This window comes from Corythoichthys intestinalis, chromosome 1 (assembly GCF_030265065.1).
Source record: "Corythoichthys intestinalis isolate RoL2023-P3 chromosome 1, ASM3026506v1, whole genome shotgun sequence".
Taxonomy (NCBI): Eukaryota; Metazoa; Chordata; class Actinopteri; order Syngnathiformes; family Syngnathidae; genus Corythoichthys; species Corythoichthys intestinalis.
In genome coordinates, this window is record NC_080395.1 from 70400586 (window position 1) to 70544764 (window position 144179).

At 39.9% G+C, this 144179-nt stretch overlaps 3 protein-coding genes and 1 long non-coding RNA gene across 10 annotated transcripts; 3 read left to right on the forward strand and 1 right to left on the reverse strand.

Moving 5' to 3' along the window:
* The first annotated feature begins 15659 nt into the window (after positions 1 to 15659).
* LOC130920499 (uncharacterized) lies at positions 15660 to 19328 on the forward strand. The gene is made up of 3 exons (XR_009064154.1): positions 15660 to 15835; positions 15918 to 15986; positions 19032 to 19328. It is a non-coding gene; the product is annotated as an uncharacterized LOC130920499 (long non-coding RNA).
* A 17134-nt stretch (positions 19329 to 36462) lies between these two features.
* LOC130920485 (DIS3-like exonuclease 1) lies at positions 36463 to 103341 on the forward strand. 3 transcript variants are annotated; one of them, XM_057843757.1, is made up of 18 exons: positions 36463 to 36712; positions 37253 to 37406; positions 51077 to 51208; positions 52338 to 52473; positions 56740 to 56907; positions 63959 to 64037; positions 65533 to 65712; positions 65825 to 65994; positions 69399 to 69560; positions 69651 to 69901; positions 73302 to 73394; positions 73683 to 73971; positions 80090 to 80325; positions 83848 to 84002; positions 89280 to 89458; positions 89940 to 90085; positions 95812 to 95983; positions 99640 to 103341. In XM_057843757.1, exons 1-18 carry the CDS (start codon positions 36583 to 36585, stop codon positions 99934 to 99936), a joined length of 3129 nt encoding a protein of 1042 aa, XP_057699740.1. In that variant the 5' UTR covers positions 36463 to 36582; the 3' UTR covers positions 99937 to 103341. The 3 variants fall into 3 exon arrangements, with proteins under 3 accessions (XP_057699740.1, XP_057699749.1, XP_057699757.1); XM_057843766.1 differs by having other exon boundaries at positions 51080 to 51208; XM_057843774.1 differs by lacking the exons at positions 36463 to 36712; positions 37253 to 37406 and adding an exon at positions 44127 to 44185.
* Positions 103342 to 112130: 8789 nt separating this feature from the next.
* Positions 112131 to 126667, forward strand: LOC130927636 (aggrecan core protein-like). Of its 2 annotated transcripts, XM_057853570.1 has the most exons (9): positions 112131 to 112415; positions 122845 to 123011; positions 123074 to 123195; positions 123480 to 123619; positions 124280 to 124384; positions 125633 to 125697; positions 125780 to 125865; positions 125937 to 126114; positions 126224 to 126667. In XM_057853570.1, exons 1-9 carry the CDS (start codon positions 112355 to 112357, stop codon positions 126371 to 126373), a joined length of 1074 nt encoding a protein of 357 aa, XP_057709553.1. In that variant the 5' UTR covers positions 112131 to 112354; the 3' UTR covers positions 126374 to 126667. The 2 variants fall into 2 exon arrangements, with proteins under 2 accessions (XP_057709553.1, XP_057709563.1); XM_057853580.1 differs by lacking the exon at positions 124280 to 124384 and having other exon boundaries at positions 112137 to 112415.
* Positions 126668 to 135550: 8883 nt separating this feature from the next.
* Positions 135551 to 137834, reverse strand: LOC130923555 (uncharacterized). 4 transcript variants are annotated; one of them, XM_057849406.1, is made up of 5 exons: positions 137563 to 137834; positions 136861 to 136918; positions 136578 to 136713; positions 136099 to 136473; positions 135551 to 136004 (listed from the first exon to the last, which is right to left on the reverse strand). In XM_057849406.1, exons 2-4 carry the CDS (start codon positions 136901 to 136903, stop codon positions 136155 to 136157), a joined length of 498 nt encoding a protein of 165 aa, XP_057705389.1. In that variant the 5' UTR covers positions 136904 to 136918; positions 137563 to 137834; the 3' UTR covers positions 135551 to 136004; positions 136099 to 136154. The 4 variants fall into 4 exon arrangements, with proteins under 4 accessions (XP_057705389.1, XP_057705476.1, XP_057705318.1 ...); XM_057849493.1 differs by having other exon boundaries at positions 136844 to 136918; positions 137563 to 137831; XM_057849335.1 differs by lacking the exon at positions 137563 to 137834 and having other exon boundaries at positions 136861 to 137144.
* Between the last annotated feature and the right edge of the window lie 6345 nt (positions 137835 to 144179).

Here is a 144179-nt window from a genome sequence, read left to right on the forward strand (position 1 = left end):
AATGAAAAGTAGTCTGTGTGCAGCCTATATAATAATTTATTTTCCCCTCAAAATACCCAAATTGGCCCAAATATGACTGCCCTGACGATAAGACGACCCCCTCTTTTTCAGGACTAAGTTTGAAAAAAGACTTTTTGAACACCAAATTAATTTTTATACAGAAAATAATCACAGTAAATCCAAAACAAATGATTATAACAATATATTTGAGAGAAAAAACATGTTATTTTGCCTCATTCCAATCTTAATATCTGAACATTTAAATATGTAAACTAAAGTGCAATCTCATTCGTAAATAAAGGGCTTCTGGTTTTTAAAATGTAAATAAACCAATCTATTGAGATAAAACAACAAAATTGCAATAACTGCATTTAACCATCAAAGTGAAGTCTTAACTGTAACTGTAGTCTTGAAACAAATCTGAATAAGGAAAAACATTGCAATAAAATAATGCAAACTGGTTAAACTTATTACCTGGCGCTATCTAGCATCGTGAATGGTTATAATGTCTAGACCGCGAATATAAGACGACCCTGTTTTTCAGTCTTACTTCAATGCAAAAAAACAATCTTATATTCGGGTCAATACGGTAACTGAAAATATAGCCGTTAATATCTAAACCCCTGGCAACAAAAGTGAGTACACCCCATAGAAACTACGTACATCCCTAAATGTCCAAATTGAGTACTGCTTGTCATTTTCCCTACAAAATGTCATGTGACTCGTTACAGGAGTGCTGTCAGCATTGCTGCAGAGCTTGAAAAGGTGGGGTGTCAGCCTGTTAGTGCTCAGACCATACTTCGCACTCTACATCAAATTGGTGTGCATGGCTGTCGCCCAAGGAGGAAGCCTCTTCCGAAGATGGTACACAAGAAAGCCCGCAAACAGTTTGCTGAAGACATGTCAACAAAGCACATGGATTACTGGGACCATGTCCTATGGTCTGATGAGACGGGCGGGCTGTCGACATCTCTGGCAAAAATAAAGTCAAATCTAATATACAGTCATGTGAAAAAATTAGGACGCCCCATGAAATATTCAGTTCTTTATTAAGAAATGTTCACATATCAAGGTCTGATCTTGTTTTTCTTTATCTCTGAAAACGTGATTTAATTGCAGGTAAACAACAAAAATTAAGATTGTTTTACTCATTAAACCAAATATATCAACAAAAATGCATATTCTAACAGAGGAAAATAGCTAGTATTACTCCCTTTGGCTGAAATAACTTCAGTAAGATGCTTTTTGTAGCTCCCAGTCTTTGACATTGGTCCGTAGAAAGTTTCCCACACTCCTCAACGTTTTTTTTTTTTTTTAAACCCGCGTTTACGGCCGAACGGAAATTTTTTTTTTGGGGGGGGGGGGGTGCATTCGAAAAATTCCCTGCGTCACGCAAAAATTCCGGTCAGTTTGACATTTGAACGGTGACAGCCGGTCAAACTGTTTGGGCTGTGTGGTGTGCCAAAGAAACACTGTTTTTAAAAAAAGCTATTTTACCAGCTGGGCCTTTGCCTTGCAAAGCCCCACCTAAAATGTTTTCTGAAAGTTTAAGAGGACGCTCGCCATTAGCGATAGCCTGATGCTACTGTGAATGCTATGCTAATGCTACAAGTAACCTTTAGTGTGTGATGATCATATAGCACAGAACTTTAAAGGCTAAAGCAACATTGCATATTCTCTCTTGCCAAGACAAATCTTACCATGTGTGTCTCAAAACAAGCAATGGGGAAACTGGAGCGGACACTAGTGGGTGAGTTGGGGAAGCGCAGCACGTCACATGAGTGACACAGCCAGACACTGCTAAAATGCAGGCTAACAACACAAAATGAGTCTCCTCTCGTCAGACGAAAACTGGCATTCGTGTCGTTATATTTGAGTCCCCCAAGACACGTTTTTAGCTCGCTATCGTCTCATCATCGTCATGAAAAAACTGTTCATCGACGAAATATTTTTGTTTTAGTCATCGTTGACGAAAATACAACACCGATTACTATTGGGGGAAAATGCAAGAATGCCATTGCATGATGGACTAAAAGTTAACAAATAAAAGTAATGTCTTGAATAATAAATATTAGTCTTCCCACTCCAAACTGTAAGCGTGACTTGGGTGGACTCTGACACTCAATATAAAAACAAATACTGCAGGTTATAATCATCTTTGGCATGCATGGGAATTCATCGAACTATTACAAGATGGCAAGATTTTACAGTCAATACGACACTTTTTCTACAGTAAACAGAAAAAGAATAAAGTGGTTGAACTGGAAAGAAGAAACTACAGTGGTACCTCTATGTACGAATTAAATTCATTCCAGGACCTGGTTTGTAAGTCTAAATGGTCCTAAATCGAGCGGGATTTTCCCTAAAGAATACATTATCCACTGCTCAAAAAAATAAAACACCTAAGAACGCTAAAGTATTAAATATTGTGTTCTTTTCAAAGTTCAACGTGCTGAAAAGAAATTAACACAAAAATCATTAAGGAAAATCAAATATATCAACCCATGGAGGTCGGGATTTGGAGTTATACTCAAAATTAAAGTGCAAAAACACACTAATGGCTGATCCAACTTTTATGTAATGTCCTTTAAACAAGTCAAATCGAGGCTCTGCCTCTGCGTGCCTGTATTACCTCGCTACTATGCCTGGGCATACTCCTAATGAGATGACGGAGAGTGTCCTAGATCTGGCACATGGCATCACTGAGCTCCAGGACAGTCTGAGCAGCAACCTGGCGGTGCAGATGAACCTAAACAATGTCCCAGAGGTGTTCTATTGGGTTTAGGTCAGACTAATGCGGGGGGCAGTCAATGTTATTAATTCCTTCGTCCTTCAGAAACTGCTTGCATACGCCAGCCACATGAGGTTAGGCATTGTCATGGACTAGGAGGGACCAAGGTCCAACTGCGCAAGCGTAGGTTATGACAATGGGTCGGGTCCAAGGATTTCATCCAGATGCCTAATAGCAGTCAGGGTGCCATTATCTAACCTGTAGAGGTCTGTTTGTCCTTCTAGGGATATGGCTCCCCTGACCATCACTGACCCACCACCACACTGGTCATGCTGAATGATGTTGCAGGCAGCATAACGTTCTCCACAGCATCTGCAGACGATTTCACCTCTGTCACATATGCTCAGGTTGAACCTGCTTTCATCGATGAAGAGCACAGAACCAGTGGCGTAGTAGCAAATTCTGGTGGTCTATGGCAAATGCCAATCAAGCTCTACGGAGTTAGGTAGGGAGCATGGGGCTCACTAAAGGACATCGGGCCCTCAGGCCATCCTCACGTAGCCCGTTTCTGTTTGTTTGGTCAGAAACATTTACATTTGTCATTTTGTATGGCTCTGGCAGTACTCACCTTGTTCCTCCTTGAACAAAGGAGCTGATACTGATCTGCTGAGGGTTTAAGGACCCACGGCCCTGTCCATCCTCCTGGAGGAACTACCTGTTTCCTGGAATCTCTTAGAGGCCTGCAGGTTGCTCCCCAGACTGTCTAGGAGCTCAGTGATGCCTGAAGGGAATAGTTACCTTTCTTGCACACACCATATAACTGTTTGCATTACTTTAAGACTTAATACAATTAATCAGGGAATAGTATCGTTTCTCGTATTTACTGTAGGACTGTTTGTATTACTCTAACACACCTAATATATAATAAATAGCACTTATACCATAGTTTAATGAAAAACAGAATAGAGGGCATAAAAGATACTCAACGCCATCTTATCACAGAAGCCCAACGTGCGTCATGAGCAAGATTGGCGTACCAACTCTTCCAATCAGTTCTCCCGGGCACTCCAGGACAAAGAGCAGGGCGTTCTGTCCTAAAACAAGTTACATCAGAGAACGCCTGATATTCAACTGATAACAACTGACAAGACTCCAAGAGCCCCCTTTGACGCTGAGGGGGCAGAATCCACATCCTGGTTGCCCGGACAACAGTAACTCCCAAATCCTCCTGTCCAATCAACAAAAGGCAAAAATCCCACACACACCCTTCTTCCTGCCCACGGCCCACCCAGCGAGAGCTTCAAAAAGACTGAACATTCAGATAACAACTGTCGCTTCTCGGGAACATTCACCGTTTCCGTTCGGTTGTCGCCGTTTCCGCGGCTTGGCCTTGGGGGGGCGGATTCCTTCATGCCCTTGTCCAGATATGGGAGGGGGCCCCTCAGGAGAACATTCGCCGCCTCATCAGGAAAATTCACACGATATGTAGGGACGGCATATAGGCACACGGAGGCCACACACACACGACTGAGCCACATTTTGACTTGTTTAACCCCTTAAAGCCTAAATTTATTTCCAATGATAGAAAAAATGTTTTGGGTGTGTTTTTACCTTCAAATAGATGCTAAATTAAATTGAAAGTGATAATTTGAATATAGCCCATAAAACAGGCATACATTTAGGTATGATGCCGATTAGCGGCAACAGGCAATTAAGTAAAACAAATGGCAAAAAAGCACATGTTCCCATCTCAGGTCTGAACACACTTTTATTGATATATCTTTTTTCACTGCTTGTGAAATTCAGAAAAGCAATTATTGTTTCTGTTTAAGCAGAGATGTACATTGCACTTTTCACATTTGAAAATGCTCTGCCCCTTACAGTTTGGGAGTTTGCAACGGTGCCGCACATTTTGAGCATTCGGCACAATGTTACCACTGGCTCCTATGTCTGGTTGGCTTGGTACCGGATCTATTTTCCCTGAGAATACATCAAATGAGTACACCAGACCTCTTGTGTCGCAAAGCACAGAAAATTTGTATCCCCATTTGTATGGCTTTTAGGGGATGTATTGTTTTACGCTCAATCAGACCTTGAAAGGAACCGTTTGCTCATCTACACACGACATTTGGTCCTAAGGGAGAGCTTGAAATTTGGGGAGAAGTGTGTCAATTAGTACTCTTATTTTGTAAAGCTTTGTTGGGTGCCATGTTGTCACATAAATGAAGTGTTTTATTTCTTCCCATCTGTCTAGGGTCATGACATCTGCTACTATTGGAATTCGAGTTATACTGGACCAGTACAACATGAACAAGTTTTGCAGAGTTCTGCTGCTTTACAGTTCTCCAAGGTATCCTGTGTCTTTTCGATGTAGTAGCTCTTACAGGTGCAGCACTGGTGGTCGGAGGTGGATGAGGCGGCCCATCAGCATCTGCCCTCACTTTCACTGAGAGCACTCTCATCACTCTCCACAGGAGGAGTTTTGGTCCGATGAGCTTGCTAAGCGTAAAAAGCCACTGCGTCCATTTGTATTTCTGCAGAAAAATAAGGAACAGAAATTACGGTTATAATTTCAAAATAAAATGTGTTGAAAACCATCAACATATTCTTCCGTTTGATAGTTATCAGCACATGCTGTATTCATTTTTCATTAGAGAAATAAATCAATAGCAATTACATTGTTTATGCAACACTTTATGTTTGTTATGTCTACAGATGATAAGTATGGCAATGTCTAAATAAAACGTGTCTAAAAGCGGAACGACATGGAGGCACACGTGTGCACCGTTGCATACAAAGGATGCATTCATTTTTTTGTTCTACAGAAAAATAATCACTACAAATGCCCTTTTTTATGCAACACATTACTTTTTTAATGTTTACAGATGATAACTAGAGTGATAGTTTATACACAAAAGGCGTGCGAGTGTTGCAAACCGCCGACAAACAGCGCATTTACGTTTGCGGGTGGCGGGGCGGGGGGGTGGCGCTTTTACTTTGATGCCGGCTGTGGCGTAAAAGCGACAAAGCAAAATCATCAAAGCGCTTCAAAAATACTCGTCATAGAAACTCTTACAGTGCTGCTCGAAAGTTTGTGAACCCCACAGCGATGGTCAGATTTTTTGTAAAAAAAACTAAAATAACCTTATTAAATGTTAAGTTATACCCAAATCCACAATACTGACATTCCAAATAATGGACTGAAACAAAAGAAATAGTTATATTGTCATTCTTTATTTAACAAAAGTGGTTGATTTAAGAAAAACTCAGATATCATGTGTGCAAAAGTATGTGAACCCCTTCAGTTAATAGGATATTGCGCCTCCTTTTGCAGAGATTACCTCAACCAAACGGTTTCTGTAGTGACTAATCAGCCTCTCACATCTACTTTGGGGGATTTTTGCCCATTCTTCCTTGCAGAACGCAGTCAGTTGAGAGAGGTTTGATGGGCGTCTGGCATGAACTGCTCGCTTCAGGTCCCGCCACAGCATTTCAATGGGATTTAGGTCAGGACTTTGACTGGGCCAGTCCAGAACACGAATCTTCTTCTTTTTCAGCCATTCCTTGGTTGTATTGCTGGAATGCTTTGGATCATTATCATGTTGCATGATCCACCTTCTGCCAAGCTTTAACTTCAAAACAGATGGCGTCACGTTATGTTCTAGGATTTGACAATATTCCTCAGAATTCATGATTCCCTGGACTATGTGGAGTTGTCCAGGTCCTGAGGATGAAAAGCAAGCCCAGATCTTGACATTCCCACCTCCATGCTTCACTGTTGGGAGAAGGTTCTTTTGGTGGTATGCAGTGTTGACTTTTCGCCAGACATGGCGGTTTTGGTTGTGACCAAACAGTTCAATTTTGCACCTACATCAGTTGATGAAAACTCTTTTTAATTTAGTTTCGACAACACAACTGTTAAAAAAACAAAAAAAAATCTACTGAATTGATTGATTAGGAAATCAGGTTGAAATAATAGAAAATTCCAAAATGTTGAGGGGGTTCACAAACTTTTGAGCAGCACTGTATGTCCTCGTGTTAGCGACACAAGTACACAATAAGTACACAATTTCCCATCATGCTTAGTAATAGAATTCGGCCGCCTATTGTTGATGACGTTTCAATTTGAGTACTGCAGTATGATGACGTGCACAGGCGCGAAGGTGTTATTGTTTATATGGCGGTGACGTCTGAGCCAAATGTGCACAAGGCTCCTCGTGTTTTTGTCTCACGAACAGTTTCTTTTTAAAACCCACAGACGGTTCATTACATTAGTAGCAAATTAGAGGATAAGTCCCCTTGCCTTTTTGTGTCACGAAGAGTGAGATAGGCTATAGGCATCGTCAATCTCATGAAATAGGACATTGCCTAACGCGAAAGGTAATATACAGTACGTATATTTTTTCTTTTTTTTCTATGCGTTTTGTTCTATTATCTACTTCATTAGAGGTATTAACGTGGCATGGTCAAATGTGTTTGGCTTTTGTTTTATTCTGGGTCTACCCCAATTAAAAAAAATAATGTGGCTTGTCAGTAGTGCTGGAAACGGATTAGGGCATTTACATGTAAAACGCGTCTCTATTTACAAAATTCTCAGGTTACGAGACTACTTCCAGAACCAATTAATGTTGTAAGTAGATGTTAGGAGTGGGAACCTCTTGGTACCTAACAATACGATACGATTTGCGATACAAAGCTCACGATAACGATGATCTGACGATATGGCGATACAACGGTTATCGATACATTGGTCAGGAAATAATTCTAGGATATTCTATCAAAAACTAATTAACAGAAAAACAAGCTTCTAGTGTGAATTGGAATTAGTTTATCACTAGTAGACGTCTAATCCATTTGAACTGGGAGGTTGGCAGCGAATGAACATTCCCTCCCACTTTAAATGGATTGAACGTCTATGGCTGTCAGTGGCAGTCAATGCCAGGCAATTAGGTAATTTTGAGCCATTTAAGGTCTCACTCGAACAGCACCAACCAAAACTTCAAGCATCATCACCTTGTCCAATGCAGATTCTTGACTCTTGACAAGGTGATGATGCCGGAACTTTTGTTTGGTGCTGTTCCAGTGAGATTTACAAAGATGATTGTCTGATGAAGACAGCAAAATTCCCTCAGTCCTTGATGATATGGGGCTGCATGTCAGGCAAAGGCACTGGGGAGATGGCTGTGGTTATATCTTCAATAAATGCACAAGTTTACATTGAAATTTTAGACAGCTTTCTTATCCCTTCAATTGATAATATGTTTGTCATTTTCCAAGATGACAATGCATCACGCCACAGAGCTAAAACTGCTAAAGCATTCCTTGGAGAAAGACTCATCCAGTCAATGTCATGGCCTGCAAATAGCCCAAATCTCAACCCTATTGAAAACCTGTGGGGGAAATTGAAAAAAAATGGTCCACAGCAAGGGTCCGACCTGCAAGGATGATCTGGCAACTGCAATCAAAGAGAATTAGCAGAGTAGTTGTCCCCCAAACCAGAGGTTTGTGGGTTCGATTCTCCGCCCTGATGAACTCGTCTAAGTGTACTTGAGCAAGATACTGAACCCCACGTGGCTCCTGGTGCTGCGTCACCAGTAGGTAGATGGCGAGATAGTGTAAAGTGCTTTGAGCGCCTTGAAAGGTGGAAAAGCTAAGTATAACACCATTTACCAGTTTCTGTTAATTACGACTACTGTGGCTAACGTGTCTTTCATACAGGCTTTATTTATTCTGTAAAAACACAGCGCTGTAGCGTGATGAGGGTGTAAAATAGAAAACATAATAAAGCTAACTGTCAATTTTAGCTCGGTAGTCATTGATGGATAAAACACCAAGTAGCACTGCTGCCTAATGTGCTCCAATAGTGCAGGTATCATACATTCATTTTGAACACTGCAAAAACTCAAAATCCTATCAGGACTTACAATTTTGACTTAAACTTGAAACTTAACTATAATTTAAAAAGCGCTTGACACAAATGGAAATTCAATTGAAACACGTGGGAAAAACACCTAACTTTGAAGTGATGTGTGTTATCAGGCGTCATGACATTATTAGGTATTAAATAAGAATTATTTTCATAAGATCTTAACTTTTGGAAGTGAAAGCAGTGAATCTGTTGGGGGGGTTTTTCTACTCACATCGAGATGCTAATTGTTGGCTTTTTTCAACAATGTACATCTAAATTAAAGACATTCTTTGTCTAAAAATGGTTCAGTATTAGGTGAAATGTTTTGTTTTCTCATGTATATTTATAATTGCGTCAGGAAATACTCAACATAAAATGAGACTAGGCCAGGGGTCGACAACCTATGACACGCGTGTCAGCACTGGCACGCGAAGGGTTAACCAGTGACACGCGAACGCATGGAAAAATAAAACAAATTTTAAAAAGCGCCTTTTTACCTGAAATTAAGGTTTTTTCAGTTGCGCGCCCTGTTATTTAGGGGCTTTACGGGAGCACCCCTCCCACCCCCTCTGCCTATGTTATATACAAGCAATAATAGATTTTGAGCACACCTCCAGCTCTCGTCGGATTTTTTTTCTCTGCGCGCTCAATTCAGCCCACGCGACTAGCGTGTCACGAAGCCAAACAATCAGAGAGCTGGCGGAAGTACACGTTACCAATCTGCACTTTTTGGTAATTGCGGTGCTTTCAACTCCGCAACTCTCTTTTTCTCGCCCAGACGCCCACTTCTTCTACGCTTAACTAGTAAGCCGGTAATATTGCTGGTTATTTCCTCTAGCTCTGTTTGTGCATTATGCCTCGAGAGCGTTGTGTGTCACACAACAAGTGTCAAACGCCACTATGGAAAACAGGGCCAGGGATCAACATTAATGTAGGCATCTTTTATATTTGTAATATAAAATCAAAATTGTGCATAGAATTCACTGTTTAAGTTGCTAGTGAACAAGATTAAATGTAAGGCTAGTTTCATACTGCAGGTCTTAATGCACGAATGCGATTTTTTCGTGTTTTTCCGACTCGAGTGAGGCATTAACTTGACGGTCTGAACGGGACAAGTGTCATAGAAGTGGACCGGTTCAAATCGGATCTGAGTCACTTTTGGATGTGGTTTAAATCTGATCTGGGCCACATTTTTCCAGAATGTCGCGCGCGGTCTGAGCTGTTCAGGCTCCCAAATCGGAATTTATGCACCAATTATGTAATCAAAGAGCGAGAGAGACGGCGCGCTACGGTAGCGGTGCAGCTGGGCGTTATTGCCTAGCTTGCCTTGAAGACGTCTTCTTAGGAAGGGTCGGACATGACAACAGTCATAAAAAAAATAAATATGGGTTGAGGATAAGCCTGAGAATAATCGGTTTTCTCTCTGCTCTATATAAGCAATATTTCAAGATTGCTTACATGGCGAGAGTCGGGGCAAACTGCCCGTATTTGTGTGTGATGTGACATGCACAGACAGTTAGTGCAAGCTATCGATCCATTGACATGCACAGACAGTTAGTGCATGCTATCGATCCATATAAACTTTGAATATAAGCCTAAACGGGGATTATTTGTCTGTTTTTTGTGTCCTCTTTTTGGAAATCATAATATGATCTCCCTGGAATGACGGATGACAGCCAGCATGTGTGGTCATTTATTTTGACGCTTCTGCGCATGCGGGTCTTTTTGCTCTGTGGATGTCGGACAGCGAATTAGTGCGTATGCGTAGTACTTGAACGGTTTCAATGGACAAAGGCAGTCTGAACATCCACGTCAAAAAATCAGATATGACAAAAAGTCGGATTTGTGCATTAAGACCTGCTGTATGGACGTAGCCTTAAGAGTCGCCTGTTCTGACTTTGAAGGTTAAAACAGCCCGCTATGTACTCTGAGAGACCTGCACTGAGAATCACACCTGTTCCCCTTTTCTTGCTGGGGTGTGTGTGCGTGTGTGATATGGTTACATAAGATGATGCCGCTGTACAGCTGTTGTTACTGTTGCACAAGTTTTAATATTTCTACAATATGCATTTATTTCTTAGTTAATTGATAAAGACGAATGGTATTTATAGGATTTTAATGTCTGTCCATGTTGTTTTCTTTGGAGTAAAATTACAGCTCTGTTGGATATAAAAATTCGGATGTGCGTCATTAATCTTGGTGTGGCACACTGATTGACAAGAAAATTTGAAAGTGGCACTCCACACCAAAAAGGTTGCTGACCCCTGGACTAGGCGCTTGTAAAATAGTGGAGTCTATCTCCAAATACAGCAAAAACAACCAAGAAATACAAACAGTGAGCGGGAGAAAAAGAGAGAAATATTTAATTGTTCGCCTGACTACGATGTTCCTGTGTATCTCCGTCCACCTCTTTTAGTAAATTTACTGAATTGTTCAAGCGTTATTGTGACTGCTTTTGTCAACCATTACAACTTCACAATCCATACAGTATGTACTGTGCATGGACATGTAGCTATATTAATTGGTCTGTCGACTGAGTTGGGAAACTGACATAGTATTTGTTGAGATGCATTGGCATTGATGAACGCTTGGTCAGTTACTGGCCCTGTCAAACAGAAACAGGAAGGAAATCAGTTTACAATGAGTATGTCATGCTCTACTCAAATTAGTATAATCCATATATAATCCTTCCAGCTCCCAGGGTAAGGAAATCTGTCAAAGCTGGTTTATGAAATAGAAAGCTGCATCTGAAGACCAAGTCCAAGGAAAAAATTCCGAAAGTGGCCATTTCGCATAAATTCCCCAGTCTCACTTATGTTAGTTTGTGCTTGGTTTTAATGTGTGTTTTTTACTGCAAAATGACACACGACGTTATACTCTGAAGTCAACAACAGCAGAAATACTGTGTAAGGAAAAAAATGTTGTGCTTTTGTGTTTTACAGCAACATCTGACATAATGCAGTTTCACTTGTCTCCCAAGGCAGACACTGTAACAGAATATTTGATAACACAGTAAGTGGCTGTTAATTTTTAAGCATTTCATCCAATTTTATTATTTTTGGTGTTTTCAGAAAGAAAAAAAAAGGTTGGAAACCCCCCCATGAGTCGTCACCCTATCGTGGTTGGAGGCGTTTGTGTGTCCCAATAATCCTAGGAGCTCAATTGTCTGGGGCTCTGTGCCCCTGGCAGGGGGACCCATGGCAAATAGATCCTGGATGCTAAAGGCTGGAATACACCAGGTGCCTCTGTGGCACGTCAGCATTGCCGCCGCGTCAACGCAGTAAAACGCAGCCGTTAAAGTCAGGCAACGAGTGCACACCGGTCGTGAAGCAGCTGCGTCTCGGACGCATCCCAGAAGCGGTTGAACGCGTCGCACTCAAAACGAATGGCAGAGTTTATTATTTGTCTCGAGATGCAAAACACTACAAGGTTGGATCGGGCAGACCAGAAGTCACTCGTATCAAAATACAGTGGATCCAGTTGATTTTCAAACTAATAAGCAGTTATGTTATTTATTCTGCGTGGCGCTATACCTTGAGAAAATTCAACAATTTTAATACATTTCATTTAAAAAAAAAAAAAGGTTCATTCAGGCATTTAATTTGTAAAATACATGTTAAAATCTTTGTCATTGCAATTGTTTTTCTCTTTAGTACAGGACTTATTTTTTCTTTTCTTTCAGAAAGAAAGCTGACCAGTACACAAGGTCTGAAAGGCAAATAGTTGCTATATCGTTATCTTTAAATACCTGCTACTCTTGCGCGATCTTGCAATCCTTTCATGTACTGATCGAGCCACTCTACAGATGCTGTGCTCGTAAAACGCATCCCGTGGATAATGGGGGCAAGGATCAGCGCTGCATTGATGCCCCGGCAACAGTGACGCGCCACAGACGCGCCTGGTGTATTACCGGGGTTAGACTTTCCAGACTAAGAAAGGCTTAAAAGGCATTTTAAAGTGCGTTCGACAGGAGATAAAAAGTATAATATTATTAAGTGAATTCGAAACATTCAATTTGAATCATATTTTGAGACGATTCGACTATATACAACAATTTGGCAAAGCGCAAATGACGAGAAATTAGTCTTTTAATCGCCCGGTTAGCCACGCCTACCATTATAGGGCTCTAGCGTCCCCAAGAGGAGGATGATGTCGGCAGGTTTCATCTGTTTTACTATTCAGCCCATTGAGGGGGAATTATTCAGAATGAGGAAAATGCGACGAAGAGAGCCGCAAAATGTCCTTGTTTCAGTCTCTCTACTCCAATATTTTTACAGGATAATCTTTTTAACGAAGTATTTTTCCCCAATAGCTAAATAAATGGAATGGTCATGACAAATAACAGTCTTGTGCTAAATGGAATATAAAATAATAAAAATGCATTTATTCAGTACCACATGGCGAAATTTACTCCATAGTGGTCAAAACAGTTGACCTCACCTTTATTGTCGGACCTCCCGAATGATATTTTATGCCACCGCAGTTAGTCGGGCTTTTTGTCATTTCCCTGCCCTGGCTTCGGAGAATGTAAACAAACCGAGAGGTGTGACAGCTAGCCGACAAGCTAACCCGAACCGAGTAATGTTTCAAAATCTTCGAAGCGAAAAATCATACATACTGTAACTAGCCCGGATCATTTCACACGGCGGCGGGGTTGTCGATTGTCTTCACCGATCTCCAAAACGCAAAATATCGGTTAAAAGGTGACACTACAACATGAAAAATCGCTGGTTTACATCGTAAACGATGCAACCAAAGGAAAAAAAAACTACAACTGACACTACATGCATGACTAAAAGAGAAGTGCGCTTTTTTTTTCCTTTCCAGAGTGTACAGTTAAAAGCTTAGTGAACGTACTTCCGGTGAACTTCAAAATAAATGCACATCATGTTCAACATGTACAGTAAATAAGGATTTCTGGAGTGAATGATGAATAATTTGGCTTCAAATTTGCTCACATGCACACTTTGCAGGACAAAATGACAGTCATTTTGGATCAAATAAACACTTTTGATGGGCTCTAATTGGTAGAGAACAAAAATGGCATTGTGTTTCTTACCTATTTCATATTCTGGATTTAGCTAGCTTTCAAATGACTCGTTATACATTGTGTTTGTGAGTGTTTTTTTTTTTTTTTTACATTTATTTTTTTTAATATAGTTTGTGTTTTATTCAAGAATAACAATTTATTGCATTTGAATGGGTGATGGATGTATTCTCACTCGATAATGGTTGAATTGGTTAAAAAAGTTACAATAATATCGAATATCAGCAATAATTTATGAAACAATATGTCACCTACTCAAATTTGTTATCACGACAGGCCTACCGGTAGTAGCATATGCACTGCTTTTGCGCGAACACAAATTGTACATGATAATACGAATGTTGTGAAAATTTTCCTAGTCCTGTTGCTGTACGTTGGTCAATGTCGAGTATCTGCTGCAGCCACATCAGTGTCAGCTTTGCCACAAATACAAAGAAGAAGCTCTACTACTCCCAGTCTGCAACACTGCTGCATTCGCACAGTGTATATAGTCTGTATAAGCAAGACAAAACTAAAAAAAAACTTTTAGCACCTTTTAATTGGTTTGCCAACCACGATCCCACATCGAAGAAGAGGAAGTTGCGGGTTTGTGAGAACTTGAAGTATGTTACAGTACTTAGAAAAAAGCTGATGTACAAGAGCGGGTCTGAAAAGAGAAAACGGCGGGAGGATGTAAAAAAATACATTTAATCATTGCCAAAGGCCTCGAACTTCTTTACGATGTCGTCGGCAGACAAAGATGTCAATGAGCCAGAGCTAACTGTCGTGGACTGTGAGCCGAGCGGATGCTACTGCGCTGGATGCGGCGTCGGAAAGTCCTGCAGCTGCCAAATTAGTGCTGGAAGATGACCCAGGACCAGGCCCGGAGTGACTAATCGGGAGCTTCTGGACGATTCCCGATGGGCCGGCCGGCCAAATGGGCCGGTCCGGGTTTTATTAAAAAAATAAAATAAAAATTACACTGTTATAATTTTGGTTTGGTATTTATTTATGACAGTGTCAGTGAGTATAACTTGTGGGTCGTCTTAAAAAAAAAAAAAAAAAAAAATTATATACAGCGGTACCTCTACATACGATCGCTTCGACACACGAACTTTTCGACATCCGACGTAAAATTTGACTCGCCATTTGTTTCTACATCCGACGACATGCTCGAACTACGACGACAATGGCAGCACCGCAGACGAATGCACGGCGGATTTTCTTGTGTGACAAATCAACACAGGTTTCAGAAAAGGTTGGTACAGGTGGTGAAACAAGGAAAAAGTTGACGCTTACCTTCTAAATGAAGATGAAAATGACAGCCGTGGGGTGAAATGGCTCAACAATACATCTCCACGGTCCTCCTCCGACCATCGTTCGCCAGTCTTTATAAGTTAAGCTGACAATTCTTATTGTGGTAACATCTCCAGAGAAATCGCCAGCTTCGCCACGTTTTCATCATTTCTTTCACAACTTATTCAACACAAAACGCCTGCTGTCTGCCGCAATTGACGATGTTCTCAAGAAAGCATTGAAAGCGAAAGTAAACTCTCACCCGCTCCCCTCCCTCTTTGTCACGTCAGCCCCGCGGTGCCTTCAGGTACAGAAAAAAACGTCCGCCTTATTAGAACCCGTTTCGTTACACTATTACAGGAATTATTATTATTATTATATTATTAATCCGATTTTTATTTATTATTTATTTGTTTTGCTATATGTAATTGCCATTTGTAATAGTACCAGCAGTATTTTTTAAGGATTTAGTGCAGGTTTTTGGGCTGTGGAACGAATTAATGGAATTATAATGTATTCCTATGGGAAAATCCTGCTCGACATATGACCATTTCGACTTACAAACAAGGTCCTGGAACGGATTAACTTCGTATGTAGAGGTACCACTGTATATATTTTTTCCAGACGCATCCTCACGTGTGCAGACGAAAAATACAGCATGCAGCTCCGCCCCCAAATTGTAGTCTGTATTGAGCTAAATTAGCTGCTATCTCGGTGCTCGGATGGATAAACAGAGCAAGGGTGGCGCTGAAAAAAAAAAAGAATTAAAAAGAGAAAAGCACTCGTGAAAGAATCGGCAAAATGTGCAAAAATAGCTATTTTTTTCATGCAACGACCTCGCTGCCTCAAACTACAAAGGATTACAACGAAAGTGGTAAGGCCAGATGGCGAATAAAATGCAACTTGCACTGTGTGATACGACAATATGTAATTGTGGAAACTTTGGCTTCTTGTAGCACCTCACAAGGGATATGTAGCAGTAAGCATTAGCCATAATGAACACACCACAGCTGCAGAGCTGGAAGGTAGGATTGCCATGTTGTTCAGTGAGTGAAAATTAGAATTAATATAATCAATTACGTGGCGTTTTTAAAGTGGAAATGGAAAATGGATAATCGTATCATTAGAACTTGTTACAATGTGCAATATTTATTCTTTATTTTTCATATTGTTATGTTGCTATGTTTGTTTTATCTGTAAGCACTCATTTTGTTAATATTTGATGTTGCAGAAAAGGTCTTATTTATTAATTCATTTTTTAAAATGTATCATTTTATATAGTTTTTTTAAAATCCATTTTTAAATTTGTTCAAAATGATGTTGTGTTGCACTTGTTAAAATAAAGCCACCTTGTTAAACAATCATTACTTGCACTGAATTGGAATACACAGAATTACAGTACACGGCTTTAGAGAACACGGAACTTAACAAGTGTATGCATAATGACATTATTTTAAATGAGTGGGCCGGTCTGAGGCATGAAATTCCAGGGCCGAAAATGAGTCCCACTCCGGCCCTGCCCAGGACTGTGGCTTAAAGATGTGAGTGATAGCGAGTGGTGTGCTATAGTTAAGAGAGGGCAAGTTCAAATCAATACAGACTTCCCTAAAAATGCAGACGGTCAGAGGTTTACGTGTAGCAACTACCACTTTAGTTTGACTGATCTTGAACTGTGCCGCTATATGAAGACAGCAGAAGAAAGGAGGAAAGAGAAAGCAAATAAAATAAAATAGAAAACATTAAAGGGAGAGAGAAAACGGGCTAAAAAAGACAAATAAACAATGATAAATAAAACAGGACGAATACAGGGACAAAAGAGATGAAGAGAACGAAAGTGAAAAATGAAAGATAACATGGAGGAAGTGAAAGAAAAAGACACAGGCGGAGAGGATGGAGACAGGGACATTAAAGCGGAAATGTGAAGTAAGGTTGGCCAACCATGTTTTTGAATAATATCAATGGCTAAACAATTATAAGCATATTTTCGTTTTTTTTTTTTTTAACGCAACCCTTCCAGATTCTTTGTTTAACCCATAGCAACGCCCTTGACAACAAAAATGCTTTTCTTCGGAAATTGCGTCATACAGAGATCTGCGTGGGAAGTCTGCCATAGAACAGCATTGTTGCATTACTTCTCAGTAAGATGCCACGGCGGTGTGTAGCGATTTATTGTTCTCAATCTAAAGAAAACGTGTATGACTGGCCAAAGGACAGCAGGCCACGCAAATGGACATCTTTCGTTCGCACGATGCGAATGAATTTCACGCCATCATCGAGGAGTGTTCTCTGCTGCAAACACTTCGAAGATGCCTGCTTCCTCAACCGGTCTGCTTATGATTAAGGATTTGCCAAAAAGTAAGTGTGGTTTTTGGATAGATGACTGATGACTTTGTCAAAGCAGAGCTGCCAACTGTTGTGGAATGAACAGTAGAAGCTAGCGACGTTAGCCGAAAGCTAACTCATGGCAATCCCCGATCATAGTTGTTGTTGTGTTTGCTAGGTTAAGCGTGTTTAAAGTGTGCGTCATCTACGATCTTGTCCGAAAGGATTAATCCACTGTCAATCGGGAAAGGGGTGTGGATGTGCATATAAGCGGGTCGCCGTCGCGGTAATTCACGGTCACGTTGCTGTAAGAGACACACACCGCCGGTGAGGTTGTGCATTTATTTGTATTTGTATTATGTATTTCCACCTTCATGCTTCAAGCATTGCATTGCTTTTGGACGGTTCGCCGTTTCTTTCACGGTGATCTCATGATAGCCTTCTAGTTTGTGTTTTACGAGAGCCGCTGACAGGTCACAGTTGACAACTAGTGTGTTGGCATTGAGTCAATCTCGCAACGAATCAGCGAGCGGCGCAGGTCACGCAGTGAATCATGGGAAATGTAGTCTCAGGACAACACTGAAGTGGTGCTTTGTAATCTGTTCGCTTGTGTGAAAAAACACTACATTTCCTCATGCCATTAGACGCCATTTCTACGGGCTCTATCTATCACTCCGCACAGCCTGCCGAGAGCCCCAAGCTGTGTTCGTACTGTCAGCTCCATGTGTTAAAAAAGAAACAAAGTTGTCAGCACGTCGTTTGTTCGATACCTTTGTCAACAAAAAGCTCATAACAAGACACTATGCACAATCCGTTTAAGAGATGCTGGGACTGGAGAGCTGTGAGTAGTAGGAGGCGAGGGGGGGATGAGCGAGAAGCAAAACTGTCGAATGTGGCGGCAGTCCGCTATTATTTTGTTTCTTATTGTTGCCACAATAAAGTGGAGAAAGTCATCAACGACTCAGCTCCTTCTTTTCCCCCAATGTTTTTATATTATCATTTTATATGCACGAGAGCTGCCGAATCCGCCAAAATGAACATGAAGTCTGATTATTATTATTTTTAAACAATGTCATCAGATAGACAAAAACATAAAAGTATGTGCAAATGCCTGCATCTTCAAATCATGAAAATAATAACAGCCCTATATCTTACCAATCTTGTAATCTCGATGGGTCTTGTCTCCATTCCATGTCAGATAGTCTAGGCACACTGTTTGCATCCGGATTAGCGTCTGGCTAATACATGTTAGGTCCAACATAAAATTCCAACCTCCTCTTCTTCCTCCAACTCTTCAAAAACTTGGATCTCCTCCCTTGCGCTCGATCTATCGCTTATATCGCTGTTTGAATCATTGTTTGAAGGGCTTAGTATGGCGGCCGTATGGAGCGCTGCCATCGCTGTTCTCGGTGTGACGTATTACTTCCGGGTTCGTCCCCTTTCAGGCTCGAACTTCGGAAACGCGATTATTTTGTCAAATATACAACACATAAATTATTTTTCATGCTTTATTTGTTGGACAATGTTTAATTAATTCAATTGTGACCCTATTTGGCATGTTATGAAATCACTTCAAATTTAGTCTTTAGACAGGGACTGAGAGAAGGAAATACAATAATTGACAGTATATTTCAATATCATTTCTGTGACTGCTTGAATAACCTGAATAACATATTCATAAAAACATGGAGAGTGACTACACTTTGTTAGGGTCCTAAAATAATTTTATTATTTGGTTTATTTTAAAGGTGGAGCTCCTGAGTCTACACCTCACCTTTTTTAAAGTCCGATGAGAAGAGAAGGCAACAAGTAGGAAATTCTTTGACATTTGTGCGGTGAAAAACATGGACAACCATATGGATGGACTTCAACAAGACTGACGCTGTATAGTTAAGACTGTTGGCAATGCCAACAGTCATAACTATACGGTATGAGTCAATAACAATACATGCCAACTTGGCATGTATTGTTCTTTAATTGCATTTGTAATATTGTAATTGTTCATACTTTAATTGCATTTGTTATATTGAAATTGTTCGTTTTCAGCCTCGATACATACAGTGCCTTGCAAAAGTATTCGGCCCCCTTGAATCTTGCAACCTTTCGCCACATTTCAGGCTTCAAACATAAAGATATGAAATTTAATTTTTTTGTCAAGAATCAACAACAAGTGGGACACAATCGTGAAGTGGAACAACATTTATTGGATAATTTAAACTTTTTTAACAAATAAAAAACTGAAAAGTGGGGCGTGCAATATTATTCGGCCCCTTTACTTTCAGTGCAGCAAACTCACTTCAGAAGTTCAGTGAGGATCTCTGAATGATCCAATGCTGTCCTAAATGACCGATGATGATAAATAGAATCCACCTGTGTGTAATCAAGTCTCCGTATAAATGCACCTGCTCTGTGATAGTCTCAGGGTTCTGTTTAAAGTGCAGAGAGCATTATGAAAACCAAGGAACACACCAGGCAGGTCCGAGATGCTGTTGTGGAGAAGTTTAAAGCCGGATTTGGATACAAAAAGATTTCCCAAGCTTTAAACATCTCAAGGAGCACTGTGCAAGCCTCATATTGAAATGGAAGGAGCATCAGACCACTGCAAATCTACCAAGACCCGGCCGTCCTTCCAAACTTTCTTCTCAAACAAGGAGAAAACTGATCAGAGATGCAGCCAAGAGGCCCATGATCACTCTGGATGAACTGCAGAGATCTACAGCTGAGGTGGGAGAGTCTGTCCATAGGACAACAATCAGTCGTGCACTGCACAAATCTAGCCTTTATGGAAGAGTGGCAAGAAGAAAGCCATTTCTCAAAGTTATACATAAAAAGTCTCGTTTAAAGTTTGCCACAAGCCACCTGGGAGACACACCAAACATGTGGAAGAAGGTGCTCTGGTCAGATGAAACCAAAATTGAACTTTTTGGCCACAATGCAAAACGATATGTTTGGCGTAAAAGCAACACAGCTCATCACCCTGAACACACCATCCCCACTGTCAAACATGGTGGTGGCAGCATCATGGTTTGGGCCTGCTTTTCTTCAGCAGGGACAGGGAAGATGGTTAAAATTGACGGGAAGATGGATGCAGCCAAATACAGGAACATTCTGGAAGAAAACCTGTTGGTATCTGCACAAGACCTGAGACTGGGATGGAGATTTATCTTCCAACAGGACAATGATCCAAAACATAAAGCCAAATCTACAATGGAATGGTTCAAAAATAAACGTATCCAGGTGTTAGAATGGCCAAGTCAAAGTCCAGACCTGAATCCAATCGAGAATCTGTGGAAAGAGCTGAAGACTGCTGTTCACAAACACTCTCCATCCAACCTCACTGAGCTCGAGCTGTTTTGCAAGGAAGAATGGGCAAGAATGTCAGTCTCTCGATGTGCAAAACTGATAGAAACATACCCAAAGCGACTTGCAGCTGTAATTGGAGCAAAAGGTGGCGCTACAAAGTATTAACGCAAGGGGGCCGAATAATATTGCACGCCCCACTTTTCAGTTTTTTATTTGTTAAAAAAGTTTAAATTATCCAATAAATTTTGTTCCACTTCACGATTGTGTCCCACTTGTTGTTGATTCTTGACAAAAAATTAAAATTTTATATCTTTATGTTTGAAGCCTGAAATGTGGCGAAAGGTTGCAAGGTTCAAGGGGGCCGAATACTTTTGCAAGGCACTGTAAGTCGCTCCTGAGTATAAGTCGCACCCCCAGCCAAAATATGAAAAAGACCGTGACTTATAGTCCGAAAAATACGGTATTTGTACAGTAAGAATTGAAAAGACAGCTATTATTTTGTTCAAGGATGATTCGCTACTACAGAAGACACTTTTTTTTAAGGAAAAAATCATCTCATTCCAGTGTTTTTTTAACGTTTTTATTGTTCTACAGTATAATTTTAGGAATAATAAAGCCTGTTGAGCAAACTCAGAGAATTTGAATTTGTGCCTCTGGTTATATAGCTATAATTTCATTATAAAACTGAATGTTCTATCCAGACGGATAAATAAATTAAAGTGATAAGCCATCTTTGAATGAACTTCGTAAAATTTAAGTATCTCGAGGCCGGGCCGAGTGTCCTCTTTTTTGGAGATCAAAATATGCTCACCCTGCTTTATATCCCACAGGAAATACATCTGCTTGGGACAATGCGGCAATCGAAACAAAAATGCAGAGTCATGCATTATGAATTATGAACTGAAATCATGCATAAATGTCTCACATATTAAACATAATCAACCGCACTGAATCTCACAATGGACAGCCTTGTACAACTTTGCTGACTTTGCTCTTCTGTTAAACTTGAAACTACACCTGCTGCAAAGTAAAAACGAGAACAAACCTTGTGTGTTTCCAATAATTACTTTGAGAAACAGTTCATTGCCACCTGAGTTTGAAACGCACCATTCAGCATGCATTATCAGACAACAACCTGGCAACAGTCTTGATGTGGACTAGAGATGTCCCGATCCGATATTTGGATCGGATCGGACGCCGATATGGGCAAAAAAATGCGCATCGGTATCGGATCGGAACACGGAAGAATTCCGATCCAGACTTCCGATCCAGTTTTTTTTTAATCCGGTCCGGGGTTTCCAGCGCACCGATTTACATAATCCATTCCAGTTTTTGTTTCGGTTTCCCTAAAATCCGGTCCGCATTTTACGGCACACCTTCAACACACTACATTTACATTACCGTCTCCCAATTTACCGAGTGACTATCGGTAAAAATGTCAGCTGTATGGGATCATTTCACCTTAAAGGACGATAAAGACGAAGAGGCAGAGTGCAACATATGCCACAATAAAGTCAAGTGTGGTGGTAAAGCTGTACGAAGTTTTAATACAACCAACCTAATCAAGCATTTAGTGAAATACCACCACAAACAATATGAGGAGTATGTTAAGAAAACCGAAGACAAAAAGAAAGGTCCTACGCAACTAACACTGGCAGAAACTTTTGCTATGCGTGACAAACTGGCACTCGACAGTCCCAAAGCCCAGGGAATAACAAGAGTCATTGCCGAAGAATTCATTTTGGATGACGAGCCATTATCTCTCGTGAGTAAAGACCACTTAGAACCACGATACAACATGCCCAGCCGTAATTACATCCTTGAGCCATTCGGCCGTGGAAGATTCGAGAACGATTCACAAACATCCAAATTCCGATTATTGAAATATGTCAAGTTAAGCAGAACTAATACACAGTGCGGTCTTCGGGACGCAATGAGAAACTGACCGCATTGCGTCCCAAAAGTAAACATAATGCTTGTCACAGACCCGGGTAATGCCAATGCTTAACTCACGGCTTTAGCTCAACTCATGCCGCTGGATAAAAAACACAAGAATACCTGACTGCTGCTGACAGCCGCTACAAACTACGTCAACGTCGTTTTACTGGCGATAATAGATATCATATGTCTGTAGAACTAGATGCAAAACGACAGACTTGACAGCGTTAGCAACACTGAAGTATTGAAAACCAGATGCGTTAGTAAACAGCCGCCATCTTAAAGCAGGAGACTTCCCTAGTAGGCTGTTGTGAACCTTCCAAGCGAACCTAAATAACTTTTTATCCAAAATACTCCTAAATCGGCAAAATCTTGACTTGAATCTATCTTCAAAACAGTTTTAAAACTTTCACATGTCGAAAATAGACAGAAGGGAAATTATGGAATAACGGGAACAATTTTATCAACTTTAACAGTTGATTCGCAAAATTAAATGAATTGAATGTAGTTTAAAGCTGGTGATACAGAATGGGGACTTGAGTTATTTTATTTACTGTTTTAAAATGTTAACTTGATACTGAAATAGTCGTTTATTTAAACCTGAGAGGCTTTTAATACAGTTTTTGTAACTAATGCACGAAACATTAAAAGCATCTAATAGCTTGGGGGATTTGGGGGATTTTCCACTGAGGTTGTTGGTGTGTTTTGCTTTTTTAAGACAGTTTACAATATTATTTGCACGTTTTACTGACTGACTATGCCATTTCTATTTGTTATTTATAATGTTTTGTGTTTGTCACTGAATAAACAGGTCAGTTTCTTGTTACCAACCGTTGTGTGTTATTCAAACTCACCTAATTCAGCTGGCTAGTTGTTATCAAGAGTACTAAAAACCTTTTTCAACATGAGTCTGACAACTAAGTAAGGAGGCTAAATAACTTTAAAAATTAACACATGCTCAGATAGGTCGGTATCGGTATCAGCCAGTATCGGTATCAGATCGGAAGTGCAAAACAATATCGGTTTCGGATTGGAAGTGCAAAAACCTGTATCGGGACATCCCTAATGTGGACTGATTCTTTACATTAACTACAGTACTGTGCAAAAGTTTTAGGCAGGAGTGAAAAAATGATGTAAACTAAGAGTGCTTTCAAAAATATAAACAATGATTGTTTATTTTTATCAATTTACAAAATGCTTCTGTTCTGTTCATTCACTGCATTTTGTTAATTGATGAAAATAAACTATTAACACTTCCATTTTTGAAAGCATTCTTAGTTTACAGCATTTTTCACACCTGCCTAAAACTTTTGCACAGTACTGTATATCTCCACCACTACAACCGACAGCATCAACTAGCCACCCCTGCCTCAGCATCTTAAAACAGAATAACATTTAATTAAAGTAAAAGCTACCGAGTCGTCAAACACTGCATTACTGTTATTGCAAGGGCACATTTGAGACAAATGTTTCTGTGACATACTGCAGGACGCACTCACCAGAGCTTCTCACTAAATGGAATAACTTGAGCAGAAATGAAAACAGGAATTGAATGGGACTTCTCAAGCACTCGCCAGGCTTTGTCACTCGCTGTTATTCTCCACTCTCGTGTTATTTTCTTCAGGGTCTCGGGTCACTCAGAGTAAATAGTGAGAATGTTCTATTTATTGGACATGAGGTTCAGTACCTTTCAAGCTCGGTACTCAAAGTGCCAATGATGTGGATGAAAAAGGAAAAAAGAGTATAATAAAAACATAATAATAAACAGACACACTGCCTGACAACAATATTGCTCATTACCGCCCTCTAGTGGCACTCGGGATTTCAGTGGCTCAGTTCATGGCTGGCTACCTTTGGGGAATCAATGACGGGCTGTCAGTCGTGAAGCCGCAAGGGAATCAATGCAAGAACAACAACAATGATACTCCTGACATGTCTCATTAGTATCAAACATTTCCATTACTGTTGAGTGCATCTTGTCGGAAAATTGGAATATTTCTCTTTTGCAGTCGTCAATATCAATCACAACTCACCTTATTTTGGAGTTGTAACTAACGGTTAAGTTTATACACTTAGCACAAACAAATTCCAAATTTAAGTATAATTAAAAAAAACGTTCTACTTAAAATATGTTTAAAAAAATGAAAATAAATAAATATAAATGTCGTGTAAATGTACTATCGTGTGGTGTGTTTTCATACTTCATGCGCATTTTGTTAACGCAATTAAGTTGCTTCGCAAATATAAATAATATAGATAGAAATATTTGTTTATTACAGATCAAATTCGCTAAGGGAACACTGAACAATATATACTTGCCAAATTCAACTGCTTAGAAGAGAACACAAGTAAGACACGTACAGTTTCCAAGATAAATGATTGTGGTGACAAATTGGGAGGATAGAGTTTGAACTTTTACAAATTCAAAACAAATGCAGATCTACAGATTAATATGAAAATCAAACGTGGGGTGGAAAAATACGCCAGAAATATCGCATTTGAGCGCTTACCTTTACGATGCCTCCTTGATAAAGTAGTTCATTCTCGTAACTTCAAAGAAAAGCTTGAACACCAATTAACATTTTTAATTTTGTCAACATTTTCCGCCAAAAGAACGCAAAGTCATCTGAATAAAACGCTTGTGTAGTTATATGAACTTGTGCTCAGTCTGTGCTGATGCTCTTGCTGCAGCCTTCCTCCCGGTGCTGCCAAAGAGCAAGAGAGTTAGTAAGATGAGTCACCCCCATCTCTTCTGCTGTTTGGCCTTTGCTAAACGATCAACGAATACTGCGATAAAGGTAAAAGACCTATTTTTATAATCAAAAGTGGTTAGAGTCGCCAAAAATTTGTCTCAGCTAGCGTCTCTTCAAAATAATATTACTCAATTAAGAGTAAAAGTATCCATCCAAAAATAATGTACTCGAGCAGAAGTAAAAAAAAAAAAAAAAAGTATTTGATGAAAAGAATATTAAAGTAATGAGTAACATTGTGAGTAACTGCTAACGATGTTTAATTTCTTTTTTAAACAGTGGTCTTTTTTCTCAGCACAAAATTATCTATATGAACTGTGATTATTACATTGTATTATATCCTATTACATAAGGGCATTAAGCCCCCCCCCCCCAAAAAAAAACATTGAATTCCAGTGACTGAAAAAAAATCTACAGAATTGAAGTCAAAGTGAATTCGTCCAAAGAGCATGAGTGCTCTCTAGTGGGGAAAATAGTTCCTGGTTTGTATAGTGACTAGTTCCTTCATAGTTCCTATGAAATTAGAAGGATCATATCTCCGATTTTCCGTGGTCAATCAGTGCCAAATAAAAACTGGGAGAGAGATTAGAATCCACGCTTTCGAGTCATGTTGAGGTCAGGGTCTATGTCAACCGCTTTAATTTTTATGGTGCTTTAAAGACCCCACGTGATTGAGCAGTGATTGAATGTGATCATAAAAGGGCAATCTTGAGTCTGATTGGTTATAATGGAGTCATGTGATTATTGTTGCGACGTCTTATTGGTGAAACTGGTAGTGCTACTGTTGGCATCGCTGAAAAAAAAAACCTAAAATCTAATATGTAGACTAAAGAGGAAAAATGTAACGACTAGTGTAGCCCAAAGTAGCAGAGTAAGAGTAGCGTTTCCGATTCACAAATCTACTCAAATAAAAGGAAAAAAGTATGGCTTAGTAAAACTACTCATAGAAGTACATTTTTCTCCAAAAGTTACTCGAGTAAATGTAACGGACTAAGTGTAACGCGTTACTACTCATCCCTATTTATAGGTCTTTGGTAGCGAATCTAAGCGTTGCGAATAATTTATGAACACATCTTTGGTTGGGAATACATTTGATTTTCAGGTGGATTCATTTATTGAGAAACATGAAAAAGAATAATAAAACAAGGTATTCATGAGCCACTATCCGTCCTTCGTAGAGCTGGGAAAAGTAGGCAAAATTTTACATACGTACTGTATGATTAACGTTACTTATAAATAATATTACAGACAAAGGCAATTTGCCTGTCTGAGCTTTGACCTCAATACCCGAAAAATGTAATCACTTCTTTTGTGTTATATTAAATATGTATACTGCAAGTTTGATAACAATCAATTTCTTTGTTCTTGAGTTATTTTGAACAGAAAAATTTAGGCAAATTCAGTTTCGCCCTGTGACCTCTTTGCACCAAAATCTAATCACCTTTTTAAGTCCCTTCATTCGTTTGTGAGTGATCTTGAACTCAAATATACATACGGACATACAGTCATACGGAACCAAATACATACTGTAACCTCCACCTTCTGTAGGTTTCACCTACTGGAGGCGGTAACAACTACAGGGGGAATATTTCAAACTCCCTTGTGGCCCAGAAAAACAGTTCCAGGCTTTCAGCATCTTTTTTTGCCTGATTGTACCCTTTCAAGGACGACTGTACATATAATTTGCACATTAGGTACGTATTTTTCAATCAGTGGAAGCTGGTCCGGGACATGGTATGGTTAGTCAACGTAGATGTTGGGCGTGAGTGCATGCAATCCTTTTCTACTTTGAGCCTCTGTCTCACCCATGCTACAGACAGAACAATGGTATTCTCAAACAATATTACCGAACAACAGAATCAGGCACAGCTTCCATGAGGGCACATCAGTTGAGTGGTCATCTTTGTGTTGTGCCTATGGTAGACTTGATAACAATTGGGCTGGGAAACACGATTTTGATTTTTAAAATCATCGGTATAATATTAAACCATTGATATAAATTGCATGTAAAATGTACAAATACAGTATAATAAAAAACAATACCTATCAAATGAAAATTACACAGACTTACTTGGAACATTTTGCTCATAATTGGTGCCATGTAATCAGAAGTGGTTAGTTTCACCAATTAGACGTCACAACAATAACCACATGACTCCATTTTACCAATCAAAGGCAACAATGTTTTTTTTCACCACTAGAGGACGCTCATGCTCTTTTGACAGGTGATATTTCAACTGTTGTTCTGGTCTCAATTCAATGATTTTGTGACATCTTTTTGGCTTAAAGTGGTCATGTAATAGGTTATAGTACAGTATAATAATAACAGTTCATGTAGATGAAGTTGTGCTGAGAAAAAAAAAATCATTATTAACAACAACAAAAAAATCTAGCTATTGTAAGCAGTTACTCACAATGTCATTCATTACTTGAGTATTCTTTTCAACGAACATTTTTACTTGTACTTGAGTAGATTCTTGGATGACAACTTTTATTTTTACTTGAGTAATATTATTTATAAGTAACGCTACGCTTAGTTGAGTAAACTTTTTTGGCTACTCTACCCGTCTCTGGCTTCGAGTGAGGAAGGAAAAACAGTTTTTGACTGCTACAACAAAGACAAGTAAACATACTAGAACTGAGTTTAAATGGCAGCTCTTTAAGCACTGAAAAGCAAAAAACTGTATTTTATGTAAAACTTTAAAGTATGGTATTTTTTTTCATCCATATATACTTGTGGTGTGTATTACCTCACACCTGGTGATACGATTCATATTACGATTCACAGACCACGATTCGATCACGATTAATACCGATACTACACATGAAGACGTTCATTGCGATATTTGTACAGTACGTCACTTTAGGGGGAAAAAAATCAAAATGGACATACAAGCATAGGCGGATTTTGACTTTTTTTTAAAATAAAAAATATGGGTGGAGACAAAACATCAAACAAAGAAATTCCAAATATCTATCTTGCCTCCTTAGGTGTAGTTTTGGCTAAGCAAAGCAAAGGACCCTAAGAGACCAAAGGTCTCTAAGGTCTAGTCACATAATCTGTCACATGAACTGTGAGAAAAAATAATTTTTACCAATTATGAAATACTTTGTAGGATTCTTGTTCATTTCATTCATTTTTATTGCTTGTTGTTTTTTTTTTTTGCTGTACAACTTTTGTACACAACATTTTACAAGCGAGGTCCTTATTTTGAATTCATATTCATAGTCAATTAAATGCAAGGACATTTTTCAGCCACTAGGGGAGCACTGCCCGCCTGCCTCTACGCTTAAAAGTACATACAGTGGTTTAAAGTGCCTGTGACACGAAAAAGCATGTTTATTTCATAATACACGCGGTATTTTATGCCCCTGAATGATATGGACCGCTTGGATGTGTGTGGAAGCGATCGCTATATTTATTTAGTTTTTTGAATCCCGCGCCATGAAAATGAGTGACTTCCGGCTTCGGTCTCTCATTGAGGAGGAGGGCGCTGTGACGTGTACGGTAGAAGACGTTCTCTTCACTATACAGTGTACTGTTGTGTATGAGGACGAAGGATTCAGCTGATTTTGCGGATTAATACTTTTATTTTTTGCATCACGCCAGCCAAACGGCTGCAGAAAAATCATTCTGTATGCGGGAGAGGCGTATGCGCCTTTTTGGAGTTTCAAAAGGTTCCCATTCACCGTGGATATTTACTGTGGGACCATTGGACTTACAAGGAAGTGAGTAAACATCTTGTTTTGTATTATGTCAAATACGAATACAGTGATTACAAAGTAAACACTATAAAATTCCTTTAAATAAAGGACTACTTACGTTTGATCATTGATAGGCATGTAAAAAGCTATCCTCATGCTCATTAGCAGTTAGCTGTTAGCACGTTAGCTCCACAACAACTCCAGCCACCCTCCTCCAGGGAACGAACTGTAAATTGCTCTCCGCCGGGCGGTTTGCCGATCCGCAAAGAAACTCGACAACCGGGTCGTCATGTCAAATAATCCAGGCTAGTTATGTGTGATTTTCCACTTCGAAGACTTTGAAACGTCCCTCGGTTCGGGTTAGCATGTCGGCTAGCTGTCACTCCTTCTGGTCTGTTTACATTCTCCGAAGCCGGGGAAGGGAAATGACATATGTCCGATTTAGGTGTCATAAAATATCGTTCGGGAGGTGTGACAGTAAAGGTGAAGTCAACTGTTTTTTTTTTTTTTTTTTTTTTTTTTTTTTTTTTTTTTTCTTTTATAATTTAAGTTTTTATTTTTTTTCCGACTCACAAATAATACACAGTACTTTGTACTTACAATAGTGAATAAAGATCGTCCATTTCTCGATTCATTGCTTTTCCTCTTAAAGGAAACGAGAAAAAAATAACACAATAACTTGAAAAAAAAACAAAAAAAAAAAAAAACACAAAAAAAACCCAGAAAAAAATTAATTAATTAATAAATAAAGAATTTGGGAGCACATCAGGAATTGTTTTCTTACCCAGCAAGATAGGGATGTACTTTTTTGTTTGAGCGTCAATTGAAATCCATTCTAACTGGTTTCACGTACTCAGTCCATTTGGACCATATCAAGTAAAATCTATCCGTCTGCAATGTAAGTGAAAATGACAGCTTCTCCATAATGTAAATTTCATGTATAATATCTATCCATTCCTCAATGGTTGGTGATTGTTTCTTGAGCCATTTCCTGGTAATAGATTTCTTGGTGGCTGCTAATAAAATATTGAACAGTTTTTTATCATTGACTTTCAGCTTATTCAGTTTCAAATCACCCAAATACAGATATTCACATTTAAAAGGGATATGTTGCCCGAAAATATTCTCCAAGTGTGTGTGAATCTCAGTCCAGTATGGTTTAATAACATTGCATTTCCAAAATATGTGTGAATGGTCCGCTCCATTTGTTCCACAGTCTCTCCAGCAGGCATCTCCTTTACCCAGGTGTCGTTTTTGTTTCGGGGTTATAAAGTACCTCATGATGTTTTTCCAGCAGAATTCACGCCATATATTTGAGCTCGTTATAGTCCATTGCAGTTGGCACATGTTCTCCCAGCTTTTTTCGTCTAGTCGCATATTTCCCTCCCCTTCCCATTTTTGTTTTATATACTGAGTGTTCTCCATCTTGGTTAGTCTAATAATTTTATGCAATTTGGAAATAATTTTATTGCAGGTTTTGGACTCAAGAAGGTTTACAATTTCTTGTAGGACCAAATTTTCATGTCTATTTATATTTTTTAATATGTTATGGTGAAAATAGTGTCTAACTTGCAGGTATCTATAAAAATCGTCTTTTTCTAGGCCATTTTTAGATATCAGGGTTTCAAAGTCCTGAAATTTACTGTCTTGTGTGAATGATTGATATGAGGTCAGGCCTTTTGAAATCCACTTTTTAAACCTATTATCTGTTTTGTTTGGTGTGAATTCTGTGTCGAGGGCACACCATCTCAACCTTTTGAGTGAGTTCTCAATTTTAAGTTTTTTGCATACCTCCTGCCAGACCTGCAACAAGTGATGAGTTATGTTGCCATCTGCAATGTTCAAACGATGCCACAGTACATTATCAGCCATCAAAGCAGACATTGGCATTCCCTGGAGATTAGAACATTCAATTTTTTTCCAACCCGCACTGTATGTTGAGGAACATAAACAAATCAAAGGTCTTAGCTGGGCTGCGTAGTAATATTCTTGTAGGTTTGGAAGTCCCATTCCACCCTTGTTTTTGCTCAGTTGCAGTGTTTTGAATTTAATTCTAGCCCGTTTTCCTTGCCAGATATATCTCAAAATTACTCTCTCCCATTCCAAAAATTGTTTCGATGGTATCTTAACAGGTAGACATTGGAAGAGGTAAAGCAGTCGTGGAAGTATGTTCATCTTAATTGATTCAATCTTAGAACTCAGACTAAGGGAGGGTATAACATTCCATCTTTGCAGATCTGCTTTTAATTTTAAATTTAAAGGATTATAGTTAAATTCGAATAACTTTGTCAAATCTTTAGGTATCTGAACCCCAAGATACTTAATTGAACCCGCCTCCCAGTTCCATTCGTACGTTGTCCTGATCTGTGGTGGAGGATCATAGTTGAATGTCAGGGCTTGTGTTTTATGTATGTTAATTTTATATCCCGATAGCCTGCCATATTCCTCTAACATATTCATTAATTTGGGTAATGTCTGTGTTGGTTGTGCTATGGTCAGCAATAGGTCATCTGCAAATAATGCCAATTTTTGTTCCCCTGGTCTCATGATTATACCCTTTATGTCTAGCCTTTGTCTGATCAATTGGCCCAAGGGTTCTATGAATATGGCGAAAAGGAGTGGTGACAGGCAGCAGCCCTGTCTTGTTCCCCTTTCCAGTTTAAAAGGCTCACTCAGTTCCCCATTAAGTTTAATTCTTGCTAGTGGGTTTTTATACAACGCTGCCAAAATTTCTATCACTGATGGGTGGAAGCCAAATTTTCCGAGTACTTCATAGAGGAATGTCCATCTCACCGAATCAAATGCCTTTTCAGCGTCTAGGCTTAACATCAACATCTCCTCTTTTTCTCCCATTACTTGTTTTATCACGTGTATTATCTTCCTAATGTTATCCTGTGTTTGTCTTTGTCTTATGAAGCCCGTTTGATCCATGTGTATCAGATCTGGTAGTACTGATTTTAATCTGTTAGAGATTATGGAGGTGAATAATTTATAATCAACATTTAGGAGGCTAATCGGTCGGTAATTACCACATTCGAGGCTATCTTTTCCCTCTTTTGGTATTATTGTGATTATTGCATCTTTCCAGGAGGGTGGGGCTATTTTCCTTTCTAGAACCCAATTATATGTTTTCAGTAATGGTGGAATTAATTGTTCCTGCATTGTTTTATACCACTCTGAACTGAAACCATCAGCCCCTGGTGATTTAGCTGTCTTTAGTTTCCCGATCGCTAGTCTTAATTCATCTTTTGTTATTTTAGCTATTATTTTGTCATTTTGTTCCTCTGTTAGTTGTGGTAGTTGAAGGTGAGCTAGAAGTTCTTTGATCTGTGTATTATTATTTAATTGTGGTTGAGAATATAGTTCTTCATAGTATTTCCGAAAACATCTTTGTATTTTTCCCAGGTTACTTTCTATTTCGTTGGTTTTGGGGTTTTTTATTTTATAAATAGTTCTCTCAGCTTGCTGTTTTCTAAGTAGGTATGATAAGAGTTTCGTTGACTTCCCTCCCACCACATAATGCTGTTGCTTTGTAAAGAGGATTTTTTTCTGAGTTTCTTGTGTGTTCAATTCATCTAGTTCTTTGTTTACGGTTTTGATTTCTGATGCAGTTTCATCTTTTATTGTTCTTGAATGTGCTTTTTGGAGATCTTTCAACTTTTCCTCCAAGGTTTTAAGTTTTTGTTGTCTGAGTTTTTCCTCATAGGTAGAGATGGCTATTATCTGACCCCGAATGACAGCCTTTAACGCGTCCCACATTATGGGTGGTGTTACCTCGCCGTTATCATTTTGTTCGATATATCGTTCGATTTCATTTTTCAATTTTTGTTTAATATTTATGTTATTCAAAATGTTAGAATTTAGTCTCCATGATGTTGTTTTAAACCTGTTACTTAACTGGATCGACATGTAGATATGCCCGTGATCTGATATTGTGCATGGGCCAATTATACAATCTTTTACTCTCTGTAGATCTTCTTTAAACACGAAAAAATAGTCAATCCGAGAGTAAACCCTATGTGCTGACGAATAGTGTGAATAGTCTCTGCCTGCCGGATTCAGTTCTCTCCATACATCCATTATTCCCATTTTTGTCATGTAGATTGTAAGTTTTTTTGTAATATGTTTTGTGTCCGATTTACCATTTGAGGTGTCTAATTTTGGATTTAATCTTATGTTGAAATCCCCTCCACATATCATAGACCCTTGACTTTTTGTTATCATCAATTCAAATACATGTTTGTATAATGACCAATCACTGCCAGGGGGAACATATACATTAAAGAGACTTGTTAATTTACCCTCTATTTTTCCTGTTATCATAATATATCTCCCTTCTTTATCTTTTATTTCTGACACATGTTCATAGTTTATTGCTCCCGAAATAAGAATTGCTACTCCCCTTCGCCTTCCTGACTCATGAGAAGAAAAGTAGACATATTTATAGCCTGATTTTTTCAATTTAGTATGTTCTAGATCACTAAGATGTGTTTCTTGTAAAAAGGCTATTTGTATTTTGTCTTTTCTAAGTTTTGTCAAAATTTTCCCTCTTTTAATAGGGTTGAGTACTCCGTTTATATTAAATGACGCAATTTTCATTAGATTACCTTGCATCTATAATTGTTTCTCTAAACCACTTCAACATCCTGGTGTGCTCCCATTTCCCCTTGAAAACATAGGGGAGAGAAAAACAAACAAACATAACAGTAAACAAACTCAAACTATCTAACAATTTAACCCAAATCAAGTTTTGTGGCTTCCTATGTAGGGGTCTTTGAACTTGACCCTGATGAGCCTCTACCATAGGCTCGAAGGGAACGGTCTCACCTCCTTGACTGGAGGGAGAAGCCCTTTCTTGCAACGGCAACGTGTCCCTTAAGTAGTATCCCATGGTGAACCTTAATTATTTAATACCACTACTATTCTAATATATCTATACATACATATACATATACACAATCACACACACTTACAGTGGGGAGAACAAGCACCGGACACACCGCCAATGGGAAAACCCATTGGCAGCGTGTCAAATACCTGCCCTCCCCACTACATGCATATTCATATAAATACATACACACACATACATGCATATATACGTACACACATATATATGTGCATACATATACTCACATACATAAATGCATATAAAGACGGTTACATCACACACTCACACACACACATTTTATTTAATTTTAATTTTTTTTTTTTTTTTTTTTTTTTTTTTTTAATTTTTAAATTTTACACCCACACCCTGGTTATATATTAGGCGTTTGCGTGCATCCATACTGTCGCGTGCCCGTGCGTACCTGAAGAACGTGTGCATGTGATCCCGTGCGTATGGTGGGAGGGTTCCATCGTGTCATGGTTTGAAGTTCTTTAATGTCTACTTGCTCTTTCCTCCTCCCCGCCTTCCATCTTGACCGTTCCAACGAAACAGAATCCTCCGACGAGTTATTTCTCAGATGAAGGCGATGGTGTTCTCCTAAATGCTCTAAGTCTTTCCTTGTAGCTCGTCGCCCGTCCTGTATTGATGTTATCCCTCGTCGTCAATCTCTCTGCTTTTGTCCACTGCAACCGCTGAATCTGCTCCAACGTAGTCCCCGGCGGTCTGATTGTTGTGATATTGTAACCTCTCTTCGCCATGTCGTCAGTCGCTTCTTCAATGGTGTCGTAGATCTTGGTCTCCTCCTTGAATCTCACCCGTAATCTCGCAGGAAAAAGTGTTTGAAAGGGGATGCGATCTTCCTTCAGAACTTTGCGCACCTCGGCATATTCTTTTCGTTTCTTCAAAATCATTGGTGGGTAATCGTGGTCCACGTTGATGTGATTTTTGTTCCATACAAAGCCCTTCCCTTGCCAAGCCCTGCGCAGTAATGTCTCTTTTGTAAGGAAATTCTTAAACTTGACTAGGATTGAACGTGGGGGCACTCCTTTCGGTGGTGTCGGACCCAGCGATCTATGTGCCCTTTCGATGTTCAAATCAAGTTCCTTATCAGCCAAACCGAGACCGCTATGAAGTACTTGTTCCACGAACTGCTTCATCGAAGGCGAATCATTTTCGGCGCCCTCCGGAACGCCATAAATTCTGATGTTCTCACGTCGAGATCGGCAATCCAGGTCTAGCAATTTATTCAGCAGTTCAGTGTTTAGCTTTAGCATCTCGGCTATAGCGGTTTCGGCGTTGCCAACTCGTTCCTCTGTCCTTTCAATTCTATTTTCTGCTTCATCTAGCCTCACGTTTACTTTCAAGATATCTTCTTTGAGCACGTCAAATTGTTTTCTGTTTTCGAGACGGAATTCCCTTATCTCCCGGAGGATAGGATCCATGTCGGTCTTTCCTTTGCTTGTATTTGCCATTGAGAGGGAAGTAGTCGTCTGCCCGCCTAAGTTGTCAATTTCCGTGTTCTTGCGTGGCGTCTACCCCTCAACCGCTGTTTCGCACAACTCTTTTAATTTTGGTAAGTGTGCAGTCTTCTTACCCCGTCTTTATAGATGTTCTCATCGGTATGTTCACTCATCTTATTTCGGGGTTTGATCCAAATTTCTCCGGTTCAAATGGGCGCTTCTCTTAACACGCTGCCATCACTTCGGTGTCCCGACCGGAAGTCGAAGTCAACTGTTTTGACCATTATGGAGTAATTTTGCCATGTCGTCTTGAATAAATTGATTTTTATTATTTTATATTCCATTTAGCACAAGATTGTTATTTGTCATGACCATGCCATTTATTTAGCAATTGGGGAAAGTACTTGGGTAAAAAGAATATCCTGTAAAAATATTGAAGTAAAGAGACAGAAACAATGACATTTTGCCGCTCTCTTCGTCGCGTTTTCCTCATTGTGAATAGTTCCCCCTCGACGGGCTGACTGGTCCTTCTCAAGCCATTTATATAGCTATTGGGGGAAAATACTTGGATAAAAAGAATATCCTGTAAAAATATTGGGAGTAGAGAGACTGAAACAAAGACATTTTGCGGCTCTCTTTGTCGCGTTTTCCTCGTTCTGAACAATTCCCCCTCAATGGGCTGAATAGTAAAACCGATGAGCCCAGTCTACCGCTGACGTCATCCACCTGTTGGGGACGCTAAAACCCTATAATGGTAGGCGTGGCTAACCGGCAGATTAAAAGACTAATTTCTCGTCATCTGCGCTTTGCTAAATTGTTGTATATAGTCGAATCGTCTCAAAATATGATTCTAATTCACATAATAATGCCATTTAAGACTTTTTTTCTGGTGTCATATGCTCTTTAACGTGCTCAAGGTGTCTTAGAATTGGGCTTGCATTGCTTTTTTTTCCCTTTCCTTTTCTTTCCTTTTTTTTTTTTTTTTTTAACAAAGACAAGTGGTATATAAAAAAATAAACACACGAATTTCGGTCAAATTCTATATTTATTTTATCTACTGACTCTTGCCTTGTACAGATATGTCCGCTAGTACGTGAACGCATCCATACGTTTTCACGTTGGGTTGTGACGTCATTTCGTTGCACTTCCTCTAAATTAAGCTAATGTTTTTCCAACAGTGTTTTCACGCTTTACAGTAGTAGAGCTATTGGAGGGTAACAGAGATATGCAAATGGATCTGTCTTAATTCCACAAGATGATTAAAACTGAAAAAATTCTGCATTTGAAGAGCAGCCGCGGCCGAAAGGTCCGTGTTGTCCGCGAACATTACGTGAGGGAGCGAGTTCCATGCTACAGTTCTCTGTGTCAAGCCGGTTGTGACAACAGTAAGTGGGAGCTGAATCGTGGAGCAGATGGGTTTTTATTTATGGACCGCACACAAACACACGGTCATGCATTAGCAGAGCAGCATAACAGCTAAATGTATTACTTTACATCGTTACTGTTCCTGGAATAACCCATTTTCATTAAATTGATAATAGCACCGTACGTGCTGCAGTGCTATTTCTACAAAGTATAAAAATTATAAAACATATGCACTGTACAATAAAAACAAGCATTTATATTTACAGTATAAAAATAAAAATGATAAAATATATGCACTGTGCAATAGAAACAAGCATTTATATTTACACTAACAAACATTCCAATATATAGCCATCCAATATGTTTTGGATGAAAAAGTATTGTTTTAGAACGTTAATGATTTTCTGTGTCTGATACGCTGTGTGGTGTTCAGACAACTTGAAGACAACTTGAAGAAAATGAATGGAATTAATGTTTTATTGCAACGTACTACTAAATCAGCAAGTGGCAGGGATAGAAAGGGAAATGTTAATCTTCTGAATCTCTTCCACCTTTTTCAGATGGCAAGGTGTTGCCTGGAGATTTAACCCACTATGTGGTGCCTGATGTCGGAGTGGTGGTTGACTACCAGGAAATCTTGGAGTTCAGAGAGCTGCAGGGTATCGTCTTCACTCAGACAGCCTGCCAAGCTGTCCATCACTGCAAAGGACGCAGGTACGTGCACTGACTTTTTTTCAATTTACAGCAGCTGTTTAGATTGTTAAAGGATTGGGGAGTTTTGGATCAAGTGCATTCCATCTGAAAAAATCTAGTTTAACAATGTGATTTTTTTAAAATGATGTATAATTTTGTGGAAAAAAACGTAAATAAAATCAAGGAGGTTGACAACATACTGTGAGCAGGCATTTTAAAATTCTGCAACAGTTTTAGTCTAGCCAAATACGAGTATTTCAGATGGACCATTACTCGTGACGTCAGTTATACCCACAATTTCTTAGGCAATGTTGTTTACACGTGAGTTGACACTTACAGACACAGATTTTACTCTGGATTTTTTAAAAAAGGACAATATTGTGTATTTTTTTCCTACACTTGTTCCTGTAGGTTGCTTTGTGTTGTGGTAGGTTGGTCTATATTTCCAGAAGTTTGGGTGGCGATCTGCAACTAGCTCCCAGCCTCCCATTCTGCTGCCCTGCTTTGTAAAGTAGTTTAATACACAGATTTCACTCGAAAAACAACGTGAAGAAAAGGTGTTTGGCTGTTGGCTGCACGAACAGAACAAAGGGTACCGCAGCATGGACTTCATAATACTTGACAGGACACAGGATACGGGACCGATCCTTAGGGGGCCTATTTTCAAAAACTTCAAATTCAAATATTTTCAAAACCAAAGCTGCTACCGACGTAAAACCAAAACAGGCACCTACCTTAGCCATATACAGTGGGGAGAACAAGTATTTTATACACTGCACACACACAGTGTATCAAATACTTATTATCCCCACTCAGTGTATCAAATACTCATTGGCAGTGTATCAAATATTTGTTCTCCCCATGTATGAGTCTCCATGAGCAGTGGCATAAAAAAATTCAAAGTCGTTCCCTTATAAAATCCCGATAATTTTTTTTTTTTTTATACTCGTCCTTCTCAAAAAAAGATAGCATGTTGTGATAAAGTTCAGTATTTCCTGTAATTTACTGATAAACATTAGATTAGACTTTCATATATTTTAGATTCATTACACACAACTCAAGTAGTTCAAGCCTTTTATTGTTTTAATGTTGATGATTTTGGCAAAAAAAGTCAAGAAAAAACAAAAATCCCTATCTCAAAAAATTAGTTTTTTAATACAAAAAAAGTAAACCTTCAATTAATTATATCAGCTATGCACTCAATACTTGGTCGAGAATCCTTTTGCAGACATGACTGCTTCAATGCGGCGTGGCATCGAGGCAATCATCCTGTGGCACTGCTGAGGTGTTATGGAGGCCCAGGATGCTTTGATAGCGGCCTTAGGCTCATCCACAGTGTTGGGTCTGGTGTCTCTCAACTTCCTCTTCACAATATCCTACAGATTCTCGATGGGGTTCAGGTCAGGAGAGTTGGCAGGCCAATTGAGTACAGTAATGCCATTGTCAGTAAACCATTCACCAGTGGACTTGGCACTGTGAGCAGGTGCCAGGTCGTGCTGAAAAATGATATCTTCATCGCCATAAAGCTTTTCAGCAGATGGAAGAATGAAGTGCTCCAAAATATTCTGATAGCTAGCTGCATTGACCCTGCCCTTGATAAAACACAGTAATTAGACCAACACCAGCAGCTGACATGGCACCCCAGACCATCACTGACTGTGGGTACTTGACACTGGACTTCAGGCATTTTGGCATTTCCTTCTCCCCAGTCTTCCTCCAAACTCTGGCACCTTGGTTTCCGAATGACATGCAAAATTTGCTTTCATCTGAAAAAAGTACTTTGGACCACTTAGCAACAGTCCAGTGCTGCTTCTCTGTAGCCCAGGTCAGACGCTTCTGGCGCTGTTTCAGGTTCATAGAACGATATTGGAAAAAGCTATTGCTGCGATTTTTTGGGGGTTTGCGATATTATATTGCGATATTAAAAAAAAATATATATATATATCTATATATATAGATATATATATATAGATATATATATTATATTTTTAAAGAAATTTTCACTAGATGACTTGGAAGGACTTTGGATGACTCTCAATGACCAGTGTACAGTGATCCCTTGTTTTTCGCGGTTAATGGGGACCAGAACCCGCCGCGATAAGTGAAAAACCGCGAAGTCGTGCACCCCGCCCCCCAAATTTTTATTTTTTTGTGTGTGTGTGCTCAATGTATTTATTCAGATTTAGCATTGGAACGAGATACATATAAGCCATGTTTTTTTTTCTCACCTTTTCCCCAAAGTATGATTTAAATATATATACATAAATAATGTATGTATATATATATATATATGTATATATATATATATATATATTAATAAATGGTTTTAAGCACTTCAAATGTTAGGTTATATTATGATCAGTTTTAAACATAACTGTCCAACCAAATCATTTTTGAACAAGAATAAAGTACTGTAGTCGAAAAATGCTTGGCTTTATTAAATACTTCTGTTTATCTACCTTAGCTGTGACTCTTGTTGGACATGTATAAATTACAAACTTTACGAACATTTCCGAAAGTATTCCGGAAACAGCCGAATGGGGTGGAGTCGTCACAACAAGGAAACAAAATGTCGAGGCAGGTGCCATCGTTGTTTATCGACGAGAGAGTTGCGTTCGTGTTTTATCAAAAAATCGCTAAAATGGTTCAAACCTGTCGTGCTATGTGGTGTACAAATAGCCATTTGTCGCAATGTAGTACCCATGAGTTCCCAAACGCGAGAAAAAGAGCTGGACTACGCAGACAATGAGTAAAGTTCGTCCGTGCTAAGAGGGCTAATTTTGCAGACCCAGCCTCCGGCACAGTTTTGTGTGGTGCACATTTTACACCTGAAAGCTATTCGAACTATGGACAAATGAAATCAGGTTTTGCTAAGAAATTGCTGCTGAAAGCAGATGCGGTGCCCACCATACACGCGCAGCCACCTAAATGTCCCGAGATATCAAGAAAAAGGACGATGACTGGCTCTAATGAGACCACCCCACTACCCCAGGCTAACCAAAGGAGCGGAGCAGCCAAGCCAGTGTGAGTACTCTTTTATACTAAAAAAACATCACGCATTGGATATAGGACTGGACACATGTATAAATTATTGCTCGTAAAATATATAGAACGAATCCTCTAATCCCATTCATATTTGTATCTGTTGGCAGAGCGAAAACCTATGATAGCACAATAAGTGATAATTATTCTATACATTATTTTGCGGTCTCGGTGTATCAGCTTCACAAAAAGAAATGCAAAACAAACCATTCGGTGTTTCCCACTCGATGTGTTGCCGGTGTTTCATCAGTGTGATTGCTCCCCTCAATGATCCTTTCATTAGCTTGCATTGACTTTTGTTTGAGCTCAAATTGATAACCCAAAACACCAAAGAAAGGTTCATAACTCTCCTTGTTGCCATTAGAAGAACGTTCATTCCGTCGGATTCGTCGCTGCAACTATAAACAAAATTGTCCGCTATCTTCGCCGCCATTCAGTACTAAGCACTGAGCCGGTTGTTTCCTTGTTGTGTCGTCACGCGCACAATATGCTAGATTTCCGGGATCTCGGGCGCCGGTCGTTTTAGCTTGACAATCGATCCAAATTTCTATCATTTTCTTGTGTGTAATTACACAAAGTGGCATGATATGAATCCAAAAGGCATGCGTTTATGGATAAATGATGGAATATTAGCATTTCCTCAGGTGTTGTAATACGCTTTAAAATAAGCAAAAAAAACAATTTTTTGGGGGGGTATCGGATCGGGACTCTGTATCGGCAGATTCTTAAAATCCGGTGACTCAGATTCGGCACAGAAATATGCGACGGGACTTCCCTACTCATGCCCTTTCACCCCTCAGGAGGCACTGCACCAAAAAAATGACATCAGTGTGTGAAGGACATCATCATACGGGCTTAGGAACACTTCAGAAAACCAATGACAGTGACTACAGTTCGACGCTACAACCATAGGTGCCATTTAAAACTCTATGATGCAAAGCCAGAATCATTTATCAACAACACACAGAAACATCTGCTTTTTTTGGCCCGAGCTCATCTAGGATATATTGACAATGTTTTGCTGACAATGACAATAAAGTTCTGTTCTGTTCTGTTGAAAAGGGGGGGGGGGGGGGGTGCGGAAATTGTGATTTATATAAAAAGCGCAGAGCACAAACAGAGAGAAGTAGCAGCTCATACTCCAAAAAATACTGGAGGTTTGTCCTTACACTCCTCTCCAAGGAGCTGCCACTGTCCAGTGAGGTCTTTTGAAGATAAAACCCATGCAGTCTGTTCACTGATTCTCTATTCTAATTGGAACGGTCCTTGTTTGATTTTCTTTTTAACACGCATGTTTTCTTCACGAATTACATGAAAATATACTGTTATAGCAGATGAATGTTTTTAGGTAAACTGGTCGCTAAATGACATACAGTGGGGAAAACAAGTATTTGATACACTGCTGATTTTGTTGGTTTTCCCACTTGCAAAGCATTTAGAGGTCTGTAATTTGTATCATAAGTTCTCTTCAACTGTGAGGGACGGAATCTAGTACAAAAAAAGAGAAAATCAAGTAGTATGATTTTTAAATAATAAATTTGCATTTAATTGCATGAAATAAGTATTTGATACATCACAAAAATCAAACTTAATATTTGGTACAGAAACCTTTGTTTGCTATTACAGATACCAAACGTTTCCTGTAGTCCTTGACAAGGTTTGCACACACTGCAGCAGGGATTTTGGCCCACTTCTCCTTGGAGATCTCCAGAGCCTTCAGGTTTCGGGGCTGCTGCCGGCAACACGGACTTTCAGCTCCCTCCATAGATTTTCTATCGGGTTCAGATCTGGTGACTGGCTAGGCCACTCCAGGACCTTAAGATGCTTCTTACGGAGCCACTCTTTAGTTGCCTTGGCTGTGTGCTTTTGGTCGTTGTCATGCCGGAAGACCCAGCCACAACCCATCTTCAGGGCTCTCACTGAAGGAAGGAGGTTGTCAGCCAAGATCTGGCGATACATAGTCCCATCCATCCTCCCCTCAATATGGTGCAGTCGTCCTGTACCCTTGGCAGAGAAGCAGCCCCAAAAAAATGATGTTTCCTCCTCCATGTTTCACGGTTGGGATGGTGTTCTTGGGGTTGTACTCATCCTTCTTTTTCCTCCAAACATGACGAGCCGAGTTTAGACCAAAAAGTTCCATTTTGGTCTAATCCGACCACATGACCTTCTCCCATTGCTCCTCTGGATCAATCAGATGGTCAGTGGCAAACTTCAGACGTTTCTGGACATGCACTGGCTTCAGCAGCGGGACCTTGCGTGCGCTGTAGGATTTTAATCCATGATGGCGTAATGTGTTTCTGATGGTTTTCTTCGAGACTGTGGTTCCAGCTCTCTTCAGGTCATTGACCAGGTCCTGCCGTGTAGTTCTGGGCTGATCCCTCATCTTCCTCATGATCAGTGATGCCCCACGAGTTGAGATCTTGCATGGAGCCCCAGCACGAGGCAGATTGACCGTCAACTTGAACTTCTTCCATATTCTAATAATCGCTCCAACAGTTGTTACCTTCTCACCAAGCTGCTTGCTTATTTTCCTGTAGCCCATCCCAGCCTTGTGCAGGTCTATTATTTTATCCCTGATGTCCTTACACAGCTCTTTGATCTTGGCCATTGTGGAGAAGTTGGAGTTTGTTTGTTTGAGCATGTGCATAGGTGTCTTTTATACAGGTAACAAGTTCAAAGAGGTGCAGTTACTTCCGGTAATGAGTGGAGAACAGGAGGGGTTCTTAAAAAAGAACTAAGAGCCAAAATATTTACTAGTTGGTAATGTATCAAATACTTATTTCATGCAGTTAAATACAAATTTATTATTTAAAAATTATACAATGTGATTTTCTGAATTTTTGTATTAGATTCCGTCCCTCACAGTTGAAGAGAACTTATGATACAAATTACAGACCTCTACATGGCTTGCAAGTGGGAAAACCAGCAAAATCGGCAGTGTATCAAATACTTGTCCTCCCCACTGTGACTAGTTCTCCAGCAATGACTGATGAATATCTGAGCTTCAGGTACAAGGCCAACTAGGCTTGCCACCCGTCCGTTGAAATACGAAATCGTTCCGTAATTGGGAATTAACAGTTGCGTTCTGTATTGAACCAATACGGAACACAGTTTATTCCGTATTTCACAATTGTCCCATGGGGCGACCCGCGGCTCCAGCGGCGGGGAGTGGCGGGCGGCGGTGCGCCCAGCCCATGCACGTCTGTCACACACAAACACACACCTGCGCTCATGAGTGCCCACTGAGCCAACAATAATGGACAAAAATGGCAGGAGATATTAAAGACCGCAAGATACCGTAATTTCCGGACCATTGAGCGCCCCGGATTAAAAGCCTCACCCAGTACATTTTTAAAGGAAAAAGCATTTTGTACATACATAAGCCTCTCCTGCCTATAAGCCGCGTGTGCCCACAAAGTAGACTGAAATATTTATTAAGAAATACACAGTTTTCTAAGTTTAAATACCATATTTTAACGAATCGGGTTATGATACAGCGCGTGACTTACAGGTAAGGGAGGTGCAGAAGAGCAAGAGACGTGCTATTGTTGCGGGTGTGTCTGTGTGTGTGCGCCGGCTGCTAGAGGCAGCTATGGCTAATCTTTGATCGATTTCTCTCTTTTCCCAGCTTTATAATGGTTTGCTTTTCTCCCATAGAAGGCTCTCTTGTCTTCATGTTTTCTGAACAGAAAATGCTGTTCTCACAAATGAAAGACAAAACCACGATCTATTTACTAACTCTGCAAGCTGTCAAAAAGGTAAAAGGTAACACATTGGCAACTAGATAATACCTAATACCTATCAGTGACATGTTCCACTATATTTGCTCAGTTGAAAAGTGGGTGGGTTCAAGGAAAAAGTCATCTTTCCTAGGTTGAAAACCCACCATAAGGAAAAAAACCCACAAAATAAAAGCTGGAATTCAGAATTTTTGTGTCATATTCATCTTTTTAAAAACACAAATGTCTTCAGTATAAAACAAAGAAAATGAACTTGCTGTTTCAATACTTTTGGAGGTGACTGTATTTTTCCCTCAAAATAGACATTTTTTCCCGTTTTAATTTGGATCCGTCATCTACGTTCTATCTTGAATATAGTTGTTAAATTTGCCACTTCCACATCATTGCATTCAGTTTTTAGTCACATTTGGATCGTCTCCCAACTATTCATGTGGCGGTATGACATAAAAAGCATGTGTGTATGACTCGTATCATGTTTACATATATACACAGGCAGTTGCTAGAGAGAGAAAAACACATGTTTTCCCACCGCTAAGCACACTAAACACTGTGGAGTAAACTCTCACAGCTTGTGGAAAACGTTCATGACAGTGTTCGCTCACTTTTAATTTTGTATAAATGTGAAATCATATTGGAGGTATTGTCTCCTCGGCAGCCACCCTCCGCAAACATATTTAACATGTCAGTTGGCGCTCTTTATCTGAGCCTCGGCCATCTGTAACTTTTCTGTAGCCGAAGTATTCCCATACCAGCGATTTCGTTTTCTTCGATTGGGGCAAAAGCAAGATTGCAAATGAGCAGAACGCAGATGGCGAAAAAACAAACTCCTGTTTTTTTAAAAAAAAAAATTATGACATCTACAAAGAGAGTCTTTGCAAATACAACCAGGAGCTGAAAAATGCTGGACAGTCATATTTTTCAGAGATCATTAGCTTCCTCTCTTCTTCTCTAGACGACTTGCACGCACTCTACCTTAACTACCACTCTTGAGCGCTCCTAGTGGACCGCCAAAGAATTGCTCAACAAAAATTGAATGAGCAGTTTACAGCATCTATACTCCATTGTATGGCCAACATGTCAAATATGAGTATCGGTACTTGGCGGGAGCGTATTGATAACTGATCAGGTTGCAAAATATAGCGATATATCACCGTATCGAGATATTGTCACACACTCTTATAGTGCAGCTGGAGTTAGCTAGAGAAAGTTAACGATGATTGACAGATTTGAAACTTTGATCTGGCTTTACGATCAAAGGCAAGAATGTGTCAATCATCGTTTAATAAATTTTTGTTGTCTTGAGGCTGCTGTCAGTAGCATGAGTGACAAAGCGTGAGTGAATTTGAGTAGACTGACTGAGTGGACTGAAAGTTATGGAGAGTGATTAAAAGTATGGCGTTAAAGGTGATGTAATGAAAAATGTGGGTGCGCCTACATTTTGTGCTGGTGCACTTAAAGAAGAAAGTTAGGTGCACCAGTACAACCAATGCAAAAAGTAAGTGTGGAGCCTCGGAGATATACACTCACCGGCCACTTTATTAGGTACACCTGTCCAACTGCTCGTTAACATTTAATTTCTAATCAGCCAATCACATGGTGGCAACTGCGTGCATTTAGGCATGTAGACATGGTTTAAGACAATGTCCTGCAGTTCAAACCGAGCATCAGTATGGGGAAGAAAGGTGATTTTAGTGACTTTGAACGTGGCATGGTTGTTGGCGCCAGAAGGGCTGGTCTGAATACTTCAGAAACTGCTGATATACTGGGATTTTCACGCACAACCATCTCTAGGGTTTACAGAGAATGGTCCGGAAAAAAAAAAAATATCCAGTGAGCGGCAGTTCTGTGGGCGGAAATGTCTTGTTGATGCCAGAGGTCAGAGGATAGAGGACAGAGAATGGCCAGACTGGTTCGAGCTGATAGAAAGGCAACAGTGACTCAAATAACCACCCGTTACAACCAAGGTAGACAGAAGAGCATCTCTGAACTCACAGTACGTCGAACTTTGAGGCAGATGGGCTACAGCAGCAGAAGACCACGCCGGGTGCCACTCCTTTCAGCTGAGAACAGGACACTGAGGCTACAATTTGCACAAGTTCATCGAAATGGACAATAGAAGATTGGAAAAACGTTGCCTGGTCTGATGAGTCTGCGACATTCGGATGGTAGGGTCAGAATTTGGCGTCAACAACATGAAAGCATGGATCCATCCTGCCTTGTATCAACAGGTCAGGCTGGTGGTGGTGGGGTAATGGTGTGAGGAATATTTTCTTGGCACTCTTTGGGCCACTTGGTACTAATTGAGCATCGTTGGAACGCCGCAGCCTACCTGAGTACTGTTGCTGACCATGTCCATCCCTTTATGACCACAATGTACCCAACTTCTGATGGCTACTTTCAGCAGGATAATGTGCCATGTCATAAAGCTGGAATCATCTCAGACTGGTTTCTTGAACATGACAATTAAAGGTGCAAGATAATATCGGTCACCGATAATTATCGGCCGATAATTGCTATTATGACGTCACATAGATAATCCAGATAATAAAAAAATTCAACCGATAATGCAATCCGATAATTATATACTTGATTTAGCTTCCAAATGTGCGCAACCGAAGAATTCAGCACACCGCCTCCTCAACCCTTCCCTTCTCTGAAGCCCCTTAGGGAGGAGGGGTTAAGGAGGCAGAGTTACACTACAAGAAGCAGTTGTAGACTAAGGCGGCTGTTACTTGCTTTGCTGGATTTATCGTGGGTGAAAAAAAAACGACGCTCTCGCCATCTGCGAAACATGCACTGCAGAAGTTCCACGAGGCGGAAAGGCGGAAGTCATTCAACACCACTAACCCAGCAGCCATTTAAAACTGCATCACAAAGATTTTTGGAACGAATACGAGACTGCTGCTAGCGGGAATGCTAAAGCTATTGTAAACCCAAACTAAGCTAAGATACGGGGCTTGTGACTATACAGAGACGCTGCAGCCTTCCCGGAGTCGGGTTGTTTGGGAATGCAGCCCAAAGCGGGTGGTAAACTCGCATCTAAGGCTAAACACCGGCACGAGACCGATAGTCGACAAGTAGCCGTCTTCCGACGGAGCCCGCACCTCTGGCCGGTGTTGTGCTGAACACCGGCAGGCCGCCGCCTTACCCCAGGCGGGGCGGGCCGAGCCCGGTTCCCTGGCGGCGGGACAAGCGGTGAACACCCCAGTTTCTAGAGCGTTCCCCCATGGCATGCGGGATGCGAGGCGTGCGCCTCCGTCCGGAGCAGAGCCAGGCCCCGAATATGCCGTGGTGAACCGGCCGGGGCGGGCGGATTATCCGGTACGAACGTAGCTGCCGCTGCCGAGACGAGAGACAAAGCCCCGGATAAAAAAAATAATGCAGTTTGTACGACCACCATTCTTCATGAAAAACATCAGTTTCACCACGGACATTTGGACAAGTGATGTCAAGTAAGCAAGCGTAAATAATTTAAACACGCAGAAAAACACACAAGAAGTCAGCCAGTCAGTAATGCATTCAGTATGTAAAATGACGAGAGGTCAGATAACTTTGTAACGCTGCCTTTATTTTTGGCTTTAAAAAAAAATCAGGCACAAAACAACACGCACGGGGATGCGAGCTCCAACTCCGGCCAAAAATTAATGCCTTGTATCAGCTTAACTGTTGTGAAGCAAGTGTCGTGAGTGCCGCAAATGTAAACAAAGCGCTGCAGAATGGATACATGACATCTCCCTCTTTTGAGTTAATCATTTTCACAGTGTGCAACAAAGCACATAACATTGGCAATCACTTTTCAAATTATTTAACTTATTTGTGTGCTCAATTACAGTCACAGTAGATAATCAAAACTTATTGGCACTTAATGACACTTATCAATTTAAATATTCACATTCCTGTTGTAATGAAATAATAATATTCTGTAACCACACATATTATTCAAAATCTTTCCTTCTTCCTTCCAAGTGCAATAACCAGTGATAAACATTATAGGGCAAAACAGAAGAAAAAAAAAATTCAAAATTCACATTTCCCCTTTTTTTAGGATTAGGTATATTAATTTGTTGCTTAAAATAAGGCTGTTAAGCTTATTTTTCTTCCAAGAAATCTGAGAAAAATACACTTCAAGCGCTGTCAGATAATTTCACTTATTTCCAATAGATTTACACTTAAAACTGACTAGTTTTAAGGAGGTGTGTTTTTGCAGTGTAGTAATGTTATATATGTTAGGAATGGCTTACTTTTAAAGGCATTTTTGTGCAACTTAAGTATTTACTCTGTAAGTAATTGTTGCCAAACGTTTACCATAACACAATCTCAGACAATCTGTCATTATTTAGATGTTGGAATTTACTACTTGTTCATATTTGATGTTGAAAAAAAAGAGCAATAAATTATATTTTTGCACAGTAAAATTTTCTCTTGTGTATACTTTAAAATTTTACATCAATCTTTTAGTAGAATTATCGGCTTGCCATCATCGGTTATCAGTTGGAATGAGGAGGAAATTATCGGTTATCGGTATCGCTTGAAAAATGTATTATCGTGCGTCACTAATGACAATGAGTTGTGGTGGAACGGGAGATTCGCATCATGGATGTGCAGCCTACAAATCTGCACCAACTGCATGATGCCATCATGTCAACATGGACCAAACTCTCTGAGGAATGCTTCCAGCACCTTGTTGAATCTATGCCATGAAGAATTGAGGCAGTTCTGAAGGCAAAAGGGGGTCCAACCCGTTACTAGCATGGTGTACCTAATAAAGTGGTCGGTGAGTATATCGCAATGTAAATTTTTTCCAATATCATTCAGGCTTAACGTTTATAAAAATATACTCTACCATTCAAAAGTTTGGGGTCACTTAGAAATTTCCTCCTTTTTGAAAGAAAAGTACAGTTTTTTTTTTTTTTTTTTTTAATGGAAATAACATTAATCAAACTAAATGACTATTCTAGCTGGAAACGTCCGGTTTTAATGCAATAGCTACGTAGTTTTGTAAAGAGGCCCATGTACAGCAAACATCACTCCAGTGATCTAATGGTACATTGTGCTTGCTAGTTGCCTTAGAAGGATAATAGATGAATAGAAAACCTTGTGCAATTGTGCTGGCACAGCTGAAAACCGTTTAGGTGGTTAGAGAAGCTGTAAAACTGATCTTCATTTGAGCTAGTTGGGTATCTGGAGAATCACCTTTGTGGGTTTGATTAAACTCTCAAAATGGCCAGAAAAAGACAACTTTCACGTGAAAGTTGACAATTTGTTCTTTGGAATTATGGCTATTTCATAAGAGAAATTGCCAAGAAATTGAAGATTTTCTATAACTCTGTGTGCCACTCCCTGCAGAGAGCAGCACAAACAAGATCTAACCAGAGTAGAAAGAGAAGCGGGAGGCCCTGCTGCACAACCGAGCAAAAAGACAAGTACATAGGAATCTCTAGTTTGAGAAATAGATCCCTTGCAGGTCCTCATCTAGCAGCTTCATTAAATAGTACCCGTAAAACACCAGTGTCAATGCCGACAGTGAAGAGACGACTCCGGGATGCTGGTTTTTAGGGCAGCGTGGCAAAGGACTGGATGATAAAAGGAAACAATTAATATTGGCAAAAGAATGCAGACATTGGACAGAGGAAGATTGGAAAAAAGTGTTATGGGCAGACGAATCAGTTTGAGGTGTTTGGACTTTGGATATAAGAAAAGAACATTTGTGACACACAAAACAACTGAAAAGATGCTGGAAGAGTGCCTGATGTCATCTGTCAACAATGGTAAAGGTAATGTGATGGTCTGGTGTTGCTTTGGTGCTGGTAAAGTGGGAGATTTGTACAAGATCAGCAGAATTTTAAATGAAGGCTATCACTCCATTTTGCAACACCATGCCATACCCTGTGGACAACGCTTGATTGGAGTCGATCTCATCCTACAACATCACAGTGACCCAAAGCACACCTCTAAATTATGCAAGAACTATTTAATAAAGAATCAGGCAGCTGGTATTCTATCTGTAATGGAGTGGCCAGCACAGTCAACAGATCTCTTGAGTCCTGACCACAAAAAATAACAAAAAAACAGAGTAGCCGGAGAAAACCCGCACAGGGAGAACGTGCAAATTCCCACAGGAAGGCTTATGCCTGGGATTGAACCCCTGTTCTCAGTACTATGTGGTGGACATGATAACCACTGTGCCGCCGAAGATTTTGTTGTTGTTGTTATTACTGTACTTGGCACGGTCAAATTGTGACTTGGTGCGACTCGGCTTGAAAACCATTTTACTCTGCTTGCCTCGACTCTAAAATCTTGACACTTGATCCCATGTGACCTCGCTTGGTAAACTTGTGATCCACTTTCTTGTGACCCGAATCAGAAAGATTCATGCAATTGTCTGTTTATATTGCCACAACCAGTAAAATTTAAGTTTCAGTGACAATCAATTGCTCAATGATCAATTGAGTGGGACTGCAGAATGTTTTTTTCACTGTTTCATTTTTGTTTTTTCTGTTTCTTTGCTAAGTTAATATAGCCCCACGGACATAAGACATTTACCAAAATACTGAATGCTTTGCATCTATTTATAGCTCATTTACTTTGTCTTGCTTCATGTACCCAATAGTGATGAGAAGTACACAACTCATTTACATAATGTTGCAGTATGAGGTGGACTGCTGAACCGTTATAAGTCTTTGCTCAAATTCCCAATCTTGAAAGCTTCGCCCCCTCTGCTCTATATCTTGACCTTGGTGCTTGAAGAACTTTCCAACTCTTCTAGTTTTTCGATGTGCCCAATCCTCTGAACCATGCGTCGTAACCTCCTAATGTTTTTTGATCAAGAAGTCATGCTCATTTCCTTTGCGTTGTCGCTTGTGTGTTCACCCTTTTCTTTTTGTCTGTTGTTGTGAATATTTCTCTAAGCAGACAATATAACCGCCTGCGAAACCTGCTTAAGGATCCCCGACATGACAGTGTTCTGTTTGCCAATGAATTTCAAGAATATTCCTTCTGCCTGCGGGAGATTGGGGAAAGTCAAGAGCAGTGGCAGACCAGGTGAGTTACTACTGAAGCATTTTTACTAGGGATGTCCCAGATTTGATCAGGCCTGATCACATCATATTTAGAAGATTGGAATCAGGTAAAAAAGATCAGGGTTGTAAAAATATTTATTTTTATATTTACTTATTAAGGGCTATAAAGCTACAGAATAACCCAGCGGTACAAGGATATTACCAAAAGACACAAAAATCTACATTTTACACTAAAAAGTATCGTAAACAGCACCAGTAGTAGAAGGGTTAGGATTAGGTTTGATTGCTCTCGTGGGAGCTAACGGTAGATTAATGTCTGCCGTATGGAAACATTTATGTCTGTTATTTGTGTCTGCTTCTTGGAAATCAAAATATAATCACCCAAGAATGACATAGAGCCAGCATGTGTGGTCATTTGTTTTGATGCTTCTGCGCGTGCGGGTCAGTGTGCTCAGTGTGTGTCGGACTGCGAATTAGTGTGCATGTGTAATACTTGAACGGGTACGCCAAAAAATCTGATATGACAAAAAAAGTCAGAATTGTGCATTAAGACCTGTGGTTTGAACCTAGCGTTAGTCAACGACACTGAAACAAACATTGCAGAACACAGAGAAAATGTCGAGAGATGGCGAAAAAGGTAAGAAATTCACAGCTGAGATAGCTCAATTTTTAGTGTTGATTTGTAGAATTAGGAATGTTCGATGTTTTTTTGTTGTTGTTTGTTTGCAACTTTATTTTGTGTTGATGTACAAAAAATGTTTTGTCTGACATTTTTTGTTTCAAACCACTGCAGCATTCACCCTTTTGGATGGCTATCAAATAGGGATTGTATTGTTCGAATAAACACAGAAAGCAAAATTTGCATGTACCCTTGGGAATTTTTGATTCATTATGCCATAATTTGCTCACTTGAAATGATCCTACAACTCCTAAAACTTGAATTTTGGGTCAATTGGCATTCTAAAACTCTGAAAACATATAACATTACCTATGATTGGAAAGTCTGTGCTATAGAAAGTGCTATAGAAAATGTATGGATGCAATGCAACCATTAAGAAAAGTGGTATAATTAAATACAATGGAAATTTGTTGCACATCATTCCACAAATGGCACAAATCATCAATGACTTTTTTCATGTTTATGTGTACAGGTGTGTGTACTCTGCAGCAGTGTGGTACTACAACCACCTAGCTGGTCTAATGGATGTAGTGATGATCACAGAGGACCGAGACGTCATTGCTCAGTACAGCAACCTCCACTCTGGAGTATACGTCATTTCTGTGCAGGTATGGTACTCATGTGTTTGGTCAGGCCTCCCTCGTTGCCGCAGTAATACATTGGGCACTTTTGCAGTGACACTTCGGGGCTCCAGACTGCGACCAAATGGTCGCTTATTGCGACTAAAGTTATGGCCAGTGCCAGTATTTTTTCATCTACATGCACGACCAGTAACATTACAATTTTTTTTTTTTTTTTTTTTTGTTATTGTTGCTGACAAACTCCTTCACGGTGAAATCCACTAGTTGGCAGTAATGCAACGAGCTGGTTTGCCAAGGGCAAATGCAACAGAAGAAAAAGGAGGTGGATGATGTGTGAAGCGGTTACTGCTCGGCCAGCAATGGGTTTGACCCCTCCCAACTCGATGCTGTGCGAATTGGAGTATATAAAAAATGCATAGGGTAAAATTAAACCACTAAAGGGAACCTTGTGGTACCCCAAGTCGCGCGGGTACAGAATCGCTTTCACTTTCGTGACTTTTTAGACTGTCAAAATTATCGCCACTCATACAACGGGTGCGTGGCGAGGTTCCGCCTGTCTCACCCACTGTTACACACACGTCCCCCTGGTTGTCTTGCGTGATTTCCACTTCCAGGAAATATACACGGCGCCACACCGTTATATTTGTTATTTTTCAATTGGTGAGTGCACAACGATTGTAACATCCCAAGTAACGATGTTAGACTTTCTTTGTTGTTTTCTCAAGATATATTTCAATTGCAACTCCTGGTAAAACCAGAGGTTGATCACGCTCTCCCTCCCGTGTGAGGCATTCAAATGTGTTCACGAAAGAAACAGTGCTCACAAAACAAAAAGGTTCCTGACCCCTACCTTAAACACATGACTATCTGTAGATTGTGCTTTTTAAACTTCTTTCTAATATATATGTTTTGTCATGAATGGGACACTTCGCATCCATGTTACAACTACAAAAATTCCCTTGTTAACCTAATTTGTACGCAGAATACTGGTTGATGTCAAAACTGATAAAGAATAAAATAAACAGTGAAAATGACAGGAAAACTTGTCGATGCCGATTTACAGTGTGCGCCCCTGAAACTTCTGCTCGTGCTGTAACGGTCACATCTGTAAATGGTGTTCCTTGCGACATCCGCCATGTGGCGGCGCTAGGCATGTGCCGATATGAGATTTTGAAGGTACGATAACCGTCAGCAAAAATACCGCGGTTTTACGGTATCATGGTATTGCAATTATAGCGCTAAAATTTGTTATTTTGAGATGTAAAAAAACCAACCTTTTTTCTATTGAACGGAATTATTTTATTTTTCTGAATATATTTGCAAATTAGACCAACATGACTATAATGTTAAAATAAATAAATTAACAAAAAATAAATAATGTATTTTGAATAAAATTAACATAAATAGAACTAATACCTGCAGCCATAGCTCAAGTAGCTCAACATTATGTAGAACAAAAACAAAAATGATTATTTTCCATAAAAAAGTAAACACTTCTAAATAAAATTTAAAAAATATATACCTATATTTTGCAGGCACTTCAACATTTTAGAGACTTACTCATTTTCTCCATATTTCTCACTCAGTCCAAGTTATGATGCAGGAATGTGAGCATGTTCACCTTTTCTGGGTAAGGTTTGGAGCGGTGAGGTGAGAGGATGTGTCCACTACTACTATTAATAGTTAATTAGTTGAATATTAATGGAAAGCAAGAGTGTGACTCGTATCATATTTACACATTATACACACCCTCTCAACACAGAAAGTCACCAGAGAGAAAAAAAAACACCACAAGCTTTATTATGAAAATGTTATTTTGAACAGATTTTTACAATGGCAAAAGAATTAAGGTTGCCAACAGTCTTGTATTGTCCAGGACAGCCCGTGATATTGTAAGTTCCGATTGGTTCCGTCGGCAGCGGCGGTACCAATCGGAACTTCCTATATTCCGGGTTGTCCCGCACAATCCGGGACTGGTGGCAAGTACCCTAGCGCGGAAGACTTTAGGAAAGTTGGCCAATGGTAGAGAGGAACACGGTTAGCCGTCTTGATATGCTAACTAGCCACATTATCTGCGTCGTTAACAAGCTAGTTACGTGAATCAAAGTATTGGTTTAACTATCACTAAACATGCTGGAGAAAAACTCTCGTAGCTAGTGGGAAACGTAAATTACAGGAAACGTGAATGACAGCATTTGCTTACCTTCAATTTTGTATAAAGTGACGGATGATGGTCACGTAAATGTGAAATCAAGTTTGAGGTGCCGCCCCCCTTTGCAGCCACCCTCCGCAAGCAAGCCTTGCCTTCCTCTAATCCGTGGCCGTTTGCTTCTTTTCGGCAGTGAAAATACCCCCATATAAGCGATTTTGGGGGTTTTTGACAGAGAGAAAAGCTCACCATCTTCATTCATTGTTTCAACTCTAGTCTATAGCACAGAGTAGCGTCACTGACAGACATAGCAACAACCCAAGGGGAAGCGGTGAGCGCTCCTGCTCCATTTCTCACTGCATTTTTGGGACATGAAAAATAGCTAACCGGTAACCGGCACATGTCTAGGTGGCGCCGCTTTATTCATATTGAATGACTTCTGTTACTGCTCTCTTTTAGTTGGCGTTTATATGCAACCGCGTGTGTGCGGACCATTGTGCTCCCGAGTAACCTTTAGACAGTGGGTGTCCAAACCTGTCCTCAAGGTCCGCTGTGGGTCCTGGTTTTTGTTTCTACCAATCGAGCACAGACAGTTTAACCAATAAATTTTGTGCTAAAACAAGCAGCACCTGACTACAATCAACTGATTACACTTGTGAGACACCAGATTGGTGAAAAGATGTCATCTTGTTTGGTAGGAATGAAATCCAGCACCTACTGCGGCCCTATGTGGAATAGCTTGGCCACCACGGCTTTAGACAAAAGGACATTTAATAATTCCTTGCTATGGCAAATGATATCAACAAAAAAAAAGTATTTTGTGTTCCACTGAAACGTATTGATATAGTACAGCAGCTATTGTTAACACATTATAATATACGTAGATATACAGGTTAGAGCTGGGCGATATACCGAAAATTTACCGTTACCGAAATTCTTCATGATAACCGACGTAATTTTGACCATATCGATAAATTTGATAATTTTGATAAAACAAGAAAATATAGTCTTTTTATCCTGCTTTGACTCTGTTGTTCGGTTATTCATTCCCCTTTAAGAAAGCAGTCAGTGTGCTTACGTATGAAGTCACATGGTTATCAGGAATTCAAACAAACAGAAGACCGGCAGGCTAACGCTAGCGGCTATAACTGCAAGCAAACGTGATGGAGTCGGGCTTAAGGGAGCTTCGGCAAACTTTCACCCGACATTAAGTAGACTCTTGGCGGCCTCCAAACGGACTTTCGCCTGCTTTGCTCCCTGGTCTCATGATTTCAGGAGAGGGTGTTTTCTACTGGAAGCCAGGCCACAGGCTAACGCTAGCTACAAATGAACGTGATGGAGTCAGATAGCGGCTCTAAACCTGTCAAAACGGCTGAACTTAATGAGTGGATTGGACACGGACTGCATCTAGCAATTAGTGTTACGTGTTATTTTGTATATGTGTGTGTGATTTCTTTGATATCCCTTTTATGATGGTAAAGCATTCATCATGAATAATAATCCAACAGTGAAGCCTATAACATGACCATTTAATGGCCACAGCTATTCTTTTGTATGTGCTTGCTTAATTCTGTGCAAAATCATTGGCAAAAGAGCAATATGAGCAATATAGCTTTAATGTGTGTATGTGTCTGTGTAGGGGTGCATATGTACGTGCATGTATTAAAAAATGCTTTAGGGAAAAAAAAAAAAAATGAAACCTTGACGTAAACACTTGTGTTGAGTAATTATATCACAGCAGCCATTAACAATAAGTTGTCTGTTTGAAATGTACTGTTTCAAACTGTAAGTCATTTTTGTTATAATGACATGTTTGCACAGTCGTCATATTAATTTTTATAATGTACATTGTTCAAGTCATACAAGCTGTTATAAATGTTCATACTTGAATTTTTATTGTTTACAATATTTTTTTATCTATTTAATGTTTAGAGTGCATGTACAATTGTTAAATATGTTAAATTGAAAGCTGGTAAATAAATCAACGAGAAACAGTTTGCAGTTTACAATTTATCGTCATTTATCGTTATCGGGGTAAATCTGCTCAATTTACCGTGATACTTACTTAAGGCCATATCGCCCAGCCCTAATACAGGTATTGATGTTTTATTAGTCCCTGTTTAATCTTTGCCATTATTTTCTAGGAATATTTACAAAACTTCTGGTCAGCGCTACGGGCAGCTCATGAATTGTACAGCTCCATTTGCCAGGCTCTGCAGGAGAAAGAGAGTGAGTGCACGGAAAAAGAGTTTACTGACCACCTGCCGGCTGAAGTCCTTGAGGCTGGCATCAAGTCTGGACGCTACATTCAGGTAGAGACTTTCTACCTAGGGGTCACATGTGTTTCTAGTGCAGTGGTTCTAAACTGGGGTTTGGTGACTAAGCCTCAGGGGTTTGGTGAAGGTTAAAAAACGCAAAGCCTCTACGCCGACTAAATCTTGGAAAAATGGTGTTTTAGACCAGGGTTTGTACTGGTTTGCCTTCAATTTACAGTCTTTATTTCATTTCAAGACAATAATAGACAAGTTTCCTGAACGAAATATGGGCGGTGCCATCTTGGACAATGTCTGCCTCGAACTTCCGGTCTAGAAAAAAACTTCATGGCAGAGGAACCCACGGAATCTTCAAAAATGGATTCAGCATGACCTAGTTGAGACTTACGTAGATGTGATTAGATTATTGTTCTTATCACTTCGTTGATCATTCGTGGACAAAATTATAGCAACCTGTCAGCCTGTGTTGACTTGAGGTATAGATTTATACGGCGGCTACTTGAGTGACCTAAATTAGGTGAAATTACAAATTATATTACATTTGCCGAATGAAAAAGGGCTGACACAGATTATGTTGTTACAAGGAAATACTACAAGGTATATACATACGATACAAACAAAAATAGTATGTCAATCTTTTCAAATGCAGACATTGATCGCAACAAAAGATTTGGACAACATGATGCCAATTCTTGTTTTATTTAAAACGATAGGTGCATGTGCAAAACAGGTCAATAAATCACAATTTATAAAATGATTAGAGAAATAATAACGAATGTTGAGCATACGAGGAATGTGTTATCAATCAGACAGCAGAGCTTAAGGGAGGTTCTCCATACTTTCACTCGACATCACGGAGACCCTCTGCGGCATCCAGACAGGCTTTATCCCGCTGTCCTTGGTAATACCTGCTCCAATAGCGAATCTTTAAGTTGCTGCAGTTAAAAAGCTCGTAGTTGGATCGGGGGATCGAGCTCTGACGGTCCGCTTCGAGGCGAGCAACCGCCTCCAGCCCCAGCCTCACCCTCCCCTTCTTGATACTGTATATGTCCATCAACATACAGTAAGTGTTGCTGTGAGGCACATCAACTTATATTCCCTTGCCTGATAGCGTTTTCCACAATGAACAAAAAAACTTGTAACACTTGCTTTTATGCGTGCCATCAAGAGCAAGCCATACTGATGAGCAACAGGCTAGCAGCAGTAGTTGTAGTAAATAATATTAAAGATCATAATTACGAGTGATGCACGATAATACATTTTTCAACCGATACCGATAACTGATAATTTCCTCCTCATTCCAACCGATAACCGATAATGGCAAGCCGATAATTCTATTAAAAGATTTATGTAAAATTTTAAAGTATACACAAGAGAAAATATTACTGTGCAAAAATATAATTTATTGCACTTTTTTTCAACATAAAATATGAACAAGTATTCAATTCCAACATCGAAATAATGACAGATTGTCAGACATTGTGTAATGGTAAACTTTTGGCAACAATTACTTACAGAGTAATACCTAAGGTGCACAAAAATGCCTTTAAAAGTAAGCCATTCCTAACATATATAACATTAATACACTGCAAAACACACCTCCTTAAAACTAATCAGTTTTAAGTGTAAATGTATTGGAAATAAGTGAAATTATCTGCCAGCGCTTCAAGTGTATTTCTCTCAGATTTTTTGGAAGAAAAATAAGCTTAACAGCCTTATTTTAAGCAATAAATTCTTATCCTTAATCCTAAAAAAAACGGGGAAATTTGAATTTTGAAATGTTTTTTCTTCTGTGCTGCCTTATAATGGTTATCACTGGTTATTGCACTTGGAAGGAAGAAGGAAAGATTTTGAATAATGTGGCTACAGAATATTATTGTTATTTCATTACAACAGGAATGTGAATATTTAAATTGATAAGTGTCAATAAGTGCCAATAAGTTTTGATTATCTACTGTGACTGTAATTGAGCAGACAAATAAGTTATATCATTTGAAAAGTGATTGCCAATGTTATATGCTTTGTTGCACACTGTGAAAATCATTAACTCAAAAGAGGGAGATGTCACGTATCCATTCTGCAGCACTTTGTTTACATTTGCGGCACTCACGACACTTTTTTTACAGCAGCTAAGCTGATACACGGCAGTACTTTTTGGCCGGAGTTGGAGCTCGCATCCCCGTGCGTGTTGTTTTGTGCCTGAGTTTTTTTTTAACCGAAAATAAAGGCAGCGTTACAAAGTTATCTGACCGCTCGTCATTTTACATACTGAATGCATTACTGACTGGCTGACTTTTTGTGTAGTTTTCTGCGTGTTTAAATTATTTACGCTTGCTTACTTGACATCACTTGTCCAAATGTTTGTGGTGAAACTGATGTGATTGGCATGTTTTTCATGAAGAATAGTGGTCATATAAACTGCATTATTTTTTTTATCCGGGGCTTTGGCTCTCGGGTCATTGCGGTTAAAAAAAAAAAACGTCTTTCGTTCAATCGTTACAATTGTTGTTGGACCTATGTGTCAGACACATTTTTGAGTATAGGTAGCCAACGAAACATTTATTCAGTTGTGTAATTTCACACTTGATGAGTGTGCAAGCATTCCATATGTCCAGCTATTTGTATAAAAGCAATTAAAAAGTCAATTATCATTAGCCTACACATCCACAGTCAATTTATGCAAATTCAATTTTGTGTTCAGCCCTCCTGATCCTTGCGCTTTAGTTTTAATTAAAATGTATTCTCAGAATTTTTACCAACGCCAGTAATTTATTTAGAGAAAATAATTAATAGTAATGGATAAAGTTAAAATGAACGTACAGCTAGCTCCCTGAAAGCTACTATTGATTCATTTGTGCCACTAATACAAAGGAAAAGAAACTAAAAGCCCGATCCATGTTCCGATTCCCAAACTATTGAACTCTAGTGGAGATCATTACTTAGAAATTTTACTGATTTGAAAGCTACACAGCGGGAAAGTTATAAAATCTACTGCAAGGCCCTCTGTAAGGTCAGAGTAGCCTACTACTCATGTTTAAATTAAAATTAAAAATCATCAATTTTCTTCAGCACAGCCACTATGCTGACAAAATGTCACAGTGCTATGAATCATTGTATTCCTATGTCTAGGGATGTTTCAACAACAGTTTATTAAAATAAAAGTGTCAGTTTAAAAAAGTTATTACCTCATTTACGTTGTCAACTTCTTTGAGCTGTGACCTTTAAACAATGTGTGCACACTTGGGCTATTTTTTCCATCGGTGTTTGGCAGGTGTTCTCTATAGTTTCTTGTAACTGTTTTGATATGCTTGGGGCTCTATTCGTGATCGCTATTTCACCATCCGCGACTCGTGTTTGGGGGGTATTTTTGGAGCGTGAGTGGCGTTGCGCCGTTGGCAACAAGTATCAAACATGTTTGATCGAAGTGGGAATCTTGGGGCACCTCACGATTTGATTACGATTACAATTCAGACGCTATGATTCGATTATAAATCGATTATTGATGCACAACCCCCCAGCTATTAGCTGCTTTTAATGTTTCGTACATTCGTTACAAAAATAGTACAAAAATCCTCTCAGGCTCAAATAAACTACTACTTCAGTATCAAGTAACAGTTCAAAACAGGAAATAAAATACTCAAGTCCCCAATCTGTATCAGCAGCTTTAAACTACATTCAATCTTCAACAGAATAAATTGTAGCTTTTTGCAGAAATATATTTTTATCCAACTAAAAGTGAACTCAGGTATAAGGGAAAGACAATGTGTACTACTACTTCAATACAAATGGCTCAAAAATAGTGTTTTTCTGCTTTAAGTTGTGTAAACATGAACGGGTTTCCCTGAGATACAAAAAAAAAAACAAAAAAAAACCTCAAGTCCTTTTGCATCCGGACCTGAACAATATGCAGGACAGGCCAAGGGTGTTTAGCTACTGAGAAAGTTCCATGTTCTTCTATATGAACAGGAGTTGATCCACGTGCTCAGGTGAAAGTGTGCTGCGCTGTGCATTGACTCCTGCAGATGAAAATAACGGTTCCGTGTGTGGGCGTAGCGTTTCAGATGGCTAAACTTACTCAGCTTGGCAGCGACAACCCTAATAGCTGCGCTATCTGTAACAACAGAAATGCGATGTTCCATTCATTTACAGCACCACTTAGCAGCTCAACCATATTAGTAACCTTGTTCATTGCTCATTTTTTGAAGCACATGTGCTTTCAGCTCCCACTCATCGGTTATGAAATGGGCTGTTACTGTAACAAACAATTCGGGGGCTGCAGATGTCCATGCATCACACGTAAAGGCGACTCTATCTACATTCGACAGCGATGATATGATTTCTACTTTCGTCTGCTTGTAGAGAGCCGTGTCAGTGAAACTGGTTCGGGATAGGATGAAGTACCTCGGCTTGCTTTCAACATTCATTGAAATCCCCTATTTTCCAGAAGAAGATTTTCTCGTAAAATCCAAAATAATTCCACACGTCTGCTTTTAAATTTATGAGAGCAGGTCTGATCTCACGGAGAAGTTGGTTGGTTGGGTCAGCCATGCTTGTTGCTGTTTTGTCATCTAGCGGAATGAGTTGTGGAAGTGTACTCTCGGTCCGTTCCTCATTGCGTCCCAAAGACTGCGCTGACTGTGTTTGAGTTCCGCTTTACTTGGCATATTTAAATAATCGGAATATGGATGTTTGTGAATCGTTCCCGTTTGATAATTTCACTGCTCCTGTGACTATGGTATGGAGAGCAGGAGCCCACGGGTTACTGTACCTCAGGCTTTCTGGATCGGAAAGACACTCTGCATCCCATTCACACCTAAAACCCACTTAGCTCTCTAAAAATCAGCCCAATTTACATTCTCCTGTCGAAATAAGATTTTGTCAAAAGGAGCCCAAAATTTATTATCCCATCCAATGGAATTCTCTCGCGCTCAGAGTCTGTGAAGGTAGCCCAATTGGGCAACATTCTGGCAACATTGCTGCAACTACCAACTGTGCATGCACTCTTCATACAACTCTAAAATCATCTTGAATGGTCACGCGATTCCAAACATAGTCAACACTCTAAGGTTCTTTTTGCAGCAGTGCCAATTAGACATGTGCCGGTTACCGGTTTCACGGTTTACCGTGGTGTGAAAACGTCGCGGTTTCAAAACCACTAAAATTTTCCGTCATACCTTAGTACGGTATTCGCTATTTTTCATGTGCCAAAATGCAGCCGAAGTGGCTTGGTGTGGCACCGCTCACCCCTTTCCGTTTGTTGCTGTGAGTGTCACTAAACAGCCAGCAAACCCAAAAACAAATCCTCCAAACACAAGGCGTACTTTTCTTCAATTTATTGAGCTCTCAAATCGTGGTGAAATATACAAATAAATACATTTAAAACGCTGTACAATTGTATTTTTCCACGTGTGATTAGGTTCAACAGGATAGCAGTAGCTCCATTAAAAAGTTCGCCAAAAACAAAACACACATTTTCCTTTCAAATTCAATATACAAACTAACTAAAACTTACAAAGACGAATGTTAGCCTAGGCTAAACTGGGAGAGCAGCTTCTTTTATGTCTCACAGCCGCTGAGTGAGAGAAAAGCTTGAATGCAGGGGGGAAAGAAAAAGAATCGCGTCAAAGATCGCTAATTGAAAGAGGAGGTCTCACTCCTCACTTTTTTTTTTTTTTTTTTAGATGAAACCTTTCCTCAACAATATTTACATTTTAACTAATTTATAAAATTAACTTATACATTTTTAACTAACTTATTAACTTATGAATTCTTTGTTCTTTTTAACACAAAGGCATGGCATCCTGTAGACTAGAGTTGACACAGTGGCTGAAAATGGCGAAACTTCACTTGAGCTTCCCCCCTCAAAAAAAAGTCATTCAGTATATATTTTTAATTTTGTTTAGAAGTGTTTTTACTTTTTATAGCAATTATTTTGTTTTTACTCTAATATTGAGCAACTTGAGCTGTGGCTGTGGGTATAGTCTAGGTTCTATTTATTTTAATTTTATATAATATTTGTTATTTTTTGTTTTTAATTTATATTTATTTAATTTATATATTTATTTATTTATAATTTATTAATTTTCACATTATATTCATGTTCCAATTTGCAAATATGTTTTGAAAAAATCCTGTTCAATGGATTTTCTTTCTTTTTTTTTTTTTAAACCCATGTATCTCAAAATTTTGGAGCTATAATTGCAATACCGTGATACCGTGAAACCGCGGTATTTTTGCTCACAGTTATCGTACCGTGAAAATCTCATACTGGCACATGCCTAGTGCCAATGTGCACCAGATCCTATTCCTACCTACTTAAAGGTACTCTAGGGCAGTGATCTCCAACTTTTTTTGCACCACGGACCAGTGTGTCTTGGGCCTTTTTTTCACGGGCTGGCAATGTTTGGCAGAAATGACGGTGAAGATAAAACAACACAACGGGGCTGAAAACAGTAACTCACCAGATGCTGAATCAACCTTTTATCACAGCAGCCTTCCCTAAAACTTGACGGCAAATATCCTTGGTTGTAGGCATAACGAGTTCTTCTCCAGTCGCGAAAGGTCTCTTGGCTTTGGCTATACGGTAGGACGAGGTATGATGCTCTCAGTGCATTCGCATTTGTTGCCCTGTTTGCTGGCTTTTAGCCAAATATTATGCATAATGGACTAATGGACTTGGTTGTAGGCTCCTCTTCTTGCTCAGCAGGTGGTCTTTTTTCCGTAAAAAAGCTGTCCAAAGACATCGACGCTAGGGGTGGGAACGATTCGCGGTACAAGGCTCACCATAACGATTATCTCACAATATCGTGATACAGGCTGAGCTGTGGAATGAAGGCCGGTTTGAACCGGTGTTATGACAAGGCAGTTTTATTGAGAGCAAAACATGTCCATCTATATTTTTCTGGCAATCAATCATCAATAAGCAAATATTCAATAACCATTTAAATAATGATCTCATCACTTTCGTCAAATTTATGAATGCCTTAATTGAAGGCTCCAAACAGGCTTTGCATTCTATAAACATTTTTTTCACATAGTGTTAATCTTACTTAAATAAAATCTATCATACTTCCTCATTTCTTTTTTTCAGGGAACACTGAATGTCAACAAACACAGAGCACTGACTGAAGCCTCTGTTAGAGCAGAGGGTCTCTCGGATAAAAATGCAGGTGCAGTATTGAGCATTGAAGAGTTTTTATGATTAATTGGAATCTAGTTGGAGAAGTTGAAGAAGTTGAAGTTGTACAGTGGTATCAAAAAGTATCTGAACCTTTTGGAATTTCTCACATTTCTGCATAAAATCACCATCAAATATGATCTGATCTTTGTCAAAATCACACAGATGAAAAAAGTGCTCTAACTAAAACTACCCAAACATTTATAGGTTTTCATATGTTAATGGGGATAGTAAGCAAAAAATGAAAGAAGGGGGAAAAATAAGTAAACCCTCTGCTCAAGGAGACTTAAAGAGCATTTGAAACCAATTTTTACCTAACAATTTAATTAAGGTGTGTGGCCAGTCGCTGATGAGTGGTTTAAAGCTGCCCTGCCCATGATAAAACACACACCTGGTAAGAAATGTCTAAATGAGAAGCATTGTCTGATGTGCATCATGGCTCGGTCAAAAGAGCTGTCTGAAGACCTGTGATCAAGGATTGTTGATTTGTCTAAAGCTGGGAAAGGATGCAAAACCATTTCTAAAAGTCTGGATGTTCATCAATCGTCAGAGAAGTTGTCTACATTGTAGAGAGTTTGGCACTGTTGCTTCTCTCCCAAGGAGTGGCCATCCACCAAAGATTTCAGCGCATAATACTCTGAGAAGTAAAAAAGAACCCTAGAGTGCCCGCTAAAGGCTTACAAACATCACTGGCACAGTCCAATATCTGTGTGCACCCATCAACTATATGTAATCCTATGGCCAAGAATGGTGTTCATGGGAGGACTCCACGGAGGAAGCCACTGCTGCCTAAAAAAACATTGTTGCTCGTTTAATGTTCGCAAAAAGGCACTTGGACACTTCACAGACGTTTTGGCATAATATTTTGTAGACTGAAGAAACCAAAGTTGAATTATTTGGGAGTAACACACAATGTCATGTGTGGAGGAAAAATAGAAAAGCTCAACAACATCAGCAACTCATCCCCACCGTGAAGCATGGTAGAGGGAGCATCATGATTTGGGGCTGTTTTTCTGCCTCAGGGCCTGGACAACTTGCAATCATTAATGGAAGAATGAATTCAAAAGTTTATCAGGATGTTATGCAGGAAAACCTGAAGCCGTCTGTCAAACAGTTGAAGCTAAAAAGAGAATGGATGCTAAAGCAAGACAAAGATCCAAAACACAGAAGTAGATCAACTTCAGAGTGGTTGCAGAAGAACAAAATACACGTTCTGGAGTGGCCAAGTCAAAGTCCAGACTTGAACCTCAATGAGATGCTGTGGCTTGACCTGCAGATAGCGATTCATGCCAGTAATCCCAGGAATCTGACTGAACTACAGCAGTTTTGTAGAGAAAAATGGTGATTTGTGATTTTATGCAGAAATGTGAGAAATTCCAAAAGGTTCAGATACTTTTTCATACCACTGTATATTGTGTTTGTGTTCATTTTTGCCTTTGCTTGTCTTTGTGTTAATTACTCTTAAATTCTATCTCCATCTGCTGTAGAGCTGAGCAGCGAGGTGTTAGTGTATGGAAAAAAAAATCGTAACAGAGCTGTTCATGGGGACATAGTTGTGGTGGAGTTATTACCCAAAAGCGAATGGAGAGGGAAGGTCAGTGCCTTGACTGAAGGACAATTGGACGAGAAGAATGGAGAGGACCTTCAAAGTAAACCTATGCCTACAGGTGCGATGCTCACATCTGAAAGTACATTTTGGATATTGTATCCAACATTTTGTCAAATACATTCCAGATTTTTGCTCTCTTCACTCATACGTCTAAATGGTATAATTTAAAGGAAGAATTGTAGGGATCCTGCAGAGAAATTGGAGGGACTATGTGGTGACATTCCCCCCAAGAGAGAGCACACAGTCACAAAGCAGGAATTCTCAGCGCATCCTGACTGTGCCTTGGGACTACCGCATCCCGAAGATCCATGTCAGCACTCAGCAGGCCGACGCATTGCAGGTAAGGTTTGCCATAGACTTCATAATACGTGACAGGACGCGGGAAACGGGGCCGATCCGTAGGGGGCCTATTTTCAAAAACTTCAAATTCAAATATTTTTAAAACCAAAGCTGCCACCGACCTAAAACCAAAACAGGCACCTATCTTAGCCCTATATGAGCCTCCATGAGCAGCGGCATCAAAAAATTTAAAGTTGTTCACTTACAAAATCACGATTAATTTTCTATATAAGTATAACAAAAATTGCTATAAAAGTCTCAGATTTTACACTAGATGCAAGAAAATCACCAATGCAGAGATAATCACCTTTATTTTGAGGATCAATAGCAATATTTAACATATCATATAGGTTTTTGACCAAAATAGCAACTTAATTTTTAACTTAAGTTTTCAACAGCTAATAAATCACTCAATTTAACAACAGAAACTTAATACTTGAGGAAAACCTGCAGAATCAATTATGAATAATATGTAAATAGATTATTAATCAATTCTATATACAATCCCAACGTATTGTAGAATAGACTAGCCCTTTATTATCGTTATACAGTTATACAATGAAATTGTGGAGCATCCCTGTACAGTGCAGGATAAGTTAAAATCTCAAAAGTGACGTGCAAGTATGAAATCTAAATAAACATACTGTAAATATAAAATGCGTGTGAGAGTCCTATAATTCAGGCAGTGCAAATAATCGATGTGGTGTTACCGGGATGTGAGCCTCGTCTTTCAACAATCACATAGCCTTTTTCTATGCCTTGCGTTTTCTGGTCACCTCGACTTGTACAAGTCCCTATTCCTCGCCGTCTCCTTTCTGCCCTCCTTGACTCAACAAGGCCTTGTTCTTCCTCGCTTCTGAAGTGACATCCTTGGAATTCTTTATAGATATGGACGTGAAATAGTCTTGATTCTTGGTTAAAAGCAAACAAACCGTGCAGTTAGCGTTTATTTTACATACAGTGGGGCAAATAAGTATTTACTCAACCACTAATTGTGCAAGTTCTCCCACTTGAAAATATTAGAGAGGCCTGTAATTGTCAACATGGGTAAACCTCAACCATGAGAGACAGAATGTGGAAAAAAACAGAAAATCACGTTGTTTGATTTTTAAAGAATTTATTTGCAAATTATGGTGGAAAATAAGTATTTGGTTAATACCAAAAGTTCATCTCAATACGTTGTTATGTGCCCTTTGTTGGCAATTACGGAGGCCAAATGTTTTCTGTAACTCTTCAAAAGCTTTTCACACACTGTTGCTGGTATTTTGGCCCATTCCTTCATGCTTATCTCCTCTAGAGCAGTGATGTTTTGGGGTTGTCGTTGGGCGACACGGACTTTCAACTCCCTCCACAGATTTTGTATGGGGTTGAGATCTGGAGACTGGCTTGGCCACTCCAGGACCTTGAAATGCTTCTTACAAAGCCACTCCTTTGTTGCCCTGGCTGTGTGTTTGGGATCATTGTCATGCTGAAAGACCCAGCCACATCTCATCTTCAATGTCCTTGCTGATGGAAGGAGATTTTCACTCAAAATCTCTGGATACACGGCCCCATTCATTCTTTCCTTTACACAAATCAGTCGTGCTGGTCCCTTTGCAGAAAAACAGCCCCAAAGCATGATGTTTCCACCCCCATACTACAAAGTGCTTATGGTGTTCTTCGGATGCAATTCAGTATTCTTTCCCCTCCAAACACGAGAACCTGTGTTTCTACCAAAAAGTTCTATTTTGGTTTCATCTGACCATAACACATTGTCCGAGTCCTCTTCTGGATTATCCAAATGCTCTCTAGCGAACCGCGGACGGGCCTGGACGTGTACTTTCTTCAGCAGGGGGACACGTCTGGCAGTGTAGGATTTAAGTCCCTGGCGGCGCATTGTGTTACTGATAATAGCCTTTGTTACAGTGGTCCCAGCTCTCTGTAGTTCATTAACCAGGTCCCCCCGTGTGGTTCTGGGATTTTTGCTCACCGTTCTTGTTATCATTTTAACGCCATGGGGTGAGATCTTGCATGAAGCCCCAGATCGAGGGAGATTGTCAGTGGTCTTGTATGTCATCCATTTTCTAATAATTGCTCCCACAGTTGATTTCTTTACACGAAGCGTTTTACCTATTGCAGATTCAGTCTTCCCAGCCTGGTGCAGGTCTACAATTTTGTCTCTGGTGTCCTTTGATAGCTCTTTGGTCTTGGCCATAGTGGAGTTTGGAGTGTGACTGATTGAGGTTGTGGACAGGTGTCTTTTATACCGATAATGAGTTAAAACAGGTGCCATTAATACAGGTGTGTACAGTAATACAGTGGAGCCTTGTTAGACCTGGTTAGAAGAAGTTAGACCTCTTTGACAGCCAGAAATCTTGCTTTTTTTGTAGGTGACCAAATACTTTTTTTCCACTCTAATTTGAAAATAAATTCTTTAAAAATCAAACAATGTGATTTTCTGTTTTTTTTCCCACATTCTGTCTCTCATGGTTGAGGTTTACCCATGTTGACAATTACAGGCCTCTCTAATCTTTTCAAGTAGGAGAACATGCACAATTGGTGGTTGATTCTTATTTGCCCCACTGTATATATGATGGAGGACAATGCTACTTTGTTAGCAAATGAGGTCAGCGGCCGCCTAACGTAAACAGAGCTTTTCTAGCAAAAATTCTTGTGAATAAATGCTCAAATCCCTGAATTCTTCATAGATGTGGATGTAAAACAGTCTCGATTCTTGGTTAAAAGCAAAAGAAACCGTGCGGGTAGCATTTATTTTACGTAAATACGGCAAATAATGAGTCTAGTCAGTTACAAATAATAGCCGACTCCATGTGTAAACAAAGAAGAAAATTCTTGCGATTAAATGCTTCAATCACTGAATTCTTTATAGATATGGACGTAAAATTGTCTCGATTCTTTGTTAAAAGAGCTAAAAACCTGGCAGTTACGCATCTACTTTTCGTATAAATGTCAAAGAATGATGCCAATGCCGTAGCGGTTCCCATTCTCCCGTTGATTTTTTTTTCACAAGGTTTCAAAATGCATGCATGGTACGAAAAATATAATATTTACCTTGAATCCTCGAACAAATCACTCCTGAGACTATCTTTCCTGTTTGTATGCGGTACAGCTTTCATAGTTCTTCAAAAATCCAAGCTTAAACCCGACTTTGAAATGACCGTGTGCCGTCTTCGGCTGACTATTACTAAATAAGGCTTCAAGCTCGGCTCCCAATGGTAAGGCGTGACGCAAAGAATGACAAAGTGTCAGGTCAATAGGTAATGACGTCTATGCCAAATCGAAGTCTGGACTTGAATATATTTGAGTTACTGTTGTATGGCAGTCCAAACTGTTTGGATTAAGAGTTTTGTTTTGTTTTATAGACACATTTATTACTATATAACATCCTTCTCTGGTTGTGTTCAGGACCACAGAGTGGTAGTACGCATCGACTCATGGGAAAGCACATCACTGTATCCCAACGGGCACAGTGTGAAAGTTCTGGGTCGGGCTGGTGAGCTTGAGACTGAAATGCAGACCATCCTGATTGAGAATAGTATCCGTGTTCCGCCCTTCTCTGATGCACAGGTCAGATGATAAACTCATACAACTACTAAAGAAGAATGTTACTGTCAGTATTTTTTTCTCCAGTCTTTGACTGTGTCTGGCTCTCTCCAGCTGAGAGAGATGCCTGTAAATTCTCCCGAGAAGCCCTGGAAGGTGGATCCTGCTCAGGTGGCTGAGCGACGGGATCTGCGAGATAGTCACCTTGTGTTCAGCATTGACCCCGCGGGCTGTGAGGATGTCGATGACACGCTGTCTGTGCGCAGCCTTGCAGGAGGGAAGCTACTGGAGCTAGGGGTTCACATTGCTGATGTTACTCACTTTGTTCCTGAAGGCTCCCTCACTGACTTAGAGGCACATGCAAGGTCAGAAATTTAATTGAGTAATAAATGTTTTGTATTACCTTTGTAAAAAATAAAAAAAGGTTTTTAGTAATCCACTTAAAGGGTGAATAAGTCCACTTGGAGGTATAACTTGTTCTCTTAAAGTGCGTACGACAGGAAAAAAAAAATCTTAAATAGCATTATTATGTGAATTAGAATCATATTTTAAGACAATTTGACTATATACAACAATTTGGCAAAGCGCAGATGTCGAGAAATTAGTTTTTTTAATCCGCCGTTTAGCCACGCCTATCATTATAGGGCTCTAGCGTCTCCAACAGAAGGATGACGTCGGCAGGGTCTTGGTTTCATCTGATTTACAATTCAACCCTTTGAGGGGGAATTATTCAGAACGAGGAAAATGCGACGAAGAGAGACACAAAATGTTATTGTTTCAGTCTCTCTACTCCAATATTTTTACAGGATATTCTTTTTATCGATGTATTTTCCCCCAGTTGCTAAATAAATGCTATGGTCACGAAAAATAACAAGTCTTTTGCTAAATGGAGTATGAAATAATAAAAATGCATTTATTCAGTACGACATGGCCAAATTACTCAATAATGGTCAAAACTGTCGACTTCACCTTTACTGTCGCACCTTCTGAACGATATTTTATACCACCGTAGTCAGGCTTCTGAGAATGTAAACAAACCAAGAGGCGTGACAGCTAGCTGACATGCTAACCCGAACCGAGTGATGTCTCGAAGTTGTATTTCTGCTTTTCGAAGCGAAAAATCACACAAAACTAGCCCGGATCTTCTCACACGGTGGCGGGGTTGTCGATTGTCTGCGCCGATCGGCAACCCGCCCAGTGGCCTGCAAGTTACAGCTCGTTCCCCTGCTACAGACAGGAGAGCTCGCCAGGGAAGCAGCTGGAGAGTACAGCCGGACAAACCGGCCGACGTTGGAGGAACGCGTAGCTGCCACATCGTCAACACGAATATTGTGTAAAATAATGCTTCACTACACGGCGCCGACGTAAACAGAGCGGCATGCAGTTGTTGTGCAGCTAACATGGCATAACATGGATCTGAGGAGAACTTTTCTACATGTCTGTCCATGATCAAACATAAGTAAATAGTCCTTTATTTGAAGAAAGTTTGTAATGTTTACTTTGTAATTGCTGTATTCGCGGCCATTTTTAATACAAAGTTGCAATTTCTGATGGGGTTGAAAATTTGACAGAACACTAGGTGCAGAAAAGGGCAATAAACCGAAGATAGAGGGGTGTGTGCAAACAAGCCGCCGGTCGTCGGCCAAGTGGCATCCTTGGTGGAAAATCAGCCACAAGCCACCTCCGTATTAAAACATGTGCCATGATCCCAGTATTTGACATAATACAAAATACAATGTTTACTCCCTTCCTGGTAAGTCCAATGGTCCTACAGCTATAGAACTTGTTTTGGCCAATATCTGCAGTAAACCGAAACCTTTTGAAACCCAAAAAGGCTCACACGCCTCTCCCTGGTGCAGCAACAATTTCCTGCCGCCGTTTGGCTGGCCTGACGCGAAAAATAAACGAATTAAAAAATCAGCTGAATACGCAGTCCATCTGCATGCTATAAAGCAATGCTGCATTGTGAGATGCTTACCCTGGAAAACGTCACATTCGCATTCGTCCTAAACCCGAGGCTGGAGCCGGAAGTTACTCATTTTCATGGCGCGGGATTCAAAAGTTAAATATATAAAACGATCGCTTCCACACACATCCAAGCGGTCCATTTCATTCAGAAGCATAAAACACAGCGTGAAATATGAAATAAACATGCTTTTTGGTGTCATACGCACTTTAAGGTTAACGATGATTGACAGAAGTTTACTGCTTGATCTTGTCAGAGAAGCGGAATTCAAAGTGCTGCACGCGCCAATCATTGTTTAACTTGTTAAACAGTAGCTGTGGCAACTCATTGTGTGTAGGTGAGCACTTTGTGCAAATTTGAGTGGACTCACTTGATGAAGCATATAATAAAGCCAACCATTTTTCTGCTTTGTTGTTGTTTAAAAATAATTTGGTGGAAAAGTAACATGTTTAAATCTTATCATAATTATTACATTTGAAGTGCTTGAAAACAATTAAAATATACATAAATTTTTTTAAATTGTACTTTGGGGAAAAAAACCCTGCTGAAGAAAGTACACGTCCAGGCCATAACACATTCTCCCAGTCCTCTTCCGGATCATCCAAATGCTCTCTAGCGAACCGCAGACGGGCCTGGACGTGTAATTTCAGCAGGGGGACACGTCTGGCAATGCAGGATTTGAGGTCTGGTGGCGCATTGTGTTACTGATAGTAACCTTTGTTACTGTGGTCCCAGCTCTCTGTAGATCATTCACTAGGTCTCCCCGTGGGGTTCTGCGATTTTTGCTCACCGTTCTTGTTATCATTTCGACGCCATGGGTGAGGAGGGAGTTGAAAGTCTGTGTTGCCCAACGACAACCCCAAAACATCACTGCTCTAGAGGAGATCTGCATGGAGAAATGGGCCAAAATACCAGCAACAGTTTGTAAAAAGCTTGTGAAGAGTTACAGAAAACGTTTGGCCTCCGTTATTGCCAACAAAGGGTACATAACAACGTATTGAGATGAACTTTTGGTATTGACCAAATACTTATTTTCCACCATGATTTGCAAATAAATTCTTTAAAAATCAAACAATGTGATTTTCTGGGTTTTTTTCCCCACATTCTGTCTCTCATGGTTGAGGTTTACCCATGTTGACAATTACAGGCCTCTCCAATATCTTCAAGTGGGAGAACTTTCACAATTAATGGTTGACTAAATACTTATTTTCCCCACTGTATTACCCTTCTAAGGCAACTAGTAAGCACAATGTACCACACTGGAGTGATGTTTGCTGTAAATGGGCCTCTTTACAAATCCGGACGTTTCCAGCAAGAATAGTCATTTACCACATTAATAATGTATAGAGTGTTTTCCTGATTAGTTTAATGCTATTTCCATTGGAAAAAAACTGCTTTTCTTTCAAAAAGGAGGAAATTTCTAAGTGACCCCAAACTTTTGAAAGGCAGTTATATGTATATCTCATTTCAATGCTAAATCTGAATAAATACATTGAACACACACATACAAAAAAAATTCCGGGAGGGCGGCGCTACTTCGCGTTTTTTCACTTATCGCGACAGGTTCTGGTCCCCGTTAACCGTGAAAAACGAGGGATCGCTGTAGATGGTTGACAAACACAAGGGAGTGGCTAGAGTTATTTGGCAAAATATGGTACAAAAGAGAATCGTCATCACACACAGAGCAACAGTGTGAATGCATGAAGCTTAAACAAAAAAATAGGGCATACGAAAACCTGAAGGCATTCATACATTGCAGAATGTAAAGAATAAATTAAAGTCTCTCACCTGTGTTTCAGGGCGACAACTTACTACCTCGCAGACCGTAGGTATGACATGTTGCCAGCAGTCCTCAGTGCAGATCTCTGCTCTCTGTTGGGGGGAGTTGACAGGTCAGTAGGAGTATTTATGTTTCTCTGATTAGCAGTGAGCCTCTGTATTTGCTGTCAGTTTTTATAGTTATATTCTATACCTACACGTGATAAGCGGAAATCTGTGACGGAGCATACGTTTTTCATACACATTTGAAAAACATTTAAACTTATTTACACACACTTTTGACACTATACCTTAACACCTGTTCTTACACTCATGCTGTCAAGAAATGATTTTGCATGTCGTTGAGAGAGAAAGGACGTGTTGATTAATTTAGTAAAACTGACACACTGTGATGAAACTAGGTATGCGATGAGCGTTGTGTGGCAGCTGGACGCACACACCCTTGCTGTCGACAAGGTGTGGTATGGTCGCACCATCATCCGTTCCTCCTACCAGCTCCACTACGAGTTGGCTCAGGCCCTCCTCAATGGCGAGCAGGCCGAAGTACCTGAACTGAGCCTGCTGAGCCCCTATGAGAAAGATGCCAAGTTGGCTGAGCTCACCCAGGCTCTGGAGATGCTGACTCACGTGGCACGACACTTACGGGCCCAGCGAGATCAAGGCGGTGCATTGGAACTGGAAGGGGTAGAGGTAGGTTTCTTTTAAATGTAAACTATGATTTTTTTTTTTTTTTAATGGGGGAGATGGACAATAGCCTAAATTAAAGTGCCAGTGCAGTAGAGGTCAATATCATGGGCGTCACCTGACATATTTCACTGGGGCATGTGCTCCAGTATGGATCTGCAGTGCCCCAGTATAAATGTCACTGGTTAACGAAAAAATTGGCGTTTAAGTCTACATAGCATAATCTACAGAATGTGCCTATTTAATATGGTCACATTACGCTATTCACGCCATATAAGCAATCTGCACATGGCTGCCTAATATGGTAATTTTACACGTAACTTTGGCTGTGATAGGCATGTGAGTTTATACTTCCGTGAAGCACTTTTGGGAGATATGCTCTGTTCATGTGTATCAGTATATCTGAGTTCCCAAGTTGGAAAATTGTTCAGATGTGTTGATAAGTCATAATGTGGGATAAAAACATGATTGCTACAAAGAAGGGTAGTCTATTTTAATGCTCCAACGATACATCACAAGTCGAGTGACTGTTTGGCACTTTATATACAGTAGATACCATGTAACAACGAATCATTTTTTTCGATTACTGCAACTTCACGTGAATGCAGCATCAATATTATGGCACGTGTGCCAATTATGTATACAGTTGACGGTGCAAATGCACCTTCACACCTGCTTTACAGGTTAGTTCCAGATAAACTGCCCATCCTTGTTGTTCGTTTTTACCTCTGTGTTGATGTTTGTTTGGTTGCCTATTCCCATGAATTGTGAATTCAAATGGTCCAGCTTTACTCTTTAGGTATCTGGCAGTTAACTGCGGTAAACTACTCTGGTCGCAAATTGAAGTCGCAGATTAGCTGCCGGCTTTTAGTTAATTGGCTCTGATTACAATGACAATTTGAGTGAGAGGCTCTCACTCAGGAGCTTTGTTTAATATTGTGTTGATTAAGCCTGTCGCAATATGCAATAATTCCATTTATCGCGCGATATATAAAAATGAAGGCGGTAATTTTTCCGCTGCGATTTATCGCCTCACGTGCACGTGTGTGCGCGCGTGCGGCAGACGTGCTGTTAAAAGTTCGTTACCAACTGCGCAAAATGCATCTTCGTTCCAGGTCGGGCAAAAACTAGCGCCAGACCCAATCGTTCCCATTATATCCTATTGTTCAATGTATACCAGGCGCGTCAGTGCTCCGGAGTGACTGTGAACCATCTATGGCGCGCCGGTGTTGTTGACGTGTGGGCGCTCCCGTCAGGAGTGACATTTCACGCGGGGCGGCTATTTTTCGGCACAACGCTGGATATTTCCAACGAAGTCCGCCAAAACATTGTTACTGACTTGGCTGCTACGAATAACCTCACTTTGACAACGAACAGCTGAATGAAATTAAGAGCGCTGTGCTTCAAACTCGTCCTGTTTATGAAAGCCGTCATATGCTTGCGCGCACACACTAGATATCATGAAATGGCAAACTAGATGTGCTATGTCCCATGCCATTGGCTACGTGAGCCCAGAGTGATTATGGGACATGTAGTCCATATACTACATCGATGAATTCTAAACTCATTTGTCACATGAGGTTAAGAGGGCCAAATCAATCCATACCAGTGACTATAGATAATGTTGCAAATATTGTTAATTCAGTACGTGACACAGATGGATTCGGACCATAATAGGATGTCTTGCTCATGTAGTAAACCTAGCTGCTAAGAGAGCTGTAGCAATCAACGGTGTGCCCTGCCTCACTTTACAAACAGTAAAGATTGTTCTCAGCACTTTTATACAATTTTTTTTCATATCAGTAAGAAGTAAGCACATAAATATTATGCACTAAAATGCATGTTTATATGATGGCAATTTAATTTTTGCTCGTTAGCAAAAAAATTAAAAAAAATTAAAAAAGAAACAAAAAATACAATTGTTTTTTTTTTTGTTTTTTTTTTACAGAGCATTAAATGTATTGAATCGGCTCAAAAATCGTGTCCCCCGTATCAAAATTCGTACCGAACCATGACTTAACTGTATCGTTGCATTCCTATGGAACACCATTGCAGAAGCTATGACGGGAAATGTTTTCATTTTCCTAAATGCTTAAGTTATTAAGTGCAATTTTTTTTAATTAAACACATTTTATTTATTCTGTGTTGCTGTGCGGTATCAATATTGTTGTTTTTTACTTAAGAGGCAGGGTCTATTGTTTTTAGTTGTGATTTCTTAAAAAGTATATTTGAATTTAAGAGTAAATATTTATCGTGTTTAAATGGGTGTACTTGATCTATTAATTTATACTGTATTCGCACTGTGATATTGTAAATTGGTTAAAAAAAAATTGGGGGGGCGCAATAATATCGCATATCGCAATAATTTATGAGAATAATTATCGCACACTAAAATTTGTTATCGCGACAGGCCTAGTGTTGATATGATATGTGGTATATGAACTTTAGCAATACTGGGTTAGGGTTAGGGTTAGGGTTTGCTATGCTATTTATTGCTATTTGTGTATATGCCCAAAATGAATAGAATCAGAACAGAATCTGTAGGAATTCATTTGGGACATAACCTCTAACAATTTTGTATGTGTGCTCATTATAATTTCCAGTTGTTTTACAAGCATTTAATTACTGCAGTCCCTGTAATCTGTCACAAGATGTCTTATTTTTTTATTTCTTTTGACTCAAACAGCATTACTCGTGCAAATAGATATTACAAATTTATTTTCTCCCAGCAAGGATAAATCAGCACGAGGGAATGAGAGAAGTAAGCTAGGTAACCCACCTAGGCAAAATAAACCACTTTTAGGTCACAACCTACAAGTAGAGTAACACTAAATACATAAGAGTTATAGTGTTATGTCCACATACTTGTCCAGACAATGTAGAGCAGTAGAGTGTAGGGAGAGATGAAATAGAGATGGAAGTTGATGAGCATGAGTAGAGGTTAAGTGACTACAACCCCTAGCAAAAAGTACGCAATCACCAGTCTCGGACAAGCACTCACTCAGACATTTTATCATGTAGAACAAACTCCGATAAAAAGCTTGAAAAAATAATGAATTAGTTCAAATGTGCAACTCTTTGGCATTCAGAAACACTAAAAAATGAATAAAAAACATTGTATGGTCAGCAAATGTTACTTTTATGAGCAAGTGCAGGGAATATACAGTAGGGAGAACCAAGTATTTGATACACTGCCGCTTTTGCTAGTTCTCGCACTTGCAAAGCATGTAGAGGTCTGTAATTTGTATCATAAGTTCTCTTCAACTTTGAGGGACGGAATCTAATACAAAAAAACAGAAAATCACCTTGTATGATTTTTAAATAATAAATTTGCATTTAATTACATGAAATAAGTATTTGATACATCACAAAAATCGAACTTAATATTTGGTACAGAAACCTTTGTTCGCTATTACAGATACCAAACGTTTCGTGTAGTCCTTGACAAGGTTTGCACACACTGCAGCAGGGATTTTGGCCCACTCCTCCTTGGAGATCTTCTCCAGAGCCTTCAGGTTTCGGGGCTGCTGCTGGGCAACACGGACTTTCAGCTCCCTCCATAGATTTTCTATCGGGTTCAGATCTGGTGACTGGCTAGGCCACTCCAGGACCTTAATATGCTTCTTACGGAGCCACTCTTTAGTTGCCTTGGCTGTGTGCTCTGGGTCGTTGTCATGCTGGAAGACCTCTCTCTCACTGAAGGAAGGAGGTTGTCAGCCAAGATCTGGCGATACATAGCCCCATCCATCCTCCCCTCAATACGGTGCAGTCGTCCTGTACCCTTGGCAGAGAAGCAGCCCCAAAAAATGATGTTTCCTCCTCCATGTTTCACGGTTGGGATGGTGTTCTTGGGGTTGTACTCATCCTTCTTTTTCCTCCAAACACAACGAGCCGAGTTTAGACCAAAAAGTTCAATTTTGGTCTAATCCGACCACATGACCTTCTCCCATTGCTCCTCTGGATCATCCAGATGGTCAGTGGCAAACTTCAGACGTGTCTGGACATGCACTGGCTTCAGCAGCAGGACCTTGCGTGCGCTGTAGGATTTTAATCCATGACGGCGTAATGTGTTTCCGATGGTTTTCTTCGAGACTGTGGTTCCAGCTCTCTTCAGGTCATTGACCAGGTCCTGCTGTGTAGTTCTGGGCTGATTCCTCACCTTCCTCATGATCAGTGATGCCCCACGATGTGAGATCTTGCATGGAGCCCCAGAACGAGGCAGACTGACCGTCAACTTGAACTTCTTCCATTTTCTAATAATCGCTCCAACGGTTGTTACCTTCTCACCAAGCTGCTTGCTTATTTTCCTGTAGCCCATCCCAGCCTTGTGCAGGTCTATTATTTTATCCCTGATGTTCTTACACAGCTCTTTGGTCTTGGCCATTGTGGAGAGGTTGGAGTTTGTTTGTTTGAGCATGTGAACAGGTGTCTTTTATACAGGTAACAAGTTCAAACAGGTGCAGTTACTTCCGGTAATGAGTGGACAACAGGAGGGGTTCTTAAAAAAGAACTAAGAGCCAAAATATTTACTAGTTGGTAATGTATCAAATACTTATTTCATGCAGTTAAATACAAATTTATTATTTAAAAATTATACAATGTGATTTTCTGGATTTTTGTATTAGATTCCGTCCCTCACAGTTGAAGAGAACTTGTGATACAAATTACAGACCTCTAAATGGCTTGCAAGTGGGAAAACCAGCAAAATCGGCAATGTATCAAATACTTGTTCTCCCCACTGTATATGGAATCACTCCATTCTGTCGAAAAAAATATAGAATCATCCGAAACAAACAAAGGAATAACAATCAAAACACATCTCTAGTATTTAGTAGCACCACTTCTGGCTTTTATGACAGCCTGCAATCTCTGAGGTATAGACTTGATGAGTATTCGTCATCAATTTGGTGCCAACTCTTATTGATTGCAGTTGCCAGATCCTCCTTGAAGGTCGGACCCTTGCTGTGGACCATTTTTTTCAATTTCCCCCACAGGTTTTCAATAGGGTTGAGATCTGGGCTATTTGCGCGCCGTGACATTGACTGGATGAGTCTTTCTCCAAGTAATGCTTTAACAGTTTTAGCTCTGTGGCGTGATGCATTGTCATCTTGGAAAATGACAAACATATTATCAATTGAAGGGATAAGAAAGCTGTCTAAAATTTCAATGTAAACTTGTGCATTTATTGAAGATATAACCACAGCCATCTCCCCAGTGCCTTTGCCTGACATGCAACCCCATATCATCAAGGGACTTAGGGAATTTTGATGTTTTCTTCAGGCAGTCATCTTTGTAAATCTCACTGGAACAGTACCAAACCAAAGTTCCAGCATCTGTGTAACGAGTATTTAGATTCACCGGTGGTTGAGATCCTATGGGGGGAAAATTTGTTTGCTTTTGCCCAAATGCTGATGCGGGTGTCTTCATTTCTGCCCCATGATCTGTACAGATTTGTCACGACAACTTCTTTCTTGAATGTGCAAATGAACTGATCTTGCTGTAAATCAATGGCCCAAGTTTGCAGGATTGTTTTGTACTTTGCGTTTCAGAATACTGTTTCTGAAAGGAAAACAAAGGGTTTCTGAAATATAAGTTGGGGTGTACTCAATTCTAATGTGCACATGGCTTGCGATCCATTAGTTCAGGGCCCTTGGGCTTTATCTCTTAAGTCTACAGAACTTATTTACCATGCCAGCGAGGCTTTGGGAACACGAGGAGAAGTATCTCATCAGCGGGGCTTTGCTAGAGCAAAATGGCGAGCAGCGACCAGAGAAAGCCCACAGGCAAGCGGTGCCTTGTGTAGAAGCAATTGCTGTCAGTAAATGAGTTTGACGGCCATGTAAGTCATAGTCTTCAGTAAAAGACAGCCACCGAGACATACAGACTCTGGTGAATTATAAAATGTAGGTTACTGTAAAAGGTAGCAAAAGCAGTAGAAGGTTACAATTTTTAAGGAATTGGGATTATCAAAAATTAACACATTCAAGTGTGGGTGCACTTTTTTTTTTCTTTAAATGGCCCCAAACAGGGGAAACAGTGGTTAACACAAAACTTGTGAATCATCACCCCATGCATACACATTTTCTGTTGTTTTATAATTGTCCGGTCCATCATTTGCTCCCAGGTGCGTGCACAGCTAGATAATGAAAAGAACATCACTGCTCTGGTCCCACGCCAGCCCCTCGAGATCCACGAGACAGTGGCTGAGTGCATGATCTACGCCAACCACTGGGTGGCACTCAAAATCCACGAGAGCTTTCCTCATCAGGCTCTGCTTCGACATCACCCACCGCCGCGACAGGAGTTTTTCAACCAGTTGGTGGAAAGTGCCAAGTCCAGGGGCTTTGCCATCGATACCAGGTTTGTAACAGATGTGGAAGCCCTCTTTGCTATCATTTGTCACTTTTGTATGTCTAGAGTGTGAGAAGATTTCTGGATGTTGGAAGATTCAGTTACGTTAAACTTTTATTACATGATTCCTATTCAGTGTGCTGCTGGAAAATAAATGAACTCACGTAAAAGTACTGATACCCACGGCATAAGTTTGGTCTCAATGATGGTAGGGACAATATAACCTTACTCATAACCTGCATGTACACATTTTGCTGGAGACGGGACATTAATAAAAACAGATTGGATGAACGGCGGTCAGGGCTACATTTCTCTCAAATAAGAACCTAATTAATTGATAGGCTTGATGACTGATGCAAAACAAATCTGTATTGACTTATACCAGTACTTCTCAAATAGTGGGGCGGGCCCCTCCAGGAGGGCGCAGAGCGATGCTGGGGGTGGCGCATGTGACCTTGGGGAACATAATTTTTTGCTGTACTAGAATAAAGTGTAGTTTCACATCCACTCAGTGGGTGGCATGCAGTGGCGCTCCCATTTTCAGCATGTACGCAGTATTTTTGAATCAAAGAAAAGCACACAGCAAAGAGCACTGGAGATATGAAAAGCTAAGACAAGGAAATATGAAGAAGCATATGTAGCATTTGATTTTTGCCTTTGACTTTTAGTACAGCAGGAGACGAGGAAAGACCAGTCTGTTTACTTTGTCTAATAATGCTCGCAACGGACAGCAAGAATTTTTTTCAGCGAAAACGTGCCCAGTATTGCCAACAATCGTCCTGCTTTGTCAATGTTACATCAGTAAACCAGCGAGCACTGTTAGCATCATATAAAGTGGCATACCAAGTTACTCAGTGCAAAATAACACCACACCATAGTAAAGGAGCTGATACTGCCTGCAGCAAAAATAAAAACCATCCCTCTGTCCAATGACACTGTCGTTTTTGTTATTAATTTTTGTTTTTTCAGTCTAATTGTTTGACATATTGTCCTAATGAGTTAATGTTGCAAATCAATTTGAATGTATAATTTCTTATTGATTTTATTCAATTTTATTTTTCAGTGCAAATGGTCAAAAATGTATCGAGTGTATTTTTACATAATGGATGTGTTTTTTTTATTTTATACACTTTTTTAGTATTAAAAAGGACACAATGTTATGCAGAAGTGTACTTATACTAGTAAGAATTTTATAGACAAATGATACTATAGTATATTTGCGGTGGTGGCAGAGAGTTCGGGGGGGGGGGGGGCGGAACGTTTACATCTTCCTGGGGGGGCATAACAGAAAATAATTGAGAAGCACTGAATTTACTAACTTTCACACTGTAAATTTACAGTATAACGCCTTAATATGTTTGTTTTTCTTGAATCTAGTCGAATAATTTTCGTCTTGTTTTGAGTTTTAAAGGCTAGTTAACAATTTAACCATTATCATTTTACACAAAAGTCCAAAAATGGGCTGGACAAATGTATTGGCACACCTCGAAAAATCATGTGATAATTCTCTAATTTGTGTAATTAACAGCACCTGTTACTTACCTGTGGCACATAACAGGTGATGGCAATAACTAAATCACACTTGCAGCCAGTTGAAATGGATTTAAGTTGACACAACCTCTGTCCCGTATCCTCGTGTGTACCACATTGAGCATGGAGAAAAGAAAGAAGACCAAAGAACTGTCTGAGGACTTGGGAAGCAAAATTGTGAGGAAGCATGGGCAATCTCAAGGCTACAAGTCGATCTCCAAAGACCTGAATGTTCCTGAGTCTACCGTACACAGTGTTATCAATAAGTGTAAAGCCCATGGCACTGTGGCTAACCTCCCTAGATATGGACGGAAAAGAAAAATGGACGAAAGATTTCAACGAAAGATGGTGCGGATGGTGGATAAAGAACCTCGACTAACATTCAAATAAGTTCAAGCTGTCCTAAAGTCCGAGGGTACACCAGTGTCAACCCGTACTATCTGTCAGCGTCTGAATGAAAAGGGACTCTATGGTAGGATATCCAGGAAGACCCCACTTGAATGTTCTCTGGTCAGATAAGACAAAAGTAGAGCTTTTTGGGAAAAGGCATCAACATAGAGTTTACCGGGAAAAAAACAGGCCTTCAAAGAAAAGAACACGATCCCCACAGTCAAATATGGCTGCGGTTCCCTGATGTTTTGGGGTTGCTTTGCTGCCTCTGGCACTGGACTGCCTGACCGTGTGCATGGCATTATGAAGTCTGAAGACTACCAACACATTTTGCAGCATATTGTAGGGCCCAGTGTGAGAAAGCTGGGTCTTCCTCAGAGGTCATAGGTCTTCCAGCAGGACAATGACCCAAAACACACTTCAAAAAGTACCGTATTGGCCCTAATATAAGATGGCCCTGATTATAAGACAAACCCCTCTTTTTCAAGACTCAAGTTTGGATAAAAAGACTTTTAAAACACCAAATTAATTGTTATACAGAAAATAATTACAGTACATCCGAAACAAATGATTATAACAATATATTTGAGAGAAAAATCATGTTATTTTGCCTCATTCAAATCTTAATATCTGAACATTTAAATATGTAAACTAAAGTGCAATCACATTTGTAAAGGAATGGCTTCTTTTTGAAATGTAAATAAACCAATCTATTGTGATAAAACAACAAAATTGCAATAATTGCATTAACCATCAAAATGTAGTCTAACTGTAACTGTAGTCTTGAAACAAATCTGAATAAGGAAAAACATGGCAATAAAATAATGCAAACTGGTTAAACTTAGTAGCTGAGCTTTGTCATGACAGAACATCGCTTCAATGATATCTGGCGCCATCTAGTGTCGTGAATGGGTATAACGTCTAGACCGTGAATATAAGACAACCCCCTCTTTTTCAGTCTAATTTCAATTCAAAAAACACTGTCTTATATTCGGGCCAATACGGTACTAGAAAATGTTTTGAGTGAAAGCAATGGAGACTTCTAAAGTGGCCAGCAATGAGTCCAGACCTGAATCCCATAGAACACCTCTGGAAAGATCTGAAAATGGCAATTTGGAGAAGGCACCCTTCAAAACTCAGAGCTCTGGAACAGTTGGCCTAAGAAGAATGGTCTAAAATTCCAGCTGAGTATTGGAAGAAACTCACTAATGGATACCGGAAGCGGTTGTTCGCAGTTATTTTGTCTAAAAGTCGTGCTACCAAGTATTAAGCTGAGAGTGTAAATACTTTTGTCCGGCCCATTTTTGGAGTTTTGTGTAAAATGATGATGATTTTTTAAAAAAAATTCTTTCTCTTATGTGTTTTTTCATTGCAAGCAAATATGAGCAAAGCATTTGTAATTGCAATCATTTTCGACGAGAAATTGAGCATTATCTTTCAAAATTGCAGGGGTGCCAATACATTTGTTCCGCAATGTACGTTCTTTAATCACATTGTTAAAACGATAACGTTAGAAGGTTTAGCTACTACAATGAAGTAATGGTGACTCAGTGATGCCAACAAAACAACTTAATCGCTAAATGCCCATTTTCCTTCGATTTCTCCTTGTAGGTCAAATAAGGCTTTAGCTGACTCTCTGGACAAGGCTGTGGACCTACAAGACCCACTTCTCAACAGGCTGCTGAGAATGATGGCCACTCAAGCCATGTCCCAAGCACATTATTTCTCGACTGGTGCAATTTCCGAAGATCAATACTACCACTATGGTATGCCCTTGCCTTTCTTTGTAGAGAGTATCCGCGGTCTCAAAAAGTCTTGTATCCAAAAATTAGAATTTAAGACCCTAAAATGTCTAAAGTTCTCCTAAGATCTCACAAAAAGTCTTAATTACGATAACGAAAGGTCTTAAAAATCTATTGATGTTACTTTTATTTACTTGCATAAATTTCAGTCTTGCTTTTAAATGTTTCAATTTTTGAGGACGCCAAAACGTAACTACAAAGCGGAACTACCTGTTCTACCCGGTGCTTTTCCTTCAAGTGTTTCTCTACGGTTGTTGCAGGTACACTGCAAAAACACACCTTCCTAAAACTAGTTAAGTTCCCTTATTTTCAGTGTAAATGCTGTATTAGAAATAAGTGAAATTTTCTGCCGGTGCTTTAAGTAAATTTTACTCACTTGGATTTCTTGCTTATTTTCAGCTAGCTATTTTACTTAAGACTTATTTTAAGCAAAAAAAAAAAAAAAAATTGTATGTTTATTTTTTTTGATGGGACTGAACAAGCACAAAATAAGTAATATTTACTTAAAGTGGAATAATCTAACTCATTAATCTGTTAACTAGTCTTTAACACTCAAAACAAGATGGAAAATATTATTTGACTAGATTTAAGAAAAAATATCTGATTAAGACGATATAAATTTGCAGTGTACTGGTGTGAAATAGGTCTTAAACTGTATTCAATATGGTCTTAAAAAGTTTTTAAGTCTTAAATTTGGCTTGTTTAAACCTGCAGGGACCCTGTACACTGCAAAAACACACCTCCTTAAAAGTAGTTAAATTCCCTTGTTTTCAGTGCAAATCTAGAAATAAGTAAAATGATCTGCCAGTGCTTCAAGTAAATTTTACTCACTTAGATTTCTTGAAATAAGAAAAATAGCTTGCTGAAAATAAAACACTTATTATAAGCAATAAATTAGTATGTTAAATCTTAAAAATGTTTGTTTGGCAGAAGTGTTCTTATTTGAAGAGTATGGTAGATCAATATCTACCATACTCTTCAAATAAGAACACGAAACAACATTTGAAAGGCAATTTTCCTTGATTTAGGTGTAAAATGACCAACTTTTAGATGTATGAGCTTAATAAAAACAAATAGTAAATTACTTAATAATTTAGTAACTTATTCCAATATAATTATGGAGGTAGTTAGCACCCAGAGCTGTTGTGTGCTTTACATATGATTATCGTACACAGTGAAACACAGCAGTTTGATTAATTTTGCAGATAGCCCGTGCGTCATAACACACGAAAACGTTGATGCAGTTTGCCTCCACCGAGACGTCTTAGTGATGAGAGATTGCTGCCTTACCTTGTTTTTGTCACGTAAAAGCACTGTCCAGATTGATGATCATCCTGCCGTTGTTCTCAGGTTTATCAGACTTATCAGATGTTGCTCCTGAAGCTTGCGTGGCGGAGAATAAGCGACACGGAAAACGGATGACTAAATGTATTAAAACTTAGTTTGATTTCAGGCTATTCGTATCATTTTCTGCCCAACAGAATATAATGCCATTTTCTGCACATTGGGATATAAGAGGACTAGTGTACTTTATTTGTATTTAAAGCACGTGAGACACATTGTGAGCAAACGTGATTCTCTTTTTATCCCTCTCTGCACTGGCGCTGTATTAAGGGAGCGTTCAAGACCAACATTTGGCAACACTAACTACCACCAGGACCGTGTTATTTTTTTCTGCATCGATAGTATGTGTATTGTTTATCGATCTATTCGCTGCAATCAGTAACTCAAGTCCTCAGATGAAAAACAACAAACGGTCCACCAGTTTTTTTAAGAAGAGGTTTCTTTACTGCTGTTTTTAAATTTTGTAGAAACTCTCCTGCTTGGAGAGAAGCATTTATAATCTGAAGTATGTCTGGGGCTATGCAATGAAAAACAGTTTAGAAAAAGTTTGAAGGAAGGATGTCAAGGCAGCATGTTGTGGGCTTTTAATTCTGACACAATTTCTGTTAAATTGGCATAGTCCAAGAGGATAAACTGTCTAAAATTGACATGGGGGACTGTTTGGGAGGCATTTAATGTAACAAATGTTAATCATGCACACAGTCTGTCTAATCTTTAGTACTTTGTGTGTCAAGAATGCTGCAAAATCATTACAGGACACCTCAGATACCAATTCCTGAGGTACTGATGCTTGTGGGTTTGTCAGTTTGTCAAGGACAGAAAATAGTAATAGTGCGGGTAAAATATGTTTCTACTAATTATCTCTGAAAAATATGACTGTCTTGCATTTTTCAGTTCCTGGTTGTATTTGCGAAGACTCTCTTTGTAGATAGAAAAAACATGGGGTTTGTTTTGCGCCACCTGCTATCTGCTCGTCTGCAATCTTGCTTTTGTTTTAAAGCTAGTATGGCATTTCTCCGGGGTGACCTCTTCTTTCTTTACAAAGTTTTTGTCTTAATTGGGGCAATAGTGTCAATAACAGTCATCATGCTGGAACTAAAACTATTTACAAGTTCGTCAACAGGAACTGTTGTAAGGGTTTATGGTGACGCATAGGCCTGAGTGAATAACGCACAAGTGTTATCGTTGACGCATAGGCCTGAGTGAATAACGCACAAGTGTTATCGTTTATGTAACACTTCCTAATCACCTCTGCTTCCCTTTTCAGAGGATGGACGGGGGGGTTATTTTAAACAGAATGCAGTAATGATCAGAAAGAGCAATGTCATTCACTGTAACCTCAGAGATGTTAAGACCTTTGGATATTATAAAATAAACACTAATCTCGGACTATCGTGTGATCCGATCAAGCGGCGACACAGACGTTGTCCTCATAAAACGCACCCTTTTGGGACGAGCGTCAGTGGTGCGTTAACGTAGCCGACGTGCCGCAGACGCGCCTGATGTAAAACCGGGGTAAAAGGCAACGCCAGGCAGTTTTGCCACAGTGACTTTTGAATAATAATTCTATTATGGATTACAAATGACTCTTTTAAAATGTAATTCACGTATATTACTGACTTGATTTTAAAAATAACCAACTTGGATTACAAGTTACATTTTAAGTTATAATATGTATTATATTATATGGACACTAGCTCGTCTACTGTACATCATTTGATTACACTCGTCAACACGAAAGTATCCATTTTATCCATACGACCTTCAATCCTCCCGCTGCGTTTTATTCCAACACATTGTTGTGGACAGCAAGGTGGCTGATGGCTAGAAATCCGAGCAGTTCTTCAACGCGACACGAGCAATAACTTGCTCGCCTGCACCAGCTCCTTCCTTCCTACTGCAACTCCGCCCGGTGACATCCGCGTGCTGTAACAACACTGAGGAAGCTGGCTTGTTCATAACCGGAGACTCGAGTTCTTGTTGTACTGATGTTTACTGCAGTCTTGCTTTTAACAACAGACACACCGTAGAACTGGTGGTACGACAAAGTGATGTACAATTGAATAAACGCACACATACAAAATATATAAAGTACAAACAAAAATTTACAGTACATACCACTTTGGCATGCGAGTGACCAAACATGGAATTTGAAATTTGATGGATTTTGGAATTTGACTTAAACTTACTTACATTGGGGTAAATAAGTATTTAGTCAACCACTAATTGTGCAAGTTCTCCCACTTGAAAATATTAGAGAGGCCTGTAATTGTCAACATGGGTAAACCTCAACCATGAGAGACACAATGTGGAAAAAAAACAGAAAATCACATTGTTTGATTTTTAAAGAATTTATTTGCAAATCATGGTGGAAAATAAGTATTTGGTCTATACCAAAAGTTCATCTTAATACTTTGTTCTGAACCTTAGTTGGCAATAATGGAGGCCAAACATTTTCTGTAACTCTCCACAAGCTTTTCACACACTGTTGCTGGTATTTTGGCCCATTCCTCCACGCAGATCTCCTCTAGAGCAGTGATGTTTTGGGGCTGTCGTTGGGCAACACGGACTTTCAACTCCCTCCTCACCCCGTGGCTTCAAAATGATAACAAGAACAATGAGCAAAAATCCCAGAACCACATGGGAGGACATAGTGAATGACCTACACAGAGCTGGGACCACAGTAACAAAGGCTACTATCAGTAACACAATGCGCCGCCAGAAGTGTCCCCCTGCTGAAGAAAGTACATGTCCAGGCCATAACACATTCTCCCAGTCCTCTTCTGGATCATCCAAATGCTCTCTAACGAACCGCAGACGGGCCTGGACGTGTACTTTCTTCAGCAGGGGGACACGTCTGGCAGTGCAGGATTTGAGTCCCATTGTGTTACTGATAGTAGCCTTTGTTACTGTGGTCCCAGCTCTCTGTAGGTCATTTACTAGGTCCCCCTGTGTGGTTCTGGGATTTTTGCTCACCGTTCTTGTTGTCATTTTGACGCCATGGGGTGAGGAGGGAGTTGAAAGTCCGTGTTGCCCAATGACAGCCCCAAAACATCACTGCTCTAGAGGAGATCTGTATGGAGGAATGGGCCAAAATACCAGCAACAGTGTGTAAAAAGCTTGTAAAGAGTTACAGAAAACGTTTGGCCTCCGTTATTGCCAACAAAGGGTACATAACAAAGTATTGAGATGAACTTTTTGTATAGACCAAATACTTATTTTCCACCATGATTTGCAAACAATGTCCTACTAAGAATTGCACAATGACAACAGGAAAACAAAAAAAAAATGCACACAAAAAATGAGTTGCACATCATGTCAAAATTCAATTAAGTTTCGTGAGACAACTGCTCCGCTCATTGGCGAAAAAAAAAATTGCGGGGAAACTTGCCAGCTGTTACACTGAGTGTCCTTCAAAATACCGCCAGGGGCCACCCTAATAATGTTATGATTAAAAAAAAGATATTGGATTATTTCTCGCGGCACACCTGACGATCACACAGGTTAAAAAACACCGAGTGGATGCATAACGCAACTCCAACCACTACTACGACTACTACTGTGCCTTATCTATGAAAACAGTTTTAAAATAGGCCATTCATTGAAGGTGCACTTTATATTCCGATGCGCCTTATTGTTCGAAAAATATGATAATATCTGTAGAAATGTGAGGGGCGTACTCACTTTTGTGGGATACTGTAAATTTAATACGTTTTTATAAATTAAATTTTACAGGTTAGATTACTCGTGACTGAAAAATGCATTGTTACGCCTGGAAGATACAGTGGGGAGAACAAGTATTTGATACACTTTTTCCCATTGGCAGTGTATCAAATACTTGTTCTCCCCACTGTACATGAAGTGACATACTGCCTGTGACTAAATTCCACTTTTCAGGGTTGGCTCTGGACCGCTACACACATTTCACTTCACCGATTCGTCGCTATGCCGACATGGTGGTTCACCGCCTTCTGACAGCGGCCATCGATGTTGACAAGGGACAGAGCCCCAATAAAGCACTAGCCACTAACAAGGAACTAGACGAGTTGGCTCATCATATCAACAAGAAGAACAGGGTGAGTTGTTTTCTTTCAACCCATTTGATATGTAGCGCATAAACTTTATAACCTATTGACATGACACGGGAAAAGGAGGCCGATTCGTAGGGGCCTATTTTCAAAAACTTGAAATTCAAATATTTTCAAAACCAAAGCTGCCACTGACCTAAAACCAAAACAGGCACCTACCTTAGCCATATATGAGTCTCCATGAGCAGCGGCATAAAAAAATTCTAAGTCGTTCCCTTATAAAATGCCGATTAATTATTTTTTAAAATAAAAATATAAAACAACTTAAAATTGCTATATAAGTCTCAGAATTTACACTAGATGCACAAAAATCACCAAATGCAGAGATAATCACCTATATTTTCAGGATCAATAGCAATACCTCTGATAAGGCGTTACACAAAGAATGACGAAGTGCCACGTCAATAGGTAATGAAGTCTATGTGTAGCGGTATACGTTCATTGTTTGAGAGCTGCGTGGTGTTTGCAGGCAGCCCAGCAGGCCCAGAAGCTGTCCACAGAGTTGTTTCAGTGTCTGTATTTTAAAGATCGAGACCCTGGCACCGACCCATGCTGTGTGACTGATGCTGTCATTTACGCCATCCGGGACAATGGGGTTTTGGCTTTTGTTCCGCTGTAAGTTTTCATTTCATTATGGTTTTTATATCACCGGACAGGAAAATGTTTCATGTTGGGTGAGCAGATATAGAAACGTTAACAATATTCCAAATGAAGCCTTGTGAGGCATTGAACCACTTGAGCCAATTGGTTCGAGAAAAGGTTCATTTCTTGAAGCTTCATGTCAGCACGATACTCCATACTGATCAAGTGTATGATTACAGTCATTTGATTATTGATTAATCATCAACCACACGAGTGATTTGTAGATTTAAAAAAATTTTTTTTTTGCTTTGGTAGTAATATCTTCATTTACTTTGCTTGCAATGAAAAAACAAAAAAGAGAATAAAAAAGGATTAAATCATTATCATTTTACACAAAACTCCAAAACTGGGCCGGACAAAAGTATTGGCACCCTACGCCTAATACTTAGTACAACTATTAGACAAAATAACTGTGAACAACCGCTTCCGGTATCCCACCGAAAGCTGTTGTTCAGTTATTTTGAGTTTCTTACAATGCTGAATGCTCTGCTGGAAGTTTAAAGCATTCTTCTTTGGCCAACTGCTCCAGGTATCTGAGATTCGATGGGTGCCTTCTCCAAACTGCCATTTTCAGATCTCTCCACAGGTGTTCTATGGCACAGGTGTCAAACCGATTCCAGAAAGGGCCGAGTGGGTGCAGGTTTGCTTTCCAACCAACGAAGAGGACACCTTTTCACCAGTTAGATCTTTTACATGTGTAATCAGTTAAACTTTGTCAGGTACTGCTTGTTTCAGCAGGAAGTTCATTGGTTAAACTCTCTGCGCGTTATCGGTTGAAACAAAATCCAGCACCCACTAGGCCCTTTCTGGAATCTGTTTGACACCTGTGTGCTATGGGATTCAGGTTTGGACTCATTACTGGCCACTTTCTCTCACACCATTTTCTAGTGCTTTTTGAAGTGTGTTTTGGGCTATTGTCCTGCTGGAAGACCTATGACCTTTGAGTGAGACCCAGCTTTCTCACACTGGGCCCTACATTATGCTGCAACATTTGTTGGTAGTCTTCAGACTTCATAATACCATACACACGGTCAAGCAGTCCAGTGCCAGAGGCAGCAAAGCAAACTGTGTTCTTTTCTTTGAAGCCTCGTTTTTTTCCGGTAAACTCTATGTTGATACCTTTTCCCAAAAAGCTTTACTTTTGTCTCATCTGACTACAGAACCTTCTTCCAAAATGTTTTGGGCTTTCTAAGATAAGTTTTGGCAAACTTTTTTTTTCATGTCTCTGGGTCAGAAGTGGGTTCTTCCTGGGTATCCTATCATAGAGTCCCTTTTCATTCAGACGCCAACGGATAGTACGGGTTGACACTGTTGTACCCTCGGACTATAGGACAGCTTGAACTTGTTTGGATGTTAGTCGAGGTTCTTCATACACCATCCGCACAATCTTTCATTGACATCTCTCATCAATTTTTCTTTTCCGTCCACATCTAGGGAGGCTAGACACAATGCCATGGGCTTTACGCTTATTGATGACACTGCGCACGGTAGCCACAGGAACATTCAGGTCTGTGGAGATGGACTTGTAGCCTTGAGTTTGCCCATGCTTCCTAACAAGTTTGCGTCTCAAGTCCTCAGACAGTTCTTTGGTCTTTTCTTTTCTCCATGCTCAATGTGGTACATACAAGGACACTGGACAGAGGTTAAGTCTTTGCTCACTTTAATCTATTTTAACTGGCTACAAGTGCGATTTAGTTGTTGCCACCACCTGTTATGTGCCACAGGTAAGTAACAGCTGCTGTTAATTACACAAATTAGAGAATTATCACATGATTTTTCGAGGTGTGCCAGTACTTTTGTCCGGCCCATTTTTGAAGTTTTGTGTAAAATGTAGGGCTGTCAAAGTTATCGCGTTAACGGGCAGTAATTTTTTTTTTTTTTTAATTAATCACGTGAAAATATTTAACGCATCCGCGGGAATACCCACTCATGCATTGCCGCAAACAGACTACAATGGTGCCGTTTTTTTGTACATGGAGAACTAAGGGGCAGAGATAAGCAAGTTGACACAGGCATTCATTGGGGCCGCACCATTTATTGGCATAAGCTTTGGCAATTCTATCACAACAATCATAACTGTTGTGGTGAGCGATGTGGGGAATAATGACAGGAGATGATCTTATTCTTAACACGCTTCATTGAACACAACGCAGAACATATACCATTTGCAGACACCACTGACAGTCATGGTTTTCCAACTTCCCATCATGCATTTGGGTGGAAAAGTTAAGTCGCGACAGTATCACTTACTGAAAGCACAACAAAAATAATATTCCTATCTCTCCAAAAAAATAATGTTCACAAAAAGAAAAGAGCTCAATGCAAAGAAAACTGGCATTCTCAATCAAAATAGCTTTGCAAAACACACATAAAACTTACTCAAACTCTATTCAAACATTTCGTTTAGCTCAACAAAATACACTAAATGGCAATATTTAGTCACAATTTACAAATTATCAGAGGTCTCGTACTTTGCAAAGTCAACACTCAAATGAATGTCAGGTACAATGAACCCGGAAACTACGGGACAGTCGAGGGACAAAACTAGAAAAACTTGGCTAGATCTCTAGATCTCTAATTAATTTAAAACTCGCCCTTGACACCTTGTGGTGTATTTCAATCACTACCTTACGTAGTTAAAGACACTGTGCAAGAACGGCAGGGAGCCTATGTGACGTCCCGCTCGGAGACGTCAAGAATGGCGAGCTATTAGTTTATTTTTTTGATTGAAAATTTTACTAATTTTATCAAAACGAAAACATACAGGGTTTTGATATAAAATTACTATAACTTGTACTCACATTTATCTTTTAAGAACTACAATTCTTTCTATCCGTGGATCCCTTTAACAGAAAGAATGTTAATAATGTTAATGCCATCTTTTGGATTTATTGTTAAAATAAACAAATACAGTACTTACTGTATGTACAGTATGTTGAATATCTCTTGTGCCTTATCTTTCCATTCCACCAATAATTTACAGGAATAATATGGCATATTTTAGAGATGGTTTGAATTGCAATTAATTACGATTAATTGATTCATAAGCTGTGATTAACTCGATTAAAAATTTGTTTTTGACGTTTAACAGCCCTGGTAAAACGATAATGATTTTTTTCCCCCCATTCTCTTTTGTGTTTCTTCATTCCAGGCAAAATTAATGAAGATATTACTACCAAAACATTTGTAATTGCAATCATTTTCTGGGAGAAATTAAGCATTATCTGACAGAATTGCAGGGGTGGCAATACTTTTGGCCAGCTGTGTAAAATCCTATAAATGCATATGTTATCGTTAGAACATTAAAGAATATTTTTAGCGTATTAGTAGTATTAATATAAATAACATGCATAAAATAATGTGCAAATTAGGGCTGCAGCTAATAAATATTTTACTAATCGATTATTCTACTGAAAATTCCATCGAATAATCTAGTAGTAATCAGATAAAACATTTTTTTAGGTAAAGATCAGTTATAAATATACATGAGAAAACAAGACATTTCACCTAATATTGAACCATTTTTTAGAGAATCAATGTCTTTATTTTAGATGTACATTGTTGAAAACATTCAACAATTGCGTCTAAGATGTGACGAGAAAACTAAAAAAAACTTCACATCTTAAAAAAAAAAAAGCAATTCTTATTTCTTACCTAAAAATATCTTTACGCTTGATAACACACATCACTTAAAAGTTGTGTTTTTCCGCATGTTTCAATTCAGTTTCCATTTGTGTCAAGCTAATTTTAGTTTGATACCTGCTGTATTGGAGCACAATAGGCACCAGTGCTACTTGGTGTTTTATCCATCAATGACTACTGAGCTAAAATTGATAGTTAGCATTTTTATGTTTTTATTTTACACCCTCATCACTCTACAATGCTGTTTTTACAGATTAAACAAAGCCTGTATGAAAGACGCGTTAGCCACGCATCGACAGTAATCATAATTTTAGAAAACCTAGCCCTCCACAGGGCTAACGTTATGTTAGCAATGTACAGAAAGGTTAATTTTATATAGTAGTGCTACGTGAACTTGATTTTACCTTGTCCCGTATATCGCTCCTCCGCTCTCTGAGTAAATCGGGTGCCTTCGGTGGCGCTGCAGATGTGCTGTAGTAGTATGCAAGCGCTGTCTTACAGTGAATGCATGAAAGAGTTTTTCGCCTTTGCGTCCAGCTTGAAATGCTCACACACTTTTGACATTTTCTGCTTTTTCTTGGTGCGTTTCTCTTCGCTTTCGCCGGCTTCTTCGTCGTTACGTCTATATTCATGCATGGTTGAAATAAAAATATCCGCTGCCGCTGTCTTTTACCTGTACGTACGTGACGTCGTGCTGCATTAAAAGTAGTCCGGGCAAAACGTCCCGTTTAGAGCTGGTGAAATTAAACGATTCTTCGAGGCGGAGAAAATTCCTCTATTAATTTTTAAAATCGAGTTACTCGAAATTTTCAAGTAATCGTTTCTGCTCCAGTGTAAATAACACATACTGTGCATTAGGCTTGCACAATATATCGTTCTAACATCGCCATCGCAGGATGTGCAATTGTTTTTTTGTTTTGTTTTTTTTCTTATATGTTTAGTTATACTTCATGAAAGCAGCAAGTGTGCAGATTCTGGATCCCTTTTATATACAGAAAGCCTAGGTAAACGGCATGATATAAATTAGGGATGTCCCCGATCCGATCAGATGATCGGAAATCAAGCCGATTGCGCCATTTGTCAGAGGATTGGAATCAGGTTAAAATGATCGAGATTGTAATTTTAAAAATATACAGGTAGTCCCCGGGTTTCGATGTACTCGACTTCGGCCATTTCGACTTTACGATGCCAGAGTCTCGCCAGCCATTGTCTCAAGTCGTTTTTTTGGTTTTTTTTTTTTTTTTTTTTTTAAATAGTACCTTATTGTACCTCACAGCATCTTATTTTTTCATTTGATTCATTAATATGACATGTTCTGTCCTCACTAAACGTGAAGTTGTTCAGCTTTACAGACAGCAAATAAGGCAATTGTGCTTTTTGAAGCTTTTTTAGTTCCTCCACTTTTGACAATTTGTAAAGTTGTAACACATACAGTATGTACACTTAAGTTTAAAAATGCACGCATTTTAACAACACTTGATACAAAACAATTGGTGTTCAAACATTCATCTAATCTCCTCAATATAGACATTTAGTAGATTAAATTAGCCTAATTTAGTTAACAAAAGTCATCGAACTTAAATGCTACGAAAGCTAACATATTTACAATTCCCATAGCAAATCACTCACATGTAACTCCAGAAATTGTAGCTGTATACTTAGTTACGAATGCGTACACAAACATATATTAGCGGAAACAACTTACAGCCTTGTGTGGGCCAAATCACATACGTCGTGACCCGTGGACCACCTGTTACATGTTAATTCTTTCCAATCATTCCAATATCGTTCAGGCCTATCCCAAACATGGCTATTCGAGTTACGTGGTGAAAATTATTCTAGTTTTAATATCGCAATATACCGTAATATCGCATTATATTGCAAGCCCCCCAAAAATCGCAATGATAGTTTTTTTCCAATATCATTCAGGCCTACTGTACATTCATTCTCTCTCATATGATACGTGTAAGGGTAAGTGTACATAAATGTGTAGATGAAAATCCGAAGGCTTGCCGTACCTCATTACATCACTTGTTAACATTATTTGTTCTGCGGAGGTACGGCATCAAGGGGCCTGTGTACTTGAAGAACCGAGAGGGTCTGGTGCTCTCTGCGGAGCAGGATCGGCGCTGCGAGTGGCAGAGCGGCTCTGTGCGCCGCTATTCAGACCACATCATGACCACGTCCACCATTGGAACCACCACCTTTAAGCTGTTCAACCACATTACTGTGAGTCACTAGAGACTATTTGAAGGCCCAGCAAGCACTTTGATGTATTGTCTTATCACAATTTCCAGTTTTTGTTTCTTGACTTACAGTGTATCACAAAAGTGAGTACACCCCTTGCATTTCCGCAGATATTTAAGTATAGAATGGGGCAAATAAGTATTTAGTCAACCACTAATTGTGCAAGTTCTCCCACTTGAAAAGATTAGAGAGGCCTGTAATTGTCAACATGGGTAAACCTCAACCATGAGAGACAGAATGTGGAGAAAAAAAAAACGAAAATCAAATTGTTTGATTTTTAAAGAATTTATTTGCAAATCATGGTGGAAAATAAGTATTTGGTCAATACCAAAAGTTCTTCTCAATACTTTTTTCTCTCAGTACGTTTTGTACCCTTTCTTGGCAATAACGGAGGCCAAACGTTTTCTGTAAGACTTCACAATCTTTTCACACACTGTTGCTGGTATTTTGGCCCATTCCTCCATGCAGATCTCCTCTAGAGCAGTGATGTTTTGGGGCTGTCATTGGGCAACACGGAATTTCAACTCCCTCCACAGATTTTCTATAGGGTTGAGATCTGGAGACTGGCTAGGCCACTCCAGGACCTTGAAATGCTTCTTAAGAAGCCACTCCTTTGTTGCCGTGGATGTGTGTTTGGAAACATTGTCATGCTGAAAGACCCAGCCACGTCTCATCTTTAATGCCCTTGCTGATTTTGACTCAAAATCTCTCGATACATGGCCCCATTCATTCTTTCCTTTACACAGATCAGTCGTCCTGTTCCCTTTACAGAAAAACAGCCCCAAAGCATGATGTTTCCACCCCCATGCTTCACAGTGGGCATTGTGTTCTTCAGATGCAATTCAATATTCTTTCTCCTCCAAACACGAGAACCTGTGTTTCTACCAAAAAGTTCTATTTTGGTTTCATCTGACCATAACACATTGTCCTAGTCCTCTCCTCGACCATACAAATGCTCTCTTGCGAACCGCAGACGGGCCTGGACTAAGCCTGTCGCAATATGCAATAATTCCATTTATCGCGCGGTATATAAAAATAAAGACGGTAATTTTCGCGCTGCGATTTATCGCCTCGCGTGCACGCGCTTGCGGCAGATGTGTGGCAGACGTGCTTGACAGCGCTGTTTAAAGTTCAGCTTCCTTGTGCCACTCTGTTTTATTGACTTCTGGGTATGTTCTTTTTATACATTTGAGTTTGAGTGACCGTCATTTAATGGATGGAGGCAGGGCCGAGTACACTGTCGGCGCACAGCAATGAGCGAGCGGAATGAGGAAGAGGACGAACCAGTCTGCAAAATGTTTTTGGAGGTTGTTTCAACAAAGATGGCCAACAGAATAAATCTACATGCTCATTTGAAAAACTATTATCCTCTCCAGTTTTCACTGCTTAGTAAGAAAACTGCATCGCAACAAGCGGAGCCTCCTCGTCATGTTAATTGACAATTAGAGGTATTCGCTTGATGTGAGAAATACAGACGACACCGCGCAAAATAGCGTTCCCTGACGGAAAGTGAAGTCCGCTACATTGCTGAAGAAATGTTGCCTGGCTCTGCCAGACTATTCTCCCTGTATTTTTCAAACACTGAGAGAAATAGTCTGGGAACCATCCCTTTAACGGCCTTTTCGAGCAGGTACAAAATCAATCGACAAATCAGATTCGTTTATTTGCGTGACGTGTTCTTCACGAGCAACGTCACTCTTGCGCGCCGAAAGTCGTCTCCACAACACAGATGGTCAACGGGATAACCGAGAACATGTTCCAATCCGCGGTAAATTCTGTTTTAAATGACCAAAAACACAGCGACACGAGTCATTGACAATAGTCTGTCTCGCGCTCGCCATGTTGAATAAACTCCGCTCTCTTCGTATGTTTACTTCTGCGCGCAAGTCCCTGGTCCTTCCGTCGTCAGTTAGTAACGTCACGTCTGCACTTCGCTGATTGGTCCACTCCGCTGTCCTTTTGCTGTGGCTTACTCCGCCCTGGAAATTGTATCCGTGGGAATGGTGGCCAGACTCAATAGCTGGAACAGCGTTGAGTCTGGTGTACCAGGCAAGAAGAAATGAGACCATTTTACCTCTGTTAAAATTCAGGGGTTCCCAACCTATTCCACTAAGGCACACTGTGGGTGCAGGATTTCATTCTTACCAAACAAGATGACAACACTTTTTCCCCAATCTGGTGTTTTACAAGTGCAATCAGTTGATTGCAGTCAGGTGTGGCTTGTTTTAGCAGAAGCCTCATTGGTTCAACTGTCTCTGCTGGATCGGCTGGAACAAAAACCAGGACCCACAGTGTGCCTTGAGGACTGGGTTGAAAACCCCTGTGTTAAATGATATTTGATACCTTTGGGAGCCAAATTTTTGTTACTGCTACTTAATTAGTCTGTTTTTCTCTGTTGTTGTTGAAGTACAATTACTGTGACTGCAACTTTATACCTATATGCCTGAATGCTTCAGTTATTAAGTGCAATTTTATTTTTTCTTGAAAAAAGACATTTAATATGTGTTTCTGTGCGGTATTAATATTGTTGTCTTTTACTTGAAAGAGGCATGGTCTATTGTTTTTAGTTGTGATTTGACGCAATAATATCGCATATCGCAATAATTTATGAGATAATTTATCGCCCACTAAAATTTGTTATCGCGACAGGCCTAGCCTGGACGTGTACTTTCTTCTGCAGGGGGACACGTCTGGCAGTGCAGGATTTGAGTCCCTGGCGGCTCATTGTGTTACTGATAGTAGCCTTTGTTACTGTGGTCCCAGTTCTCTGTAGGTCATTCTCTAGGTCCCCCCGTGTGGTTCTGGGATTTTTGCTCACCGTTCTTATCATTTTGACGCCACGGGGTTAGATCTTGTATGGAGCCACAGATCGAGGGAGATTATCAATGGTCTTGTAAGACTTCCATTTTCTAATAATTGCTTCCACCGTTGATTTCTTTACACCAAGCGTTTTACCTATTGCAGATTCAGTCTTCTCAGCCTGGTGCTACAATTTTGTCTCTGGTGTCCTTCGACAGCTCTTTGGTCTTGGCGATAGTGGAGTTTGGCGTGTGACTGACTGACTGACATTGTGGACAGGTGTCTTATACCGATAATGAGTTAAAACAGGTACCATTAATACAGGTAACAAGTGGAGCCTCGTTAGACCTCGTTAGAAGAAGTTAGACCTCTCTGACAGCCAGAAATCTTGCTTGTTTGTTGGTGACCAAATACTTATTTTCCACTCTAATTTGGAAATTCTTTAAAAATCATACAATGTGATTTTTTTTCCACATTCTGTCTCTCATGGTTGATGTTTACCCATGTTGACAATTACAGGCCTCTCTAATCTTTTCAAATAGGAGAACTTGCACAATTGGTGGTTGACTAAATACTTATTTGCCCCACTGTGAATATCTGCAGAAATGCAAGGGGTGTACTCGCTTTTGTAATACACTGTAAATGAAGGAAGGAAAAAAAATGTAATTTTACAATTTTCACGTACTTATTCGCCAAAGCATTTTTGGTGACTGTGCAATGTACACAGTATGTTATAAACACATCAATATCCTCCCAACAAAATGTGTTAGTGCTTCTTTCTTCTCTGATATTTTACCTGAGGTGACATAAGCCAAATTTGTGTTTCCTGCTTCCATCAGGTTCGTATTTCCGTGCAGTCGTCACGTTGCCACGCGGACAGTGTGTCTCTCGAGCTCGTTTATAACCGGCCGCACCAGATTGGCGCGCTCCACCAGACTCAGTCTCACGGCCGCAACCAACTGGTTCAGGAAGTGGTCCGTTTAGCCCAAGAGGCCTCCCAGCAAGTTCAAGAGAAGGCGACCTGGCGTCCCAAACTTTCCAAAGAGGAGCATGAGTTCTGCCAAAGCAAAAGTCCAAACTTGTACTTACTCCTGGAGGAGATTCGTGAGCTTTCACTCATGGAGATAGAATACTAAGAGACTGTCATAGACTTCAATGATAATAACTTTTAATCCTCTTTTATTGTTTACGTGCATATGAGTGACATGGATAAGGCCATGTTTGATCATACTGACTGTATTTTTTTTTTGTTTTTTTTTGATGAAATTCATTTCACAAAAACATTTTGGTGTTTTCTGAAGACTGTACAGTGATGGCATTTCCCTACTACCTTATTTTCCGGACTATAATACGCACCTAAAATACTTTAAATTTCTCAAAAGCCGACAGTGCACCTTATAATCTGATGTGCCTTATGTATGGATCAATATCGGTTAATCATGGCATGGCATTCCCTTTAGCACAGCTCCATCTAGTGCAGGGGCTCTTAACCTTGCTAAAGGTACCCAACCCCACGAGTTTCACATATGTATTCACCAAACCCTTCGGAATTTCATAACAAAGCCATTTTTTAAAAAATTCAAAACCTAGCAAGCTAACATCAAAGTGAATTCCTGTTTACATTTTTTTTCGTTGCCTTTAGCTGTTGATTTTTACGTTGGCAAAAGAAAAGAAACTCATTTCATTTCACACTGTTCTTTTTTTTTCATTGTTTTCATGCCTACATTCTCATTTTATTGTCGTATCTTTGCATCACATACAATTTTCATGCCGTAAAACTACACAGTTGTTTTTTAATTATCTATGCAGTTCATGCTGTCCGTAGGTCTGTTATACTTCCTCATACCAAATTCCTGGCAACCTTCCACTGAGCAAACAGATTTCTCCTCCCATTATATACAGTAGAGGGCTAATATTTGAAAGAAATGAAATAAAGCCTTTAAATTGAGGGTAAACCAGACCAAAACCTGGTGTAAAACACCACTTTGCCTAGATTTAGTCGGCATACAAAATAGGGCTCTGTGTTTAACATTCACCGAACCCCTGGGGATCGAACCCCAGTTAAGAACCACTGATCTAGTGGATGCATAACACAACCCAAAATAATACTATTACTGTGCCGTGTTATGCAGTGCGCGTAAAATATGAAAAAAAGTTAGGCCATTCATTAAAGGTGCGCCTTATACTCCAATGCGCCTGATACTGAGGAAAATACGGTACTTTTAAAGGAGTGGTTACACTTTTTTTCTTTATTAATAAACCCATACAGAAGGGAAAAGTATTTTTCAACTGCAAATTGTGTAGGTTCTCCCACTTAGAAAGACCTGTAATTGTCATCATATATATAACTAAACTATGAGAGACAGAATGAGGGGAAAATAATCCATAAAATCACATTGTAAATGAAGTCTTTAAAAAATTCTTGTGGAAAATATTTGGTTCACCTACAAACAAGCAAGATTTCTGGCTCCCACAAAGCTGTAACTTCTTTGCGAGGCTCCTCTGTTTTAATGGCACCTGTTTGTCATTAGCAGTGTAAAACGCACAACCTCAAACAGTCACACTCCAAACTCCACTATGGCCAAGAACAAAGAGCTGTCAAAGGACACCAGAAACAATTTATAGACCTGCAATAGGCAAGCAGCTTGATGTAACGAAATCAACTGTGGGAGTAGTTATAGTGCTGGCAAAAAGAATTGGCACCCCTGCAATTTTGTCGGATAATGCTCAATTTCTCTCAGAAAATGATTGCAAATACATATGCTTTAATGGTAATATCTTCATTTACTTTGCTTGCCATGAAAAAACAATGATAAAAAAAAAAAAATCATTATCGTTTTACACAAAACTCCAAAAATGGGCCGGACCAAAGTATTGGCACCCTTAGCCTAGTACTTGGTAGCACAAACTTTAGACAAAATAACTGAACAACCGCTTCCATCAATGAGTTTCTTACAATGCGCTGCTGGAATTTCAGACCACTCTTCTTTGGCCAACTGCTCCCGGTCTCTGAGATTTGAAGGGTGCCTTCTCCAAACTGCCATTTTCAGATCTCTCCACAGGTGTTTTATGGGATTCAGGTCTGGACTCAATGCTGGCCACTTTAGAAGTCTCTAGTTCTTTCTCGCAAACCATTTTCTAGTGCTTTTTGAAGTGTGTTTTGGGTCATTGCTGCAAAATTTGTATTTGTTGGTAATCTTTAGACTCCAAAATGCCATGCACACGGTCAACCAGTCCAGTGCCAGAGGTAGCAGAGCAACCAACAGTGTTCCTTTCTTTGAAGGACTCGTTTTTTTCCCTGTAAACTCTATGTTGATGCCTTTTCCACAAAAATTCTACTTTTGTCTCATCTGACCAGAGAACATTCTTCCAAAACGTTTTGTGCTCTCTCAGGCAAGTTGTGGCAAACTTTTTTTTTTTGTCTCAGGGTCAGAAGTGGGTTCTTCCTGGGTATCCTATCATAGAGTCCCTTTTCATTCAGACGCCGATGGATAGTATGGGTTGATACTGTTGTACCCTCGGACTGTAGGACAGCTTGAACTGGTTTGGATGTTAGTCGAGGTTCTTTATCCACCATCCGTACAATCTTTCGTTGAATCTATCTTGATGGGATATCTTGGGAATGGCGTTGCTCAGTGGTGGAGTAGTTGTCCCCCAACCCAGAGTCTGTGGATTCGATTCTCCACCCTGATGAACTCGCCTAAGTATCCTTGCGCAAGATACTGAACCCCGCATTACTCCTGGTGCTGTGTCACTAGTAGGTAGATGGCAATGTAGTGTGAAGCGCTTTGGGTACCTTGAGAGGTAGAAAAAGCGCTATACAAGTATAACACCATCTTCAATTTTTATTTACATAACATTCCATTCACATCTAGGGGGATTAGACACAATGCCATGCGCATTAATGACACTGCGCACGGTAGACACAGGAACATTCAGGTCTTTGGAGATGGACTTGTAGCCTTGAGATTGCCCATGCTTCCTCATAATTTTGCTTTTCAAGTCCTCAGAAATTTCTTTGGTCTTCTTTCTTTTCTCCGTGCTCAATGTGGTTCGCACAAGGACACAGGACTATGGAGGACCAAAGCTGCCAAAATTAAAAATAAATAAATCAATAAAAAACAAAATAAAAACAAATATAAATACAAAAATAAATATGGACATAAGTAGCTAATTAAATAAGAGTAGAAATAAAAATGATTATATATACAAAAATAAGAAATTACATTAAAAATGTAAGAATAAATACTAAAATAAATATATTGATTGAAATAAATGTCAATCAATAAATAAAAGCGCTTTGCCTTCTATTATTTCATTGTCAGCGCCAACTTTCAAGTGGAAATGTAATTCAAATGAGGAGGCGTTCTTACATGTGTTGAACTATTCACCCACTGGTCGATCAACACGCTATTGCAGTGATCCTCTCGATCGACTTTGCCTGCCTGTTGCTTGCTAGCTTCAGGCATGAAAATCTCTCACCTTTCGGCGAAATTCGCCGTTTTGAAGTAAAAAAGGGCGACCTACGTGAATTGCGTAGATCCGAGGAGAAATTCTTTTTGAGAGGGAGGGGGGGTCGGGAGGTTTTATTTAATTATTATTATTATCATCATGTGATTAACTTAGTACGTAAACTGAGCACTTAAGAACACAGTCAGCAAATCCTTCTAGATGCTTCGCTGACGAGAACCAATCATCGGCCCAAGCTGCGTTCCATTATTCCAAACGTGCGCACTCCTTACACGTGTACATGGAGTGCTCGGAGAGCCTTCGGTTGCATTGCAAAGCAGCGAAAACAAAAAGCAGGCCTTATCCACATCGGGGCAGACCAGAGCGCAGCATACACACTTGCCTGTATTTGCCAGCAGATTGAATTTGGTGAGTAATGGTTTCAATCGTTTTCACGTTTTGCGATATAAAAAAGTTACTGCCATTCGTTGCAGCTTGGGTTGAACACTGCCAGAGCTAGCCAAATCTCCCATGAAAAAAAATAGCTCCCGTTAAATTGGCGTCAAGCTTGTGTATTTAGCGGTAATATAAACGAAGAAACACACTGTTGAGTCAAATTAAGCGGCATTCTCTCGGATGGAAGGGGCGCCTCACATCGCTCCCGTCGTCCGCCGGAGACGCGTTATTTTCGGCTTGGATTTGAGCTGACGGCCGGTGTCGGCACAACAGCGGCCCGACGAGTGGTGGGAATGAGTCCTGCTTCTTAAACCTTTTCAGAAATACAGGGATCCCTCGTTTTTCGCGGTTAATGGGGACCAGAACCCGCCGCAATAAGTGAAAACCGCGAAGTAGCGCCCCAACCCCCGCCCCCCATTTTTTTGTGCGTGTTCAATGCATTTATTCAGATTTTACATTGGAAAAAAGATACATATATATATAAGACATGTTTTTTCACTTTTTTTCACCAAAGTATCATTTATAAATGGTTTTCAAGCACTTCAAAATGTAAGAATTATGATAAGTTTTAAACATGTTACTGCCCCACCGAATTATTTTTAAACAAGAATAAAGTAGTTAGAAAATGCTTGGCTTTATTAAAAGCTTCATAGTGGGTCTACTCAAACCCTCTCAGGCTTTGGTAAACGGTGATTGGCACATGTGCAAAGTTTTTCTTTTTATATATATTTTTTTGTTTGAAGCAACTTATTTGATTGAATAATAAAGACACAAATGTCCTAGCCAAAATGTGGCCCAAACGCAAAACATTACTTAAATGGAAAAATTTGTTTCAATCAAGAAATATATTTTTCAAATGCTTTTTTTGTCTCAAATTTATTATTACATTTTTTTTTATTGAAGCTACTTTTTGGGATTAAAAGTATATACTGTATTTTGATTGAAGCAACTTTGTTTTTGATAGAAGTAACTTTGTTTTTTGATTGAATAATAAAAACACAAATCTAACTCCATCGTTATTGAGTGAGAAAGAAATTAAGAAAACTTTAAAACTAAAAGCCACCGGGGAGTCTGTTTGTTTTTTTAAATATTTATATTTCATTACATAGACATGCGTCGTAGGGAAGGGAGATTGAGGGATAAAAAAAGGAGTTAGATGAGGCTGCTAAAGGCAGTGGATACCTCATCAGCTGGGTGAATAGCAGACCTGGTAAGAACAAGTTTGCAAGGATAGTCGGGTATTAAATCCAATTATAAACACAATTACAATGTTATTTTTCTATAAGATTTTTATGTCATTGCTTTATTAATCATTAGGTGCTAGAGTTGTTAAGTATGGATAATAATGAAATAATAGTTTTGAGAAAACTGTGCTGTTGGTGGCTCAGTGACCATCTGATGTGGTTTGTTCTCAGATGAACAAGTTGAGGAAGGAAGTTTTGATGCAGACGTTGAAGGAAGAAAAGAGGCAGACTGACTGAGTCACAGCCAGAAAGTGTTGATGACAGTTTTGATTTCTATTCACTGTTGCCCCCTCCCAATTAAAGTATGTCACAGTCGCAGCCAATTATTATCTAAAGCTGGTTAAAATTTAAGTTATGTTGTTTTAAGGTGTATTAAATACTTGTTCATGTGCCCCTTTTGATCTACGAGCACCCACCCCTCCACCGGTCTCTGCATGGCCCTGTTGAAACACAGTGTGGGTCGACAGAGCTCAATATTTTGTTGGGGTGTACAATACAGTGTACTGGAACATATTTCCTCCACACCCTTCTCACCTTTTTAACCCCTGACCCATTTTCATGCCTGCTCACAGTACGTCGAACTTTGAGGCAGATGGGCTACAGCAGCAGAAGACCATGCCGGGTGCCACTCCGTTCAGCTAAGAACAGGAAACTGAGGCTACAATTTGCACAAGCTCAACAAAATTGGACAATAGAAGATTGGGAAAACGTTGCCTGGTCTGATGAGTCTTGATTTCTGCTGCGACGTTCGGATGGTAGGGTCAGAATTTGGCATCAATAACATGAAAGCATGGATCCATCCTGCCTTGTATCAACGGTTCAGGCTGGTGGTGTAATGGTGTGGGGAATATTTTCTTGGCACTCTTTGGGGCATCTGTGCAGTATTTTGAACTGTATAAGCTGAAGGTTCTTATTCTTTGTCATTATAAATGTATTTTTACAGATGTTGGACCAATAGTTATTATCTAATGTTACCGAAAGTGTGTTATTCCATTTTTCGATTGTTAGGCAAGTAGAGTTGTTACATGAGAGGGCTTTATATACTTTTGAGAGTATTTTTTTGTTGTTGAGGATGTATATTTATTATTTTATTTACGAAAGGTGGTGGGTCTAACGTACCCGTTAGTGATAGGAATTTGCTTCTGATGGCTGCCCTGATCTTATTGTATTGAAGGAAATTGACCCCTTTGATCTGGAAATTTTGTAGTATTTTTTCATATGACATGAATGTATTATCTTTAAACAAATGCTGTAACTGATTTATTCCCGTATCATCCCATGTGCTGAAATAAATAGGAATTTTATTAACTCCAAAGTCCGGGTTGTGCCAGATTGGTGAAAATTTACACGGGGCTTGTTGTGAATGCGTAATTGCCATACCTCTCCACCAGGCTTTCATGGTACATGCTATCATTGGGTTTTTGAAGCAGCTACGGTGCTTAATACTAGAACTAATAAAGGGGAGGTTTGCCAATTGTACTTGGTTGCAGTCTGTTTGCTCTAATTCTAGCCATGACTGTTGTTCAGTGTTAAGATATAACCACCTAATAAGATATTGTATTTGATTTGCTATATACTAGTGTTGGAAATTAGGGGCCTCTAGACCCCCCTCTGGTTTATTTCTTTGCAATTTGGCAAGGCTAATTCTGTTTTTCTCGTTCTTAAAGTAGAATTTTGTGACGGCTGAGTCTAGGTCTTGAAACCATTTTTGAGTGGGTTTAAAGGGGATCATTGAGAACAAATAGTTTATTTGTAGTAATACTTTCATTTTGACTGTTGCTATCCGGCCCAAAAGTGAGATGGGTAGATTATTCCAGTGTGTCAAATCTTCACATATTTTTGCTAAGAGGGGTTTATGATTTAGTTTAGTTAATTCTGTAAGTTTTGGTGAAATGTTGATTCCAAGATACTTTATATTCCCTATTGGAATATTGTGATTTAGATTTTGACCTGCAGGATTCCATGAGTTTGTTGATTATAATTGATTTTGACCAATTTATAGCATAATCTGATATTTGTGAAAATGTCTTTGTTAGTTAAAAAATCTCATGTAGGGAGGATTCTGGTTTTTCTAGATATAATAGTATATCGTCTGCGTATAAGTTAATTTTGTGTTCTGATGTTTGCGAGCAGATCCCTTTGATATTAGCGTTTTGTCTTATTGCAATTGCTAATGGTTCAATAAATACGGCGAATAATAGGGGTGAGAGTGGACAGCCTTGTCAAGTTCCCCTTTGAAGACAGAAACTTTGTGAAATGACCCCGTTTGTGTTGACAGTGGCTTTTGGGGCGTTGTAGAATATTTTTATCCAACGGATAAATGGCTCACCGAAGCCAAATTTTTCCAAAATTTTGAAGAGAAAAATCCAGTTGACTTTGTTAAATGCTTTTTCTGCGTCCAAAGAGAGGATAATTGCTTTCTGTTTATAATTCTGTGCAATATTAATAAGATTTAACAAGCGTCTTATATTGTTTGTAGAGTTACGTCCTTTAATAAAGCCGGTCTGGTCTTTATGAATTTTAGTGGGAAGAGTTTGTTCTAATCTAGTGGCCAAAGCCTTTGCAATAATCTTAATATCTGTATTCATTAAGGATATTGGTCTATAGTTTGCTGGTTGGGTTAGGTTTTTCCCCGCTTTTGGCAGTAGTTTGATTACTGCAGTGTTCATATTGACTCTAATTTGACCCTTAGCACTGATTTCTTGAGAACCCGTCGGGCCCCGGTGCGCGACCTGTTGGCATGTCCTTTACGGCATTCCATAATTCAGCGAGGGTAAGTGGGGTATCTAGCAATTGTTGGCTTTCTAAAGTTATTTGGGGGATGTCAAGATTACTAACGAATAAGTCAATGTCTTCTTCGTTATGATCGTTTGTCACCGAGTATAAGTTTTTGTAGTAGCTATAGAAAGTTTCGTTAATTTTTTCTGGTGACTGTGTTATTATGCCGGCTGAATCTTGTATTGTTGTAATTAATGTTTTTTCTTTGTTACGTTCTAGTTGGTTTGCTAAATATTTTCCGGATTTGTTATCATGCTCAAAGTTGGTATATCGTAGTTGTTGTAACAGAAACTGAGTTTTTTTTAGACAGAATACTATTGAGCCGTTCTTTGGCGCTGAAAAGTTCTTTCGTGGTATTGTCTATGGGATTCTTGGCGAATTCCTCCGTCAGTTGTTTGATTTTTATTTCTAGTTCGTTTTCCAACTTCTGTTCTTGTGTTTTTTAATATGATGAATATGAGATAATCTTGCCTCGAATTACGCATTTTCCTGTTTCCCAAAGCAATGATGGTGAGATGTTTAGGGAATTGTTAAATTCCATAAAGTCTTTCCATTCTTTCTTTTTTTTTTTCCCATTTATTGTTTTTTATTGAAAAGCCATTTGTTCTTTCAACACACCAGACGGAAAAAAAAAATTCTCTTTACAGTTTTCTTCTGCTTTTGCTTTTCTCCTTTTCAAACAAAATAAGATTCTACAAAAAAATAAAAAATAAAATAATAATAATAATATAAATAAAGTAAAAACAAAAACCGAGGAGCAGGGAACCTATTACTTTGCCATATTTTTTACATGAAAGAAATTGTTATGTATAAGCATACAGTGCCTTGCAAAAGTATTCGGCCCCCTTGAACCTTGCAACCTTTCGCCACATTTCAGGCTTCAAACATAAAGATATAAAATTTAGATTTTTTGTCAAGAATCAACAACAAGTGGGACACAATCGTGAAGTGGAACAAAATTTATTGGATAATTGAAACTTTTTTAACAAATAAAAAACTGAAAAGTGGGGCGTGCAATATTATTCGGCCCCCTTGCGTTAATACTTTGTAGCGTCACCTTTTGCTCCAATTACAGCTGCAAGTCGCTTGGGGTATGTTTCTATCAGTTTTGCACATCGAGAGACTGACATTCTTGCCCATTCTTCCTTGCAAAACAGCTCGAGCTCAGTGAGGTTGGATGGAGAGTGTTTGTGAACAGCAGTCTTCAGCTCTTTCCACAGATTCTCGATTGGATTCAGGTCTGGACTTTGACTTGGCCATTCTAACACCTGGATACGTTTATTTTTGAACCATTCTATTGTAGATTTGGCTCTATGTTTTGGATCATTGTCCTGTTGGAAGATAAATCTCCGTCCCAGTCTCAGGTCTTGTGCAGATACCAACAGGTTTTCTTCCAGAATGTTCCTGTATTTGGCTGCATCCATCTTCCCGTCAATTTTAACCATCTTCCCTGTCCCTGCTGAAGAAAAGCAGGCCCAAACCATGATGCTGCCACCACCATGTTTGACAGTGGGGATGGTGTGTTCAGGGTGATGAGCTGTGTTGCTTTTACGCCAAACATATCGTTTTGCATTGTGGCCAAAAAGTTCAATTTTGGTTTCATCTGACCAGAGCACCTTCTTCCACATGTTTGGTGTGTCTCCCAGGTGGCTTGTGGCAAACTTTAAACGAGACTTTTTATGGATATCTTTGAGAAATGGCTTTCTTCTTGCCACTCTTCCATAAAGGCCAGATTTGTGCAGTGTACGACTGATTGTTGTCCTATGGACAGACTCTCCCACCTCAGCTGTAGATCTCTGCAGTTCATCCAGAGTGATCATGGGCCTCTTGGCTGCATCTCTGATCAGTTTTCTCCTTGTTTGAGAAGAAAGTTTGGAAGGACGGCCGGGTCTTGGTAGATTTGCAGTGGTCTGATGCTCCTTCCATTTCAATATGATGGCTTGCACAGTGCTCCTTGAGATGTTTAAAGCTTGGGAAATCTTTTTGTATCCAAATCCGGCTTTAAACTTCTCCACAACAGTATCTCGGACCTGCCTGGTGTGTTCCTTGGTTTTCATAATGCTCTCTGCACTTTAAACAGAACCCTGAGACTATCACAGAGCAGGTGCATTTATACGGAGACTTGATTACACACAGGTGGATTCTATTTATCATCATCGGTCATTTAGGACAACATTGGATCATTCAGAGATCCTCACTGAACTTCTGGAGTGAGTTTGCTGCACTGAAAGTAAAGGGGCCGAATAATATCGCACGCCCCACTTTTCAGTTTTTTATTTGTTAAAAAAGTTTAAATTATCCAATAAATGTTGTTCCACTTCACGATTGTGTCCCACTTGTTGTTGATTCTTGACAAAAAAATTAAATTTCATATCTTTGTTTGAAGCCTGAAATGTGGCGAAAGGTTGCAAGATTCAAGGGGGCCGAATACTTTTGCAAGGCACTGTATATATATATATATATATATACACGTATATATATATATGTGTGTATATACAGTGGGGAGAACAAGTATTTGATACACTGCCAATGGGAAAACCCATTGGCAGTGTATCAAATACAGCATCTATATGCATATGTATATGTATGTATATGTATCTTTACACATATATATATATATATATATATGTGTGTGTGTGTGTATATATATATATGTATATACACTCACCGGCCACTTTATTAGGTACACCATGCTAGAAACGGTTAGGCTGTGGTGTTTCAACGATGCTCAATTGGTACCAATGGGGCCCAAAGAGTGCCAAGAAAATATTCCCCACTCCATTACACCACCACCAGTCTGAACCGTTGCTACAAGGCAGGATGGATCCATGCTTTCATGTTGTTGACGCCAAATTCTGACTCTACCATCCGAATGTGGCAGCAGAAATCGAGACTAATCAGAACAGGCAACGTTTTTCCAATCTTCTTTTGTCCAATTTTGATGAGCTTGTGCAAATTGTAGCCTCAGTTTCCTTTTCTTAGCTGAAAGGAGTGGCACCCGGCGTGGTTTTCTGCTGCTGTAGCCCATCTGCCTCAAAGTTTGACGTACTGTGCGTTCAGAGATGCTCTTCTGCCTACCTTGGTTGTAACGGGTGGTTATTTGAGTCACTGTTGCCTTTCTATCAGCTCGAACCAGTCTTGCCATTCTCCTCTGACCTCTGGCATCAACAAGACATTTCCGCCCACAGAACTGCTGCTCACTGGATATTTTTTCTTTTTCGGACCATTCTCTGTAAACCCTAGAGATGGTTGCGTGTGAAAATCCCAGGAGATCAGCAGTTTCTGAAATAGTCAGACCAGCCCTTCTGGCGCCAACAACCATGCCACGTTCAAAGTCACTCAAATCACTTTTCTTCCCCATACTGATGCTCGGTTTGAACTGCAGGAGATTGTCTTAAACCAGGGGTGTCCAAACGTTTTGCAAAGGGGGCCAGATTTGGTGTGATAAACATGTGGGGGGCTGACCTTGGCTGACGTCCTTTATGTTGAACAATATATTTAAGCAAATTTTAGCGAGCCATTATGTGTGTCACATTTGCTTTATTTATTTATTTTTTAATTAATAATTTCAACAATCTCGGAACTTGCCTTTGTTGCTAAGCTTTCGACTCTCGGGCTCTTGTGAAACACTGCTGCTGTAACATTAAACCAGCTTCAAGTTGCTTCAATTTCTCGCTACGTATCTTCCCTGTAATCTTTTCATACATGTCAGCGTGTCTTGTTTGGTAAAATCGCCATACATTGAACGCTTTAAAAACAGAAACTGTCTCTTTGCAAATGAGGCAAACACAGTTGTTGTGTATTTTAGTGAAGAAAAAGTCCAATTTCCACCTATCCTTGAAGCGTCGGCCGTCACAGTCAACTTTTTTTTGTTGCTTGTCGCCATTTTAGAAAATTGTGAGTAAAAGGTCACACGGAGTAATATTGCTTAGAGTAATGTTGCTTTTTAGTGGGTAAATATGAAGCACCATTTAGTGTGTAAGCTACCTCATATGCTAGTAGCAGTACTGCTGACCAATTTATTAAGTCTGTGTGCGGGCCAGACGTTATTGATTTTATGACAGAGGCTGGGGGACGAATGAAATTTGACCACGGGCCGCATTTGGTCCCCGGGCCGGACTTTGGACATGTCTGTCTTAACCATGTCTACATGCCTAAATGCACTGAGTTGCCGCCATGTGATTGGCTGATTAGAAATTAAGTGTTAACAAGCAGTTGGACATATAAGATAGATCTGTCCGTCCGTCCATCCGTCCATCCATCCATCAACTTCTGAATTACTAGCCACTGTCGTGGCAACTGACCCTTGAAAGGGTTAAATAAAAACAAAAGGAAATACGCAACAACAAAATCAAAGCTTGATTTCTCAAACAAGGGGGGCATAGTTACATGTTAGACATAGTACAGTACAAGGAGTTCTCGAACTATCTTGGATGCCCTTTGTTTTTTCAAAGACTGGCGGAAGCGCGTTGTGCGTTTGTGACAGCGCGTGCGGGAAATCACGCGTTTGCTCGGTTGGACGGCACCGCCATTCAGCCACACGAGAGTCATCAGACAGACTCACACTTGCTTGTGTTCCGTGGCATCTGGTGAATAAGCGAAGCTGCTCTCTCCGAACTCTGGAAAGATGAAGACACCAAGCTTTCTTCTATGGGCGGCCATCGCGCTTGGCGTTTGGTCTTTTAACGGTGAGTCAAAGTGAACCATATCAGGGACAGTGATTGGTGCAGTGGTCAGCATTTGAAAAGTTGTCACGTAAGATCTTCAAACTAGTTCCGGTCTTTTTGTCCTATTTATTTAATACTGCAAGGATGTAAAAAAAAAAAAAAAAATCATCGTGGATTCCGCATTTGATTGGAGGAACCTTTTTCTTTAATTTGATGTCCAACTAAGAAACATAGTACAAGTCCATCTGTATTCATTTTAATTATTTTGATTGAATTCTTGATTATTTTGTTCCGATAAATGCTTTACCCCACCTGTACATGTTGCTAGAAATGACCTTTACTTGCTGCGGGGCCTTTGTCCTCTAGTCTAGCGCCTTCAGATATGGAGGATCAAAGCTTCCAAAATTAAAAAAGCAATTGAATATATAGAGGATTGAAACCAAAACGACTATGAATACAAAGTTAAAGCGGGGGTGGCGCATGTGATCTCGGGGAAAAAAAATACTTTTTTGCCGTAGGAGAATAACGTGTACTTGCACACCCACTCAATAGGTGGCAGTGGCGCTCTCATTTTCAGAGTTCATAGTCCATTTAGCACTAGACTGTTATTTGTCATGACCATACCATGTATTTAGCATTATTTTAGCGAAAAATACTTTGATAAAAAGAATATCGGGTAAAAATATTGGAGTAGAGCAATTGAAAGAATGACAGTTTGCTGCTCTCTTCGTCGCATTTTCCTCGTTATGAATAATTCCCCCTCAATAGGCTGGAGTCTAAATCAGATGAAACCATTCTCCTGCCGACGTCATCCTCCTGTTGGGGACGCTAGAGCCCCATAATAGGTGTAGGCGTGGCTATACCTTAGATGAAAAGACTAATTTCTTGTCATCTGCGCTTTGCCAATTTGTTGTGTATAGTCGAATCGTCTCAGAATATGATTCCACTTCACATAATAATTGACTAAGATTTTTTTTATCCTGTCGTACGCACTTTAACTGTTTTCTGTTACAGACAAAACAATGTTAATATATTTCCTTCTAAGTTGTTTTACATTACTTCCCCCCCTATAATATAAAAAAGGACAATGTTATGCAGAGGTGTACTTATAATAATAGTTTTCGAGACAAATGGTACTGTTTACAGTGGCGGCAGGGGGGGAGGCGCGAAATGTTTACGTCTTTGTGGGGGGGGGGGGGCATAACAGAAAATAATTGAGAGGCACTCCTTTAGTTGAACTGTTCGCCTTTTGGTTGGTTTTGTAGATGCTAATGTTGCATAGATGCCAACGGCTAGCACTATGCTAAGGTGGATGTTATTCAAAATAAGAAAATAACGTGGACGGTATTTACCTAGGGTATTCACTTGTATTCAGGCAGGATTGCAACTGTGCATGCGCAAACCGACGCGAAAACACAATGCTTTTAAATGCTGAATCAGGTTTAATATACAAGTGTAGAGCATAAACTTAAAACTATAGCCTATTCACATCTGCAAATACAGTGCTCTGAAGCCTTTGTACAATGTTACAGTAACAATGCTTCTTCAAGGACCAGCCTCTTTTTTTTTTTTTTTATCTTCAAGGACCAGCCTCTTTTTTTTTTTTATCTTTATTTTTTAGTTAATCTGTGACTATTTGTAAAACATTTGAGAAACATTGTGTGTTATAACAAAGTCAGTAAGGTTTAAATCGTTTTTCCTTTAAATTATATCAGTGTGAATGGTCTGGACTTGCCCAAGGTTTAGTTGTTATTGAATAGTGTTATGGGGTCTTTTTTTATGTGTGCACATTTGTTGCTTGGACCGGGGTATGCCCAACCGATTTAGAAAAAAAGTATTTCTATAGTCAAATGTATTACATACATTTCCATACCTGCCATCAACGCAACGAAATGACGTCGATTTGCGCAGCAGCAATCTGTCGTGATCTGGTCGGCTGTCACAATCGGGTAGTGACCATCCCTAACGCTGAATGCAAGTGCTAGTGCCGTTGGCTCTTGACCTCGTACACGCGGTGCCGCGCATTCGCTTTGCTCCGGAGGCTTTAACGACTCAACACACAACTGCAGAGTCTGAGGCATAAGCGGAGCCGAAAAGTGCCATTGCGTATATGATTTTCAAATTTAGTTTGCCGTTAAAATATTGTCGATAAAAGATGTAAAGCAATAAAACAAACAGCAAAAAAATGAATGAAATGAACAAAAAAAGCTATTTTTATAACGGGTGAAAATTTTTTTTTCGAACAGATCATGTGACTAGCACCTTAGAAGGTCATTTGCTTTGCTTAGCCAAAACCACCCGAGGACCAAAGAGGCGAGACGGATATACGTAATTTTTTCTAACCTAAGCTTTCAAAAATTGTATCCCCTGGCCGCTGGAGCGCACACATACACACACTTACACACATGCACCCCCCCCCCCACACCTACACACACATTAATGACTGTATGTCAACTTAAACAATTAAATGAAGCAAGAAAAGAACCACAGTTATATATGTATTTTGGACATCTACGTTTATTAAACCGGAGAAACTCCAAACAGGACTTGAATTATAGTCAGGGGTCCACATATTTTTTTGCCCAGGTTCTCAGATGAGGACCTGGAGAGGAGACTTGGTCCTCATTAGGGAAAGGAATTGATAGGATTTTTACGATTCCGATTCCATTATCGATATTGCTTAACGATTCGATTCTTTATCGATTCTCTTATCGATTCTAATTTGGGGAAAAAGAACAAACGTTTTGATTGGCATTGAGTTTGTTTAATCAGAAGTCACAACCTTACAAACTCACAACGAGATCAAAAGAGGCCCTGTCATTACCCGACCGTGACGGGCGCATCGATTGTGACGGTTGCTACTGCGCACGCCCAGATCGACGCCATTTTCTCCCGAGCAATGACGGGAGATATAGACATATACGTGATAGACTCAATGATCGAAATACATTTAAAATGTTTTTTTTTTTTAAATCGGTAGGGCATTTGAGGTACACCCTGATCCAAGCAATGCATGTGTACACAAAAAGAAAACCTTAAGACTTTATTTAATCATGAATAAATCTTAGGCAGGCCTCGATTGGATCTGCGCATGCGCGTAGTGCACCGTCCCCACTTGAGCCACGATGCCTCAAGAGTGATTTATGTGGTAGATTCTGACATATAAAAAATCATTAATCAACCTAAAGACAAATCGAAGAATAGTGAATTTTTATGTCTGAATCTCTTGCGTTTATAAGCGTAAAGCCTTTGAAGGAAGTGACGTAGTGCAGTCACGTGAGAGACGGTCGCGATCGGGTAGCTATCTGCGCATGCGTGTTAAAGTTCTTCGTTTTTTTTTTTTTTTATTAATCGCGAATTTTAGTGCATATTGCCATCTACTGTATACAAATGTACATCATCTACAGTTTGCCTCCACCCTTATCTCTCTATCAATATAGTAATAATAATTCTTTAAAACAATTGAAAAAGTGCTTTCCTTACATACTTAAATGTCTTCCCCTCCCCTCACCCCCAGTAACCCCTTCAGAGACCATTCACGCTGGTTAAATTTAAAAGAAAAACTTTAAACCTTACGGACTTTGTTATAACATACGTTTCTCAATGGTATTACAAATAGAAATTGTTATTGTAATAATGTACGAAGGCTTCAGAGTCCTAGATTTGTATGGTGAGTATAGTTTAGTCCTTAACAGTAACAATTAAAAACAGCCTCTATTTTGACTTTTTTATATTTAGTATATATACAAAATTTTGTTAAAGCCCATGTTATGATTTAATTCTGCAGCTAAATCCAACAATAAAATGTTTTTGTTTTGTATGTATTTTGGTATATTCGTAGTTTCATGTAATTTGCTGTGATTATAAAAAACAAAACATTATCACTGTCAAATTTATTATTGTAATATTTCGACCATTTTATAAGGATTCAAGGATTTTTATTGTCTCATCAGTTCACATTTACATGTTAATGGTGAGAAATTAGAACTCAGGTCCCGTTTTAAAAGCCAATATAAACGGAGAGTGAGTATAAAAGAGCAAAATTATAAGGTGCATACAAAAATAACAAGCAAGAAAGACAAAAAGGCTGGATAGAAGTATAAAAATATGTAACTACTAAAACAATTTAGCAGTTGGCTGACTTGGGCTTGTTAGGGGCTAAGATGTGCGTGAGGTATATAGACATGATCATAGTAGTCCAGTAATATTGGGGGTCTACGGAGCATGGCAAGAGTTCAACAGTCTGACAGCTTTAGGGAAGAACAACAGAAAATTTATGATAACACTGAAATCTATGTGGCAGTCATTCAATAGTCCAAAATACATAATACAAACCTACAAATGCATAAATATAATTAGAAATACTCTTGAGGATAAACAGTAGAGAAGGTGAATAAACAAATAAAAGCTGTAAGGTGACAGTTATTGCTGTATTAAATTTAGGAAAAAAATAAGTTTCATCGGAAAGCATCCAATGATTATGCCGTAGATTGAAGAAAACAAAATGCATTAAGCTGAAATAGTTTTAATGTGCATGTGTAGAACAAACTCAAACAAAAACATTTAAGTTTAATGCATTGGACAGCAGTAATAACTGCAGTATTCTATCAAATTCAATTCAATATATTAAAAAAAATAAATAAAAAAAATAAAAATTGTGCGACCTTGGTGGCAGGGGGACGGGTCCCGATAAGCTTCTGCTTTTTCCGTCTCCTTTGTCATGTTGATGATGATGATGATGATGAGGAGGATGATGATGACAATGACAATAAATTCAAAAAAATCCTGTAGGTGTTTCCTCCTCGCAGTAAAACGCTGTTACTTTACCCCTTTTCTCCTCTCCAACAAATCCTATAAAAGAACATAAAAACACTGAGAAATACCGTTTCCAAGCACTGTGGCTTTTCCACCATGTCTATGCTATGTTGAGATATTAAGTGTCTCTAATGACACCAAGATAAGCTTCCACAGTGCAACTCACCTCGTGGGGATTGTTTGAACTGCTCCCCATACCCATGGCAGATCTCAATGGTGTACATGTTGTAATACTCTCTCCTGAATTCTGCACAGAACCTGCTCCATGTCCAGACACCTGAGGGATTAAAAAAAAAAAAAAAAAAAATCACATTTACATATATAGCTTGTAGACAAATGTGACAACAGCACAAAAAAAGTACATGTAATTGCATTTTACTGAAGTACTTACTGTTAAGCCATTTAAAATGTGCCCGTCTTCTGAAGGAGTCTCGAGAACCAAGGTCTCTGATTCTGGAGCACACAAGAGCCAATGTGCATATAGCACAGTCACCTTTCCGAAGGACAACTTTTTCATGTATGTTGGCAGTCAATACTTCTGACAAATGTAAAATATAGGTGAGCCAACAATGAAAAAGTATCACATTTATTAAAAAACAAACGTTTAACTGTTTAAAATGTAATTGGCTTCTCATGACAATTACTAAACTCCCTGTGCAATACTGCCTCATTGGGCCCTGCCTCTGATTATAATTACTAGTATAGCAGTTATGTCCTCAATTTAGATCAAAGGAAATTATGTCCAGGATTAGGCAGCTGTCAGTGTCATCCTCAACCTTTCAAAGAAAACATAATTTACACATGACATGCAGGTGAACGTTATTACCAGGTAAGCCATCAACTGCAGTGATGACCATTCCCCTTATCAACATTGATTGATTATCTTGTAGTTTTCTTTTACCTGTCTGATTGAAGTTTAGTAAGATATAGAGGGGGTTGCCTTTGGAACCCTGAAGACAGGCTGTAGCGTTCCCTGAAGAATAGGGGACGCTTTCTCTGTCCAGAAGGCAAATCTGTGCCCATGCCTTTAAAAAGAAATGCAAATAAATCCATGCCCAATACCTCCCAATGTTCTTTGACATAAGTGTCACAAAATGAAAAACAGACCACCAAAAAGGCTTTAAAAATGTGACAATATTTGATAATTTTTCAGAAATAAAAAAAAAATATTATTTACAATATTTCTACAATTCTGAAAAGCAGGATGGTCTAATATTGTAATGTCTGTTGAGAAGTGAAAACAATCCATTTGTGCTTCAATATAAATCATTACTTTAGATGAAATAAATTTCATGTAACGCTTCTGATTTAACTTAGTTGCTCAATTAAGGCATTTACCCAATCATTGATGTCCTGAATCATTGTTGGCCAATAGAAGCTAGAAATGGCTTTGTTGCGGGTGCCCTCGACGCCGCTCTAGTTCTCAGTACCAGGGTTATTTTGACACTCCATGAGGATAGTCTGCTTCCCCTTTGACTTGATGACCAGGCGCATATATTTTATTTTGGGGTCTTTTATCTGTTGGACGAAAATTAAAAAAGCAAAGAGATTCTTAAAATTCAGTAGATTAAAATGACCACCACCTGACAGAGATCAATAATAATAAATAAATAAATAAATAAAACTCAGCTCTGGACCTTCTCCCACCTGACATTCACAACAGTTTCACTTATTTTTATTTTAACATCTCATACCTTTCTCATTTTCTACTTAAAAAACAAAAATAGAAAAAGTGCCTCTTTTTTTCAATTATTTAAATATCTTTATAAATAGCTTATGGAGCTGCGTTTTTTAAATGGCATAATGGATGGATGGATGGATAAAAAATAGTCACTTGGCCTATAAAGGATTTAAAAAACGTAGAGGCTCATATATTCATGACCCTCTTTTCAGACTTATAACACAAATTGCCAGTATAACATCAGTTTTACTTACCTTTAACAATGAAATCACGCACCATTCGTCGAATCTTACGGCGCCCCACTTGAGTAGTTAGAAGCGTTCCGTCGACCAGGTACCTTGGAAGATGCTAGGTATCCACATTCATCTTCTCGGATCACTCGAAGTATCTATTAAGACATATTCAAGCATTTCATGCCACTCGAAGCTAGCGGCGTACACACACGCATAAAAAACCCTCAATGTCCGAGCCTAACGCATAAATCTATATCTCCCGTCATCCCTTGGGAGAAAATGGCGTTGATCTACGCGTGCGCAGTAGCAAACCGTCACAATCGATGCACCCGTCACGATCGGGTAATGACACCCGTCACGATCGGGTAATGACAACAGCTGTCATGTAACACACAGAATCACGTTTGGAGAACTTCCTATAGACCCTACCCACCGACGTCACAAAATCACGTGCTCGCTGTATGGTTCCGCCCCCTTGTCCGTCATTTTGTGTCTGTATTATCAATGGTCTCAATTGATCGAGCAATTTATAATGCATTTCATGGAAGACCCGGTGCTTTCGGATGCCGTAAACTCACTTGATGCGTTGCATAAAAGGCGTTATGTGGAAAAGCTTCAGTTTATCCATTCGCCAGATCCATATTTGATGCCTAAATCGATGTTTTTCGACGCGCTGTCTCCGCCGTATTTGCCTGACATCTGCTAGCTACCCTGATATGTACAACTATCTTGTCCACACAAAATCAGCCTATTCTCACGAAAGTTTGAAAAACTTTAAGAGCTTGGAGGCTTATAAATACTTCGTTGCTGGTTGGGTGAAACAGGTCCTCGTCCACGAAAATTCGGCAGGAATCTTATCTTGTGCTTGGAAAGGTGAGTTACGAAATTTTCAATTCAAAATCTTTTGTTATTGCTAACATCCAGTGTCAAGTCTAATGTATTTCATGTCGTTTGTCAATGTTAGGGCTTTTAATGTTTATATGGTTTAGCGATAGCACTCTCACTACATACATACGTGTATGTTGTCGGCGATTAGCCTCGCAATGATCTTAATTGTGGTTGTCAGCCCACAACCCTCTAAATATATATTAAATGCATCTTACCAGATATAAAATGACTACTACATAATCTGTGGTAATCGTTTGGAGCCCAGTTTTCTCGTCGAATTGCAGCAGCCCATCTCGCTCTCTTCTCTCCGGGTCTCTCGGAATCCGGTAGAACTTCAAGTCTCTCCGTCTTCTCCGTCTATCTTCTCTGTTATTGCAACCGACCTCCACACACGCCTTCACCATTTTGATTATTAATGTTAACGAGCAGAAAAACACGTCGTAAATAGGAGGAATGTACGTAGCCGTAACAGGTAAACATGATGTGTTGACGGACAATTGGGCGGCACCAGTCAGGAGGAAGGAGTTGTGACGTCACGTGGGTAGGGTCTATTTGCATTCTTCTTCTACTGTTTTGGCGGAAACAATAATTAAACCGGCCACAAGATGGGGCGCTTTAGCAACTGATAAAGATGGTACAATATAGGAAACATAACATACATTCTGTATAATACTGATGATCAGTGTTGTTAATCTTACTGAAAAAAAGTAATTAATTATAGTTACAAATTACTTCTCTCAAAAAGTAATTGCGTTAGTAACTCAATTACCTGAATGTAAGAGTAATTAGTTACTTGGCAAAGTAATTGGTGATAATTACTTTTTTTTTCCTCAAAAAAAAAAAAAAAAAAAAAACATTGGCCACACTATGTGAAGTTTTTTTGTGAAGGTTTTTGGTACAATTGGCCCGAGCCCAATTCTTTACCCTAATTTACCCTTTACCCTGAATCAACTGTTAAAAGTTGTTAAAATTGCTCCCATTATTGCATTAGTTCCCTTCTCTCTACTTTCGACATATGAAAATTTTAAAACTGTGTCATCATTTAAAGATAGATTCAAGTCAAGATTTTGCCGATTTAGAAGTATTTTAGATAAAAAGTTACTTAGGTTCGCTAGGAAGGTTCTCTACAACAGAGCCGTCCTAAAAAGTCTACTGCTTTAAGATGGCGGCTGTCTACTAACTCATTTAGTGCCATGTCTGTCATTTTGCATCTAGTTATATCTATGTACAGTACATGTGATATCTACCATGTCTACCATATCTACCATAACATGCGGCGTAGTTTGTACTAGCTATCGGCTACAACATGTATTATTGGAGCTACCTAGCATCGCGTTTGCTCGGCGTCACAACTTTCTTGCCTCCTCCCTACTCCTGCTCTGCTCTGTCGTCTCGGTGAGTCCGTCTCCCTCAGACTTTTCGACCAGTATAGTAACGCATGACTTTCCGTCCTCAGTAACGGTAACGGCGTTGGCAAGATAAAAAAAGTAATTAATTAGATTACCCACTACTGAAAAAAATAACGCCGTTAGTAACGCCGTTATATTGTAACGCCGTTATTAGCAACACTGCTGATGACGTTGTCAAGGATTGTTTTGTGTTCTAATGTCTTGTGTGTTAAATATGATATGATGGGGGGAAAAAACAAAAAAACGCTAATTTTCAACTTATTATTATGAATATTCTTGTATGTTAATTTTATTGTTGACACTGCGTTTCGGGGTCATCAACATGTTGTGCCCCCCGTGCCCCAAAAGTCAAACTCCGCCTATGGTCTCAGGGTGCAGTCAAACAATCGGGAAAAGCTTTAATGAATGAGGCACACGCGTTTAAGGATCTGACTCCAATACGTATCTCACGTTTTACGATCTCGTGGGCGTTTAACCATTGAAGCCATTGATGAACATTTTTGGGGTTGTCTGTGACTTCCTCTAATTTGATTATCAAAGGCTTGAGGAGACTAAGAAGTGGAAATGTTACACCGACAACAATTGAGATAAGTGGGCTTACTTTTCCGAAGCCAAATGGTATACATAAAACTAATCAGAATGTGATTGCATGATTGATATGAATGAGGATAAATAAAGGGCTACATTAAGCATACACATGTACATATAAAAGTAAGTACATACCACAGCTAATGCTAATAGTCGTCTGCAACAGCTGGCATTTGCTCCTCGTTGGATTTGGTGAGAACTAGCTTGTTACCAGTTTTGTGCCTTTTTTATTTTACTTGGTTGTGTACAGGCAGGCATTAGCAAGTTGATCGCTGCACTTGATTGTCCATTGGCCAATAGATGATGAGTTTAACACATTTAGGACCGCTCTCTCATTTGAATAACATTTTTCCTTCTGTATGTTGTATGATGACGATAAAATCCATCTATACGAGAGCAGAGCGCTTTTATTGATATTTAAACAGTGTATTTCCAAATTTCCGTTTTTATCTTTCATTTCTCATTTTTAAATCTTATGTATTTTGGTATTTATATTCATTTTTATTTTTGATTGATTCATTTAGTTTGATTTTGGCAGCTTTGGCCCTCCGTATTCAGAGGGCAGCGCTTAGAACGGCAGCCTCAGAGCTTTCGCGCACCACAAGTGTCAAGTTATGGGCAAATTCACCAAAAAGACCCCGAAGGCCTTCAACAAATTGTTGACGTCAAAATGTTGGTGAACAGTAAATTAATTACATTTTAGAAATAATTTTTGAAAGTAAAACTCAATTAGTCACTTAAATGAATAAAAAAATAAAAGAAAAGAAAAAAACCTTGAGGACTGCACTAAAATGATCATTATCAAAGTTGCTGTATCTGCATTATTTTTGCAATAGGATTGCTATGTGAGGAGGACGAGCACTGTCCGTCAGGATGGCATGAGTTCAACGGCAATTGTTACTACTTTTCCAAAGATGGGGAGGAAAAAGCGTGGAATTTGGCCAAAGATGACTGTTCAACCAAGGGAGGCCACCTGGCCATCATCCGCAACGTCGAGGAGGCGGTAAGTAAGGCCCCCTGCCTCGCTCTGTCCTAATAAATTGTGCGCGATGCCATTTCTTGTAGGAATGGCTGGGATCTCAAATCAACAAAACTTATAACACGAGATACAACTACTGGATTGGCTTGACGGACAACTTTGTTGACGGAGAGTGGAAGTGGATCGACGGGACTTCTTTGAACGAAAGGCTAGCTTACCCGCACACCCTAACTGATAAGCACCACTAAATTCTATCGTTTGCCTTATTTTTTTTAGGTTGCGGGTGCATGTCAAGACAGATTATTTGGATGCCATTTTAAGGATACAACTTCTCTAGACATAAAGTATTTTTAGTTACGCCTAACAATTTGGTAAAATGTAAAAGCTCTTGCTTTGTACATGCGAATGACACGGCCCGAAAAAGCATTTATTTAGTACACAGGAGCGGATGCTATTTGGCGGGACTTCTGTGTGAAAGCTGCTTCTGTGTAGGAACTGGCAGCCAGGTCAGCCTAACCACTTATACGGAGATCGGGACTGTGGTGCGACGAGGGGCTGGAACGGTCGCTGGAAGAGGGCCTTGAATTTTGAATGCTTCGTGATTCGTCCCTACATCTGCAAGCGTTGCCAAGGTGAGTCTTCAGATTGTTGGTGCCTTCTGTTAGCACGTAACTACATTGAAATGACTCCAGGGGTACTACTACGGGATCGGTTCTCGAGACCAGGAAACGAGGTTTCAAATGGTCAGCGCTCAACCCAAATGTGACTGTCATGTACAGTAGAAGCAACTTGAATGCAGCCCACCCGTGGAGCGTCAAGCGCAAGACCCAATAGGAAGGCAGATTGAAAGCCGGCTAATTTGCATTGTGTGTTACTCAAGTAATAGTGGCGTCACTTCAAAATAGTATTAATCAAGCAAAAGTAATACTAGTCATCCAAAGCATTAACACCAATATTGATTGAAAAGAGTACTCAAGTAATGAGTTCTGAGTAACTACTGGCAACATCTGATATGTTTTAAACACAGGTACAGTGGTATGAAATAATGTCTGAATTAGGAATTTCTCACATTTCTGCATAAAATCCCCGTCAAATGTTATCTGATCCTTATCAAAATAACACAGATGACAAAAGTGTCTGCTTTAACTAAAAACACCTAAACACGTATAGGTTTTCATATTTTAATGAGGATAGTATGCAAACAATGACAGAAAGGGGGAAATAAGTAAGTGAACCATCACAATCACATTGAATAATTTGATTTTTAGAGATGGTTTTGTGTCCTTTCCCAGCTTCATACAAATCGACAATCCTTGATCGCAGGTCTTCAGACAACTCTTTTGGCCGAGCCATGATGCACATCAGACAATGTTTCTCATCAAGACAATTCTTACCAGGTGTGTGTTTTATATTGGGCAGGGCAGCTTTAAACAGCTCAACAGTGATTGGGCACACACAAATGACTTGTTTGGTAAAAATTGGTTTCAATTGCTCTTTAAGTCTCCATAGGAAGAGGGTTCTTTTACCTATTTTTCGTCCTTCTGTCATTATTTGCATGCTATTCTCATTAAAATACGAAAACCTAGAAATGTTAGGGTGGTTTTAGTTAAAGCAGCCACTGTTTTTACATCTTTGTTATTTTGTCATAGGTTAGATCACATCTGGTGGGGATTTTATGCAGAAATGTGAGAAATTCCAAAAGTTTCAGATACTTTTTCATACCACTCTTATTATTATCTTGTATCATGACCTTTTACATGACCATATGAGGCCAAAAATAAAAACGCAAAAATAGAATCTTGAGGATGACTCTTATTATTATTGTTGTGACATCAGCAAGGAAGTTGCCAGCTTCTTCAGGTTTTTTAATCATGTATTTCAAAACGTGCAACACAGCAGGGCTACTGTGCGCCACAGCCGACGCCAACAATAACAACAACATGGAAAGAGTGAAAACTACCGCCACATTAGAACCCAATTCATCATAACTTATTATTATTATTATTATTCTGAATTGTATTTATAATATATTTATTTTGCTATGTGCAATTGCTAATCACAATTCTACCTGCAGTATTAAGGATTTGGGGTAGGTTTTTGGGCTGTGGCATGAATTACAGCGTATTCTTACAGAGAAAATCCCGCTCGACATATGACCATTTCAACATACAAACAAGGTCCTGGAATGAATAAATCCGTATGTAGAGCTGTACTGGGTTTCCCACCTCCCGTTGCCGGAATTCCGTACACCCCACCCTGCCTAATCACGACCTCCTCTTTCTCTTCGGTTACCAGAACCCCCACATGTAAATTACCATAGCACCACTATATTCTTAAGTTGCATAGGTGTTTAATAATGTTATTTTTTGTTCTTTTTGTCCACCTAAGATCCCATTCTTTTCCTTAATAAATAGAAAATAATGAACAACCACAATGGGAGTCTTATCAAATGTGGCACATTAAACTGTTCAGACCATAAGGAGACTCAGATTCCCAGTGTCTCAGCAGCCTGAACAGGGCATGTTCAAAAAAAAAAAAAAAACTGAATAAATGGAACGCGTTGCTACCCACCTCTGTCACACATACCTGAAATCTCTGTTCCTCGTTTTCTTGACTTATCCTTTTGTTTGTTCTCCAAAAACCAGATGGCGATGCGATTGTGTACAATGGCATCAAAGGCACCTGCAATCTTCAACTGGCCGTGTACCCGGTGAGTTGAGGATTGAAAGCAGAATTGTTGCCCACAGCGTGCAGCACTTGGTTCATACCACACTGCCTTTACGTGTACGCAGAAAGTTTTAGAAGTGCTGCTCGAGGAGCGTCTGCGCCCGGGCCGCATCATTGTCATCCAAGGACATGTCCCTCAGAATGCAACTAAGTACTTGTCCACATCCCCCTCAAACACGTGTTGTGGCTCACTGTTAACATGGCCACTTGTTTGCATTGCAGATTTATCATCCACCTGTCCTTGGGCCACGGTAAAGACACCCCGGTCCGCATAGAAGTGGATTTCAAAGATGGGGACCTTGAACTGTTGACCCGCGTTGGTAGTCATGTTGGCGGAGAATATGTCAACGAGTTCATCAAGGATGATTACTTCCCCTTTGTAGCCGGAAGTGAATTTGAGGTCATTGTCATTTTACGCACGCATCCATTAAAAAAATGTGGTTGGTCAGGGCTTCTTCCTGTGTCTGCTGCAGCCTTCTCGGGAGCAATGATAGTGCATTCTCTTTCAGATGACCATCGAGTGCCGCAAAGACATTTTCCTCTTGACCGTCGGCGACAACTACAACGTGCAATACAACAATGTTGGTTATGAACTGCGCGACATCCACAGGCTGTTGGTGGAGAGAGATGTGACGGTCACCGCTGTCAGGCTGATTTGAGGCAAAAATGGAGGTGCTACTTCCTGTCGGGATGTCGACGAAGTGACGACGCTTAACCTAAAATTAAACCTAACCTTTGTGTTTGCAAAAATCTATGATGTAACATCAGATTATTTGAATTTTTGACAGTTTTGACTACACGGCAGCATGTGTAACGAATTGCATTCATATTAAGGCTCCAGTTTGTGGATGAATTTAACACTCAGTCTTGTCAAACATCAAAATGAGTCGAATGGTACCACTTTTATCAGGGCTTTCTCACACGATCAAAATAAAGGAATGTGTAAAATCTCATTCAGTTTGTTTGAAATCCGCATTATTAACTTTTTTTATTTTGTCAGTAGCTGCATAGAGATCCACATTAGCGGGTGACTGGACAACCAACTAGTCTTACTGGGGTACACTGACAATAGTTTACCTCCCCACACTGGATTGTGTTCTGTTGGGAGCTGTTTAGGCATTGAGAATAGTTAATCTGAGGAAGATAGTTTGCCACAGGGGGCTCTTTTGATGATTTGTCGTGTAAGGAATGCTACTGGACAGGAAATGGTTTTGGGGCAACAGCGACAACAAAAGAACCGCAGGAATATTAATACAAAAGGCACGATTGAATACATACGCTACTGATCTCGATACGACTGCTCAGATAATAAGACACCTTGTGAGGGGCGAAGATACTTAGCAACCGGAGGACAGGATAAAGGTTTAGCACCGTATAAACATTAACACAGTTCCTAAATGCTAATCCCAACCCAGAGACAGAAAATAAAAATCAATATTGCATCAATTGTGACATAATTTACTAATTGACATAACAATGACATCTTTCATAAGCCCTCATTCATATTCATGACAGGTGTCATGTCATCATTATGACAGTCTGTGACAGCACAAAGTCTTACCCAATCCCGGCATTGACAAAATTCTATACCAGACTTTAATTTGAAAAGCTTTTTTTCACTTCTATAGGCTTGTTTTCTGTAACAGTTCCTGTGATACCCCCTTATGTCTACCCCGATGAAGAAACAGGCCTCCTACTGATTATCACAATCGTTTAATGGCCGTTGTGAAGCACTGTTAAAACTATAAACAAATATACTAAGTTAAGCATTTACAATCATCAAAAGAAAATGTGAACAGAAATAACATACCGTGTGCGCCTGAGGCTTTAAGTCCCTGGCAGAGTCACCCATGGCAAACAGGTCCAAGATGAGGGTCCAGACAAAGCACGGCTCAAAATGACCTCTTATGACGAGTAAAATGGAATCAACTTTCCCTTGCCCGGACGCTGGTTACCAAGGCCCCCCTCTGGAGCCAGGCATGGAGGTGGGACTTGAAGGCAAGCGTCCGGTGGCTGGGCCTGTCCCCATGGGGCCCCGCCGGGCACAGCCCGAAAAGGCATCGTGGGTTCCCCTTCCTATGGGCTTACCACCTGTGGGATGGGTGCGTAAGGAGTTGGGTGGCAACCAAACTGCCTTATCACGACTGGAAATGAGGAATTTGGCTAATGGAAGCTAAGTAACTGCAACATGCCTCCCCTGTCAATGGATGATTACCACAAACTGCTCCAGAAGATAGCAGTACTGGAAACAAAAATCTACCGGCGGGAAGTGAATATGGAGGTAAATGGACAGCTCGGGAATGAAACAACTCTGCCGATTTCCCAAAACAGCGAGCGGGAACAGGCCTACAGAATGCAAACAAGCACCATTGAGACTGAACGGGACCCTGGTGAATATCTCACCAAAACGATCAGTCCTCCCTGGAATCAGCTTGGTGCAAAGCCAAAGGAATACAACTCGAGAAGTTGTTTATCAAGCAGAACCCAGCACTGGCAGATTCACAATGAAAAGGAATGGCCACCGCCACTGCTGGACTGGCCATCGGGCATACCGGGCATTTGCCCGGTGGGCCGATGGCGATTTTGGGCCGGTCTTGAAATTTTTTTTTTTTTTGTCCTAACGGCATTCATCACATTGGTACACAAAACTGGTAGATCGGCCCATCAGTCAAGCTTGGTTATGGGCTGGACCAATTACAAACGAGGGCCGATGCCCCCTCCCTCTTGATCAGAGGTATCAGATATACATTAATCAGACATACAGAGAGAGGAGATAAACAAAATGGATAACTACAAGAAAAGGAAAGGAGGCGCGGAAAAAATTAGAGATAGAAAGAGACAAGCCCTTCATGCGGATGCCGCTAAATGTGTTAAAATAACACAGATATTTGCCGGTGGCGGAGCTTCCTCTTCAGTGACAGCAGCAACCGCAGGTTACTATGGCGGGGGTGGCCGTCAGGTGGATGAGGGGAAGGGGAGGCAGGAGGAGAGACCCGCGGCCGCCGGCGGTCCGAGTGGAGGGGAATCTGAACTTCAGGTAAGAAGTGTTGAACTGCAGTCTATCTGGTTCAGATATGAATTAAGCGTGGGTGTAGTTTATTTTCATTGCGCTCGCTAACTCTTAACACCGCCAGTAGTTATAATTAGGCCGTTAAGCAATTTAGCTAGCTGTGCATGCAAACTAACATGATGGGGTTTCTCTAATGCTGGACGGTTTCTTTGATGCTATTCTAGTTGTAATTATGTTAGTGCTTAAGTAACTTTATTTTATTAATTTAGTTAGTTAAGTATTATCTCTCATATGCATAAGACACTAGGTGGGATGGATATAAGAATGAGATATTGTATATACAAACAGCTGTTTTCTTCCAGCCTTAACCTCTCACTGTCTCTTATAGGGTGCTGTCACTCATTTTTGGAAGGCTGCCGTGGTCACATTTTGATATTCATCTCATCTCTGTTCCTCTCTGTCCTTTTTTCAGGATCCCATCATGTTCTATGTTTGTTCAGGAGGTTCACTTGACCATTTTGGATTCCTCTAAGTAAGTACTGTATAGAATACATGATTCAACTGAGTAAAAATACCAGCACTGTGATCATCAGAGCAAGTCCATCAGGTGACATTCTTTTTCACGTCTGTCTCCTTTCACTTTGAAGGTTCCCATGTTTGAAGAAGCATTTGGTGTTGCTGTGCAAAGTGTTGCTGCAGTGGAGGTTGAAGGTTACTGTTTATTGATATGGTATGTACATTAGTCTGTGAAAATATCACTTAATTACTTCTGCTAAGTTGGTTTGTTTGTGTACGGTATAATTCAAAAAGTTATGGACGGATCTTAATGAAATTTTCAGGAAATGTCCACTCTGCGACAAGGAAGAGATGATTCAATTTAGATATAGAGGTGATCCGGATCACTGTCTTGATCCAGGATTTTTTTGAAGGATTCTTTATCATTGCAGGATAGGGCGATTTTCAGCATATGTGTATGCAACTCCAAGAAAATTGCCCAGATTGCTTGTAAAAAAAAAATACAGGACATGGCCATGGTAGTTGCTATGAAATGACACATTATGATTTGAATTCTGCCAATATACTGGGTACTGTGATCCAGTATATGAGAAAAATAGGGGCTTATCACATTTTTTTTGACACAGTGAGGTAACAGATGAGGGTACAGACATACAAACAGGTCTGTGCTCTCTGAGTGTTTTTATAGTTACAGTCTGTAATTTACACATTTTAATATTCATCTCAACTCTGTGTCCTATTTTTCAGGATCCCATCATACTTTGTTCATTGTTTGTTCAGGAGTTTGCCCTAAGTAAGTACTATATGGAGTATATGATGCAACTATTTTCCCAGATTTTTCTAGAAACCAGTACTGTGATCATACAAGTCCATAAAGTGTTATTCTTTATCACTTATCTTCCTCTGTCTCCTTTCACTTTTTAAAGGTCTCCGTGTTTGAGGGCTTATTCTGTGGATATATTTATTTGCACTTTTATTGATGCAGTAAATAAATAGTCTATGAAAAAAATCACTAAATCTGTCATTTATTCATTTTAATATATTCATCAATGATCATGTCTCACCTCTATTCCGTATTAATCCCTGTCCTAATTTCAGGATCCCATCATACGTTGTACATTGTTCAGGAGGTTAACTAGACCATGCAGCCTTTTGATATCCGCTAAGTACTGTATAGAATATTGGGATTGGAAGGACGGTGTATGATTAAGTTTATGTTTAAGTATATATACACCAACAAGACAGTGTGAAAGCATTGTCACAAGAAAGTTTGTTTTCATTCATAGGCTTAATTGTCTTTCCATCAATACCTGGTGGGCCGGTCTCGGCTCAAAATGCCCGGGTCGATTTTTTGTCCCAGTCCAGCCCTGGCCACCGCTGCGCTGCATTCGCAGAAGATTGCCTCATCTACCCCAGCACCGGAAGGAAATACGATGAAAAGGAATGGCCACCGCTGCATTCGCAGAAGACTGCCTCATCTACCCCAGCACCGGAAAGAAAGCTATATCAGATCAAGGATACAACAAAGGCTCAAAGCAAAGTGCCTCAAGTTGCTGGAATTCTACTGGAAAACAAATTTACACCACTCTCCGAGACTCCTGACCCAAGGAAAATCGGATCACCCAGCTCGAGAGAGAGGTACGATGCTAATGCAAGTGCTAGCAGGCTACAAAGAAAGCGATCCACTGGGCCCCGCACTCTGATGGTGGGCGACTGCTGTGAATGGGATAAACCGGTTTTGTAGCAACAATACCAGAGTATGTTGTTTTAATAAGGCAATGGTGTCTGATATCTCAGAAAATATGCTGAGCATTACTGCTCAGCATCCAACAGCCACTACTATGATAATACACACATGAGCTCTTGATATTGCGAAGCAAAAATCAAATCTTTTAAAGCAAGACTTTACTGAACTGATAAACAAAGTCGGAACTTTAAATATTAAGGTGTTTTTCAGTGGACCTATACCTAGGCTGGGGGATGAAGGGTTCAGCAGAGTGATGATGCTCAACAGATGGCTCAAAGCTACATGCCCTGGACAATCGATGAACTTCATTGACAATTTTAATATATTTTCAGGGCCCAGCCACCTCTTTAAGAATGATAGCCTTCAATTAAATAAGTCAGGAGTGCGGTTATTAAGCAGCAGCATGTTTTATCTCTTGAGGCACAGACAGTCTGCTTATCTCGAGGACAGGAGGCAAGCTGTCCCAAAACATCCGATAAGCATGAAGGCAGAGATGGGTGCTGACTCAGAGAGTGAGCATGCGGGATCGACGTCTTATCCAAAAATGGAGGCTCCAGTCGCTGAAGTGGAAGTGACTCACCCAGCCCTGCCAGGCTGTGACCAACCCTCTTCTGTTGAGGCGAAGGTAGCAAATGCTCCACTGCCTCAACGGGAGGAGACCCTGGTAGCAAGTGATCGACCACCTTCAGATGAGGCCCAAGAAGTGGCCCCATCAGCCCAACGGGAGGAGAACCACCAGACCGTGCAATCCTCTCCTGACGAGGCCCCATCCAGCCCCAAATCCTCACACTCCAAGACGCCACCACGCCGCCGCCGAAGGACCCCTTAGATAGAATAAGGAGTAGACCTAGTTGGAACTCCATGGAACTTGCTAAGGCCCTATCCAGCCCTAAATCCCCAGTCCCAGAAGCCCACCGCCGACTTAGTTGGGACCCCTTGGATAAAATAAGGAGCCGACCTGGTCGGGACTCCATGGACCTTGATTCAATAAATAGCATGGTTAACCAGTCTCTTGAACTCTGCAAGTTCATGTCTTCATGTCCACCCTGTACCCGTCTCACCCGACAGGTGACAGGGGAAGATGGCTACAAACCAACCTGCCTTCCCTGGAATTCTCTCGGGGCAAAGCCAAAGCACTACAACTCAGGAACTACAGAGTATTATGCTTCTATCGAGAAAGTCATGTTTCCATCAACTCTGCCAACCTGTTAAGCATAGGATGTCATTCCCAAAACTCACCAGTGAATCCAGTCTGGGATCTGCAATTAGCTCTTCTAAATGTCAGATCATTAGCTGGCAGATCAGCTGGCAAGCAAATGTTTGCTGATAAAATCAGTAATTAAGAATAATTACTGATTTTATCAGCAAACATAACCTTGACATGATGTTCTTAACAGAAACATGGTTAGGTCAAGATAATAGCACAACAGTTCTAATTTAGTCAACCCCCACAAATTTCAATTTCTTTAGTGTGCCAAGAACCCACAAGAAAGGAGGTGGGGTTGCCAGTCTGATCAGGGACAGTTTTCAATGCACGAACATGTCATGTGGTCAGTTTGATTCCTTCGAATATATTGTCATTCAGCTAAAACGCCCTTGCAGAGCTGCCTTGGTAACAATTTACAGACCATCAAAATATAATACAATGTTTACCAAAATACTGTCTTCTGTCTGCATGGACTTTGATTGTGTGTTTTTAGTGGGTGACTTTAACATACATGTTGATAATCCTGAAGAAGGATGTGCTAGAGAGCTTTTAAATATTTTGGATACATTTGGTTTATCTCAGCATGTCATAGTTCCAGGGGTTAATTTGCGCCGGATCCTGCCGGAACATGTTCCGGTACCTCTTGTCTTGAATTATTTAGTCCGATCCGGCACCTTTTGTGTATAATTATAAATGATAATATTATGCCGGGCGACGTGGAGGAGAATGTGAGGCGATGAACTTATCATCGTCATTTGCTACGTTAGCGCCCTCTACAATAAATAACGCCATGAATCACTGCACGTTACCCCACGGAGAACACATTAGGTAACACTGGAAACCACCACTCTAAAGTCATGGTTTCCCAAACTTTTCATCAAGCATTTGGGCTGAACAGAAAACAGTCGCTTTAAATTGTAATGCTTGCTAAGTGAAAGCTTGGCAGCGAAAATAACACTGGAACCTTGACGCTTTTTACCCCCTCATTTTATTCTTCTTTCTGCCACCCTGATGCAAAACAAACAAGTCACTGGCGGGCGGCTATGCAGTCCACCAATCGGAGCGTCGCGCTGGCGCACCATTAGGAGCCCCTTGTTGACGCATGAATTACCGTGCCGATGACAGCCTCGGTGATGCTACAGTATAAAAACATTTTTAAAAAATGTCCATCCATCCATCATCTTCCGCTTGCTCCGGGGTCGGGTCGCGGGGATAAATTAATAAGATGAATAGATTCATTTACAGAACATATCACAAGAATTGCATGTTGTTTCCAATCTGCACTTTAGGTTAGCGATGCTTTCAACTCGGAACCATAGTAAAAGTCAACACCGCGCTTCCTTTCTCTCCCCCATACGCTCACCCCTTTCTTCTTCTACGGCAAATTGGCAATGCCGGTCACACTGAAACGGGACAGCTGCCCTTTGGAGATGCTGGTAAAAATTTTGTGTATAAAAATGTTACGTTATTTGAAAGAGTCAGAGATTTGTTGATACGCTCAAAAGCTGCACCAACAACTCAGCCCCTGACATAAATTAGAAAAAACTTTAGGATCAAACGGTGTTTCAACATGTCTAAAAGACAGACAAACGAGTCAGAAAAGCAAGAATGACAACAAGGAATGTTTTGAACAACTAAATATGGTAAGCTAACGCCGCCGCTCCAATCTTTTTTTTATGTTTTACAAGTTAGACCTGTTGAGAAACCAATTGCTGACTAAGTCCCACCTGTGGTTGTGTGGACAATTGCCCGTGCTGTGCAGAGGATAGCCTAAGTAGGGCCTCCTCCCACGTGAAGTGCAATCGAACTCTAGCGACACCTGCGCTCAACGTTGAGGTCCGGGGCCAAACTTTAGAGTCAAGGGTCAAAGGTCGAGCGCGATGCGGCCTCTGTCTTCAAATCGCGAAACGTTGACTGATTTGTATCAATTCTGCCCTACAATTAAATACGCCCTCTCTGATTGGTCATCAGTCCAGACTGTGGGGTGGAACCCCAACCCTGCTCTGATTGGCCAGTACTCCTTCCGGTCTGCAATCTGTGTGTGACCGAACCCACTCCAATTGAACATCCCCTCCAGGGTGGCAGCTGTGAGTTTTTTGTAAAACAGTTTATGAATGAGTTTAAAGTGTATTTAAACAATGAGCACTAATTCCGGTTGCTTACTGCACTTTAGGCCCACATAGTCTAGTCAAATCATTTTCTCCATCATGTTTTGCCCGTTAAAGACTATTTAACAGATGAATGTGAGATTATTCCACTTACTTACTTCAGTAAATATTGCCATTTGTTCTTATTAAGCACATACATCTAAAAGTTGTTCATTTTTTACCTAAATAAAAAAAATTGCTTTCAAATAATGTTTTGAACCATATTTATTCTGGAATTAAGAATATTTATGACATTTCAAAGCTTTTTAAAGATTACATATAGGAATTTATTTTAAGGAAGTGTGTTTTTGGCCAATGTAAAAGAATCCTAAATGCCTTGTTTGTTATATAAAATACGTATTCACAGATGAGCTGATTCATTCATATTTTAGGTCAATTTGTGTGTGTTGTCTTTTCTGTGGTAGTTGCAGGCGGTTGAATACGGCTGTTTGAATGTTAGAATAGAATAGGCTTTGTCATTCAAATAGTACAATGACATTAAAAATAGCAACACCCTATCAGTGCATCACACAATAAATTAATGTCAATACATAAATAAATAATATACACTACTACTACCTAAAAATAAATTTAAACTAAGCAGTGTACGAAGGATGATGTTGAAATAAATAAGATAGCTGACTCCTGAACTACGCCAATAGCAAACTGCAATATGCAAGTGTTAATCAGATATACAAGTGTTAAGAAACTAGTATTCCATTAGAAGTAAGTCACTAGGTTTTAAATTTTCATTCACGAGGTCATTCTGCCCAACAGGTAACAAGTTACCTCTGGGTGGTCTTGGCATCTTTCCATTCCGCAGGGTGGTTGAGCATCTGTTCAGAGGCTGCGGGAGGGCGGGACCAAAGTTTGACGTTGTTTCCTTCAAGTGACGTCGTAGTCCGAAGCGCAGCATTATAGATTTCATCATTACTGCGTTTTAGCTGTTGTGTTGTCTTGGCCTATTTTTTCTCCACTTTCAATTAAGGGCATTAGGACTTTTCCCAATCTCTATGCTTTAAATGTATTTGTTATAACACTCAAATTCCAGTTTTTTTCTTGTATTTCAATAAAGGAGCTATAGTACACAGTAAAAGTTAAGCAGCCTGTATTGAGTCTTAAATAAGTTTAATGATAAGCAAGTGTTTTGCAGATATTGAAGTGTTGAGAAATAAGGACTAGGTTTTAAATTTTCTGTCTGCACTCATTGGGAAAGTGCACAATATACAGGACTATATGCTATGCCGAACATACTGCATATTTGTGTGTGTAAAAAGTAGCTGAGACATGAAGTACATATCAATGTGTTTTATTTTACAAGGTCATTGACCGCCTCCTTAAAATTTACAAAGTTTTCAAAAGACCTGCCAGAAAGTCCTTTGGACGTGGACGCCTTGACCGTGTAGTTTTTGTTTGTTTGTTTTTTTTTGGAATATTTTTTTTGACCCTGTGCGGATTGGCCACAAAGCGCCCAGGCGCGTAGTATTTTACATTGCCAGTCTTCATCATCACCTTGTGGTGGTGGTGCTTGTTGTTGTGCTGCTGCTACTGCCACTGCTGATGATGGTGTATTTGCTACAGCAGGTCATGTTGATAATGCTGCTAATGCTGATGCACAAGCTGACGTGAGGGGCGTAGCTGGTGCAACTTTGCCTTTAGCTCGCTACAGAACAAAAAATAAATATCACGGGTAAGCCCTGAAATGCATTAAAACACTGGCAAAGGAAATTATGTTATTTTTTAATCAACCTACTAACCTCCTCCTCCTTTGTGAGGATGTACAATCGAAATCTCTTAACGTGACATTGATGTCCTACTCCATCATCAGTAGCCACTGACGCACAAAGCAGAAGGCTTCCTGGGCCATCTTCCATTCTTCTGCGCTTTCGGCCTGGAGATCGTTACGGATGAGCTTGGAGAAGTCATAAAACTGCCACATATCCTCGAATGTGAAGGACCGGAAGCGGCCATGCCCGCAGATGGCCCGGTCGATGTTCTGCTCCAAGTGGCATGACACCGGAGGGAACATATCCACGTAGCGTAGAAGCTGCTCCTTCAGCCTCCACTCCCCAGTTTTGGTGTCGCACCTTCCCTTCTGTCGTCGCCTCTCCTTCACGTGGCCATCGAGGAGACTTTTTAAGAGAGCATGCAGTAGTTGTTTTAAACCGATTTTTTTATTTTGGGTAACAAAGACACACAATCCACTGCCTATTATCAATTTCTTATATATACTCACTACTTGACATAGCCGACATCTTCCTCCGTAAGCCACATGAAGGTCTTGCCTTTGTATTTCCCAAAGGTCACCGTGAGCTGGCCGGGGATCTGCTGGCCTGTTGGAGCTGCGGTGACGGCAAGGCAGTTTTTCCTACCTGTTAGGTGTGTAAAAAAAAAAAAAAAAAAAAAAAAAAACACATCAGACAAGAAGTAATAATATAGTTCAATTCATTTTATAAATGAAGGAGATGTTGTTTTTTTTTTAAAAGGCATCCAGAACAATACCTTGTTTGTACATGTACCTCTCAAGCGCAGTTTAGGCAGCAAAGCGTGGTGGCCGGTCATCGCTTCTGATGTACACTGAGAAACACAAAGGCAAGTGTCAACACAAAAGCAGGACATGACACGGAGGAAAAATTCTAGATGATGGTAATAATAAAATTGCGTTTTTGTTGGTTTTGAAGAGGATGCCTCCATTCCTAGCTGGCAATTAGAAAAAGAAAAATGACTTGATGTTCAGAGATGCTAAAATGTTGAGAGGGGTGTCTTGAGTTCATCTAATTCCCAAATTCCAAATAAAACCGAAGTTATTGGGTAAAATGCAAAATTGGCCCACTTACAAAATGATGACGTCTATGTAGTACAGTATTTCTGTTTTGTTTAGTGTTTTTTGTAATCCAAATAGGGAGCATTTACAGTGTGGGCATCATACTAGGGAGGATCACGTCACAACAAAAAATGCATTGAACACAAGTGAAATGAATGAGTTATCGGTTAAATTTGTGACGAGTTACAAGTAATACAAGACGTATAGCACACGGAGTCATTGAATGTTAACGTTACGTGCGTGCCTGCACACGGCTAATTATTATTAGCGCGGCGCAACGCGCACAACACGGCTTATCCACACACCAGCTAGCCTAGCTAGCGTTAGCTCGAATCGGTAATTGAAAAACAACACTCGGTTTGCATCGTTTTTGGCGAATTTCATACACAATATTTACCTTTTCGGCTTGTCGATTGAGCGCGTGGGTCTTTTCGCCGATTGCGTCTTTTGGGCCAACCGCAGGCGCGTCGTAAGGAGGAGGCGGGCCGCCGCGGTCTGCGTTCGCGGAGCCAATCACGGGCGTCCGCGGTCGTAGGCGAGGAGAGCCGATTGGCCGCGGCCGAAAAAAGGAGGCGGGCCGCGGTCCACGTTTCGGCCAACGGCGACGCGGGATTATCTACAGCAAAAGGAGGAGGCGGGCCGCGGTCTACGTTTCGGCCAACGGCCGCGCGCCGTCTACGCTCGTCCACGTTCTACGTTTGCACTCTCCGAGTTCCGAGTCCTGCGATCGGGCAAGTAATTTTGAATTGTTGTCATAACATTCATACCATGGATATTATCCTTTTAATTTCTTTATGATTGTTTTTCTGGTACTATGATTCCATCTCTCTTGTGAAGCGTCTTTGTGTGGCTTGAAAAGCGCTTTAGAAATACAATGTATTATTATTATAAGTCCCACAGCATGGCAAGTGGGCATTTGCATCGTTATTTCAGCACTATTTCTACTTATATTCCGGGACCTGTGTTTGTCTCGTCATGACTGCGCTGTCATATGTACTTTGCGTTCCGGCACCTTATGATTTACAAATTAAGCACTGCACAGTTCCAACACATAACAGAGGGCACATACTGGATTTAATAATATCCAAAGGTCTTAAGATCTCTGAGGTTACAGTGAATGATGTTGCTCTTTCTGATCACAACTGCATTATGTTAAAATGACCACCCCTGTCCATCCTCTGAAAACGGAAACAGAGGTGATTGGGAAGCGTTACATACTAGAAAATGATAACACTTGTGCGTTATTCAAACAGGTCTATGCATCATCATTAACCATTCCAACAGCTCCAGTGGAAGAACTTGTAAATAGTTTCAGTTCCAGCGTGATGACTGTAATTGACACTATTGCCCCAATTAAGACAAAAACTTTGTCAAGAAAGAAGAGAAATGCCACACTAGCTTTAAAACAAAAGCAAGATTGCAGACGAGCAGAACGCAGATGGCGAAAAAACAAAACCCTGTTTTTTTATGATATCTACAAAGAAAGTCTTCGCAAATACTGGTCCTTCTCAAAAATTAAGCATATATGTGATAAAGTTTATTATTTTCCGTAATGTACTGATAAACATTAGACTTTCATATATTTTAGATTCATTGCAAATAACGGAAGGAGTTCAAGCCTTTTATTGTTTTAAAATTGATGATTTTGGCAAAAAAAGTAAAGAAAACCTAAAAATCCCTATCTCAAAAAATATCATGAAAAAGTACTCTAAAGAAGCTACTAACCTAATCATCTGAATCAACGAATTAACTCAAAACTCCTGCAAAAGATTCCTGAGGCTTTTAAAAACTCCCAACCTGGTTCATTACTCAAAACCGCAATCATGGGCAAGACTGCCGACCTGACTGCTGTCCAGAAGCCCATCATTGACACCCTCAAGCAAGAGGCTAAGAGACAGAAAGAAATTTCTGAACGAATAGGCTGTTCCCTGAGGGCTGTATCAAGGTACCTCAGTGGGAAGTCTGTGGGAAGGAAAATGTGGGGCAGGAAACGCTGCTCAACCAGAAGAGGTGACCGCACCCTGACAAAGATTGTGGAGAAGGGCTGATTCCAGACCTTGGGGGACCTACAGAAACAGTGGACTGAGTCTGGAGTAGAAACATCCAGAGCCAGCGTGCACAGGCGTGTGGTGGAAATGGGCTACAGGTGCCGCATTCCCCAGGTCAAGTCACTTTTGAACCTGAAACAGCGGCAGAAGTGCCTGACCTGGGCTACAGAAAAGCAGCACTGGACTGTCGCTCAGTGGTCCAAAGTACTTTTTTCAGATGAAAGCAAATTTTGCATGTCATTCGGAAATCAAGGCACCAGAGTTTGGAGGAAGACTAGGGAGAAGGAAATGCCAAAATGCCTGAAGTCCTGTGTCAAGTACCCACAGTCAGTGATGGTCTGGGGTGCCATGTCAGCTACTGGTGTTGCTCTACTGTATTTTATCAAGGGCAGGGTCAATGCAGCTAGCTATCAGGAGATTTTGGAGCACTTCATGCTTCCATCTGCTGAGAAGCTTTATGGAGATGAAGATTTCAACCCTACCCCTTTCACGACCTGGCACCACATATAATGTTCATCAGTACATTACAGAAAATAATGAACTTTATCACAATATGCTATTTTTTTAGAAGGACTAGTACTTGACACAATTATACAAAACACATGCTTAATTGTACAATATTTTTATTATTAGTCAGGCAGGCATTACTCATTTTTTTTTTTTTTTTTTAATGGAGGAAAAAAAACAGTACAAGTAAATGTAGATTTCAAGTGGGATTCGAATCCATGCAACAGACGAGCGCGGAGCCCACAGGACTATATTCCCACCCGAAATCAGTAACGGCGATTTTCTGTTATAAAACTTACGGAATCCATACGCCTTGTCTATCTCTGCGCGTTAAAGTCTGAAAGGAATCGCAATCGAAAAGTGCGGCTGGCTTGACCACATATTTAGAAACCACGGCTCACTTCATAGCAGTGTTACAGCGGAGGAAAAAAACAAATCATGACAGCAATGTTTTTGAGCCAACAATTTATCTTCTACTGTTGCAACAAGGCGCACATACCATACCATCTTCCGCTTGCTCCGAGGTCGGGTTGTGGGGGCAGCAGCTTTAGCAGGGAAGCCCAGACTTAAACTAGCTCGTTCGGCAGGATCCCAAGGCGTTCCCAGGCCAGCCGAGAGACAGCGTGTCCCGGGTCGTCCCGGGGGCCTCCCGCCGGTGGGACATGCCCAGAACACCTCTCCGGGGAGGCGTCCAGGAGGCATCCGAACCAGATGCCTGAGCCACCTCTGCTGGCTCCTCTCAACGCGGAGGAGTAGCGGCTCGACACCAAGCCCCTCCCGGATGACCGAGCTTCTCACCCTATCTCTAAGGGAGAGCCCGGAGACCCTGCGGAGGAAACTCATTTCGGCTGCTTGTATCCGGGATCTTGTTTTTTCGGTCACGACCCACAGCTCGTGACCATAGGTGAGGGTAGGAACGTAGATCGACAGGTAAATTGAGAGCTTCGCCTTTTGGCTCAGCTCCTTCTTCATCACAATGGACAGGTGCAGAGTCCACATCACTGCAGACGCTGCACCGATCCGCCTGTCAATCTCCCGCTCCCTCTTACCCTCACTCGCGAACAAGACCCCAAGATACTTGAACTCCTCCACTTGGGGCAGGATCTCATCCCCGACCCGGAGAGGGCATGCCACCCTTTTCCGGCTGAGGGCCATGGTCTCGGATTTGGAGGTGCTGATCTTCATCCCAACCGCTTCACACTTGGCTGCGAACCACCCCAGTGAGAGTTGGAGGTCATGGCTTGATGAAGCCAACAGCACCACATCATCTGCAAAAAGCAGAGATGCAATGCTGAGGCCACCAAACCGGACACCCTCAACGCTTCGGCTGCGCCTAGAAATTCTGTTCATTAAAATTATGAACAGAATCGGTGACAAAGGGCAGCCATGGCGGAGTCCAATCCTCACTGGGAACGAATTCGACTTACTGCCGGCAATGTGGACCAGACTCTGACACAGGTCGTACAGGGACCGAACAGTCCTTACCAAGGGGCTCGGTACCCTGCACCCCGAAGCATCCTCCTTTTGTTAAACTTTTGTTAGTTTTTGAGTGCTTGCTGTAGTTGCTGTAGTATATATATAAATATATATATATATATATATATATATACATACATAAAAAATATGAACTTCCGGTTTCGATATCGGATCGGGATCGCAATATTTGGCCTTGGTATTACTTGCTATCGGATCGAATCCAAAATCCCTGGTATCGCCCAGGACGGCGAGTGAGAGAGTAGAATAGGAGTGACTGACATAGCAGATCATAGTGCAATTTATTTGAAAATTCATTTGAACAATAAAAGGAAAAATACATTATGGAGACTTAATGAAGGTATTTTAAATGATAAAGACTTAGTTGAACAAACGGCAGGAGAAATAATTAGTTATATTCAAGACAATGATAATGGAGAGGTGGACCCAATAATTTTATGGGATGCCCTAAAAGCACTACCTAGAGGGAGGCTGATCTCATACGCAATATTCACAAAACGGGCTAGATTGAATACATTTCAGAAACTAACTAAAGAGTTAAAAGAATTGGAACAACAACATCAAGGGACAAATGATCCAAATGTATCTAATGAGATGAAGAAGATTAGAAAAAAATATTATTTTGCTAGATGAGGTGGGAAAAAAAGGCAAGTTCCCTCAAACAAACTTACTATGAGGGGGATCCAAAGCCACCAAAATATTGGCAAGACGTGTTAAGAGACGACAAGAGTTAACTGGCATCTATAAAATTAGGGACCCAACAACTAATAAAATTTCATATGGCCCCGAAGAAATTGGGAAAATATTTGAAGACTTTATGGTAAATTATATTCTCAACCATGGTCAGAAAAATGAGATTTGACCAAATACTTAGATAATCTGCATTTGTCAAAGATAGGTACAAAACAAAATGCAATGTTAATATCAGAAATTTCAATTAGGGAGATACAGAAGGCAATAAGCCAAGTAAAATCAGCGTAATCACCGGGCACATTTGGGGCTTCATTTTATAAAACCATCAAAGATGGGTTAACTCCACTTTTACAGTGTTCTTTTAATTACACTCGTAGGACAAGAAAGATCCCCCCTCCTGGAAAGAGGCTATCATTTCAATTATTCCTAAAGAAGGAAAAGATAGAGAGCAATGTTGTAACTACAGGCCCATCTCACTTTTGAATGTAGATTATAAACTATATACTGTACATCAATCAGAGCCAAGAGAATGGAGACATTTATGCAGGACTTGATAGATGAAGACCAGACAGGCTTCATCAGAGAGAGGCAGACACAAGATAACATTAGATGGGCACTTCTTATTATGGAGGAAATACAAAATAAAGGAAAAAGTGCAATTTTGGTAAGCATAGATGCAAAAAAGGCATTTGATAGCGTTAATTGGGCCTTTCTTTTTACAGTAATGCAAAAATTTGGTTTGGAGGAAAGATTTATTAAGTGCATTAGGTCTCTATATCAGAACCCGCAAGCAAGAATTAAGATAAACGGTAGCCTGAGTGGCAGCTTTAAATTGGCACGTGGGACAAGACAGGGATGTAGCCTTTTCCCTATTTTGTTTGCATTGGTCATTGAACCATTAGCACAAAGGATAAGACAAGAGGACACTATTACTGGAGTTACAATTGGAAGAGAGGAGAATAAAATAGGATTGTTTGCAGACGAGATATTGGTCTAATTGGGTGGTTGGTTATGATTATTGATATGAGCTCAAGGATAGAAGTGGTCAAGATGAATGTTTTGCCAAGACTTCTGTATTTGTTCCAGTCTCTGCCAGTGAAGATTCCAAAAAACACATTTTGTAGAATGGGACAAGTGGATCTCACGGTTTATTTGGAGGGGGAAAAGGCCAAGAATTAGGTTCAAGACTCTGCAGCTGCCAAAAGAGAGAGGCCGAATGGCTTTGCCACCAAGCCTGCAAGAATACTTCCATGCAGCACAAATCAGACCTTTGATTTATTGATTGATTGATTTTTATTTTGAGCAGTAATAGCAAAAACAGCAAGAATAGGTAAAACATAACAATACCAGTAGTGTTGATTACAACAAAAATTAGTTACAAATACATATGTAGCTTGAAAAGGAGTGGGAAGAAGCCAAGCTTTATTTGGGTCCCCGCCCCCAATTGACTCCCCAAAAATTCAATGTGAAGACAGTCACTTCCCTACATTATCATCATCATTGCACTATCACCAGCGCCATCATCGTCGCCATCACTGCCGTCCCCATATATTGATTGTACATTCAAAAGTCATAATTTATGTAATACCAGCTTTACTGGTGCTCCTGGTGATAATTGTTGAAATGTTAATTATTCATTATACAATGTTATTTGTGGACCTGCTGCCAGAGGGGAACAACCCCCAGGCAACGGGACCACTCATTGCTACGTGTCCTAGCTGTGCATTAAAAGACAAGATTTGGGAACCTGAGCCAAGGTGTTAGCCTCCAGCGTCAGAGCTCCCACTTGCCAGCCCTATACTCCAAGTTATATTGAATGTGTAGACATATAAACATGTTTGCATACTAGTTCATCTATATAGATATGTATAACCATTTAACTATCATCATCAGCACTGGCGTTCCAGTTTACAAAGAATTGTTCATTACGATAGAATCTGGACTCAAATGGATTAGAGCATCATTCACAACACCAACGAGGAATAATGCTAATTCATTGGTGCAAGGAAGGTTATTCTGCAAAATGGAAAACTATAGAACTAGGAAAAATAATAATGAGATGCGGAATTTCATAGCTCACAAGGAACAGATTAAAAAACTAAGTAACCAATTGGGGGAGATGACGAAGAATACAATGGAAATATGGAAAACTGTGATGGAAAGATACAATCTGGAAAGGGAACCAAAAATTCTGAGTTGGTTTGCGTTTGATGATGGTTTCACACCAGGACTAAATGATAAAGGGTTTAGGGATTGGGCGAAAAAAGGCATC

Bases quoted from the DNA above. Each gene is read 5' to 3' on its own strand.
- LOC130920485 (XM_057843757.1), top strand. From the start codon at position 36,583: ATGATTAAAACTGAAAAAATTCTGCATTTGAAGAGCAGCCGCGGCCGA. The intron at 73,972-80,089 runs GTAGGTTTCTTT...ATTTGCTCCCAG, and splicing joins TGGAACTGGAAGGGGTAGAG to GTGCGTGCACAGCTAGATAA. The intron at 95,984-99,639 runs GTGAGTCACTAG...TGCTTCCATCAG, and splicing joins AGCTGTTCAACCACATTACT to GTTCGTATTTCCGTGCAGTC.
- LOC130927636 (XM_057853570.1), top strand. From the start codon at position 112,355: ATGAAGACACCAAGCTTTCTTCTATGGGCGGCCATCGCGCTTGGCGTT. The intron at 123,620-124,279 runs GTGAGTCTTCAG...GTCCTTTCCCAG, and splicing joins CATCTGCAAGCGTTGCCAAG to CTTCATACAAATCGACAATC. The intron at 125,866-125,936 runs GTACTTGTCCAC...TTTGCATTGCAG, and splicing joins GTCCCTCAGAATGCAACTAA to ATTTATCATCCACCTGTCCT.
- LOC130923555 (XM_057849335.1), bottom strand. From the start codon at position 137,035: ATGGAGGCATCCTCTTCAAAACCAACAAAAACGCAATTTTATTATTAC. The intron at 136,714-136,860 runs GTACATGTACAA...CACACCTAACAG, and splicing joins GCCTAAACTGCGCTTGAGAG to GTAGGAAAAACTGCCTTGCC. The intron at 136,474-136,577 runs GTGAGTATATAT...TCTCTTAAAAAG, and splicing joins GATGTCGGCTATGTCAAGTA to TCTCCTCGATGGCCACGTGA.